At 55.6% G+C, this 121,896-nt stretch overlaps 1 protein-coding gene across 2 annotated transcripts; it reads right to left on the bottom strand.

The window, feature by feature from the left end:
- Positions 1-36,894: 36,894 nt before the first annotated feature.
- ACTL8 (actin like 8) lies at positions 36,895-111,519 on the bottom strand. Of its 2 annotated transcripts, none has more exons than XM_069579511.1 (3): positions 111,423-111,519; positions 40,447-40,845; positions 36,895-38,143 (listed from the first exon to the last, which is right to left on the bottom strand). In XM_069579511.1, exons 2-3 carry the CDS (start codon positions 40,792-40,794, stop codon positions 37,394-37,396), a joined length of 1,098 nt encoding a protein of 365 aa, XP_069435612.1. In that variant the 5' UTR covers positions 40,795-40,845; positions 111,423-111,519; the 3' UTR covers positions 36,895-37,393. The 2 variants fall into 2 exon arrangements, with proteins under 2 accessions (XP_069435612.1, XP_069435611.1); XM_069579510.1 differs by lacking the exon at positions 111,423-111,519 and adding an exon at positions 67,231-67,507.
- Positions 111,520-121,896: the final 10,377 nt, after the last annotated feature.

Genomic DNA, 121,896 nt, shown 5'->3' on the forward strand with positions numbered 1-121,896 from the left:
TAGCCCACCAGGCTCCTCTGTCCGTGGGATTTTTGCAGTGAGTATGCTGGAGTGGGCTGCCGTTTCCTCCTCCAGATCTTCCCGACCCAGGGATCAGACCTGCGCCTCCTGCGTCTCCTGCCGTGCAGGTGGATTCTTTTACTGCTGAGCCACCGACGAAGCCCAGGTATGTGCTGGGCACCTTAAAGATACTCTTACTTAACTACTTTACACGGTAGGTATCCTCAACTCCCTTAACCTACCAGGCGATGGAGGCTTGGGGAGGTTGAGTGTCCTTCCCAAGGTCAAGCAGTCAGTGCAAAGCTGAGGCCACAATTACAGCCCTCTCTTTGGCTGCAGAGGCAAGTACGCTGCACTCGCCTGAAACAGTTACCCTAGAGTAAACCTTGGAGAGTGAGTATGATTTCAGCAATCAGAGTTGAGGAGGAGGCTCCCGGTGGATGATGCAGACGAGCATGAACTCAAAGAGGCAGGAAACAATGGGGATCAGCAGAGAACACTGAATACCCAGAGGTTCGCACAGATGCGTGGGTTCACGGGGAGGGGAGAACACGTGACTGCAGAGATGCAGTGAGAAAGCAAGAGTGGCCAGGCGGCCAGGCGTGAGGACGGACGCGGAGCAGGGGAAGGTGGAGGCCGGACGGGCAGGCTGTGAACCGCAGACGGCGCTTGGAAGGAGGGATGGGAGGATGGACAGTGAGTGGTGGACGGATAAGGGAAGGGATGAATGAACGGCTGGGGAAAAGAAAGCAGGGCAGGGAGGGACGCGGCGAGGGTGGGCGGCGGAAGAACGGGTAGGCAGGTGGCAGGGTGGTCAGTGACAGGCAGGCGGGGGGTGCGCAGGCTGAACAGCTGCCCGACGGGTATTAACAGGAGCACGTGGAAGGGCTAAGCGTGGACCCGAGCTGGTGGAATATTGAAAATGCGGGCAGGTGGGCGATAGAAAAGGGAACCCAGGCGGGGGCCGAATGAGCCAGCGGGTGATGGTGGGGGGCAGCATGGAAGGGCTTTCCGGGCCTTTGGGTTGAGAGACGGTGAGGGACGGGATGGATGAGCAGCTGCGAGAGCGTGCGGACGGCATCGTGATGGAGACAGAGAAGGAAGGGAGAGCAGACGTGAGGGCCAAGAGCGGGAGGATCCCCCAGCCGTGGGCGCCGGGAAAGGCCCATCTCAGAGGCACCTTCTGAGGGCCCCGGGGAAAGAGTCGCACCCAGACGGGGACCGAGGACCAACCGGAGATGGCTGACACAAGAGACGGGCAGCCAAGCTGTCTCGGAGGCTCAGCCCGGGCAGCCCCCCTGAGACCCTGGTCGAGGGGGTCCTGGCCCTGCCCCCACCCCCTCCTCCCACTTCCCGCGCCTGCCTGCACCCGGGCTCACACAGCCTTTTCTTGGCAAGAGGTTGGAGTCGAGCGGTGGGGCCAGCCCGTTTGACCTTCTCTGTTCTTGGACATAATCACTGTTCTCCCAGATAACCGCTTTGAAATGACCCTGCCATTACACACCGTCCCGCTATTTGGGCCCATTTGTCTGAGAGCAGCCCTGTCCTGGAGAGCAGGGGTTGCAACGGAAGAGCCTCGGGGGTGTTTTCTCTCTCTTCTCCCAGGCACCAGGCTTGCCTTAACCCTTCCCGTCTCTGCTCTGGGCAACATGGAGCTCAGGACATCAGGCAGACGGGCCCTCCGGGAAGGGACCGGACATCTCTGGAGGCACTAGCAGCCGGAGGGCTCAGGCGTGGATCCGGGCACCACGCTGGGCCGGAGAAACGTCCTGAGGGGCAGGGAGCAGGCAGAGGTGGGAAGGGACACCCACGGCCAAAGCCAAGAGCTGTGCAGGTGAAGGGAAGAGCCTGAAGCAGGGCCACGAGAGACCCAGGCGGCAAGTTCAAGGCGAAGACTGACCCTGGGCGGGCCCTGGAAGGTGGGTTAGCGTCACGAGCATCCCGGTTCCCCCTTGTGACGTGCAGGGCGGGAAACGTGTGGAGCGCTCCAAGGCACGGGACCACGGTCGGGAGACCCGAACCACTCTGCCCAGAAAGGGCACTTCCTTGGGACCCGAAGAACCACGCCTCTAAGCCAGAAGAGCCCCACCATGGAGACCTGTGTCAACTCTGCAAAAGGGGTGAAGGCACAGACAAGCCCGAGGAGGGGACCCCAGCTTCCCGATTCCACTCCCGCGGCTTCCCACCCATAGGCGGTGCTCCCTGGAGGGCTGGACCCCGGCCCGTCCAGGAGCTCTCTAGGACCAGCCTGCGGGGAACACTGCCTTTGGAATTTCCCAGGCTTACACCTGAATCCTGGCCCAATCGCTAAGTAGTTGCGTGACTGAGGAAAGCGACTTAACCTCTCTGAACCTGTTTTCTTGTCTGCAAAGTGGCAGGAACAGTCACACTCACTCACAGGGCGGGCGATAATGCACATAACTGGCACAGCATCCAAGGCAGAGGAGCTGCTCACCGAATGAAAATGCGAGAACAGGACACGCGGTGACCCTCCCACGTCCCAGCCCTGCTCACTAAAGCCTGATCTCCTGCCACACCGGACGTTGGGTCCTCTATGCTCATCAGCTCCACCTTGGGACCCAAGCCACACGTGGTGGGGCCTGGAATTTCCGTGAGATCATCGAAAAAGCAAGAGAGCTCCAGAAAAACATCTACTTCCGCTTTATCGACTACGCCAAAGCCTTTGACTGTGTGGATCATAACAGACTGGAAGATGCTTCAAGAGATGGGAACACCAGACCAACCTACCTGCCTCCTGAGGAATGAAGGGGGGAGGAGGAGGGGATGACAGAAGGTGAGATGGCTGGGCGGCATCACCGACGTGGTGCACGTGAGTCTGAGTGAGCTCCAGGAGTTGGTGATGGACAGGGAGGCCTGGCGTGCTGCAGTCCATGGGGTCACAGAGAGTGGGACACGACTGAGCAACTGAACTGAACTGGAGTTTAAACAGACGGAAAGGACCCAAGTCATGAGTCCTTTGGGTCAGGCAGCCTGGAGGTCACGGCCAGAGAGACCCACCGAGGGAGGTGCGTCAGGCAGCGTCCAGCCCTTAAGCTGGCTGACCACCTACAAAGAAGGGGCTCCCAGCAGCTTGCTCGGCTCCCAGTCCCCCTCCCGAGACCCTCGGAGCTTCCAAGCCTCTCCTGCCCTCTGCAGCTCCTGTCTGTTGCCTCAATGCCTGGCTGGACTGTTTCCTAACACTCCGGCTTCTGGCAGTCTGGCCTGACTCCAGTTTCCAATCTGTCTGCATTGACCGTGCCATCAGGTGAACAGAAACGACCGAGGTGGCAACGCATGGAGTGTTCCCGAAGGGGGGCACAGCGGGCTCCCAAACCCAGTGGCTTCTCCATCATAAGCTGGGCCCTCCGTGGGCATCTTCCGTCTCCTTTAATTACCTTCATTACACCTTTCCGTTTAGGCGTGTCCTCTTACTTTGAAGAAATCAGCACTCCTGAACCGCTTGGCTCAGCCGCCTAGGAGAGGTGCAGGGAGAAGCAGTGAGGCCCCAAAAGGCTGAGATCCTCCAGGATCTCAGAAAGAACCTAGAAAGAAGCCCAAGTCATCAAAGTCTAGCCTCGGGGTTCTCCTCCTGCAGGAAGCCCTCCATGATTTAAACCTGCCCAAATAAGATTGGAGTTGCTACCATGATTTGGGCACTCACAGCCCATCACTGTACTTAGGGCTACCTGAGTATTAACTCATTTAGTAATCTCCCCATATGTGGTGAGAAAATAGGCTCAGAGAGGCAAGGTAATGTATTGAAGGTTGTACAACTTGTGTGAGGTTGGGTAGGGATTCCAACCAGATTCCGAAGCCTGTGCTCTCCCCACCAGGCCACGTTGCCCATGTCACTCCTTGACGGAGGGGCCTCTTTCTGTGTTTGAAGTGGGTTTCTCAGTGACGGAAAACTGTCAAAGTTTTCTACCATTATTCTATGATCTCCATGAGGCTGGGGGCTCTCCACGGGCCAGACCAGGAGCTCCTCGAGGGTGGAAGCTGTGCCTCTCCTCTCAGACTGGGAAGCTGCACCTCCCCACCAGACCAGCTCCCTGCAGAGGGGAGCTGTGCCCCCTTCACCAGACTGGAGCCCCAGTGCTCCCTCCCCACCCGGCCCTGCCCTGCTCGAGCTGCCTGCCGCCGCCCCCGCCTATCAGTTACGCGCCCTCCGGGCATCTGGCCACAGTGCTGTCTCTTCCCTGAGGCCCCCTCCTGGGGCTTCTCTCTTCGAGATAAGCAGCACGTCCGTTATCTCACAAACAGGTGCCATCCACGGCCATGCCCAGCCTCCACCAGCCGGAGCAGAAGGGAGTCCACCCCCTTGGTCGCAGCAGCACAGCCCATGCTCCCGCCAGGTCCTACCCCAGAAGGCGGCCCAGAGCCCACGCCTGGAGCCGGCCACAGGCAGAGGGTCGGAGGCTCGCCTGCGCCGGCTCCACCCCTAGGGAGCAGAGGGGGGTCCCCGCTGCCACACTGACCCTGCTTCGGACCCCACTTCGAGTTCCATTCCCAGGCTTAACTGACCAGCTGCATGGTGTTTGGCGAGTCTCCCCTCCACTTGGCCCCCAAACCTCCGTCCCCGCCTTGGCACTGCCCCCGCCACTCGGCAGTCTGGGAGTCCCCGTCTGCAGAGGGGAAATGACAGCCCGTTCACCCTTCCCCTCACGGGCTGCCGCAGACGATGGACCAAGCCCCGGTCAGGTGGCCAGAGCCTCCTCCCAGGCTGGGAGGCCAGCCTCCCTGCGCCCCAGGCAGACGCTCCGCGCAGGTGAGCTGGAGGCCTGACGTCAGGAGGGCACCCAGGGGTCATGCCTCCGTCTTGTATCCTGGGTCTTTCTCACGCACTGGAGTCAGATATCCTCGAATTCAAATCCTGCCTCTGATATCTATGAAAGCATAAAATGTTTATAACCCTTGACCTGCTGTCCCGCTTCCAGAATCGATCCTCAGACATTAAAGCACCATTAACGATGGGCGTCCCTTGCAGGGTAGCTATTACAGGATTGTAAGAGCAGAAACCTTGAAGCAGCAGGGAGGAGCATTCAAAGGACAGAGTGAACACTGGAGATCATGCTGTCAGCCACTCGAAACCTGTAAAAGCCGTAGCCTATATCCATCGTATTGACCTGAGGTGTTCAGAATACATTTTCAAGCAAAAGGATACCATTAAGGAAAAACACGTTAAAGGAACAGTTATGGGATAGCACGGCTGCATGCTGCACTGCCCCAGTGTCTCTCTGTGCGTGTGGGCACATCTGTATGTATTTACAGGTCTGCCAGCACCACTGAAGCCCCAGACGGGAAGCCAACGTGAGGGAGAGAAAGAGAAAGCAAAGCAAGGCAGTCTAATCATACTCCACATACATTAGCGTCTGTTTAAACTGTCTTAATGAGGACATGTTTAAAAAACAAAGCAACGGGAATTTTTAAAACTCCCATCTCCGTCGCTGATTTACTGTGGGACTTGAGCATACCACTCTGACGAGCCTCGGTTTCTTCATCCGCAACATGAAATCTGCAACGGCTGCCCTGTAGATTCACTGGGTGGATCGAAGAGATCACGGCACAGAGCAGGTCCGTCTCCCCTCTGCGGGAAGTGGGAGGGGAGAAAGGGAAGGTCACAGCGGCCCCGCTCCCACAGGACCATCTCTGTAACTGAGGCGGGGCAGACTCTGCCTTCATCCCCCTGCCACCCGTCCCCGGCTGCTGGAAAGGCTAAGCCGGCCGCCATCATTTGGCAGCAGAATGACCTAGACAGACGCCCACCCTGCTCTGAGAGCCAGTGGGCACCCCCACCCCGGGAAAAGACAGTTATCTCCCACTGGCTTCCTAGGCGTGCACCCCGCCCCTGCCATACCTAGCCTCCCTGAGAGGCCTGGAGTGACTTCAGGGATGGGCAGGCTCTGCAGGGGGGCCTCTGGATAGGGCCTGAGTGAGGGGGAGGACAGGGCTCTTAGGCAAACACCGCTTGTAACACTGACGCTTACAGCTCTGCCCCGCAAAGCTCACCTGAGATGTCTGAAACCAGCCAGAGATTCCAGAAGCGCTTTGCAAACACAGCTCGTGCAGGCTGCTGCCCTTGGGGAACTGGGGTTAACTTCTGGGCTTCTGCCTGGAGAAGCAGGCAGAGATTTGGTGGATTCCACCAGGGAGGGGCCTTCCCTGGTGGCTCAGACAGTAAAGAATCTGCCTGCAATGCCGGAGACCGGGGTTCAATCCCTAGGTTGGGAAGATGCCCTGGAGAAGGAAATGGCAGCCCTCTCCAGCATTCTTGCCTGGAGAATCCCCTGGACGGAGGAGCCTGGAGGGCTAGGGCCAGCAGGATCACAGGGTGCAACACAACTGAGGGACTGACACTTTGACTTTCAGCAGGGAGGGGGAAGGGAGGAAGAGGAGGGGAGCAGAGAGGAGGCCCGAATCGAACTCCTGGAGACCTGAGAGCCTGTGGCTGCCCCTGGGGAGGAGCGAGCCCGCCGAGCGCCCGCTGGACGCCGCCCCCCGCGGAGGGGCCCCGCGAGGACCGATGCTGACCGCAGTCACACGATGCCGCCTGCCGCCGCCTCGATGCCTCCGGAACCCATCGCCCTGAGGAGCAGAGAGGGACCGCAGCCCTGAGTCGAACCAAACGTGAACTCAAAAGGACTGAATTTACCTGCAGTTGTCTGAGATTACATTTTCTGCCCTCAGGCAGAAAGGGACCTTGGGACCGAAATCCTGTTCAGTGAGAGAAAAATAAAGTTACCGTGTTTGGCACACCACACTAGGCAGCTTAGAGGTTCCTCGTCCCTACACAGCCCCCGGATCTGAAAACAACAGAAAGAGTTGCCGGGCGAGGAGGTGCCCCAGCCCCCACGCTCTCAACGTCCCCCGTGTCCCACGGGGAGGTTCCGGAAACACAGTTTGAAAACTGCTCCCGCCCGCCCAGGGGAAGGGGTGTGGAGCGGAGGATGGCTGCGGGCCGCCCATCCTTGCTCTTGGGGAGCCCCTCTTTCCCCACGTTTGAGTTGTCACCACAGATCAGAGCAGATGGCGGCCCCGGGGACTGACCCAGGAGCAGGACTTGGCGAGCGCATGTCCGCTCAGAACCTGGGGAGGACATGCCGGGCTCCTATGGCAGCCCCGCCCTCCCCGGATGCTGCGGGTCCCCAGGGCTGGACAGCTCCGCCTCGGTGCTACTGAACTTGGGGCTGGCCATTCTACACTGTGGGGCTTTCCTGTGCATCACAGGAGGCGGTCCTCAGCCCCTCTGGCCTCCCCCCAGGCCTGTAGCATCGCCCAGCCTCCAGTGATAACCGCACGTTGCCAGATGACCCCGGGGAACCAGGTCCTCCCTGCCCCAGCTTCCCTGTGCCGAGCATCCCTGCTCTAAACGGTCCCTCTGGTCTCCTGATGGTGTTCTAGAAGGTTCTCCAGGTCAGGGTTGCTCACCTAAGCCCCTCAGAACCCTGGTACCCAGTCACTTGATGAAATCCTTCAGACAGGCGGGAACATCTGGGTCTCGGCCAGCCCATGTGATTATGTGACGGGAACCTGCCCCGTGGACCTGGCCATTTGTCCCAGGAAACTCCTGCATGGAACCAAGTGCTATCAGAGCCAGCATGGGGTCTGGAGCAGCAGCCACTCCAGGGACACACAGGAGACAAAGGCCAAGGCCGGCACTCCGACCCTCAGGGGAGGGCTGGTGGGAGGAGAGGCCCTGATGAGTTTGGGGGGGTCTTTCCAGCCCCTCCCCGGGCCCAGGAGATGAGCCTCTCAGCATCGCCCAGGAGCCAGGCACTGGTGCTGTGAGCCGGGGACCCCAGCCCTGGCAGCCCACCCAGTGTGACAGAAGGGACGGCAACGCAACCCCACAGGCTCCAAGAAGCCTGATCTGGAGAAGCTGAGTGGGGGAGAGGCCAGCAGATGGGGGAGAGACATGGGCAGCCACACGTCTGAGCTGGCCGTCAGGATCCGCCGCGTGGCTCCAGGCTCCCGCCTGCCCGCCGTGCTCCCCACCGAAGCCAGCCAGGAGCGGCGCGCGGCACAAGAGCTGAGTGCCGGGCTCAGCCTCGCCTTCCACAGGCACCCCCGGCAGCCTCGGGGGCCCAGCTGCACGCCCTGCACGGGGGACCCGAGATGACCCAGATCCAAGGCTCGGGCTCCGGGGGAATGTCAGGGAGAAAGGCATGTAGCTCATTCTTAGGTCTGATAAGAACTAGGAGGGGGGAGCCGAGGGGTACAGGGAATACCTGATCTCAGACCGACATCTCCCTTGAGCTGCCTGGATGCCCTTCAGGATCGCTAACTCACCACACCCCCGAGGACGTGCGTACTCTGCCCTCAAACCTGCCCCTCCGCCGGCCTCACCGTCGCGGGGTGGAGCCACCTCAAGCCGGGACCCAGCTGAGAGCAGCAGCTAGCCCGCGGCCATCCCCTTGCCCATCCCTCTCCTGTCCGGCCGGGCACCAGGTCCTGCCAAGCCCCGTTCTCACACACCTCTCACCTCTAGCTCTCTGCGTCTCCCACACCCAGTACGTGCCCGAGCTGCTGTGCTTCCACGGCTGGCGCTGGCTGTCTTCCCGGCCTCCAGGAAGGAAGCATAACAGAGTCGAGAAACTGCCTGGGCTCAAAACCTAGCTTCACCATAAGCTACTAGTTGCGGGATATAGAACAAGTTTCCCAACTTTTCTCGATTTACTTATCTTTAAAATTTGCATATAATTATTAGAGAAACACAAATCAAAGCTTCAGTGAGGTTCCAGGTCACACAATGGTCAGAACGGCCAGCATTAAATAGTGTACAAATAACAGACGCCGGAGAGGGTGTGGAGAACAGGGAGCACTCCCACACTGCTGGTGGGGATGCAAACTGGTGCGGCCACCAGGGAAAGTCCTGTGGAGGTTCCTCAAAACTAAACACAGAGCTGCCATATGATCCGGCTTCCCTGGGGGCTCAGGTGGTAAAGAGTCCGCCTGCAATCCGGGAGACCTCGGTTCGATCCCTGGGTCAGGAAGATCCCCTAGAGGAGGGCATGGCAACCCACTCCAGTACTCTTGCCCGGAGAATCCCATGGACAGAGGAGCCCGGTGGGCTGCAATCCATGGGATCACAAAGAGTCGGACACAACTGAGCAACTAAGCACCCACAAACACACACATGTGATTCAACAATCCCCCTCCTAGGCATGTATCTGGACAAAACTGTACTTCATAAACATACATGTAGCCCTGTGTTCGTAACAGCATGGTTTGCAACAGCCAGGACATGGAAGTGACCTGAACGTCCGTCGACAGATGAATGAACGGAGACGATGCGGTATATACGTATCAGTTCAGTTCAGTCACTCAGTCTTGACTGACTCTGCGACCCCGTGGACTCCAGCACGCCAGGCCTCCCTGTCCATTGCCAACTCCCGGAGCTTGCTCAAACCCATGTCCATTGAGTCAGTGAGGCCATCCAACCATCTCATCCTCTGTCGTCCCCTTCTCCTCCCGTCTTCAATCTTTCCCAGCATCAGGGTCTTTTCAAATGAATCAGTTCTTTGTATCGGGTGGCCAAAGTATTGGAGTTTCAGCTTCAGCATCAGTCCTTCCAATGAATATTCAGGACTGATTGCCTTTAGGATGGACTGGTTGGATCTCCTTGCAGTCCAAGGGACTCTCAACAGTCTTCTCCAACAACACAGTTTAAGAGCATCAGTTCTTCGGTGCTCAGCTTTCTTTACAGTCCAGCTCTCACATCCATACGTGACTACTGGAAAAACCATAGCTTTGGACCTTTGTTGGCAAAGCAATGTCTCTGCTTTTTAATATGCTGTCTAGGTTGGTCATAGATTTTCTTCCAAGGAGCAAGCGTCTTTTAATTTCATTTCTGCAGTCACCACCTGCAGTGATTTTGGAGCCCCCCAGAAAATAAAGTCTGTCACTGTTTCCCCATCTATTTTCCATGGACCAGATGCCATGATCTTCGTTTTCTGAATGTTGAGCTTTAAGCCAGCTTTTCACTCTCCCCTTTCACTCTCATCAGGAGGCTCCTTAGCTCTTCACTTTAGTCCTTTTAAGCCACTTTGCCGCACATCAGAAGCTGACACAACATTGTACGTCAACGATACTTCAATTAAAAACTAAAATTAAATTAGCATAGTAATAGCACCCACATTATAGGGCTGTTCAGAGGACTGAGTTTATATGAAGACGTCGTAACTGTGCCTGACACATAGTGAATGAGCAACAACTGGAGACTCCTATCTTTCCTCAGTCCATCCTCTCTGATGCAGCTGGAGCGATCGTCCTAATCTGCAAATCTGCCTTCATCTCCCACGGAAAGTGCTTCCCACTAGACCCTTCACAGCTGGGATTCCACTTAGCACTTGTATTAGCTATCAACTGCTGTGTAACAAATTATCCCAGAAGGTAGCGGCTTAAAGCAATGAGAAACATCAATGATCTCACCCAGGTTCTGGGTGTTTCCAACTCCAGGTCTTTCTTGAAGCTGCAGTCTCTGTGTTGACTGGGGCGGTGGCCATTGGCAGGCTTGCATGGGGCTAAAGGATCCACTTCTCTGACGGTTCACTCACATGGCTGTTGGCCGGAGGCCTCAGCTGCTCACCACAGGGTCCTCCCCAAAGGGCTGCCTGAGATGGTGGCGGGCTTCCCTGCAGGCAAGTGACCCCAGAGCAGAAGGGAAGCCCCCGTGCCTTTTAGGATCTAGCCTCAGGAGTGACCTGCCACCACTTCTGCCCTTTCCTTCAGGAATACACACCAAGCCCAGCACGGTGTGGGAGAGGACTACACAGGGCAGGATACCGTTTTGTAGGTTGGCTCCCAAGCCGCATCCCTCCCCAGCCCACAACACTCAGGCGATGCTGCTGGAACGGGACCCGCTGCATCTCCTGGCACTGCCCTCGCCAAGCCTCTGCGTTTTCACACATGCTGTTCCCTCTGCCTGGAAATCCTTTCCCTCACATCTCAGCCTGGCCAGGGTCTACTCGCGTTTCAAGATTCAGATAAGGACCTTCTTTCTAGAAAATTTCTCTTGATTCTCTTAAAAGATTCTTCTGAAAGAATCTGCCTGCAGTGTGGGAGACCCGGTTTCGATCCCTGGGTCAGGAAGATCCCCTGGAGAAGGGAATGGCTCCCATTCCAGTACTCTTGCCTGGAGAATTCCAAGGACAGAGGAGCCTGGCGGGCTACAGTCCACGGGGTCGCAAAGACTCAGACACGACTGAGCGACTGACACGCTCACTTCCACTTCACCGTGTTCTAGGCATCGGCACTAAATGCTTCACATGTGGCGACGCATTGGCCTCCTAACAGCTGCACAGTGTAGGTGTTAATTTACAGATGGCGGGACTGAGGCTCAGAGAAAGTAACTTGCCCAAGGTCACCCAGCTGGTAAGAGGCAGAGTCCAGAGTTGACCCCAGCTGTCTGACTCTTAGCCATTATTAACACAGTGCCGGCTCTCTCGCTTGACCATAAACTCCAGGAGGGATGGAATTTTGACTGATTTGTCTCTGTATTTCCAGGGCCGAGGACATTCCCTGGATCATAACTGAGAAGAAAGGGCTTAAGAAAGAGGAACAAAGAAAAGAAATGAAGGGAGGGAGGCGTCAGGCCTGATGGGTGAGGACTCAAGTCAGGAGGCTGAGCAGGCGGCCTGGGTCCACCCGGGTCCAGTTCACCCTCCTCCCGGGAGACTGTGGGATTCCCAAGGCCCCGGGCTGTTCTCTGATCCCCTCCCCGGGTGGGAGAGGGAAAGCGCCCTGCCTCATCACACATGGCCTTGCAGACTTTCATAGGACTGGCTCTTCATTTTTATGTCTGCTCAGGCACTTGTTCTATTAAAGAAATAATTTAATTAACTCCAAGAAATGCAATTAATTTTAATTGTTCATGATAATTCATTGTTTAATACCCTATTAATAATTATAAAAAAATCTGAATGCCCAGTTGCTGTCCTATAAAAGGATAATTAAACACTCGTATGGGAGACACTTCACTTTCAAGGGCTTCAACAGCATCATTTCAGCCTCCGGAGCACAGCTTCCGTGACTCAACTTCCTGAACTGTGCTCATGTGGAGGCTCCCAAAGGTGGTGACTTCTTCGTTCTTTAGATTCATTTTACCTTGGAGAAGGACAGGGTGGTCCAGAAGCTGGCAAAGAGCTTTCCAGCAGGTGGAGAGCTGCTGCCTTGGGGTGGGGGCTGGGGAAACGTGAAGAAGTTTCTGAGTCTTCCTCTAAGCAGGGCAGCCTGTCCTGATCTCGTCACACAGCACCTCTGGGACCTTGGATGGGCAGTTCAGTTAGGCAACGAGCACACATTCGCAAGCAGGCGAAATGACGCCCAGGTGAAGCTTACATTCTGGAAGCGAGGGTTAGACTGTGGATGGACGGATGGATGGATGGATGGATGGACGGATGGATGATGGACAAGTAGATGAATGGATGGGTGGATGGATGGATGGATGGATGATGGACAAGTAGATGAATGGACGGATGGATGGATGGATGGATGGATGATGGACAAGTAGATGAATGGATGGGTGGATGGATGGATGGATGGGTAAATGGATGGATGGATACATGGGTGATGGACGGACAGGTAAATGGATGGACTGATGGTTGGATAATGGATAGATGGATGGGTGGGTTAACAAATAAATGATTAAGCAAATTCTGTGCTCTGAAGATGCGTAACTTGAGAGTTGCAATGTAAGTTTTATTTGGGGCAAAATGAGGGCTGCAGCCTGGAAGGCAGCATCTCGGATAGCTCTGAGAGGCCACGCTGAAGAAAATATAACCAGGTAGATAAAGCAAGAATTAGCAGGGAGGAATGCTTATTAGCCAGACAGGCCACGAAAGGCTTTCTGAGGAGGTGACTTTTGTCCTGAGATCTGTATTTCGACACAGAGTCCATCTTACAAAGATCTGTGGGAAATTATTCTAGGCAGAGGGAAGAGCAAATGCAAAGACCCTGGAACGGGGGAAGCCAGCAGTTTTTGAGAGATATCAGGGTGGATGAAGTGGCGTGGGCAGAGACGGGAGGAGGATGGTGGCTGATGAGGCAGGGGAGGAAGCTGGGGACGCGACTGCGCAAGACCTTGTGGGTCACAGGTCAGCAAACCCCAGCCCGGGGCCAAATCCAGCCACTGCCTTTCTTGTAAATAAAGTTTTATTGGAACACTGCCACGTCTATCTGTCCACCCGTGAACTGTGGCTGCCTTTGTGCTTTTTTTTTTTCCTTCTTGGCATGGTTTCAACAGAGACCATATGGTCAACAGAACCAAAAATATTTACTATCTGGTTCTTACAGAAAAGGTTGTCGACTCCTGTTGAAGGGATTTTATTCCAACTGCAGGGGAACCCCCAGAGAGTTCTAAGCAGGGAGTGTCATGGTCTAATTTGTATTTTTAAACCTTCGCTCTGGCAGCTGGGTGGAGAGAAGGCTGGAGGGGCGGCGGGCTCGGGGCCTGGGCTCTGTTGACGGAGGGTCACTCCATCAGAGGCCAGGCGGGGACAGCAGGCCCTAGGAGCCCCGCCGCCTTCCGGGGAGAGGAGACGGGAGCTGCCACAAGGGCTGGGGCCACGGAGAAAGGGTCTGAGCTGGGAGGTCTTCAGACGCTTCAGCTGGTAAGCTTCTTGATGGACTGAAATCCACCAGACTCTACCCCGAAGCTGCCTCATGAGGGACTGATACGTGACGTTTCCCCAGTCTGGGGCTTGGCGTCCCATTACTGACAGTGGGGAGGCTGGCCCAGATCCCCAGGGGCCGGTTCAACTTGACCTTCCTGAGTGCCTTGGTCCACCTGGGAAGCTGAGTCCAGAGCAGTCATTCCAACCCTTGGTCCAACCATGCCTCCCACCACCCCCTGCCTGCCGTGGGAGCCAGAGGACAGAGAGGAGCAGGCTGGGCAGGTGGGGTGGCCGGGCCAGAGCTGACCTCGGAGGACCAGGCTGACCTGGCCCGGCCGGGGCGGGGAGAGCATGGAGGGAACAAGGAGAGCTGCGGACTTGGGCCAGGGGCTCAGTGCAGGTTCTTGGAGTAAAGAGAGGAGGTGAGTGTTAGAGCTCCACTCGGACCTCTCAGCTCCAAAGACACCCCGGGGGCCTTCCCTCACTCATTCTAGAACACCTGTTGAGACTGCTCCCTGGATACAGCAGTGAACAAAACATGCGAAAGTCCCTGCCCTCGCAGAGCGTTAAATTCCACAAACATACTTGGAACACCTACCATGTGCCAGGAGCTGGGTGCTCCAGCGGTGCCAGAAATAAACCCCACTGCATGGAGCTCCCATGCTCACGGCAAACCACTGCCCTCTGTCAAGGTCCGCCGTGTAATGCCTGAGAGGTGGAACATGGACCAGGAAGGCTCACGGTCCCTCTTACCTGCACTGAAGACCCTTAGCAGACACCGGGTCCCAGTATGCAGGCTGAGAAACCGAGGCCAGTCCCCATCAGGGACTTCATCAGGCTCACAGGGGCAAAGAGCAGAACTTGAACCTGGGCCTGCCGGCGTCGTTAACGTCCCCACACTTCCTCAGTCTGGGGCAGCCAGCATCTCACCTGAGAGTCCAGGAGTCCCTGGTAGAGGGAAGCCTGTGAGTTTGGAATGTTCCAAAAGGAGGTGAGGTCGCACCCCACCCCGAGCCTGCCCACCCAGCCAGGACGGCTGCCTCAGTGGTCAAAGGCAGCCCACCATTCATCCATAGGCGTCTGCCTCGTGTTCCAGGGCCCTGGCTGGGGTGGAAACCACTCCACATTTTCCAGGCCCTTGGGGAGACTGCTTGGCATTGGAGCCCACAGTGGCCTAAAGAGCCCCCAGAAAAGCTGGTGTTCAGGCCTCCTGTGTCCCCCCACCCCCAGACGGAACCCTCTACCCCGCCGCCCCAACAGAGCCTGCCCAGGGTGTCCGCGGAGCAGGCAAGGGCCGAGGAAAGGACTTGGTGAAGGGACGGTAGGGTGGCCGGGGTGCACTCAGCTCAGGGCTGCCTGCTCTGGGGAGGCCAGCAGAGCCCTGCCTCCAGGGGTCTGGGCTGGTGGGAGCTTGCAGAGAGAAGAAGCTGGGGGCTGGCCCAGGCCCTGTTTCCCGGACAGTCTGTCCCGTGTGCGTACCTGCGACATCCAGGTGAGGGGGCTGGGGCACACAGGCGGGGAGGGGCGGTGCCCCTAGACGGCCAGAGAGGCGGGGCGTCAGGCACAGACAGACACTGAGATGGGCACTGGGACGCGCGCGCACGCGCACACACACACGCACACACACACACACAGAGGCGGGGCATCAGATACACAGAGAAGGGCGCTGCGTCACGCGCGCGCGCACGCACACACACACAGAAGCGGGGCATCGGACACAGACACAGAGACACAGAGAGGGGCGCCGCATCACACATGCGCGCGCACACACACACACACACACACACACACGCGCGCGCACGCTAAAGCTCCCTGGAATCCTACCCCCATCCATCCATCCCAGGCTCCAGAGGGGAACGGGAGATTTGCCCTCTTGAGAGGGAGCAGGGTGGGGGGTCCCCGGGCTCTTCTTCCTGTCCCCGCCCTTGAAGTAAACCCAGAGAGCGGGCCCTGGCTGGCCTCCTCCACCCTCTGGTGGTGCGTGGACCGAGGGGAGGGGGCTGGGGGCCCGTGGGGCAGGGGCTGGCTCAGGGGGAGAAGGAATGGCCCCATAGCCCCAGCTCCGAGTGCAGCCCACCCCCACCCTGCCCCAGAGGTCACGGGGCGGAAGCAGCGCTGAGCGAGTCGGGGGACACCGGGCCTGGCGCCTCCTAAACGCCCGCCGTGCGCCTGACTCTGCTCCAGGGCGCCGTCTCCCAAGAAGTGAAGCCGCTCAGTCCCGTCTCTTTGCGACCCCATGGACTGCAGCCCCCCAGGCTCCTCTGTCCGTGGGATTTTCCAGGCAAGAGCACTGGAGTGGGGTGCCATTGCCTTCTCCATCTCCGAGAATCTCCTTAAAATCCCCCGGGTAGGCCTTCTTCCGTCGATGGGGCCCCCACCCTCCTGGACCTCCACAGACGCTTGGCGATCCTGCGGTTGTGTGGACACAGGGCAGTGGGGGCGGTATGAGCTCTGAGGAGTCGCGGGGGAGAGTGTCCTCTGCCCGGGGGTGGGGGGGCCCAGGCACAGGCATCTCAGAAGGGGGCACGGGGCGGACCCCCGCTGCCTTCGGAGACAATGCAAGGGGAGCGGTCTGCCCGCGCCGCCCCCGGTGGGAGCGCGGAGACAAGGGCCCAGCGTCTTTCCAATTTCCACAGGGAAGCCAGTAAGCGGCTGCATCCCCCGCCCCCGCCCCAGCCCCCCCCCCCCCCCAGCACTTAAACATACAATTTACTTGAAGGAATTACACACTGCCGGCTGCTTTTAAAATAGAGAAAAGACCCCCCGCAGAACTGTTTCCTTTCCCCCAGCGGAGTCTTCAGCAGAGAATCTGTCCAACCTTCTAATTGCGCCATCTGTGCGGGGGCGGGCTGGGCCTCCGCCGCTCCCCCTCCTCGCCTTGTCGGCTTTTAATTCCACATCCCCACCTGCAGGGCTCTTGCCGCGCGGCCCTCCCTCTCTGACCCCACAGCCACGGGGCCACGGCCCTGGACTTGGCTAGACGCCTGGGCCCTTGACCCTCCTCGTTTTAACGTACACAGTGTTGGCCTCTCAGCCCCTGAATCTGGGGTCCGCAGGGTCTATTGGTGGCTCAGATGGTAAAGAATCTGCCGGCAGGGCAGGAGACCCGGTTCCATCCCTGGGTGGGGAAGATCCCCCGGAGAAGGCAATGGCAACCCACTCCAGTACTCTGGCCTGGGAAATCCATGGACAGAGGAGCCTGGTGGGCTATAGTCCATGGGATCGCAAAGAGTCAGACACGAGTAAGCAACTAACCCTTTCACTTTCAGTAACTTTTTAATTCTGCCCCTTGCAGAAGCTTCTGGAAGCCAAGCCCAGGGGCCTTTTGCTGCCCCGTAAGCACGAGGCTAGCGAGGCTCCAGAGACCCAGCTGCACGCTCTTCTCTTCAGGCTGCTCACAGGCACTGCAGACCAAGACGGCCTGGGCTCTGAGCCAGGCCCCGCCCTCGCTGGCTGGGCGACACGGGGGAGCTGCTCAGCCTCCCTGAACCCGCGATTCCTCCGTAAGAAACTCGAGACGCGCCATCTTCTAGTCTCCCAACCACCTTTCTTTCTTGGGGTTCCCTCCAAAGCAGATAAGGATTTGGGTGCAGGTCAGTTATGAAGGTGATCCCAGGACACCACATGCCCAGCACGGGAGTCAGAAGGGAGGCGAAGGGGGAAGGGAGGCCACGAAGGTGAGCACTGAGCACTTTCCCGGGAGAAACAGCCCCGTCCCCCTGGGGTGCTCTGAAAGACTGCACGGGCACAGCTCAGGACTGCCGCTCCACGCGGAGCACTGACTCCCGGGGGAGGGCTGGCAGCGTGCGTGGGGGTGTCTGCCCGCAGCATAGGGAGGCACAGCCCCACTCACCTCCCTGCGTGGCTAGCACAGCAGTGAGCACACAGCGGATGCTCTGCGAACAGCTGCTCAGCTGCCCCGTTGCCCACCAAGCCAACAGCCTTGTTTACAATTCTGATCTCATTAACATTAGGACAAACGGCAATGCCTGTGAGCTTCAGGCCGGGTACTGCGTCCCAGGCCACTAGGCCACTCTCCTATGGGTCGAAGCCAAGGAAAGCTGAGACCAGGGTCATAGCCCCTGAGGAAGCGAACCTCCACCGTCTCCTCCCTTGGCTAGGCTGGCTTTCTCTGCCCGACTGCCACCTGCCCTGGGGCTCTGTCTACACCCCTGTCTGCTGCCCTCCCATCCCTAGTCTGATCAGCTTCTCCCACTGGGCCGCCTGCTCTGATGGCTGGTTCTCCCCTGGGGGAAGCTCCACTTTCCCCAACCCGCAGGCAAGCCCGCCCACCTCCCACTCCTGGCAACATGGGGACCTTGCGTGACCTCCATCTGGGCAGGCAGGTGGTCAGCATCACACTGACTCCTCACTCCCCTGCTTCTTCCTGTTTCAATATTCACAGCCCCCTCCCCTGGCCCGAGAGCTCCTGCCTGGAGTCTGAGCGTCTGCGGGCCAGCTCCTGACTCATCCAGTGTGGAAGAGGACCCAGCGAGAGCTGGACAGGCTGGCTCAAGCCTCTCTGAGCAGTGACTCACCTTTGCCACCTGCATCTAACAGATGGCCAGAGCTCTGCAGCCCCCGTCACCTGGACCCTCTGAGATGGCCCCACGCCTTGATCAAATCCTACAGGCAAGAGTGCAGACCCCCTGCGCTGACGGAGCAGAGGAAGGGCAAAGGTCACCCAAACATATCCTTACTGTAGGCTTTGTGCCAGGCACCGCCGTCACCTCTGGGATTAGAGCGACAAACCCAACCAAGTCTCCCGGAGCGAATGTGCCGAGGTCCCTGGGGGAAGGGCTGTGGCATGAAGACGGGCAACGAACGAGCCGGTGGGCCGCTTCAGGGCTTGATACGCATTCCCGAGAGGGAGAAGGGCGGGCGATCTGACAGCGTGGCCAGCTGGGGAGGGGCGTGAATGGCGAGGGGAGACATCGGAGGTTGTTACGCGAGGCCTCAGCCACACAGGGGCTTGGGGACAGGCTGTTTAGGCAGGAAGAGGGAACAGCACAGCCCTCGCAAAGGTCCTGGGGTGCGGGGGCTTACGGCGCGGGTGAGGGTGACTGCATGCTAACAGGCAGCCACTGGGTCTCCACTGGGATTAGGCTTAAAAACGACAGGTAACAGCTGCCAAGCATGCCCGCAGTCTCAGGCGAGCCATGAGCCACCCAAGCAGGGTTACAGAGAAGGTGAGGACTGGCCCTGCCACCCTGCGCTCCCACCTCCAGCTTAGAAGGGAGTGGAAAGACCGAGAGGAGCTGGGGATGGGGGGGCTGGGGGAACTGTTGGGATTCTGAGAGCTCCCCCTACCAAGAGAAGGTGGGGTGCCCACCCTTCCCTCAAGCCCAGGGAGGGGGTCTTCAGCAAGAGGGTTTGATATGAGACCCCTGGGGGCTTGGACGGTAGGTGCACAATAGGGATGAGAGATTCGGAAAACGCCAAGGCGACTGCCGGGGAGGGGAGGGCCACCGAAAGCCTGGCGCTGGCCCAGCACGGGGCCCCTCAGGGGCCGACGTGGGCACCGCGGGGGGCGGGCGGGCGGATCAGAAAGGCCCCTGGGGGAGCAAGGAGGTCCCCGCACAAAGCAGCTGGGGGCTAGAGAGGAGGTGGAAGATGGCGGGAACCCGGAGGACCAGCTGAAGGCGGGGGTGGCCCAGTTAAATGGGGCCGTTTAGTCCCCGGTCCAGTCTGACTGGGTGTCCTTGTTGGAAGAGGAGACCGGGACACAGCGAGACGCCAGGGACGTGAAGAGCAGAAACCACGTAAGACAGAGAGAAGGTGCCACCTGCGAGTCAGGGAGGGGACTCGACCCCAGCCCCGCCTGCGCCCGGCCTGGGGCGCCAGCCTCCAGAACCCCTGAGTGAAGAAACTCCTGTTGTTTAAGCCCCCAGGCTGGACATTTTGTCAAGCAGCCCGAAAACGCGCGTGTGTGTGTGCGCGCGTGCGTGCGAGCTTAGTCGTGTCTGATTCTGCGACCCCATGGACTGTAGCCCACCAGGCTCCTCTGTCCATGGGACTCTCCAGACAAGAATACTGGAGTGGGTTGCATGCCCTCCTCCAGAAAAAGTGACTCCACATCCCCAAATCCAAGGAAGGAGTAAACGGGGGGGACGGGCAGGGGCGAAGGTACCCAACCCTAACTCTGCTTTCCTAGGTGGAGACACAGGCCTGCGGAAGCTCCACTGCCTTTGCGATAAAGCACATTCCTCAGCCTGACATTCAAGACCACCAGATCAGCTCCTATCACCCACCAACGCGCCTGGGCCACCTTCTCCCTTGACAGAACTGGCCGGCAGCCTTCTAGCTCCTAGGTCCTCCTCTGCACCCTTGCATGGGATGACCTCTTCCTCAAAAGCCCTCCTTTGTCTAACTCCAACCCATTGTCTCAGGGCAAGTCCAACAGCACCTCCTCCAGGAAGCCCTCCTGGGCTCTCCCCTGCGCTGGGCTTATGCTAGTGTTGGGATCCCTTTCCTGGATGTCTTTCTCCACTGAACCGTGAGCAGAGACTGCGCGTGCCATGCCCACTTGCTCTCCAAGGGTCTGACAGCACGCCTGGAACTTGGATTAACGGAAGGATGCAGAGCACCCCCCTCCCCAAAAGGCATGCTCGGTGAAACAGCATCGCTGACTGTCAGAGCCGGCAGGGGCTCTGGAGAACACCTGCTCCGACCTCCGCGTCAGCACCTGGGGAGCCGGGGCCCGGATGGAGGAGCCTGCTGTTCAAGGTCACAGGGAGCAGACAGCCCCACGGGTCCCAGACCTCCCGTCTCCCAGCCCCCTGCTCCCTGCAGAATCGCGGTTTCTGCAGCCCCTTCTCGGCCCCCTTGACAAGCGGAGTTTAATTATTTACGACAGCGCTTTAGAGCTGCGGGTGAACCCACCGGAACATATTTTGTAAAAGTAATGAGGGCTCAGTAATGCGAGACCTCGCTACAGTTCCCGTCACTAAATCTTGGCCCAGGAGTCGGGCAGACTACGTCGGCATTTTTTTCCCCCTCTTTTCTCTCAGAGAATTACAGGGTTTGCAGATGAGGGGTGGTTGTGACACAAAGCGTATCCAAGGCATTTTTTCTCATTTAGGGGGAACGAAGCCGTGGAACCAGAGGCGTGTCAGCTCCAGCCCCGCCCCAGGGATGCGCCCCTCAGAGGTGTCACAGAGTCCCCAGGGTACAGCCAGCCTTGGGGGGCAGCAGACACAGCGACTCGGGACTGAGAGAGGGCAGGGGCTCTGTTCTGCCTCTCTGGGCCTCAGTTTCCCCATTTGTAAATCAGGGAGCTGCTCCTATTTTTTTCCTAGAAGATTCCAGTCTTTTCCCTGAGCCATTAATGGGTTTATTACAAGACACCCACAGACTCTCAGAGACTCCCACCAGCCCTCGGGCAGACATCCATGCCAGCCTGCAAATGAGGCAAAGAAAGGCCAAGTGACTTCTCCAAAGTCAAAGCGCTGGAGAGCCACAAAGGCAGGATTTGAACCCAGGCCTTCGGGCTCCAGGAAACACGCCTTTAGCCACCACCCCACAGGCTTTGCACTGCCCGTTTCCAACAGGCCATGATGAAGCATTTTCGCATCCTCATTTACAGGTGAGAACCCTGAGGCGCACAGCGAGCCCAGACTTAGACGCTGGGCTTCCCACCCAACGACAAGGCCTCGGGTCTCTCCACCAAGCTGTTCTGTTGCCCCTGGACTGTGAGACGCATTTTCTGGGCTCCAGTAGCCACAGGCAAGTTGAGGGATATAACACTCAGCCTCCCACAAATACCTGAGAAAGAGAGGCATTGCCCCCAACCATCACCTGCAAGGGTCCAGACTGAGCTGGACTGGGAACGGGGTTTTAGTTCTGGCTGCCTTGGGTCTTCACTGTAGTGTGCAGAATCCCTGCTGAGGCGTGCGGGATCCTTCCTTGTGGCCTTTATGGTCCTTCTCTCTACTTGTGGTGCCTGGGCTCCAGAGCGCGTAAGCAGCTGGGCTTAGTGGCCCCAAAGAATGTGGGATCTTAGTTCCCTGACCAGAGATCAAACCCTACATTGAAAGGAGAATCCTTAACTGCTAGACCACCAGGGAAGTCCAGGGATGGTGTTTTGAGCCAGACTGAATTGGAAGGGAAATGGGAAACCAGCAGGAGTCACTGGGCAGTGAGGTGGAGAAGGTGGTGGAAACATTTAGATGGAGGGTGAGCTTGAAATATCCAGCTATGGGGAGGAAGGTTGACAGAGCTTTAAATGATGTGATTTGGGATGGGAGGCTTAGGTGGTAAGACTGAGGGTCTAGACAGCGAGCCCTTCAGGGACAGGAGCCACCCATGTGTGAATCTTCAGAGCTTAAGACTTAGTAGGTGCTCAGTGGATGAATACGCGTGCATGCCACGTGCTTCAGTCGTGTCTGACTGTGACCCCGTGGACTGCAGCCCGCCAGGCTCCTCTGTCCATGGGATTCTCCAGAATACTGCAGCGGGTTTCCATGCCCTCCTCCAGGGATCATCCCTACCCAGGGACTGAACCCACGTCCCTTATGCCTCCTGCATTGGCAGGTGGGTCCTTTACCACTAGACCCACCCGGGAAGCCCAAACGGGTATGACGGTGGTTGACTGAGGTGGCCTGATTAGACCCTGCCCTGGCAGGATGTGGTCCACAGCTGCCAAGAGGCAGACACGCCTGCAGCGGCTCAGCGTGCATGCGTGCTCCTACTAATCAGCAGGCAGTCTTGAGGGTGTCCTGTCACTTCTTTGGATTTCTTCTTTATCTCCATAATCAGACCCATATCTCCCACAGAAAGGTCTACCAGCAGCTACCTACACACATAATCCTGCTGGCGAGGCTTTCAAACCGCTTCAAAAAGTCAACTCAATAATGCACCCACAAGACCATGCCAGTGTTTAACTCGATGCCAGAAAATTCTGTGAACAGCTCATCTGAACATCCTGCTGGTATCTGGAGTCACACACTTTTGCTTGGTTCAGTTGAGAAGGTGGTACTGGCTGCCCATTCTCTACAGAAAACTAACAAATCTGATCACATGGACCACAGCCTTGTCTAACTATGAAACCATGAGCCATGCCGTGTGGGGCCACCCAAGACGGACAGGTCATGGTGGACCGTTCTGACAAATCGTGGTCCACTGGAGACGGGAATGGCAAACCACTTCAGTATTCTTGCCTTGAGAACCCATGAACGGTATGAAAAGGCAAAAAGATAGGACACTGAAAGAGGAACTCCCCAGGTGGGTAGGTGCCCAGTATGCTACTGGAGAAGAGAGGACGAGAGGGCTGGACGGCATCACCAACTCAATGGACATGAGTCTGAGCAGGCTCCGGAGCTGGTGACGGACAGGGAGGCCTGGCGTGCTGCAGTCCACGGGGTCGCAGAGAGTCGGACACGAGTGAGCGACTGAGCTGAACTGACTGAACCGCCCATTCTCTGTAGACTGCACAACTGCTCTCAAGGAAAGATGTGATCATTCATTCATTCAGCAAACACTTACTGAGGGTGCGCTGACACGGTTCTAGGCACTGGGGCTTCAGCAGTGAGCGCAATTCCAAATCCTGCATCCATGAAGCTTACACTGTGGTGGGGAGACAGACTTACATGCTAAAAAACGAAGCAGAGAGAGGAAAGAAAGGGGTGTGGGGGCTGCTGGTTCCTCAGGTGGGCTGCGGGGTCAGGGAAGCCCCTCCAGCGAGGCAGCACTTAGGGGACAAGCCAGCAGAGGTCTGGGGAAGGGGCTCCAGGCAGAGGGAGCAGCAGGGGCAAAGGCCTGGGCCAGAGCGCACCCGCAAAGTCGAGGACCACCGGGGGGCTGCACCAGGGGCAGGGGGCGAGGGTCCACACACCCCCCAGCAGGGCTCACAGAGACAGTGGGGCGGGGCAGGAAAGGGCGAGGGGTCCACGCGCCCCCCAGCAGGGCTCACAGAGACAGTGGGGCAGGGCAGGAAAGGGCGAGGGGGCGAGGGGTCCACGCGCCCCCCAGCAGGGCTCACAGAGACAGCGGGGGGCAGGGCGGGAGGGGCGAGGGGTCCACGCGCCCCCCAGCAGGGCTCACAGAGACAGTGGGGCGGGGCAGGAAAGGGCGAGGGGGCGAGGGGTCCACACACCGCCCCAGCAGGGCTCACAGAGACAGCGGGTACTGAGGCTTTTACTCTGAGTGAGAAGCGAGCCGACAGCCAGCTTTCAGCAGGGAGGCCTTTCCAAGCAGAGCGCGAGGTGACATTGCGTTGAACAGGCCTTGGCCGCCGCGTGTGTGGAGAACTACCTGCGTGGGGGGCAACGCTGGAAATGCTCAGGCGGCGGGGGTCCCAGGCCGGAACCCAGGGGAGAGAGGAAGGCCCGCCGCGGTGGCTACAGAGCGGGTGGGACGTGACTGTTTCTGGATGTGCTTTGAAAGCAAAGACAACAGGAAGAGGATTTGTTGCTGCTTGGGCTCATCCAAGGTGAACCTGGATTTCGAGGTCTTGGCCTCCAGGCTGACAGGTTTGCTCAGACCTGCCCGTGGCTGACACTGACATCCTCCTTCTTCACCCTAATCCCCCGGAAGCTAGAAGAGGCTTTTCATATTAAAACTATCAACCACCTCAGGGCGGGTGCAAGACCAGCTCTGCTGAGGCTGGTCTAACATGCTCTGGGCAAAGCTTGGGGGGGTGAGCCTTTCCAGGGGGTCCCACCACACCTGGGAAGTGAACTCACTGCCCCTGGCACGGCCAATAACCCCAGAACCACAACAGTGGCCATTCATGCCGGTGACTCCCCCCATTAGACCAGCTGCAAAGAGATGCGATCAGTCACCACCATCACAATCACAACAGCAAGAGCAACCAACATTCGCTGCACGCTTCCGATGTGCCAGGTGCTGCGCTAAGCACTTTGCTTGCAGGAGCTCACACAACTCTATCCGTCACGAGGCAGGTAATACTACAATCCCCATTTCACAGATAAGGGGGGTGAAACTCAGAGATACTGAGAATCAGCCTAAGGTCACACTGAGAGGGCTAGAGCGGGATAATTAAATAGTTTAGGAGTCCCACTAGGGGATTAAAGAGAGAGTGCGAATGTTAAGGGAGTTTGGGAGACTGTTGTAAGCTAGTAACTACAGAAGAAAAGCCGCCGGTCGCCTAGCAACAATCCAAACCACCTTGAAGGGAGACCAGTTGCATCCAAGGTCCAGGTACACTCGAGCCACAAAGTCCGGCCAGTCAAAGCAAGAGAGCAGACATGGGGCCTGGATCTTGTTACGAGGTCAGGGAGGTTAACGGTCTTTGAAAGTGGCCTTCTGTGTGCAGTCAAGACAGAAATACAGGTGAGAGGGGAAAAAACCAGGTGAAGGGGCACTCGATGCTGAAACCCGAGATTAACCACCGCATTTTACTAGTGTTCCCGCCCTTTTGCTAACAAACACGACGTAAACAGCACCATGACGGTTCCAGCTCGACCCTGCAGGGGCAAAGGAGGAGCTAATCTAAGACTTGACGTCTGCCTCAGGCTGAGGAAGAAGGTGGTCTTCTCCCCGCCTCACGTTTTCTTTGATGAAGTTGTAGCCCTCCTGTTCTCGGGGCTGCGCTCCCTTGCCTGCCCACTGGAATCTCTCACACACTTCCTATGCTGGTACACTCACGCTTCGCCTCTTGGCCCCATGCTGAATTCTTTCTGCAGTGAGACAAAAGAGCCTGAGCTCCGGGAAGTTCTGGCACCAGGTAAGCAGTTGCAACCAACGGACAGTGGACTCGCGTCCCTGCCTAAGGCAGGGGCTGGGGGCTCAAGTCCCAGTCTGAGTTTTGGCTGGGCTCCAGTTCCATCCAAGCTGGGGTGCGGTTTCGGTACTGCTAGAAAATGGCAGCAGCAGAGCCTGAGCTCAGCTCTCTCGGCCCCTACAGCTCCTCGCCGACTGGCTCTCAGTCCCCGGAAGGCACCTCCCAAAGCTCACCACCCAGGCGCGCGTCTTATTGTCACATCATCATTAGCTCCTGGCCCCTGGAGAAGACTCTTGAGAGGCCCTTGGACTGCAAGATCCAACCAGTCCATCCTAAAGGAAATCAGTCCTGAATATTCATTGGAAGGACTGACACTTAAGCTGAAGATCCAATACTTTGGCCACCTGATGCAAAGAGCTGACTCACTGGAAAAGACCCTGATGCTGGGAAAGATGGAGGGCGTGAGGAGAAGGCAGCGACAGAGGATGAGATGGTTGGATGGCATTGCCGACTCGATGGACATGGGTTTCTGCAAACTCCGGGACTGGTGATGGACAGGGAGGCCTGGTGTGCCGCAGTCCGCGGGGCTGCACAGCCAGACACAACTGAGCGCCTGAACTGCACCACCGTCTCACCCTTCCCCTCTGAGGCAGGGCCAGCTCTCAACACACACACCCTCCATCCATGTGCGCCCGACGCCCCCCAGCAAAGCTCCACCCGTCAACCATTTCCTACCTACAGTGAGACCACCTTAACTCCAGGTAGGGGGGCGAGCAGGTTGGAAACAGGCTCTGTATTTAGAGATGAAAGCCAAGTTGGTTGCTTATTGCAAAGACAACAAACGAATACCTTAGTAAGGCCCTTGGGGAACATTTTTAATGAATATATAATGACTAATGTGTTAGATAAAATGGCATGACCGTGGGGGATTTTTTTCCTCCAACCTTGCTTAGTTGGCTTTCTTCTGACGGGCCAGGCACTTCACTAGGTCCTTACTCACATAAGCCTTACAGGACAGACAGGGTCGATGGCTTGTCTGCAGTATTTTACAGGTAAGGAGCTTGAAGCTCAGGAAGGCGAAGCCGCCGGCCCAGGGCAGCACAGTCGGGGGCACGAAGCGGCACTGCCTGCGCAGCGCACTCTCGCAGGGGCTGTTAGCCTGGCTGGGTGAGGAAGCGCGCCAGCAGGGAAAACATCACACCTGCAATTCTGTTCTGTTTACTTTCAACAAACCCATTCTTTCCTCTGTAAATCACACAGTGAACTGCCCTTGTCAGAACCATCAAAGACCCAATTAACCCTGAGCACTGTGGCCCCTTCTTTGCAAACTTCCCCCAGACCCGCAGCTTTTCAGGCTGAGAATATTACAAAGCGGGTAGAAAACCAGCCCAGCAAGCAAGCATTTACTCTAGAGCAACACTGTGGGGAGGGGAGGGAGAGAGACTCACATGCATAAGAAAACCACCCACAGCCGCTAAATTCTGACTGCCAAGCCTTTATTAGTGGTGATAAAAGGCAGCAAAACAGCACAGGGCTTTCTACTCCCCGGTGGGGGCTGCAGTCCCAGGAATTAGTCATGTTTTGACTGGTGGAGTTATGGAATTTATAATGGAGGCCCCAGAGAAATTAAACACGGATTACAGCCAACTCCTCCCCCCAGCCCAATGTCTCCAGCAGGAAGGGCACTGCTGGGCTACTCCACCTCCTCCAGGAGCCTGGTTTGCTGGCCAAGTGCTGACTCCCACAGTCAGGTTACAGAGGAGATGGTCCTGGCTACCTTGCCCACCCCTTATCGGATCTCGGGCAGGGGGGGCCAGGTCTGTCCTCTATGTCCTGGGCAGCACCAAGCACCCAGCGGGGCTTCAGTGGATGAACTGAGTGAATCTGTATCTTCAACCCCACCAGTGTTCTTGTGTTAAGCACCGTTTTCTTCCCGGAGGGAGCTGAAAATCGAGGGGTTGCACCCCTTCTGGGGGGTCAGAAGAAGCGGCCTGGATTTAGGCAAAGGATCCAGTGAATTCTGCCTTATTTAAGGAGAGTCTGGACCCACCTCTCTCACTGTGATTTTAGGGCCACTTTAAAACTCCAAAGAGCCCGAGAGTGGTTGTGTGTCAAGATCGTAACACCTTACTGGAAAAGTTCATCAAAAGGACAGGATGAAAGCAGCAGCTTGCCTGCAGCACGTGAGCTTTGGGGTGTGCTTTGTGACGTCTGTAACGGCTTGGCTGCTCTTAGAGTCGCTGATCCTGGCTTTTTGTTAAGATGAATAACTCGGGCAGGAAATTAACCCTTAATGAGCACCTACTATGTGCCAAGCACTGTGTTAAGCCACTTCAGAAACATTCTTCACTCTAACAGAGCCTAGAAAAGGGCTCAGCACAAAGCACTCAGTGAATAAATAACTTAAAAGCCCACATCAGCCCGGTGAGGTGGGTGCCATCATCCCCTCCCTTCAGTGGAGGCCACAGAACCTAAGCGGGGCCGTCCTCTGTCCCAGGGGCACAGCAGCCAAGTGGGGAACAGAGACGCAAGCCCAGGCCTGCCTGACTCCCACCAGAGCTCTAAGGAAAAGACAGCCACGGTTCCTTCTTTCTCAGCAGGGACTGGTTCTCCAGAGACCATGAGGAGGTGGGAAGTGAGAGGCCAGGGAGCTGTCCAGCATCCGCAGTGCTGAAAAAGTCCCTGGAGCCAAGTCCTGGCGTCTCAGTTGGTACAGGGCACATCTTGTTCTCAACCTGAATTCACCTCCTTCGCTTGCCTTGGAGATGACTCTCCCCAGGCCCCACGCTGGGGGCTGCCTCTCCAGTCATCATCCAGGATAAGCTGCTTATAATTGACAACAACTAGACCTCAGCCAGACTTGACGTACTCCTTTTCCTCTTTGGAACCAGTCTGTTGTTCCATGTCCAGTTCTAACTGTTGCTTCCTGACCTGCATACAGATTTCTCAAGAGGCAGGTCAGGTGGTCTGGTATTCCCATCTCTTTCAGAATTTTCCACAGTTTATTGTGATCCACACAGTCAAAGGCTTTGGCATAGTCAATAAAGCAGAAATAGATGTTTTTCTGGAACTCTCTCGCATTTTCCTTGATCCAGGAGATGTTGGCAATTTGATCTCTGGTTCCTCTGCCTTTTCTAAAACCAGCTTGAACATCAGGGAGTTCACAGTTCACGTATTGCTGAAGCCTGGCTTGGAGAATTTTGAGCATCACTTTACTAGAGTGTGAGATAAGTGCAATTGTGTGATAGTTTGAGCATTCTTTTGCATTGCCTTTCTTTGGGATTGGAATGAAAACTGACCTTTTCCAGTCCTGTGGCCACTGCTGAGTTTTCCAAATATGCTGGCATATTGAGTGCAGCACTTTCACAGCATCATCTTTCAGGATTTGAAAGAGCTCAACTGGAATTCCATCACCTCCACTAGCTTTGTTCATAGTGATGCTTCCTAAGGCCCACTTGACTTCACATTCCAGGATGTCTGGCTCTAGATTAGTGAGCACATCATCATGATTATCTGGGTCATGAAGATCTTTTTTGTACAGTTCTTCTGTGTATTCTTGCCACCTCTTCTTAATATCTTCTGCTTCTGTTAGGTCCAGACCATTTCTGTTCTTTATCGAGCCCATCTTTGCATGAAATGTTCCCTTGGTATCTCTAATTTTCTTGAAGAGATCTCTAGACTTTCCCATTCTGTTGTTTTCCTCTATTTCTTTGCATTGATCGCTGAGGAAGGCTTTCTTATCTCTTCTTGCTATTCTTTGGAACTCTGCATTCAGATGCTTATATCTTTCCTTCTCTCCTTTGCTTTTCGCATCTCTTCTTTTCACAGCTGTTTGTAAGGCCTCCTCAGACAGCCATTTTGCTTTTTTGCATTTCTTTTCCAAGGGGATGGTCTTGATCCCTGTCTCCTGTACAATGTCACGAACCTCAGTCCATAGTTCATCAGGCACTCTATCTATCAGATCTAGGCCCTTAAATCTGTTTCTCACTTCCACTGTATAATCATAAGGGATTTGTTTTAGGTCATACCTGAATGGTCTAGTGGTTTTCCCTACTTTCTTCAATTTGAGTCTGAATTTGATAATAAGGCGTTCATGATCTGAGCCACAGTCAGCTCCTGGTCTTGTTTTTGTTGACTGTATAGAGCTTCTCCATCTTTGGCTGCTTATTTAACTTATATGCAGAGTTCATCATGAGAAATGCTGGACTGGAACACAAGCTGGAATCAAGACTGCCAGGAGAAATATCAATAACCTCAGATATGCAGATGACACCACCCTTATGGCAGAAAGTGAAGAGGAGCTTAAAAGCCTCTTGATGAAAGTGAAAGAGGAGAGTGAAAAAGTTGGCTTAAAGCTCAACATTCAGAAAATTAAGATCATGGCATCTGGTCCCATCACTCCATGGGAAATAGATGGGGAAACAAGTGGAAACAGTGTCAGACTTTATTTTGGGGGGCTCCAAAATCACTGCAGATGGTGACTGCAGCCATGAAGTTAAAAGACACTTACTCCTTGGAAGAAAAGTTATGACCAACCTAGATAGCATATTCAAAAGCAGAGACATTACTTTTTGCCGACTAAGGTCCGTCTAGTCAAGGCTATGGTTTTTCCAGTGGTCATGTATGGATGTGAGAGTTGGACTGTGAAGAAAGCTGAGCACCGAAGAATGGATGCTTTTGAACTGTGGTGTTGGAGAAGACTCTTGAGAGTCCCTTGGATGGCAAGGAGATCCAACCAGTCCGTTCTGAAGGAGATCAGCCCTGGGATTTCTTTGGACAGAATGATGCTGAGGCTGAAACTCCAGTATTTTGGCCACCTCATGCAAAGAGTTGACTCATTGGAAAAGACTCTGATGCTGGGAGGGATTGGGGGCAGGAGAAGGGGACGACAGAGGATGAGATGGCTGGATGGCATCACGGACTCAATGGTCCTGAGTCTGAGTGAACTCTGGGAGTTGGTGATGGACAGGGAGGCCTGGCGTGCTGCGATTCATGGGGTTGCCAAGAGTCGGACAAGACTGAGCGACTGAACTGAGACCTCAGCCAGACGACAGAAAGATGCTTTCTGGTCCCCTAAACCCACAAGCCCAGATACTGGCAATACCAAATTCCCATTCTGAAGTGTCCTGGACAAACAAAGACAGCTCATCCTGGAGTCTGATGGAACGTACGGCTCCACCATCTGTAGTATTGCTCTGCTCAGGCCCCTCTCTGGGCCATTCTCCAGGCTCTTCCCAGAGCTCCAGCTCTTCAGGAGATGTCGTGGCTCTGCCTCCAATCCGGACAGGCCTCCCCATCGCCCCCAGGATGAGGTCTTCGCTGCTTGGTGTGACACTCAGCGCCCTTCCAGAGCTGGCCCTACCGACCTCCCCCTTCATTTCGCCCCACTCCCTCGTGTGCTCTCTCTCCAGCCATCCTAAGTGTCCCATCTGTTTAATCCCACACTCTATTGGTGCTGTTCACTGTTCAGTTGCTCAGTCGTGTCCGACTCTTTGCGACCCCATAAACAGCAGCACACCAGGCCTCCCTGCCCTTCACCATCTCCCAGAGCTTGCTCAAGCTCATGTCCATTGAGTTGGTGATGCCATCCAACCATCTCATCCTCTGTCATCCCCTTCTCCTCCTGCCTTCAATCTTTCCCAGCATCAGGGTCTTTTCCAATGAGTCAGTTCTTCTCATCAGGTGACCAAAGTATTGGCGTTTCAGCTTCAGCATCAGTCCTTCCAGTGAATATTCAGGGTGGATTTTCTTAAGGATTGACTGGTTTGATCTCCTTGCAGTCCAAGGGATTCTCAAGAGTCTTCTCCAACACCACAGTTCGAAGGTATCAATTCTTCAGCGCTCAGCCTTCTTTATGGTCCAACTCTCACATCCACACATGACTACTGGAAAAACCATAGCTTGGACTAGATGGACCTTGTCAGCAAAGTGATGTCGCTGGTATTTAATACAGGTCTGTCATAGCTTTTCTTCCAAGGAGCAAGCATCTTTTAATTTCATGGCTGCAGTCACCATCCACATGGATTGTGGAGCTCAAGAAATCTGACCCTGTTTCCACATTTTCTCCATCCATTGCCATGAAGTGATGGGACCTGATGCCATGATCTCCATTTTTTGAAAGCTGAGTTTTCAGCTAGCTTTTTCCCTAGGTCAAAAGCAGCTATGCTATTGGTAGCAGGGACAGGCATTCCAAACAGGGGAGAGAGCTTGTGCCAACTCCTACTCCTCTGGTGAACGTCATCTCAAGCGCCACTGCCTGTCACCGCCCATAACCAGCTTCTCTCCGTCCCTGCGACACCTGTGTGTGTGGACTGTGAGCCTGGCCCAGCACTCAGTTGCCCTTTGATGCCTTTCCCTGGAAAGTAAAGTAGCATCTTTATGTTTTGCATCTCCTACCTGCACACGACCAAGTGAAAATGAACAGGAAAGCCGGGGTCTTTTTGCCTCAGGACTTGTTCAGTATGGGGTGGTGAACACAGATACAGCAATAGCTGACTTTGTGTGTCTGGCACCTTCTAAGTGTTTTACATGTGTTAACTCATCAAAACCATCTGGTAATCAGCAAAACCACGCTGAGGCAGATGTCTTCATTGGGCCAATTTTTCAGATGGGAAAACTGAGGCACAGGAGGTTGAGTAACTTCCTTCAAGGCAACAGAGCTAGAGAGCAACACAGCAACGTTAATCCAGACAGCCCGGCGTCAGAGTCTGACCCCTTATCCGTTTCACCATCTACCTCTCTAGGGAGAGGGGACCTAGAGGTGGGAGAGACACTGGACATCTCTTCTCGGGCCAGGAAGGTGTGTGCATACGTGCCAAGTCACTCCAGTCCAGTCTGACTCTTTGCAACCCATGGACTGTAGCCCGCCAGGCTCCTCTGTGCATGGGATTCTCCAGGCAAGAATACTGGAGTGGGTTGCCATTTCCTCCTCCAGGGAATCTTCCCGCCCCAAGGATTGAACTCGGGTCTCCTGCATTGTAGGCAGATTCTTCACCATATGAGCCACCAGGAAGGTACTCAGTATTAACACTGTTTTCTGTATCAACAGAACCTGAAGCTTCTATCAGGGTTATCTCAGGAAACTTGGGCATCCAAATCCCACCCAAACCCAAGTACAAGGGTGCCAAGCCCCAACAGAAGCTGGCAATGCAAACTGGCACGACCGAACCCTCACAGCTGTGAACGGCCCCCCTGGGGGCTCTTCCCTTTGTCCCCTCTGCCAGCCCCACCCAGCCCCTTCCCCAGTTGCCAAGACCCTGCCTCCCACTTCCCTGCACCTGGCTGCCCTGGCAGGCAGCCCCAGATCCCTCGTGAAGGATAAGCTTCCCCCAGATCTGAGCAGCTACCAGACCATGCCCAAGCCGGCAGGCATCTCCTGGGCACCATTCACTGCCCTACCAGGCCTGGCCTGCCAGCAGTTCCATGTTAGGGTGATGGCCCTGCACAGCCCCACGGAGGTGCTATTTTTAATTTAATTGGAGAGTCGGAGGAGAGAGATGGTACCCAGCAAGGGAGTTTTAAAAGCTTTCGGGGTGGGGGGAGGGGAGAGAAAGCAAAGCAAAGTTCGTAATTATACACCAGGCAGCCAGATTTGATGCTTGAACAGAAAGGTTAAATGTTACATTCAGAATAAAGTGAGAAAAAGAGTTCTGATGACAGCTGCCCAGAGCTACACAAGGAATAAAAAATACCCCTTGCCCAGCTCTTCTCCAGCAACCTCTTTTCTCTTATACTCATTTCTGTTTTCCCCCTTCTGCCAAGAGTACACAAATAAACCGGTTTGGAGCACAAAGATTATTACTTGCTATGTCAACACCTTGATTTCAATTCAAAAGCATCTTTCACTCAAGCCTGGAAAAAATCACACATCTTCATCTCTCAGGTCAAGGGATCCAACAAAGCCCAGAAAATTGGGAAGGTAGTCTGAAACTGTGGGTAACGACGTGGGCCCTAGTATGGATCGACACAGCTTCAAATCCCTCTTCTGCCGAGGGGCATGTGCTGAAGTCCGTGAAATCGGCTGGAGGACACGTTCCTATAGAGATAAATGGCACACTCTTTTCAACCTACCTTTTCCTGTAGGAAGTGTGGGTGTGGTACCAGGAGCTGCTGCAGCTATTTTGTGATTACAAGGCAACAGCCTCTAAGTGGAAGAGTCCTTGACTATACAGATATACCACTGTTCCACTGAACTGCCTACTTGCTACCTGAGACCCAAAAAAAAAACCCCCAATATGTTTTAGCCACTTTTAGTCTCGTTTTCCTTCAGGAATGCTGAATCCACTCCTAACTGGCAATTCACTACTAGCTTGGGCACGTGTGTGAACTCGAGCAGGTGCTTAGTATCTCTGAAGTTCAGTGGGGTCAAATATCACTTATTTCATTCAGAGTGTGTATGCAAGGATTAAATGCAATCGCCTTTGTCGAGCACTCACCACAATGCCTGACAAGGCACAGCGGCTGCTGCTGCTATTAATACTCCTGATTAAGAGAGAAATGTCCACTTACAAAAGTAATATATTTCAATGCACTTTCTCATTTTCAATGTGACTTCTCACCCTTTGTTTTGGTTCATCCTCAACCCCAAGCCTTGGAGAGGAGGACCTTTTACTCCCCCTGTTCAGCTGGTTGACTCAGAGAAGATGCAGAAACCCAGGACAGCTTCATTACTAGCAGGGCCAGCCTGTTACCCAAGTCTGACTCCCAAGTCCACAGGGTATTTGAGGCCCCACTGCTGCCTCTGGGAGCCACTGATGGCTAATGTTCAGGGCTAAGAATGTGGATGAGAGAATGCGGTTCATGTGCCAAAGATGAGGTGAGTCTGACTCTGGTCTCCAAATTCCTCCCCCTATTCCTGGAACTCTTGAAGAGTCCTTGGACAGCAAAGAGATCGAACTAGTCAATCCTAAAGGAAATCAACCCTGAATACTCATTGGAAGGACTAATGCTGAAGCTGAAGCTCCAATACTTTGGCAGCCTGATTCACTGAACACATTGGAAAAGACCCTGATGCTGGGAAAGATTGAAGGCGGGAGAAGGGGATGACAGAGGATGAGATGGTTGGATGGCATCACCGACTCAGTGGACATGAGTTTGAGCAAGCTCCTGGAGATAATGAAAGACAGGGAAGCCTGATGCGCTGCAGTCCGTGGGGTCACCAAGAGGTGAACACGACTGAGTGACTGAACAACAAATTCCTGGAACATCAGGTTCCCTGGCTGTCCACCCACTATACCTTTGGTTCCCTAATGTTAAGAGGCAGATGGGAACAAAGCATTTGAGAACCAAAGTCTCCCTCCAGAAGCAGCCATACAACAGAGTGGCTAAGAGCCAGGCCTGAGTTGAGCCCCACTTCTGCTGTTTACAAGGGGGAATATTGCTTTTTGTTGCTGCTTTTCAGCAGCTCAGTCATGTCCAACTCTTTGCATCCCCACGGACTGCAGCACGCCAGGCTTCCCTGTCCTTCACCATCTCCCGGAGTTCGCTCAAGCTCATGTCCACTGAGTCAGTGATGCCATCCAACCATCTCGTCTTCTGTCATCCCCTTCTCCTCCTGCCTTCAATCTTAAACAAACAGTAAGCTAGGACTCCTTTCTCTGTATTATTGGAATAAGCAAAAAGCTGCTGTAACCATCCCCAGATCTCGGTGGCTGAACAGCGCGGGTTCCTCCTCATGCCCCGGTGCCGTGCAGGCTGGTGGGCTTGGCGTGGAGACTCTCGTCACTCGTTTAGCCTCTGTCCCCCTGCAGCTCTTCCCCTCCCCCATCAGACCCACTGCATCCCGAGGGCTCAAAGAGCAATTTTAAGGACCAGGCACACACTGGACTGGCCAGAACCTACGTGTGGTCACGTGGTCCTAAGTGCAAGGATGCCTGGTAGTGTGACCTCACAGCATGCTGAGGGAGGGGGCACAGTCACCCATAGTCCCCAGAAACCTCCAGCTCCGTCCACCCCATTGAAAACAGGCATCCTGCCACACTCCAGATCACGTGACCTCATAATGTTTAATTCGCCTCATTCATCAGATCCTGAAATAGATTTCCCGACAGACACACATCATTTTCCTGCGCTTCACTTCAGAATGCTGCACCAATAACTGCTTTTTTATTTTTTTAAACAAACCAAAGGTTTGTGGCAACCCTGCCTTGAGCAAGTCTAGGGTGGCCATTTTCCCGACAGTGTGTGCTCACTTGGGCCACAGCCTGGCGATTCTCACAGCCTTCCAGGCTTTTTCATCATTTTATCATTGTATTTGTAACGGCGATGTGTGGCCAGTGATCTCTGCTGTTACTAGTAGAGCGTGGCGAGGGCTCAGGGACGAGCACGTTCCAGCAACAAAGCGTGTTTTCTCGGCTGTGTCAGTTCTCAGCTGCGGCACGTGGCACCGTCCCGCGTCGGGCGGCTCTTCTGTGGCAGCGTGCAGGCTCAGGAGGCGTGCCACGTGGCACCTTCCCGCGTCGGGCGGATCGTCTGTGGCAGTGTGCAGGCTCAGGAGGCACCTTCCTGTGTCGGGCGGCTCGTCTGTGGCAGCGTGCAGGCTCAGGAGGCGTGCCACATGGCACCTTCCCGTGTCGGGCGGCTCTTCTGTGGCAGCGTGCAGGCTCAGGAGGCATGCCATGTGGCACCTTCCTGTGTCGGGCGGATCGTCTGTTGCAGTGTGCAGGCTCAGGAGGCATTCCACGAGGGCTCTCTAGCCGTGGCGTGTGGGCTTAGCAGCCCCAAGGAACGTGGGATCTTACTTTCCTGACCGGGGATCAAACCCACATCCCCTGCGTCGTAAGGTGGACGGACTCTCACCACTGGACCACTAGGGAAGTCCCAGCAACAGAGCGTTTTTAAACTGTGGCTGTGACGACGCTGCCCTGAGCAGCCTGCAGCATGACCACGACTTGTACGCCCACTGCTGCTGCTGCTGCGTCGCTCAGCCGCGTCCGACTCTTTGCAGCCTCACAGACTGCAGCCCACCAGGCTCCTCCATCCATGGGGTTCTCCAGGCAAGAATGCTGGAGTGGGTTGCCAAGACCTTCTCCAGGGAACCTTCCCGACCCAGGGATTGAACTCGGGTCTCCTCTATTGCCGGTAGATTCTTTACCATCTGAGCCACCAGGGGAGGCCTTTTATAAGCAGTGGGAAACCAAAACATTCAGAGGGCTGTACCGCGACATTCGCTTTCTCAGAGCGAGCTGGAAGCAAGCCCTCAGCACCCCAGGCCTGCCTGTACCCGTCACGTGTGCCCCCGCAGAAGACGCCAACCTCCTGGAACCAGAAACCTCACGCGTCTTTTCTCCGTGAAGCCCACAGCGCCCAGCAGAATACCAGACACATGGTAGGCTCCCCAGCGCTGACTGAACAGACATTAGACTGACAGGAACACCACTCTGCGGACCACCGGACATCCGGAAGGAGGCGGGAGGACGCGGCCGTCAGAGAAGGGTGCGCCAGGCCCTCAGCCACTGGTCTCTGGGGGAACCACCACTCACAGGTCCCTGAAGCCCCCACGGGCGGCTTGGGCCCCACCCCGGCACTCACGTGCTCACACTCCCTGCGTCCCCCGAAAGGGACTGCCCACCCTGCCCCATCCATGACCACAGAAGGCAGCACTTCCAAACAAGTTATTTATTTGCATACGGAAAACAAGACCTCGGCCAGGGGCCCAAGGGCAGGAAGGGCGCGCCGGGCTTCCTGCACCAACCCCCACTCACCTGCAAGGAGTGGGGAGGTCTACAGACTTCAACTCTCCCATCCCCACCCACCCTATCCCCTACTCAAAAATAATTCTCCCTTGCCCCGTTAAAACCTACTCCATCAAAAGAATGGGACCGCCCAAGAGAAACGCCAGGAAAAAGCAAGCAACTGTTAAGCGTGGAGATGGCAGCTGGCCACTCGATCCCAGTGACAGACTAGCCCCTCGAAGGGTTACCCTGTCCTCCCACGGGGTGAATCCCAGTCTTGAAACAAGATAAAACCCTAGAGCCTAAAACAGTCTCCCATGACCTTTGAATTCCAAAGCCAGCTAACCCCACCCCGGCCCAGCCTCCCGCTGGGATGAGCCCCCCATGGCCTTCTGAGGGGAGCTGGGCCGCAGCAGCAGACCAGCTGGCTACATCCTGAAGCTCTCGTCATACTCCTGCTTTGTCAGCCACTCGGACTTGTACGTCGACAGGTGAGCCACCACGGACGCTCCCAGCCAGACGCTAAAGTGCCTGCTGGAGCCCGCAAACACGGAAGCCTTGGTGGGGGCGAAATGGCTGTCGAGCAGCTGGTAGAGACGCGTGGTGAAGCCAGGGTAGAGGGTGTTGCCCCCGCAGGGCACCACGTGGGAGGCGAGCAGCGGGCACAGGCTGGCCTCGCAGGCCTCGATGGACTCCATGGTGGCCTGGGAGAGGCTGGGCCCCTGCAGGTCGAACACCTGGGGGCTGAAGAACATCTCGGGGGCCAGCCGCTGCAGGGGGGTCAGCTCCACCGCGGTGCCGTCTGGCAGGTGGTAGCTGTTGCTCTCGTCGGCGCCGCTCGGCAGGCCCTGATAGAAGTCCAGCTCCTCCCCCAGGTTCTGCGGCACGTAGCATTTATGCATCTGGGTGCTGGCCACGGTGTCCAGCTGGAACAGGTTGTGGCGATTGTAATCTTCCTTGAAGAGGCTCTTGAAGAGATAGGCCGAGAGGTCCTGGCCCGCGAACTCCAGCGTCTTTGTCCCGGGCCGCAGCGGGCGGCCCAGGTGGAAGGGCTGCACGCGGGTCAGGCCACAACCTGAGTCCACCACCACGCCCGTCAGCAGGCCGGACGAGTACAGCGACATCTCCAGCTGGTCGGCCAGAAGCACAGACGGCACATCCAGCAACTCGAACATGATCTGCAGGAGGGGAGCAGACAGAACTCAGCGCGCCCCCCAGGGCAGTGCCGGCAGAGTGCTCACCCTGGGGGGACTCGGGAAGGGTCCTGGAGGGTCAGAAAAAGCCAGGCTGGCCCTTGGGAGCTGCTTGACGATGGCCTTTCAGAAGACCGTTCTGGCAGAGGGGCAGGGAGAGCCTCAGCATGTGCGCGCAGGCGCTGAGACGCCTGGCTGTGTGAGCAGCGCGGCGCAAGCGGGGCAGGTCCAGCGCGGGAGCTGCAGCCGGAGCTATTTGTTTCCCATTTTTTAAACTTTTGGCCGTGCCGGGTCTCTGCCACACAGGCTTGTCTCTAGCTGCGGAGATCGGGCTGCGCGCCAGCTGCAGGGCGCCTCTCACTGTAGCGGCCTCTCTGCTTGTGGGGCACGGGCTCTCGGGGGCTCGGGCTCAGTGGTTGCGGCTCCCGGGCTCCAGAGCAGAGGCTCAGTCGCTGCGGGTCACGGGCCTGGCTGCTCCGCGACACATGGGGCCTTCCTGGCCCAGAGATGGAACCTGAGTCTCCTGCACTGGCAGGCGGATTCTTCGCCACCAAGCCAGCAGGGAGGCCCCTGAACCATTTTTCCATAAGACGGAAGTGATGAGAGAAGAAAGCCATGCTGCACACAGACCACTGCCTCCTGAAAGGAGGGGCAGCAGGAAGGGAAGGCGGGGGAGACACGCTAACCTCCTGACACGTGAAGTCCGTTTTTTAAGATAAACACTTTCCAAACACCAAGACAAAGCTGGAATTCTGATCTTTAGAGCTTGGCAAGTCCCCCGGCTGATTTTTCCTCTGCCTGTCACCCCCACAGTCTTTACAGAGCACCCCACCCCCTCCTCCCCAACCGCCCAGCCCAGGCTGCATCCCCAGGGCTCTGACACCACAGATGCAGAAAGGCTCCAACGGCCCAGCTCTGTAGCCCCTGGAGCCTCTGGCCACCGAGCCGCCTTTGCAGGCCTGCAGGCCCACCTTCTCCCCTCAGTGGGAGGGAGCTCCGTCCATTCCTATGTTCAGAATATTGCCCCTTTACCATCCACTCCCCATACAGAAGCCAAGGTCCTCTTTTTCAAAAAAAAAATCAAATGCAAACCCCACACTCCACTTAAAGCTCTCCAGGAGCTCCATATTCACTCAGAGCAGAGGCTGGCAAACATTTTCTATAAATGGTTCAGGGTGTCAGATGTAACAAATAAAAATACAAGATACCCAATTAAATCTGAATTTCAGATGGACAACAAATAATGCTTCACTATGTCCTAGGACTTCCCTGGCGGCTCAGACGGTAAAGCGTCTGCCTACAACATAGGAGACCTGGGTTCGATCCAGGTCAGGGTCAGGAAGATCCTCTGGAGAAGGCAATGGCAGCCCACTCCAGTACTCTTGCCTGGAAAATCCCATGGACGGAGGAGCCTGGTAGGGTGCGGTTCATGGGGTCGCAAAGACCTGGACGTAACTGAGCAACTTCACTTTGCTTCACTGTTTATCCTATGCAGTGTCTGATACACTGAAATATTATTTGCTGTGATGGGAAATTCCAATCTACCGTGTATTTTATCTAGCAGACCCACAACGGTAAGTACTCTTCGGGCTTTACGAGCCACAGTCTCTTTCCAGCTACTCAGTTCTGGGCTGCAGGGTGAAAGCAGCCGTAGGTGATGTGTAAATGAGCGGGCGTGGGTACGTTTCAATAAATCTTTATTTATAAAGACAGATGGTAAGCCACACTTGACCAACTGGCTATAGTTTGCTAACCTTCGGTTCAGAATAAAATCCAACCACATCCCACAGCCTACCAGACCTATGAGATCCAGCCCCTGGCTCCCTGTTATCACCCTCCCTAGTTTGCTGGGCTCCAGCCTCCCAGAGAAGGCCTCCCTGATCACCATCTTCCAAGGGGCTCCCCTTCTTTCCCTCAGTCAGTTTCACCCCATTGCATTTTGGTTTTAGAACTGATTACTACCTGGAATTTTGTTAACTTCCTCACCATCAAGCATTCCTCCAGCACATAAGCTCTTTGAAGACCAGAAGGTTCTCTGTGAACATTTAGGGAGCCCGTGAGCGCCCGGAGCCCCTCCGCACAGCAGCCTGTTCACAGCGCGCTGGCCTGCTGCCTCCTGCCCTGGGGGCCTCTGTGAGCCCCCCTTGCCTAACGTGAGTGCTGGGCACACACGGGGCAGTCAGTATTCACAGGGTGAATGCCTCAGAGGGCGGAGCTCCCGCACCCACGCGGGTCTGAACACAGTGTCAGGCCCGCTCCCTGGAGGGGCAGCCCAGAGAAGCCCTTACCTCCAGGGTCTTCTGACGGTCCACGGGCTCCTTGAGGGGGCTCTCTGTGACGATCACAGGGAAGTCCCCATGCTCCAGCCGGTGCTTCTCCAGGATAAACGACCAGATGTGCTCCACACCCTCCCAGTTGATGACGCGGCCCCGCTGCACGGGGTAGCTGAAGGTGTCGGGTCGGCAAATGTCAATGCCAAGACTCACGCGCCGCCGAGCGTAGCTGGGGCCCGGGTTCTCCCGGCAGGGGATGTAGTTCACGACACTGGGCAAGACCAGCTGCGGCTCATTCCAGCCCGACAAGCCAGCCTTCAGAAAGGCAGAGCCGTGGTCGATGATGATGGTTCTCGCAGACATGGCGGAGGCAGGGGAGGTCTGCTCACGGGCTCCGCAGGCGAGTCTGGCCACCTGTGGAGGCAGAGGACGGGGCGATTATGAGCCACTCTAGGCCGCCACTGGCTTCTCCACCCCACAGTCAAACCTCAGGCTCCCCTGAATTCATCTGCTCCCCTTTCCGGGCCTTTGAGCAAGCTGCAACCTGCACCCAAACCCCCCTTCCATAAAGGCCACCTTCCAGGCCCCACCTGGACGTCCAGCCGATCCACTTGCCCCCGCTTCCCAACCTTCTCCTCTTGCACTCGCCACACCTGTCCACACCAACTGGGCATTTCTGCTCCCAGAGGCCCTCTCACAGCCTGCAGACTCCTAAGAAGCTTGTCACACAGGGTGGGCTTGGCGGACTTTGGCTGCCTGACTGAGGACACGTGGAAGACGAAGCTTCAGCTGCAGGGGCCGCCGCCCTCGATAACAGTGAGACCACAGGAGCAGCGACAGGAACAGCGAGGACGACGATGACCGCGGCGACTGCCTCTGCAGCGGACGCTCTCCTGCCTACCTAGCACTGCGAGGCTGAGCTTCAGGTTGAGTGAGGCAAGACAGTCATGTGTGTCCATCAGAAATGATCAAATATCAACAATTTCAGAGCTTGACCCAACAAACGGTCCCCTTTCATTTTCACCACCGTCTATACCATTTCACTTTCACCACAATCTATTTGGCAAGTACCCTCATGATACTCATTGACAGGTACGGAAGCTGAGGCATACGGAGATTAAAACCAGGGCCACACAACCAATAAAACCAGGGCTGAGACTTAAACCCAAACCAAAATCCAGAGAACACGGCGAGCATCGGGCCAGGCCGCTGAGAAGACACAGGGTTGGAGTATGTGCTGAGCATCTAACAGACTATATACAAGAGGCTGTGAGTGAGGCAGCTAACCAGGATTGCGGTCGGTGTCCGCATCTGTATAGTGAGGGCAATTAAGAAAAACACACACGTGCTGAGGAGGTAGGCGTGGCCACCAGCTGATTTTCAGACTTGACTATAAAAATAAACTAGCCAAGACTATGCGGTATTGGTGAAAGGATAATCACAGAGATCTAAAGGACAGGGTGGAGAGCCCAGAGGTGAACCCACACAGAAAATGTCACCTGACCTTCGACAAGGTGCAGAAACAATGACGTAAGCAAAGAGAGTCTTTACAGTGAACGGCGGGAACAGCCGCAGATCCCCATGCAGAAAAATCTCGACTCCACATCTCATATTGTGTTCAAAATTAACTCAAAATAGATCATAAACCTAAATATCAGACCTAAAACCATACAAGTTTTGAAAGAAAACACAGCAGAAAAATCATTGTGATCTCAAAAGTTTTCTAAGATACAACATTAATAGCCTGATTCATAGAAGAGCAAATTGAGAGGTTGGGCTTCATCAAACTCAAGAACGTTTGCTCTTCAAAAGAACTAATAAGAGAATAACCCATATAAAATACAGACTGGGAGACAATAGTTACAAACCACATACCTGATAAAGGACTTTTACCCAAGAAATATAAAGGACTCACAAAGCCCAATAATAGGAAAATAACCCAATTTCTTAGAGGGGTGAAAGATTTAAACACCTCACAAAAGACAATATACGAATGGCAGATATACACATGAAACGATGCTCAACGCCATTAGGAAAATGAAAGCTGAAAACACGACGATCCCACTGCACCCCTATGAGCATGACCAAAGTCGAAGGTTGACTACACCAAGAGCTGGCAAGGAGGCGGAGGAACCAGAGCCCTCACGCACACTGTTGGGGAATGCGAGACCATGCTCCCACCTTAGGAAACAGCCTGGCCACTTCTCAGAGAGTTAAATATACATCTACCACACAGCCGAGTGTTTCTACTCCAAGGATTCACCCAAGGGAAACAAAAGCTTGTTTGTACCAAAAACACATGTACGTGTTTTTAGAAGGTTCACTCATAATCACTCAAGCGTAGAAACAAGCTACACATCAGCTGGAGAGGCACAGACACACGTCCACCCCAGGGGCTCACACTCGGCAAGAGAAAGGAGCAAGTGACACACACAGTAACGTGAGTAATCCTCAAACGCGCCGAGCTCGGTGAGCGGCCAGACCCAGAAGATGCGCGCTGCAGGAGCGCCCGTTCACATGGCGTCTTGGAAGAGGCAAAAGCACGAAGACAGAACGAACCTGCGGCTCTCAGCAGCCAGAGGTGGAGAAGGGCTGACCCAGGGGGCACGGGGGCCCTGGGGCTGAGGTCCTGTCCTGACTGCGGTGGTGGGCGCACACTGCACGTATCTGGCAAAGCTCTCACATCCATACAGTGAAGAGAGTAAAAGTTAAGTAAAAGTTAAGGCGCAAACCCAGTGGGTGTGGAGACAAATGAAAGATACGTGAAATCTCCTTGCAGAATGCAAAGCGTCACACACTCGGCAGACTCGGTACCAAGGATGCACGTGGGTGTCCAGTGAGAGAGACACCCCGGGAGCCGCTCAGCCCAAGGCCACACTCTGGAGCCGCCACTCCGCCAGCGGTGCGCCTGCCTCAGCTTCCGAGCAGCCGCGTCGACCTGGCGCTCAGAGCAGGGCAGCCACCACCTGGCCCTGGCCAGCAGCCACCTGCTGCCGCCCGCCTTGGGGCCTTCCTCGAATTAGCTCTGACAATAGATGGGGGAGAGGGAAGAGAAGGAGCGAGACAGAACCAAGGCTCCAGTCTCCTCCCTTGCCTGCTGGGACCCAGAGTGATGGAGAAACAGGCATCTAGATGACTTCTGGGATGTAGGCTGTACCACCGGCCTCTCTGCACCTCAAGAGCGGGGCAACTGGCAACTGCTTCCTCGCCCCTGGCATCTGGAACCAGGAGATGCAGGCAGGCTAGTGTCCACTGTGATGGCTGATCGAGTTGCTCACTTAGGGGCCTCCAGGTGGGTGGCCCAGCTGCCCCGGCCTGGGAGCCTGAGGATGGGGAGCAAGGGGCCACCGTCCCCCTGGATCACGACTGCAGAAGAATCTGGACGGCTCCAAGGAGCCCACCCCCAGGACAAAGATTAAAACGGGCACATTCAAAAGCACTTTCTGAGCCACCTATTGTGTAACACAAACCCTACTGAGCATCATCGATCCAAATCATTCTGATATGGTTCCTACCCCCCTAGAGCTTACACTCTACTGAGAAAGACTGTTAGCAAGCACCTGATCAAATGTATCACGCCAGGTGGGATTAGCACAATAAAGGAAAAGAAAACCTCGTAAAAGCAACACCAACACGGAGTATAAGGGGCGCAGAGGCTCGGCGTTATTCTAAACAGGGCCTCCTTTTAAGAGTGACAGCTGAGCAGAGAACTGAATTCAGTGAGAGAACGAGGCATGGGATTACCTGGGAAATCATTCCAAGCTAAAGGAACAGCAAGTGCAAAGGCCCTGAGGCAAAAACTGCCAGCTGTGATCTAAGAGCACCCCAGAAGCCAGTGGGCAAGGGGAGGGAGCTGGAGATCTCAGATGGGGCTTTCAGGTGCTGTACTGAGAGCTGAGAGAAGCCACTAAGGGTCTGAACTGGGGAATGAATGTTATCTGACTTGAGTTATAAAAAGGACCACGGGGCTGATGTGAAATACAGACCACGAGGGCAAGAGGAGAAGCAGGGGGAAAAGGATGAGAGATGACGGCAGCCGGCACTAAACTGGTAACTCCCGAGGAGAGGCGCTCACATTCTGGATGTATTTAAGAAAGATGGGTACAATAGAGTGTGAGGCAAGATGAGGACTGAAGAGCGATGCCGACTTTTACCCCGAGAGCCGGAAGGATGACGTATGCACTCACGCTAAGATGAAGACCACGGGAGGAACAGGCTTCGCACAGGGAGGAAATCGGGAATTTGACTTTGGACATGACAGAAGTCAGATGCTTCCACACCAAGAGGCGTCCTTAAGGCACCTGCACGAGGATGCCTTAGGGCAGAGTTTACAGGCACCTGAGCTGGAGCTGAAACTGAGAATCAGCGGGTGGGTGCACGCATGCTAAGTTGCTCAGTCATGTCCGACGCTTTGTGACCCCATGGACCGTAGCCCGCCAGGCTCCTCTGTCCATGGATTCTCCAGGCGAGAACACTGGGGTGGGTTGACATTTCCTCCTCCAGGGGGTCTTCCCGACCCGGGGATCGAGCCAACGGGTGTCTCCTGTGTCTCCCGCGTTGGCAGGTGGACGCACCGCCACCAGCGTCGCCTGGGGAGCCCTCGGGAATGGGTGGAGCTGCAGATCCTGGGCATGGCTGAGCTCACGCAGGGACCCGGTGCAGAGGAAGGCTGATGCCTGAGGGACTCTAAGGTCTGGAGGCCGGGCCTCGAGAGGAAGCGACGAGGGGGACGACAAGTGGAGGCGAGCGGGAACCCAGAAGGACGACCTCAAAGGCCGAGCAGAAAGAACGTTTCAAGAAGAGGAGAGCTGCACGTGCCGAGAAGTCACGATGAGGACAAAGAGATACCGACTGGACGAAGCAACACAGAAGCCACCAGGCAAGAGAGCCGCAGGGAAAGGGGAGGAGAAAAGCCTGCGGTGTGGGCGAGAGACCCTGCAGGGCTGAGCCTGCTCTGCAGAAACCCCAGCGCCGCACCACACAGACAGCGATGCCAAGGGAGCGCTGAGAACTAAAGGACACAGCCGCGCACGCTCTCTGACCCTGGATCGCTGAGAAGTGAGCTCCCATCAAGAGCGTCAGTAACATCTCCGGTGCTGGTCAAGACGCAGTGAGCGCAACGTAGCCCTCTCTACCGTGAACGGTAACGAGCAGGTTTGACAACACGCGGAACGCAGCTCGCCGGACGCTCTGAACAGCAAGAGGGAACGAAACACAGAGTGAGGGGAGTCCCGCTCAGAGACGCAGCCCCGGGCGGGCACGGCTGCTGGCTGCGTCCTCGTCCCTCTCGCAGCACTGACTTGAGGCATATAGAGCGTGTCCTCTGACCAGAAAGGGATTAGAAGAAGTCAAGACCAGCAGGACACCTGGGAAATCTCCACATGTGTGAAAATCCAGTGAAAATGGTACCTGGGTCAAAGGAAAAATGGGAAAATATTTAAGCTGAAAATTGAAGTAGAATCTAAGAAGCTGGGAGGTGCGGCTACAGCATCCTCAGGGGTCACAGCGCTGCTGCTCCGCCACCCGGCCAGGCTCCTCGGTCCATGGGATTTTCCAGGCAAGAGTGCTGGAGTGGGGTGCCATTTCCTTCTCCAGGGCATCTTCCTGTCCCAGGGATCGAACCCAGGTCTCCCGCATTGGAGGCAGACGCTTTACTGTCTGAGCTACGGAGGTGCGCTACAGTGTCCTCAGGGGTCACAGCGCTGCTACTCCGTCACCTGCTCGTGGCCGACCCTCTGCGACCCCACGGACTGCAGCACGCCAGGCATCCCTGGCCCTCATCATCTCCCAGAGCCTGCTCAAACTCATGTCCAAAGAGTCGGTGATGCCATCAACCACCTCATCCCCTGTCGTCCCCTTCTCCTCCTGCCTGCAATCTTTCCCAGCATCAGGGTCTTTTCTAATGAATCGGATCTTCGCATCAGGCGGCCAAAGTATTGGAGTTTCAGCTTCAACATCAGTCCTTCCAATGAACATTCAGGATTAGTTTCCTTTAGGACTGACTGTTTTGATCTCCCTGCCATCCACAGGACTCTCAAGGAGTCTTTTCCAGCACCATTTATAGCATTAAACGTTTATATTTGAAAAAGAAAAACATGTTTCAAGTAAGCTTCCACCTTTAGAAGCTGGAAAAAGAAGAATGCATTAAATTCAGAGCAAGCAGTGGATGGAAATGAAGAACACAATCAACAGGAAACCAATACAGAAAAGTCAGTAAAACCATAAGCTGGTTCTTTGGAACGCCTGACAAACTGATAACCCTCCAGTCAGATTGGGGAAAAAGAGGCGAGACACAAAGGGCTGCCGCCAGGAGCGAGGCGGCATCACTCGACACCACACAGATGAAGATAACAAGAAATGGTCACGAACAATTTTGTGACTATCAATTTGACAACACAGGTGAAAGGAAGACGTTTCTTCCAAGACATGATCTGCTCAAGCTCACTCAAGAGGGAATATATAACCCAACAGCACCGCAACTATGAAAGAGACTGGATCTCTAAAGAGATTGCGAGTTTAAAACCTCCCAGTGAAGAGAACTCTAGACCAAATAGCTTCACTGGTAAATGCTACCAAAAATTTAAGGAAAAAAAAATGATTCTAACTGTATACAACATCTTCCAGAAAGCTGAAGATGAGGTACCACTTCTCATGAGGGCAGTGTGACCTTGATGACCAAATCAAAGATACTGCAAAGAAAGAAAAACACAAGCCAAAGTCTCTGATGAACAAAATTCTGAGTAAAACATCGGCAACTCAGCAATATATAAAAAGAATAATCCGTTAACTTTTGTCCTTTGGCCGCTAAGCTGTGTCCATGTCCAACCCTTTGTGACCCCGTGGGCTGCAGCCCGCCAGGCCCCTCTGTCCATGGGATTTCCCAGGCAGGAAACTGCACTGGGCTGCCATTTCCTTCTCCAGAGGATCTTCCCAATACTCTTCAACTAAATGGGGCTTTTCCCAGAAATGTGAAGCTGGTTTAAGGTTTTTAAGTTAATATAATTCAACCTACTGACAGAAGAAAGAAGAAAAACTCCATGACCATCTCAGTGTGTGCAAAAAAAAAAAAAAATTGGATAAAATTCAACATAAACTTACAATAAAAACTCTCAACTACTAGGAGATGAAAGAGAATCTTCTTAACCTAAAAAAAGGCATCTCAAAAAAAAAAAAACCCTACAAATAATATACCTAAGTTTTCCTCCTAAGATGAGGAGTAAGACAAGGTAGTCAATTTCCACCACTCAGTTAACTGGAAGTTCTAGCCAGTAGTGCTATAAGGCAAGGAAATTATGAAATAAAGAGCATATAAACTGGAAAAGAATAAATAAAACTGTTCCTGTTTGCAGAAGACACAATTGTCTATAGAGAAAATCCAAAAGAACTTACAAAAAAAATCCTAGTAGTAATAACTGGGCTTGGACAACTCCCAGGACATAAGTTCAATATTTTAAAAATCAATTGTATTTTATAAACTAGCAATAAACAGCTGGAAATCAAAATTGTTTACAATAACATCAAAAACTGTAAAATACTCTGGTATAAATCTAATGAAACGTGTTACACTGAATACAATATGCTAACAACTACAGACACTGATGAAAGAAATCAAAGAAAACCTAAATAAATAAATAGATGTGCTGTGTTCGTGGATTAGAAGATTCAGTATCATTAGGATGTTAATTCTCCCTAAATCAATCTTTAATCCCAATCAAAATCAAGCTTCCCTGGGGCTAAGGCGGTCAAGAATCCCCCTGCAGTGCAGGAGACGTGGGTTCAGTCCCTGGGTCGGGGAGAGCTCCTGGAGAAGGGAACGGCTACCCACTCCAGGATTCTGGCCTGGAGAACCCCATGCACAGAAAAGCCTGGCGGGCTACGGTCCATGGGGTCGCAAAGAGATGGACACAACTTAGCGACTTTCACTCACTCACTCAAAATCCCAGCAGGATTTTTGTTTTACGTATCAACAAGATGATTCTAAAATTTATATAGGAAGACGAAGAAACTGCAATAGTCAAAATAATTCTGAAAAAGAAGAACAAAGCTGGAAAACTTATATGATGTGATTCCAAGACCTACTGTAAACCTATAATAATCAAAAAGCACAGTACTGGTGGAAGGATGGGCGCTCAGAGCAGGGAACAGACTGGGACAAACACAGCCAAGTGACCGTGACAAGGATGCAAGGACATTTCAGTGATGAAAGGGAGACTATTCAACAAACGATGCTGGAAAACCCTGAATCCCTCTGAGAGGTTTAAAAAAAACCCTCAACCCATTCTTCACCTCTAATACAAACATTAGCTCAGAATGAATTACGTAAACCATAACTATACAACAACAACAGCAACAAACCTGTAAGACTTACAGGAGAAGACAAAAGAGAAAATCCCGATGACCGTACCTAAGAGCATCTAAGTGTTCAGACGCAACATGAAAAGCAGAGCCCATAAAAGGGAACGTCTGTGCCCTCGACTTCATCAGAGTTAAAGCGCCTGCTTTTTGAAAAAACTATTAATGAAAATTCAAAAGACAAGCCACAGGATGGCAGAAAATACAGTTTACCCTTGAATGATACAGAAACTCTGACCTGCACAGGTCCACTCACATGCCGGGCTTCCAATAAATACGCACGACAACCCTATGCTACCCACGGTTGAATCCAAAGACGCAGGAAGGTGGATGCAGAGGACCAACTGTAAAGCTACATCCAGAGGTTCAACTGTGCAGGGGGTCGGTGTCTCTGACCTCCGTGTTGTTCAAGGGTCAACTGGAATCTGCAAGGCAATTTCTGACATAGGACTTGTGTCCAGAATATAAAGAGCTATCAAAAGATCAATAATCAGAAAAGAGATGGAGGTGGCTCAAGAGGGTAGTGTAGGAAGACCCTGAGCTCACGCTCTCCCACGGGACACACCAAACCTACAGCTGCATACGGGACAACTCCCTCTGAAAACCAGCTCAACTGCTCCTCAACAACAAAGGATGAAAGAGGCAGAGACGCTGTCTCACCCAAACCCCATCCCCGGCCGAGACCCACCGCTGGGGGACCTCACAAGCACGGCGCTTCTCTCCGAGGAGACAGGGGTCTGTATCCCCCACTGGGCACCCCAACCCTGGGACCTGCCCTGAAGACAGACGCCCCACCGCAGCTGGCTCTGAACACCAACAGAATGCACATCCCAGACGGAGTGGAGACGCCACTCTCTTTTATAACACGTTTTTCTTTTATTTTGGGGGTCACGCTAAGCCTGAGACATACACGTTTGCAAAAAGGATGTCAGGCTTCGCTGAGCCGAGAGGGCTGAGACTCGTGGGGTGAGGAGGCGCCCCGCGGGGAGGCACGGAAACAGTGCCAGCTGGAGCAGGGCCCCAACTGTGAACCCGGAAGAGGCCCCCCCAGAATAAAGGAGAGTCCCCGTGTGTTCCAGGACAGGGAGGGAGATGCTGGGAGCAGGACGGACAGGGTAGCCGTGCAGCCAGAGAATCCACTCTGAAGGGCTCGCGGGCAGCCTCACCTGCCTCAGGACCCCGGCAAAAGCAGGAATCCACTCTGAAGGGCTCGCGGGCAGCCTCACCTGCCTCAGGACCCCGGCAAAAGCAGGAATCCACTCTGAAGGGGCTCGCGGGCAGCCTCACCTGCCTCAGGACCCCGGGCAAAAGCAGGGAGCGCGTCAGCACACACGAGCGCCTGATCGGTCAGCCGTGCAGCGTCTGCGGCAGGGATGGGGGCCCACGGGGCTCTCCTCAGGAGGCAGGCACCAGCCAGCCGCCTAGGTGGAGGCCCTCTCCACCCCGCCAGCTCCAGGCTACCCCCCTGCCCCACTGAAGCCGGCAGGTGTGCCCAGCCTCACACTCCCCCATGGCCCTGCTACAGCTGGTGGGCACACTTAGCCCCCACAGGGGACATCCCCTGAGCGCCTGGCCCTGGTGCCCAAGGGGGCTCGCATTTCCAGGCCTCATGGACCTGGCACAATCAAAGGCATTTCTTGGCAGGATGCCACCTTCAGGGCACCGCACAGACCTCAGACTGGAACACACTCCCAGGCTTCCTGTGAAAAGGCCCAGTCACCTGCCCTGGAGCTCCAGCCAGCGCGGCAGGCTACGGCACACCACACCTCTAGAGGCCTTGGGTCTATTCTGAAAGAAGCAGGTGGGGAGGAGTGTGGACAAATGAACAGAGAAAGGTGTGTGTGTGTGCACGTGCGTGTGCAATGGAAGAGTACTCGACTGTAAAAAAGGATGGAAGTCTGCCATTTGTGACGATACAGACAGACCCAGGGCATCATGCTGAGCGAAAAAAGAGAGAAAAAGACACGTACTGTATGACTTCACGCACACGTGAAATATGGAAAAAAATGAACGAAACTCATGCACACAGAACAGGCCGGGGGCTGCCCGAGGGGAGGGCAAAGTGGGCACAGCGGGTGAAGAGGCCGCAGAATGAGAGCCACAGGGGTTCAGTGTCCGGCACAGTGAGGGCAGCCAGCAACGCTGTGCTGCGCGTCTGAAAGTCGCTAAGAATAAACCTTAGAAGTTCTCCTCACACAAAAAAATGTTTTGGGCCTGTGTGTGGTGACAGACGGTACCCAGAGTTACTGCGGTGGCCATTTTGCAACGCATACAAATGCTGAATCATTATGTCATACGCCTGAAATTAATATTCTGTTATAAGTATACGGCAAGTCAGAAATGAAAAGATGACAGGAAACGAGGATCTTAAAACTGGGCCAAAGATGGGAACATGCCGTCAAACTGGCTTTACAGGCGGTGGGCGCACAGGAAGATGCTAAGCATCACGGTGGAAATGCTCATTAAAGCCACGGTGAGGTGCCGCAACACACACTAGGAAGGCCAAGCTAAAGTCTAAGTACAACACCAGCTGCTACAAGGTTAGAGAAGCGGACACTCTCCCACGCCGCTGCTGGGAATATACGGAGGCACAACTAGGGAAAGAGCCTGGGCGTTTCTCACAAACGTAAACACGCACCACTCAGCCCAGCAACTCTCCTCTGAAGAGCAGTAAGAGCTTAGGTTCGCATTCAAGCCTTTACGCCAACGTAAAAATCACTTTATACCAATGCAAACCGCTAAGAACTGGAACAACCGGTGAATGGATCAACAAACCGTGGCACACGCATTCCGCGGTGTTCCCCTCAGCAGTGCCAGGAAGCTGACCGCCGAAACAACGCCGCGACCGACTTCCGCACTCAGCGCCTGAGTGCAGCAGGCCGGCGCTCTCTGCTGCCGTTCCCCCTGATCTGGCATCGTGGGAAAGACAGGCTGCGAGGCCAGAGGGCGGGTCAGCCGGCGCCAGGGCTGGGGGTGGGGGAAGCGCAGGCCACGAGGGGAACGGGCACGGGGCGGGCTGGGACGAGATTACATCCTGACGGCAGCGGTGGGCACACTCCTGTAAGCATTTGTCAGAATTCACGACTACACATCGAAAAGAGTGACTCTCACTGCACATAAACTTTTAAGAAGCACATTTCGGGAACTATGGGCAAAATGTGAATATGGGTTATATTTTCAATGTTAAATTTCCTGCCCTTGATCACTATATTGTGGCTTTGAAAGAGACTATCCTTGATTTTAAGAAGATCTGTGAAGAGGTATTTACAGGTAGAATGTCATGCGATTTACTTTCCAATAGATCAGGGGAAAAAAGCATATACATATATAGAAAAAGCCTCAAAGCAAATGTGGTTCAAAAAATTACTGACTATGGGTGAAGGGTGCATTTTGAGGTGCACTGAACTATTCTTACACCTCTAGGTATGAACAGTTGCTTAAAATTAAAAGCTTTGAGGAAAAGGAAGGACGAGAGGAGGGAAATTAGTTTCCACTGGAGACAGCCAGGAGACAATTCTGATGAGTTCTACTATGAAAAGAAGCAAAGGAATACAACAGATGTGAAGAGGCCTGGGACCCCACGAGGCCTGGGTTTTTCAAGATGAGAAATAATACGCTACAGGCTTATGCTGATTGGAATGATCCAGGGGAGGGAGAAAGCAGAACCAGAATGAACTCGAGGCTCCGCACCATTAAGCTCGCACCTCCTCCCCCACGGCGCCGCTCTCCAGCCCCGCTGACCTCTCCTGTCCTCCTGTCCCGGGACCACAGCCTGTCCCTTCCTCCCGTGGGGTCCTGTGCGTCCCTTTCTGTGTGAACACCTGTCCCTGCTCTTCAGGAGACCATCCTTCCAGTCTCAGCTCAAGGGTCACCCCTCCGAGAAGGCGTCTCTGGGCCACTCACTCCGTCCCCAGCCGAGCCTCCGTCAGCTACTTTCACCTTCTGCACGGCACTTACTCAAGCAAGCACTCACCCGCTTCTCTGTCTAGCCATCTCCCTCTCGAGACACAGGGATCTAGATCCCAAGGCGGGCGAGGTTTGGTCCTTTGCTTCCACGTTCCCATCACATCGCTGGCGTCCTTTTGTTAAATCCATCTGGGCTGAATGCATCAATTTCTTAGAATACACCAACTCGCTGGCAGCACCACTGTTCCATATGGACTCGGCACCCATGTCCCTCAAAGAACAGCCCCTTCTGCAGGCTTCTGGTTCCCTGCCTGCTCAAAACCCCTTAACGGCTCCCACAGCCAAAAAGGAGGCTTCCCAGATGGTGCCAGTGGTAAAGAACCTGCCTGCTATGCAGGAGACACAAGAGATGTGGGTTCCAACCCCGGGTTGGGAAGATCCCCTGGAGGAGGAAATGGCAGCCCACTGCAGCCTTCTTGCCAGGGAAATCCCACGGACAGAGGAGCCTGGTGGGCTAGCCCATGGGGTCACAAAGAGTCGGACACAGCCAAGCATTCAAGCAGGCCCACACACGGGCAACAGGATGAAGTCTGGGCTCACCCTCAGCTGCAGGGGACCACGGTCCTGGCCCCCGGCTGCCCTCCCCGCCTCCTCGCCTCTCCACACGCCTGACGCTAGAGCTGGGCGGCAGCAGACGCTGCTCTAAAAAGCAGGGCCCTCCCGCACATCTCCGGTCTGCTGTTCTCTCCCACCCCACGGTCTTTGAGATCTCAACCAAACCTCCATTCCCAAAGGCAACTTCACACCAGACAACTTCCACCTGGCAGCTCAGGCCTCCGCGGACCACACAGCCCCGGCTGAGCATTCATGCACGCTGCTGCCTGCAGATCACCCCACTGAGCCTGCACAGCCCCAGGACGCGGGCGCAGCGCTCCAGCACTCTCTCTGGGTTATGGGTGCGGCAATTAAAGTTCAGAGAAGCGACGCAACCGGCTCCAGGACACCCTGGCTTCAGGGCACTCGGGAGCCAAACCCACACCTGTGGGTTTCCAGAGGTCCGGCCGTAACTACCACCGTGATTAGCCGCTGACCACAGGTTAACCCATTCTCCCAGCCTTGGTTTTCAGATGAGAAAACCTCCCTTTCGTGGATGTTCGAAGGGTTAGCAATACCGTTTGAAGGAAACGGGGTGTAGGCCAGAACACACCGGCTTTTGTTAAGCCTGCAGTGCCCCGACCGCACCTGCTCCCGTTAACTGTCTGCCCGGCATCTCCTCTCCCCTCCGGGCCATCACCTCTCCCCTCCCCGGGGTCTGCACTGCTTGTGCACACAGGGCCCTTGAGGGTTTGCCCATCAGGGCTCCATCTGGGCCCCTGTGAACTGCTCTGTGGTTACGAACATTTCGCAAGGAGCTCTCCACTTGGCCCTTTCATCTACTGGGTTGGCAAAAAAATTTGTTCAAGTTTTTCCATAACATCCTACATAAAAAACCGAACGAGCTTTTTGGCTGATCCGATCTCAGTTCAGTTCAGTTCAGTCGCTCAGTCGTGTCCAACTCTTTGTGACCCCATGAATCGTAGCACGCCAGGCCTCTCTGTCCATCACCAACTCCCGGAGTTCACTCAGACTCACATCCATCGAGTTCGTGATGCCATCCAGCCAGCTCATCCTCTGTCGTCCCCTTCTCCTCCTGCCCCCCAATCCCTCCCAGCATCAGAGTCTTTTCCAATGAGTCAACCCTTCACATGAGGTGGCCAAAGTACTGGAGTTTCAGCTTCAGCATCATTCCTTCCAAAGAACACCCAGGGCTGATCTCCTTTAGGATGGACTGGTTGGATCTCCCTGCAGTCCAAGGGACTCTCAAGAGTTTTCTCCAACACCACAGTTCAAAAGCATCAATTCTTCGGCTGTCAGCTTTCTTCACAGTCCAACTCACATCCATACATGACCACAGGGAAAACCATAGCCTTAACTAGATGGACCTTTGTTGGCAAAGAAATGTCTCTGCTTTTCAATATGCTATCTAGGTTGGTCATAACTTTCCTTCCAAGGAGTAAGCGTCTTTTAATTTCATGGCTGCAGTCACCATCTGCAGTGATTTTGGAGCCCCCAAAAATTAAGTCTGACACTGTTTCAAATGTTTCCCCATCTATTTCCCATGGAGTGATGGGCCCAGATGCCATGATCTTCATTTTCTGAATGCTGAGCTTTAAGCCAACTTTTTCACTCTCCTCTTTCACTTTCATCAAGAGGCATTTTAGTTCCTCTTCACTTACTACCCTAAGGCAGACCTTTAAGACTAAGACCCAAAAAAGATGTCCTTTTCATTACAGGGGACTGGAATGCAAAAGTAGGAAGTCAAGAAACACCTGGAGTAACAGGCAAATTTGGCCTTGGAATGCGGAATGAAGCAGGGCAAAGACTAATAGAGTTTTGCCAAGAAAATGCACTGGTCATAGCAAACACCCTCTTCCAACAACACAAGAGAAGACTCTACACATGGACAGCACCAAATGGTCAACACCGAAATCAGACTGATTATATTCTTTGCAGCCAAAGATGGAGAAGCTCTATACAGTCAACAAAAACAAGACCAGGAGCTGACTGTGGCTCAGATCATGAATGCCTTATTACCAAATTCAGACTCAAATTGAAGAAAGTAGGGAAAACCACTAGACCATTCAGGTAGGACCTAAATCAAATCCCTTATGATTATACAGCAGAAGTGAGAAACAGATTTAAGGGCCTAGATCTGATACACAGAGTGCCTGATGAACTATGGACTGAGGTTCGTGACATCGTACAGGAGACAGGGATCAAGACCATCCCCTTGGAAAAGAAATGCAAAAAAGCAAAATGGCTGTCTGAGGAGGCCTTACAAACAGCTATGAAAAGAAGAGAAGCGAAAAGCAGAGGAGAAAAGAAAAGATACACCCATCTGAATGCAGAGTTCCAAAGAATAGCAAGGAGAGATAAGAAAGCCTTCCTCAGCGATCAATGCAAAGAAATAGAGGAAAAGAACAGAATGGGAAAGACTAGAGATCTCTTCAAGAAAATCAGAGATACCAAGGGAACATTTCATGCAAAGATGGGCTCGATAAAGGACAGAAATGGTATGGACCTAACAGAAGCAGAAGATATTAAGAAGAGGTGGCAAGAATACACAGAAGAACTGTACAAAAAAGATCTTCATGACCCAGATAATCACGATGGTGTGATCACTCATCTAGAGCCAGACATCCTGGAATGAGAAGGCAAGCGGGCCTTAGGAAGCATCACTATGAACAAAGCTAGTGGAGGTGATGGAATTCCAGTGGAGCTGTTTCAAATCCTGAAAGATGATGCTGTGAAAGTGCTGCACTCAATATGCCAGCATATTTGGAAAACTCAGCAGTGGCCACAGGACTGGAAAAGGTCAGTTTTCATTCTAGTTCCAAAGAAAGGCAATGCCAAAGAATGCTCAAACTACCGCACAATTGCACTCATCTCACATGCTAGGAAAGTAATGCTCAAAATTCTCCAAGCCAGGCTTCAGCAATACGTGAACCGTCAACTTCCTAATGTTCAAGCTGGTTTTAGAAAAGGCAGAGGAACGAGAGATCTAATTGCCAGCATCTGCTGGATCATGGAAAAAACAAGAGAGCTTCAGAAAAACATCAATTTCTGCTTTATTGACTATGCCAAAGCCTTTGACTGTGTGGATCACAATAAACTGTGGAAAATTCTGAAAGAGATGGGAACACCAGACCACATGACCTGCCTCTTGAGAAACCTATATGCAGGTCAGGAAGCAATAGTTAGAACTAGACATGGAACAACAGACTGGTTCCAAATAGGAAAAGGAGTACGTCAAGGCTGTATATTGTCACCCTGCTTATTTAACTTCTATGCAGAGTACATCATGAGAAACGCTGGGCTGGAAGAAGCACAAGCTGGAATCAAGACTGCCGGGAGAAATATCAATAACCTCAGATCCAATCTCAGGGACTCTTAAACAGCGTGGGAGGTCAGGGGAGGGTAGTGCCAGGGGTGGATGCCATCATCCCAGTGTTCATCCATTCATGTGCCCATAATCCCCCTCCAGGACCCTCTGCTGCTGGAGCACGCGGAGTGTGCTTCCCAGAAGCCAGGCACCCTGCCGGGCGCTTCTGTCCTCATTTCAGAGCGCAGCCCGCCTGTGAAGGAGGCACTATCGCTGGCCTGTTTTATGCCTAAGGATACAGAGCCACAGAAACTCACCCTGTTTCCCACAGCTTTAGCTGTGGATCAGGGTCTGGATCAGGAGCTGGATTAGAGTCTGAACCCACAGTCTCTGGCTCCCGAGCCCATGCCTCTCACCAGGCAGCCACCTGGCTTCTCACCCCACTGCCGCTGTGTTCAGCACAGCACAAAGTCGTCCACATCCCACCCCACCAAGAATGTGTTGGGATACGGGGCAAAGGACAATGAGGGTTCCTAATTGCCTGGCCACGAGTTAGGGAGAGCTACCTGGATTCTCCCGGGGGAACCGCAACGAGCCTGTAGAGGGAGGAAGACGGAGGCAGAGAAGGCTGTGAAGACGCAACAGCCCGCTGGCTCTGAAGACGGAGCAGGGCCACAAGCCACGGGGCGCAGCCAGCCTCCAGAAACCAAAAGCGGCGAAGAAACAGGCCTTCTCCAGCGCCCCCAAAGGAGCACAGCCCTGACTTTAGCCCGGGGAGGCCATTCTGTGCTCGGACCTCCAAACTGTAAGGTACTGAATCTGTGCGATTTCAAGCGTGAAGTTTGAGGCCTCTTGCTGTAACAGCAGCCACAGATGCCAGAGCAGCTGACAGCCCTTTCCTGCTCAAAGCTGGCCAGGCCATGGGGCTCGGCGGCAGGGTCCGAAGGCAGAGCCCCACCCCAGCACCCTCCCCTGGCCCCTCATGGGCGGGCCCCATCTAAGGCTCCCTCAGGCTTTGTCTGCCTACCAGGTGAAACCAGACATTTTATCTTGAGACCAGACATGGCCCAGCTTCCCTGCAAACCTGGAAGCAAGCTGGGAGCACAGAAGCCAGGGTCCCTACACAACAGGCCGAGAGCATGGGCTCCCAAGTCCCCTCCCCGGGGGCAAGGTGCTGGCAGGCCCCACCTGCCAGAGGCAGAGGGGCGAAACTCATTACAAGAAGCCTAAGGACCAGGGTGAAGTGGAGAGACTTCCCTGGTGGTCCAGGGGTTAAGAGCTTGCCTGGCAGTGCCAGGGACAGGGGTCTGGTCCATGGTCTGGCCCCACACCCCAAACACTGAAGCCGGCGTGCCTAGAGCCTGCACCCCGCAACAGGAGAGGCCACCACAGTGAGGAGCCAGCCCACCACAACTGGAGAAAGCCCGGGTGCGGCGACGAAGACCCAGTGCAGGCAAAAACACACAGATAAAGCTTTTCGAAGGTGGTGCTCATTCTTCCAAGAAGCATGTGGGTCCAAAGTGAAAGTGAAGCCTCCCAGTCGTGTCCAACTCTTAGCGACCCCATGGACTGTAGCCTACCAGGCTCCTCCGTCCACAGGATTCTCCAGGCAAGGGTACTGGAGTGGGTTGCCACTTCCTTCTCCAGGGGATCTTCCCGACACAGGGACTAAATCCAGGTCTCCTGCGTTGCAGAGGCTTCACCATCGGAACCCCCAGGGCAGCCCACATGGGCCCAAGCGGGGCCTGCCCTGTGGCAGGGGCTGGGGGCAGAGGGCACAGTACCGAGAGACAGAGAGAGACGTCACATTTGCGTGAGGCGAAGACGGGGTTTTAATTACTCCTTTTCTTAACCTCATTGTACCTTGAGGTATTTTAACATTACTCTCCCTGGCAGGAAGGATTGATTGATTGTCTCTTGGCATTCAGAAACCCTGATTAATGTAAAACTAACCAGTCGTTCTGAACTCTGGGGAATTAATCACTTAAATGTGGGAATTACTCAATAAACCGTTCAAACATGCAATAAACCAAGCCATTAAAAATTAATCGCTCGACACCCCGGCCGTGTAAACAGGGCTAACAAGATCCTGGCAGCTTAGCGTGAGGAGAAAAAGGAAGCAGCTGCCGGGGGAGCAATGACTTTAACCAGCCGCCCCAAGGACCAGGGTGGACACACCGACGCCCCGGCCACACGGCCCAGATCACTGGGTCCAGGACGCCCGCTTCCTGGGCCCTCCCGCCCTGGCCCCAGGGCGAAAGAAAAGCAGCCCTCCTGGACTGCTACGACGACGTGCTCGGGTTAGGCCAAGCATTTACTGAGCACCTACAGCGTGCCAGGCTTGCGCTGGGGTCCGCAGATCCGAGCAGGGCTCTGCTGCGCGTTGCAGATACCACGTTTTTACCGACTGAAAGTCTGTGGCAACCCTGTTTCGAACAAGTCAATGGGCACAATTTTGCCAATAGCACTTGCTCTCTCCATGCCTCCACATCACACTTTGTTCATTACCACAACACTTCAAGTGTTTTCATGACTGCCGTGTGAGCCACGGTGGTCTGTGACCTGTGATCGCGAACGTTAGTATTGCAAAGAGATTATGACTCCCGGAAAGTCCCTGGTGGTCCCGTGGCTAATAAGACTCCGCGCTCCCACTGCTGGGGGCCCAGCGTCTCTGGTCAGGGAACGAGATCCCACGCGCTGCAACCAAGACCTGGCACAGCTAAATAAATCAGTTAATTTTTAAAAAAAAGATGACGACTCACTAAAGGCTCAGATTATGCCTAGTATTTTTTCAAATATATTTTTAATTAAGCTCTGTACACTGGCTTTTTAGACACAGCATTATGGCACACCTAATCTACTACAGGATGAAATTTAAAAGCTTGAGTTAGCCACTCAGTCGTGTTCAGCTGTGATCCCATGCCAGGCTCCTCTGTTCCTGGAATTCTCCAGGTAAGAATACTGGAGTGAGTTGCCGATTCCTTCTCCAGGGGATCTTTCCAACCCAGGGACTGAATCCAGGTCTCCTGCACTGCAAGCAGATTCTTTACCGTTTGAGCCCCAGGAAAGTCCTCACTAGAGTAGAGTATAAACAGCCTATATACGCACCGGGAAACCAGAATGTTGGTGTGACTCGCCTTACTGCAGTACCGGCTTCAGTGCCACGGTCTGAAACCGCGCCTGCCAATGCCTCTGAGGTCTGCCCGTGCAGCCGCGATCACGGAGACAGCAGAGCTGTCACTGCGGTGTGTATGCGTGTGCGTACGTGTGCGTGCGCACACGTGTGTGTGCGTGTGTGCCCATGCAGCCGCGATCACGGAGACAGCAGAGCTGTCACTGCGGTGTGTGTGCGTGTGTGTGCATGTGCGCACGTGTGTGTGTGTGCCCGTGCAGCTGCGATCACGGAGACAGCAGAGCTGTCACTGCGGTGTGTGTGCGTGTGCGTGTGTGTGTGCGTGTGCATGCGTGTGCGCACGTGTGTGTGTGTGTGCCTGTGCAGCCGCGATCACGGAGACAGCAGAGCTGTCACTGGTATCCGTGTGTGTGTGTGTGTGTGTGTGTGTGTGTTAGGAAATGTTTGTTTTCTAAAACACTAGCTGTAAAGGAAAACACAGCAAGGGGCAGCAGTAGGTATTTTGGGAGAAGAAAGTTCTTACTTCAGACAAGCTGATCAGAAGAGGTCTCTCTGAAAAGATGCCGCCTGCGTGCGACCTGGAAGGCGGGGCACGCAGCATCTAGGGTCTGGGGAGGGGGGCGGCAAGGGCCCCACGCACGCGTCACGCAGAGGCTGAAGGAAGTGACCTGAGTGTGGGCCTGGGGGCAGCCAGGAGCAAGGGGGCAGAGGGTCCGAGCCAGGAAACCACAGAAACTAGCTTCTACCCAGGGGACGCTGCCACTGACGGCTCCCGAGAGGAGAGTCACGCCGGCCGCGCGACGACACCGGAGGATGCGGCCGAGGCAGGAGCAGGAAGGCCCGCCGGAGGCCGCCGCACCGTCGGGGGCGGCCAGCTGCTGCCTGCCCGGGCCCGCGCCCCCTCCCTGATCAACAGCAGCTGCTCTGGCTTCGGGCCTGCCCGCCCCTCTTCCCCACCGAGGCCTGGACGGGGCTCACTCGGCTCTCGGCCCAGAGGCGCGTCCCGGCAGGCTTCTGTCCCAGCGCTCTGACCACTTGCGATCTGGCTGAGGAGCCCCGCACGGCCCCCCACATGCCTGTCAGGTCTGAAACGGCCACAGCCAGCGCCTGAGGACGGCGCGGGTCCCTGAAGAAGGGCAGTGCCGAGAGTCAGGGAGAAACGGGGGCACGCGTGGCAGCAGCGCTCTCTGGGTCGCACCGCCCCTGCGGCGCCCGGTTCCGTCCACCAGTCGCCGGTCTGAGGCCAGCTTGGGCAGGTTAGGTTCCTGACGGACACAGCGTCTCACGCCGTGCGCGTGTTATTCCACCCGGGGCTTACAGCTTCCGTGAGCACTGGAGCCAACTTTCCAACTTACAGATAAAAAACCCAGGCTCGGCGCCCAAGGCACACTGCTGGGATGCGGCAGTGGTGGCATGTGAGCCCAAGGACTGCGGGCTTCAAAAGCCTCGCTTTGCGCTTCGGTCCTCACTCTCTCTGTGTCTCTCCCTACGTGTGTGTGAGGTAAAGCAGCTTCAGTCATCTCCCACTCTGCAACCCCACGGACTGCAACCTGCCAGACCCCTCTGTCCGTGGGATTCTCTAGGCAAGAATAACGGAGTGGGCTGCCAGGCCCTCCTCCAGGGGAATCTTTCTGATCCAGGGATCAAACCCACATCTCCTGCGCTGGCAGGCGAGTTCCTTCCCTCTAGCACCACCTGGGAAGCCCGTCTCTCTATATAGATATATGTCTTTAAAAATGTCGCTCGGTGGGCTTAATGATTGAATTTTGGAACAACGGGCGCCTCGCACACGGCCCTCTCCCCTACCCACACCCTTAGCAGCCTCATCACTAACAGGCACCTCTAACTATCTGATGAATGCGCTCCTGCAGGGCCCTGAAGCGATATGGCATCTCTCCATGTCCCTGCAGCCCCTAGACAATGACGGACCCGGTCCTGACGAGAAGGGGGAGCAACGCAGCCACTGCACCGTGGCAAGCTGCCCTCCCGGTCCTGTCCTGCTGGGGCCACGGACGGAAGTGGACGTGGACACTGACACCGAGGAGAGGCCACTCGGAGACGGCTGGGCGCCCTGTGGGGAGACAGCTCCCCGAGGAGGAGACGGACACCAGTCACAGCTTCCCGAGGAGGAGACAGACACAGGTCAACGCCGCGTCTTCTCTCTGGGTCCCCCACATGGTTCAGTCACAGGTCTGAAAACAATGAAAGTTTCCAGAAAATAAAGTGCAACAGTGGTAAAGAAACAGAGTGGAGATAAACTCTTCAATGAGCTGAAACGGTGACCAGAGCCTCCTCGACCTAAGGGCCGCAACCTCAGATGACTGCATGGGCGAGCGCGGCCAAACTGATGATGCCCACATAGAAGATGGGCACATACATGTGTTAGAATGCTACACGGTCACAGAAGAGGGTGAGGCGACGCCATCTGCGGCAGCATGGATGGGCCCAGACGCCGTCATGCTGAGCGGGACTGGCTCAGACAGAGACAGCTGCGTGGAGCCCAAACTACGGCACAGACGAACTCATCTACAAACCGGAAACAGACTCCCAGAAACTCATCTACAAACCGGAAACAGACTCCCAGAGACTCATCAACAAATCAGAAACAGACTCCCAGAGACTCATCTACAAACCGGAAACAGACTCCCAGAGACTCATCTACAAACCGGAAACAGACTCCCAGAGACTCATCTACAAACCGGAAACAGACTCCCAGAGACTCATCTACAAACCGGAAACAGACTCCCAGAGACTCATCTACAAACCGGAAACAGACTCCCAGAGACTCATCTACAAACCAGAAACAGACTCCCAGAAACTCATCTACAAACCGGAAACAGACTCCCAGACAAAGAGAGCAGACCTGTGGTTGCCAAGGGCAAGGGGCGTGAGGGGGAGGAAGGGGAGCTCGGGGCCAGCAGACGCAGATTACGATGCACAGACTGGACAAGTAACAGGCCCTACTGCACAGCACAGGGAACTGTTCAACATCCGGTGAGAAACCACAAGGAAAAGAATATACGTATAAACACGTATTTAGCTGTCACTCGGCTATGCAGCAGAAAGCAATGCACCACTGTAAAGCAACTAAAACTCCAACTTGAAAACCGATTATACCCAGCTTATGGAGTATCAGAAAAAAGCCACCAAACTTATTATATGAGACTGGTAAGGACTGAATGTCACAATGGAATAAACATAATATAATAAAGGAAGTCACAGCCCCATCTCACTCATGGACAGATAATTCCAAAGGAAAGGACCAGCTAGCCAAGCGTGAGTCAGTCGGGAACAACTGGTGCACAGGCGCGTGGTGCTGCGGTGAGCAGGCGGAGGAGAGCCAGACAGCTGGGCTCGGACCCCAAGCCCTCCACTCCATGCTCACTGCAGTACCTCCCTGAGGCCCAGGTGACAAATGACAGGGTCCCCGCCCTGGACCACGCCTGTAACAGGCACACGCACACCCCCTCCAGCACAGCCCCGACACAGCAAAACCTCCAAGTCAGCACCCACATCTGTGACTGACACTCTGGCCCCAGAAGACACTCTGCGGCATCTCCTGCTCGACATCATAGAAACAGGGGACCACGCTGCTGAACCAGAGGAACCCGGCCGTAAGCCGCAGCAGAACTGAGCGGCAGGCGCAGTTCAGAAGAGTGGACCGGTCCAGTCTCCCCCAGGGCTCACACAGTAGGGGCCCGCAGAGCCAAGGATGCTTCTGGGAGCTCCCACTTCCTGGTCACGCTGAGTTTTAATCTGCAGGAGGCAAAAGGGATTCATGACTTTGCCAGATTAGAACAGTTTTCGTAACAGCCTCATGTGGCACCTCAGGAACATTCTGAAACACTGGGACTTCCCTGGTGGCCAAATGGTAAAGAATCCCCCTGCCAATGCAGGGGACACAGGTTCGACCCCTGGTCCAGGAGGATTCCACGTGCCACAAGGCAACTAAGGCCGTGCCCCAGAGCCCGTGCTGTGCAGCAAGAGAAGTCGCCGCACGAGACGCCCGTGCACCACACCTACAGAGCAGCCCCGCTCACAGCGACCAGAGAACACTCACGCGCAGCACTGCACACTCAGTGCAGAAAAGAACACACACATACAAGCAGCACTGAGACAGCCACGGACTCACACGTGCGCAGGCAGGCCGCAGAGGCACTGTGGGCTCTGCTCCAAACCACCCCAAGAAAGCGAGCATCAGAAGGAAGTGAGCCACACGAGCTTCTTGGTCTCCCAGTGGGTATAAAAGTTACACTTCTTTATGCGTACACTCCACTGCAGTCTATTAAGCATGCCACAGCATTGTGCCTCAAAAAATCGATGTGCATAGCTTCATTAGAAATACTTTATGGCTAAAAAATGCTGACCATCACCGGAGACTTCGGTATGCCATCATCTTTTTGCAACTGTAACACCAAAGCTCACTGATGACGGATCATCATAATGAATATAAAAATGATAAAACGTTTGAAATATTGCCGACATTACCAAAACGGCACGGAGTGACACCGAGCAAGCCGGTGCTGCTGGACAAGGGTGTCGGCAGACTTGCCTGAGCAGGACTGCCACGCTCACTTTATAAAACACACACACACACACACACAGCCACGCTCACTTTATAAAACACACACACACAGCCACGCTCACTTATAAAACACACACACACACAAAATATCAGGACTTCTCTGCTGGTCCAGTGGTTAAGAAGCCCGCTGCCAGCGCAGGGACACACTTGATCCCTGGTCCTGGAAGATTCACACACCTCTCAGCAACTAAACCTGCGAACCACAACTACGGAAGCCTGCGGCCTAGAGCGCGCTCCACAGGAGAAGCCCGTGCGCAGCGAGGAAGACCCGACGCCGTCAAAGACGACGAACACACAGTAAAACCACAACACCTGCAAAGCACAGAAAAGCAAAGCACAATAAAACACGGAGAGCCAGCTCTAGACGCGATTCGGGTAAAAGCAGGCTGCTAATTATTTATACTGGCAACTAAATGGATACTGAACGCCAGAATTATATTTTCAAAGGGTAAATAAATCCAAGCTTTAAGTAAGTTGGAATGTAAACTTTTATTGATAACATATTTTGCTTTCTAAGGTCTGCAGATAATTTCACATTTTAGATGAAAAAGCTTTCAAAAGGTGAAGAAATTCTTTTTTTGCATTTATCACACAGTTGATTACAGTTTAATTTTGTATACTCTGAACATAATTCTGCTCCATATTTTAACATGTTATATCACTAGTATCAATACAACACAGACCACAGGAAAGTCTGAATCACTACAAAATTTACTTTATTGAATTGGAGGCAAGAAGACTACGTTTTATGGAATATATCTATAAATTATGAATTATGTATGACTGTGACTCATCCATATATCTCAGATTTATCAACAGAATATTGAAATGTGTACAAATAATTAAATTCTGTCGTCCTGGTATCTCGTAGACTGGCATCTTGCAGGGTTTGACTGAGGTCTATTTCTCAGACAGGAGGACGGAATCTATTTAACAGTCTGTCAGCTTGTTTCAGCACTTTAAATATTTATACTCGATATATGAGCACCCACTTGCACGATTCCCCTGGGTCTACGAATGCCAGAGTGGGCCTGACTGGCGGTGGGGCGCTGAGCAGGTTAGTTAGCCTTTCTGTGCCTGCCTTGCCTCACCTAAGAAAGGGATGATAAGTAGCGCCTAGCTCATATAGTTGTTAGAAGGCTTGAGTTAATATTTATAAAGTACCTCTAACTCAGTCTGGCACAGAGACGGCCTTTATAAGTACTTTCAGACAGAGTAGGATTTAGCACGCAAGCACAGGAATTATTTCTCAAGGCTGACAAATGGATTTGATCAAATTTAACATCTATTTATTTTTTCAAAATCAAACAAGAAATTGAAGAGACGTTCCTTAACTAGATCAACGCTACAGAGTAAAACCTAAAGCAAATGCCATCCTTGGCTGAGAATCTTAGCCTTACTCCTTTTAAGATTAGAAATAAGGCAAGGAAGTCAGGCCCCTGTTACTACTATTCCACACTGCACTGGAGGTCCTGGCATTTTCAGCAGGACAAGGCAAAATAAAACACAAGATAATTGGAAGAGAGGAAAAAAAAAATCACTGTTCACATTTCAAATAAAAATGTAAGCATTTACAAAAAAAAAAAGAAATTAACAGAATCTGAGTAGTTTGGAACAAGAAAACTAAAAGTCATCAGCATTCTGTAACACTGGCAATAGCCAACTAGGAGCATAATAGAAGATGAGATGCTGTTCATATTATCATGAAAAATATAAACTAGGGCTTCGCTGCGGCTCAGTGGTAAGGAATCAGCCTGTGAACGCAGGAGACACAGGTCGGATCCCTGGACCAAGAAGATCCCACGTGCCACAGAGCAGCTAAGCCCGTGCTCCGCGACGACTGAGCCGGCGCTCCAGAGCCCGGGAGCACAAGTACCAAGCCCAAGTGCCACAAGTACCGAGGCCCGCGCCCCGCACCGAGAGACACCTCCGCAAGGAGAGGTCCACGTGCCACAGCTGGAGCGGTCCCCGCAGCAACAAAGACCCGGCAGAGCCAAAGGTAAATAGACCACAAATATATGTATAAACTACTCTGGAATGGACCCACCTGCCCCAGACTTGAACAGGGCAAGTTTAAAACTATTAAATAACAAACAAAAAAAAAACACCTAAAATTAACAGGAAACCTAAATGTCAGGTTAACATTATTAACATGTTAATTCCCCAAAGTAATCCAAAAAACTTACTGCAATTTCAATAACAATGACGGTGAGAGTTTTTTAATAATTTGATCAATTAATTCTAAAATTCATCTGGAAGAAGAAAATGTCCTTTACGTGCTCAATCTTAAAAAGGAAGACCAAAATATCTGGCCTCCCAGGGATTAAGAGAGATTCCAGAGGTGTAGTAATAAAAACAGCTGTGACGCTCACACACAAAGCAGATGAACCAACAAACCAGAAGACAGTGCCCAGAAACAGAATCTTCTGGGTATGGAAAACCAAAGCGTGACAAAGGTGGCTCCCGAAACCGCAGGAGGAAGGATGGGATGTGGGTGTTGGGGGCAGGGGGTGGCACCGATCGACAGTAAGGAGAAACAGTTGCGTGCTTGCCGCACAGAGAACGGAGCAGAACCCAGATGCATTACAGCCCTGAATTCTAAAAGTCTAACGATAAAGGAAGCTAAAGGAAGAGAGCATGGGGGAATCTTTTTGGCCTTGGAGTAGGGCAGGACTTCTAAAACCAGAACAGAGAAATACATGCATACACACACTTCCTAAGGCCAAAAGGAGAGAGGGAGGGAGGCGTAAGAACATAAAAATGATCGACTCCTACTCAGTGAAAGCACAGATGCGTTTAACAGAAATCTATCACAACAGGACGAGGCACCGGCAAAGCGACAGGAAGGATGTCTTACAAACCAACAGGAAAAATGCCCCCAAAACGGGGAAACGGACAAACCGGATGAGGAGTCGATTCACCGAGGGGACCGGCAGATCAGCCACTGAGCACGCAGAGGGGTTCAGCCACACGCTCATCCGGGGCACGCTCAGGAAAGCAAGGCGACGCTTGCACACATCAGGTTGGCGAAACCAGAAAGTCACCAAGTGCCAGTGAGGATGCAGGAAGGGGCAGCTCCCCGCGCCGCCGGGACCTCCTGCAGAGCCGGCTGGTGGAGCCTGGTAACGCCAAGGGCATGTCACCTTTCCCTTCCCGGGTCCACGCCCGCTTCAGCCCCACCGAGGCGCTGCACATGGGCGCCCCCTGCAGCCCTGCTCCGCGAGGCCCACTGCGCGGGGAGCGCCTGTGGCGGGGCCACATCCGCCGCACGGACACCTTTAAGACAGCGTCGGACGGAAACAGTCAAACGAAGCAAGCTCTTCAACAGCACAGAACCCGTGATGGAAATTAACACAGACGCCTACAGGCCTCTCATCCACACACACACACCTCGGCACAGGAGGCAAGAAGCAAAAGCACGTGTGTCCCCTGAGGAGGGAAGAGGACCAGAGTCCGGGAATGAGAGACTGGCAGAGGGTGAGGCCGGGGAGCTCCCCGCGGGCGCGAGGACGCCGCGAGGGCTTCACCCGGGGGCAGCAGGAGCAGCTTCTGACATTGGTTTTGGCTTTTGAAAAGCCACGCGTCTCCATTTCCCTGGTAGAAATTAGGGCAGGACGCAGACGAACAAACCCTGAAACCACAGCTCCCAAGAAAACTGCGGGCCTTTCCAATCTACTGTCCTCACGATGTCGCTGCTCAGCCGCTAAGTCGCGGCCGAGGGCAACTCTAAGGACTGCGGCACGCCGGGCTCCCCTGCCCTTCACTGCCTCCAGAGTGTGCTCAGATTCATGTCCACTGAGCTGGTGATGCCATCCAGCCATCTCATCCTCGGCTGCCCTCTTCTCCTTTTGCCTCCATCTTTCCCAGCGCCAGGGTCTTTTCCAGTGAGCCAGATCTTTGCATCCCTGGTGGCTCAGAGGATAAAGCCTCTCCCTGTGATGCGGAAGACCTGGGTTTGATCCCCGAGTCAGGAAGATCCCCTGGAGAAGGAAATGGCAACCCAGTCCAGTATTCTTGCCTGGAGAATCCCATGGACAGAGGAGCCTGGTGGGCTACAGTCCATGGGGTCGCAGAGAGTTGGACACGACTGAGCGGCTACACGCTTACACTTAGCCAAAGGATTGGAGTTTCAGCCTCTCATCCCCTGCTGCCCCCTTCCCCTGTCCTCAATCTTTCCCAGCATCAGGGTCTTATCCAATGAGTTGGCTTTTCACATCAGGTGGCCAAAGGATTGGAGCTTCAGCATCAGTCCTTCCAATGAAGATTCAGGCTTGATTTCCTTTAGGATGGACTGGTTGGATCTCCTTGCAGTCCAAGGGACTCTCAAGAGTCTTCTCAACACCACAGTTCAAAAGCATCCATTCTTCGGCGCTCAGCCTTCCTTATGGTCTAACCCTCACGCCTCTACATGACCACTGGGAAAATTCCGTCTGCGCATGTCTCTCAACTGTCCTTCCCTGCACTCAGCACAGGTCGGCTGTGAGTCTTCCTTCGAGAGCCTGCCCCCCTCCAGGATGCTGTCCACCAGGCCCTGCGTCCCAGCATCAAGAGGGTCCTCGGCCCTCCCAGACCCCACCACAACTGTGCATCCTAACTGCACCTTCGCTGCCCAGCTCCCCGCAAGATGTCAGCCCCTTGGGGGACCTTGTCTGTCCCCTGTGTCCCGGCTCTGGGCACCTCGAAGGTGGCGAATGTTTGCGGAGTGAAGTGACGGCATCCTGCAGCTCTCTCACCACAGAGCCCAGGCTGGTGAGGCGGCTTAGCTGCACTGCAGATTTCACAGGCTTACAAACTGATACAACCTCACCTCTGCCTTCCAGGCAGAGCTGGACTAATGAGCTAATTCTGAGCTCCTCGGAGAGAACCCAGGTGCCCCTGGAGCAGCGCAGTGCTAGGAGAGGAAGAGGAGGGTGAACTTACGCAGGGCTTTGACTATGTGAAAAACCATCGTGGAGAGAGGGCAACTTCCTCCCTCGCCTCCGTCCTCTCCACGTTCAGACCCACAGCACTCTAGCGTCTTCGTTAATCCAGGTCCCGCCTCATCTCTGAAGCCAACTCAAGATGCCTTGCTCCCCACCCCACCCCCTTGTGCTGGTAACAAGACTGCCCTGGCTGGAGGCCCACAACATGCCTGGCACCGTGGTAACAGCTTTGTTTGTCCCATCACTTAATCCTTGAAGCACCCAGAAAGCTGAAGATCCCTCTTCCCATTTCATGGATGAACAAACTGAGGTTTGCAGAGGCTGCAAACATCTAGTAAGTGGAGGACACCACCAGAGCCACGCCCAGGCCCACAGGTTTCCAGAACCTTCTCTTAGGGACACTCTACACTGTACTGCACAGGAAGGAGGTCTGACTGTCCGGCAAGTCTGAGAAATGCTGCACCCTGGCCCTGCGCCCCTGGAGACACTGGCAGCCTCTCTGGCACACTGAGGGCCCTGAGAGCCTGTTTAAGGCAGCATTTCTCACACGTGTCACCACAGAGCCCGCTTCCCGGGGTGCTCGTGTCTGCAGAACACGGCTTGGCAGACGCCCATGTGGTACTAGGTCAGATCCAGGAAGGGTGGGGCCTAACTCTAAGCAACCGCAGCCTCACAGGAGAGATGGTATTCTTAACGTTACGACTGACGACCTCGATGCAGGGAGCACCTATCACCGCGGGGCTCATCAGCCGTCACCTCAAGTCCCCTAGCAGCTCGAGGGGTGCCATCCTGCCTGTGAGGATGCAGACACCGAGGCTCTGGGATGCTGGGGGCCCGGCCCTGGACCACCAGTCGGGCAGGAGGGATTTGTGTCTCCAACGTGGTCTGGTGCGAGGCCTACACTTTCTCTGGGAACCAAGTGCTTCCTAGTCATGCGGCTCCCAAACCGGGCTCAAAGCCTGTGGTGGGGAACGTGGGGCCCAGAGTGACGGCCGCTGCACCGGGCCACCAGGGAGAGCCCCCGTGGCTGCACTCTGGAGAGGCCGAGCAGGGGGCGCCCGTCAGTGGCCAGGGGGCCTCTGCCTTCCACCTCGGCCTTGGGCTGGCCTGGCCGCCCTGGAGTCCCGGAGATATTCCAACTCTGTCACTCTGGAAAGTCCCAGCTTGGAGGTCAACAAGCCGACTCTAGGACCACAAGGTAACAGCCCAACCAGCTGCCACCAAACCTTCCTACTGGGTTCAGGCTGAGGCCAGAACACACCATCACATCGCAAAGAGGGGTCCACTTGGAAGGGGTTAGAGGAGGACATCAAGAAGCAAACTGTCTCACTGCAAATACCCTTTACTCCGAAAGCACACTGTCAGTGCCTGGAGCCAGCTGGGCCTGGGATTTGAATCCCAGACCAGCCCCAAGGTATCTGTGTGAGCCTGGAGGCTGGAAAGTTCTCAAATTTCCTGCGCCAGGCTGTGTGCGTCGCCACACACACACACACACACGTTGGAAAGTTCTCCAATCTCCTGCCCCAGGCTGTGTGTACACACACACACACACACACACACACACACACACACACACCACTATCACGTCAAACGCCCCCAAAACTACCTCCCGTTCCTCCTCTCCTCCTTCACCCTCAGGGAATTACACTGACATGTCTGGCATGCCCAGCGCCAGGGCAGCCGGGGCTCCACCAGGACCTGCTGCCCACCGCCGACTTCAACGCCCCACTGCGGTGAGATGCCAGGGAAGAGCTGCACTCCCAGCAGACTCCGCTGAGCAGCGTGAGCCGCCCGCTGGGTCCCACGCACCAGCTCAGCTCTTTAAGGCCTCCAAGGGACTCCCGGGGTGAGCCCTGACAGGGAGGGTGGAACAGGCAGGAGGGGCCGTATCGCACCGCACCCCACGCCAGACTGCTTGGTGAGCAGTCTTGGAATCGCCCGAGCTCATCCCTAGTTGGAAAGCAGTCACGTGTGCAAATGTGCAAGCCCACACCGCCCTGCGCAAGTGCCGTGCACTCTCAGGGGTGACAATCACAGCGCCCTGGGGGAACCCCAGGTGGGTAAGGCCATTCCCAGGCCATCAGGCCCACACCCCGTTTCTCCACGTCCAACCCCGAGTGGCCCACGCGGGCCCCACGCCCGGCCTTTTCATCTTGGTTTCACAGCCTCACTGAACGCAGCCGAAGGGAACCCGTTCTCCCAGCATCCCTGTGCGTGCACCGTTCCCTCTCAAAGAGTGCTCTTTTTTTATTGCTCCTAAATCTTTCCTGGAGTAGCTAAAGCTTCCCTCTTAATCCTAAGTAATGGAGGGAAGGGGAAACTAAAAATAGAAGGAAATTTACATGAGCCGAACACCTGTTAAATTTTACCACATTCTTATTTAATCCTCCCAAGAACCCTGCGAGGTGGTGAGGCTGTTTTTGGTAGAAGATAAAGGCTCGGAGAAGCCCAGGTTTGCTTGGGATAAAGACTTCCTTTCCCAGCCTTCGCTGAAGCTAGATATAGTCCCGAAACGGTTAGCGGGAGTACAGGGTTAGGTGTCTATCCGCAACATCGAGGAAGGGTCCTTAATGGGGAGAAAGTGTGTCTTCCTCTGTCCTTGCTCCCTTCTGCCAGCTGGAGCCCCATGTCTTGGAACATGAGCATCTTGGAGAAGGAAATGACTACACGGCAGAAACAGAGGAAGACGGACCTCAGCGCAGCGGGTACCACGCCAGCACAGATCCACCTCTGAACTATTTGAACTTAAGGGTGAATCAACTTCTGTGCTGCTTCAGCCTCTTACTGGGGGTTTTTCTGCATTAATCGTGAATGGATACAAGGACCCATGTATGAGGTCATCTTTTGCAGACCTTATCAACAGACTGGCTACTGCTTCAGCCTTTAAAGGGTTAAAGGGGACTCCTAGTATCACTGATCACCCTCACCAACAAGAGTAGTTCTGTTTTTAAAGACACCTCCTCTGAGGGGGAAGAACTGGAATCTTTACATTACCCCCAACTTCCCCTCCAATGGCAACCAGAACTTCGAAGAGGAATTTAGAAAATGTTACATTACTTCACATGGTAGGAAATAAGACACGATGGGGAAAAAGATTCACTGTAAAGGAAAAAGTAAAAATAAAATGAGATCCGGAAGGCCTATATATACATTTGCAGCACTCTGAGTTTCCTAGCAGACAAAGCGAAAAGGGAAACACAACCAACATAGGGTGACCGCTGCTCAGTATCCATTTCCCAGGCCCGAAGGGCATTTCCCTGTGGCGCTGGGGGCAGGGGCCAGTGCGGGCAGTCACGAGTCTTACAGCATACAGCATCCAACCCTCCCAGCCACCCGAGGTATGACTGTGAACTGCCACCCACAGTTCACCGCTGAAGAAATCGAGGCAGAGTTAAGGGACTCTGCCCCAGGTCACCCACCTAGGAAGTGTCAGAGCCAAGATTCCAATCCAGAAAGTCAAGCGCCATAATCCAGGCTTTTAACCAAGGGGTTTGAGGTGAGCCTCTCCTGGGTTCAAATCTCACTATCTGCCGCTGAGAGGCCTGGGCGAGTGAGTGCACCTCCGTGGAAATAACCCCAGAAACCAGGAAGAAAGCAGCAAGAAGAGAGCACGAGGGGACTTTTCCTGGTGCCTGGGGCTACGCCAAAACCAAAATGAGACAAGGAGGACCAGGTACCCTACAAGCCAAAAGACAGCGGACAGAAACTGCCAGAGACCGCGGCCAGACCACCCCTTCCTGTCCCCTGCCAGGATTCGCCGGGAGGCACGACAGGCAGCCCCAAACACCAACTCTCCCGACACATGCTGTGTCCAGAAGGGCAGCCTTACAGAGAGCAGCTGGCCGTGGAGAGGTGACAGGCAAGGCGATGACGGTCACCGAGCAGGTATCAGGAGGTGCCGTCAGAGGGAGGGCCCGCCAGAACGCACAGAACCCACCCAGGCAGAGCAGGTGGCCCTGCCCACTGCAGCCCGCCCGGTCCAGCAGAGAGCAGCCCCTGCCCCCCCGCCCACCTCCTGCAGAAAGCCAGGAGAAGTCTGGGGTGGAAGTGACAGAGCTTTAGATGAGGCACAAGACCCACAGCTCTGAGACACGCCGGACTACAATTTAGCAACTAGAAGGGCCAGAAAAGAGCCAAACTTGCCTGAGGACACTAAGGCTCAGGAAGAAAACACAGAGGAACTCCATTAAGGGTGGGGAAATTCAAACCTATTTTTACCCACAAAGCAGGAACACTCCTCGGTTAACTGGCTACATGGATAAACGAGCAGGAGGGTGGACACTGCTCAAGAGAGAGGCCCCCGTGAGCTCTGGGATGAGACAGGAGCCACTGTCCCCCACGTCAACATAAAGGTGGGATGAGCAGGGCCCTGCGGGAAGGACAGGGCGGGTCACGTAGGAGCTCGGTGGAGACGGATGAGTGGGACTTCCAGCCACCCATCTCAGGCCTAAAGGGAAGAGAAAATAAGTGCTGTCCTCACATCTCTGGCCTCCGTGGAGGTTTACCTTTGATGGTGAGACACGCAGGGCCGGACTCCCTGGTGGCCCAGGGGTCAAGACTCCAGCTGTGCGTGCAGGGGACACAGGCCCCATCCTGGTCCAGGAGGACCCCACGCGCCGCGAAGCGACGGAGCCCGCGCCCCCAGGGGCCCCAGGGTCCCCAGCACCCTCAGCCCCGCAACCGCTGAGCTCACGAGCTCCAGCCACTGCACCCTCGCGCCACAGCTCCCGAAGCCCACGCGCCTGAAGCCCGCGCCCCTCAGCCAGAGAAGCCGCCACAGAGAGAAGCCCACAGAGCAATGGAGGAGGCCCTGCTCGCTGCACCCAGAGGAAGCCCAAGTGCAGCAGTGAAGACCCAGCACAGTCGAAACAGACTCTTTTGAAAATGCATAAGAAATTTTAGAAAGAAAGATGAGGCTTTCTCCTGGGTCTGATGCAACCAGAAGACACTTCCAGATATGTGAAAGCAAAGTCACAGGAGCACATCACTTTCAAATAGTTCTTATAAATGGGGGGTGTTTCCACATTTGATCAAACCAGTCACAGGCCCGTGAAGCCCAACTCTGTGCTTCCATTTCCAATCTGTCACGTCCTCTAGGAAGAACTGGGCTCCCCTTGTGGCTCAGCTGGTAGAGAAACTGCCTGCAATGCAGGAGACCTGGGTTCGATCCCTGGGTTGGAAAGATCTCCTGGAGAAGGGAAAGGCTACCCACTCCGCTATTCTGGCCTGGAGAATCCCATGGACTGTATAGTCCGTGGGGTCGCAGAGTCGGGCATGACTAAGCAGCTTTCACTTTCACTAGGAAGAGTTAAAATGCACCTCCTAGGAAGGAGAGCGTTGGAGTGATGGGGTTCAGGTAGGTGGCCCTGGGCAGGGACACTTGCCCACAGTAGGCGCCTAGTAAGTGCGTGGCTGGCCCTTCATCGAGCTCAGATTGAGGCAGCTGTCCTCAGTCGACTGAGCCGCTCTTTTGGGGTCCCGAGGCGTGGGGCCTGGCTGCAGCCCAGCCACGGAGGGGCAGGGTTCCAACCCGAGGCAGCCGCGAGTCACGAACCTCACAGATGGCAGTGAGAAGGGGGCCGCGAACACGCCTCCCGTCTCCAGTTCGGCAGAGCCAGCTTGGGGACGAGCTCTTATTTTTCCCCCCTCTCCTCCTCATGTGATGTGTTTCTGACAGTAATCAGAGCTCCATCCCCCTGGGAGCCAACAATAATGATTAATGGTGTTAAATATAGCCAGAGACTGCCGGGGCAAAATTAGGCACCATGCATAAAACATCACCTCCTCGTCAGGCAGGCACATCAGCCGCGAATCAGCGCCCTCCATCGGGCGCCCGATCCAGCCAGCCTCCTCGTCGCCTGCCCACAGGGAGGAGTCTGCCAGGGGGGCTGCCTTTCAGTCTGGGCCCGTACGTGCCCCCGATGGGCCTCAGGGACACCGCAGCCCCTGAGACGACCGTGAATAAAGGAGCTGCTGTGAGTCTGAGATGAACACACACATGCTACCACGTCAGTAACTCAGTCGCGTCCGACTCTCTGTGACCCCGTGGACGGCAGCCCTTCAGGCTCTTACGTCCATGGGATTCTCCAGGCAAGAATGCTGCAGTGGGCTGCCATTTCCTTCCCCAACGTGCTACTGTGTTCATACATAAAACAGATACCCAACAAGGCCTTCCTGTGCAGCGCAGGGAACTATCCTCAGTACTTTTTAATAACCTATAAGGCAAAGGGGGGCCTCCCTGGTGGCTCAGCTGGTAAAGAATCTGCCTGCAATGCAGGAGACCCAGGTTTGATCCCTGGGTCAGAAAGATCCCCTGGAGAAGAGAATGACAACCCGCTCCAGTATCCTTGCCTGGAGAATCCCACGGACAGAGCAGCCTGCCAGGCTACAGTCCGTGAGGTCACAGAGAATGGGACATGACTTAGCAATTAAACCACCACCAGCACGTAAGGGAAGAGGATCTGAAAAATGATGGACACACGCACACGCATGACTGAATCCCTCTGCTCTGCGCCTGAAACTAACACTACATCGTAAGTCGAGCCACGTGAGCACAATGCATGTACATTGTGTGCTGTGTGCTAAGTCGCTTCCATCAGGTCTGACTCTGCAATCCCAGCGGCTGCAGCCCGCCAGGCCCCTCTGTCCCTGGGATTCTCCAGGCAAGGATACTGGAGCGGGTTGCCGTGCCCTCCTCCAGGGCATCTTCCCGACCCAGGGGCTGAACCCGCGCCTCTGCGTCTCCTGCACTGGCAGGCGGGTCTTCACCACCAGCACCACACAGGAAGCCCCAGGCCAGCTATACACCAGTCTTCAAAAAGGAACTGCTGCGGAGGATGGGAAGAGGGTGTGCCTGGGCCCCACCCAGAGCTGAGTTCAAATCCCAGCTCTTCCACTTCCTGGCTGCCTGGCCATGGGCCAGTCACTCCCCACCTCTGAGCCTGTCCACTCTTCCGTGAACAGGCCTGCTCACAGCCAACAGAGTGAGAGTCAGACACTCAAAAAAAAAAGGAAACGCCCTTCCTCCTGCTGCCGTCCCCAAACAGCTGTGTGACCCAGAGCAGACTGCTCGCCCTCTCTAAGCCCAGGTTTCTCCCCTGCAGAACGGAGGTGGTGACGCCGGCCTTCACGGGCGTGGAGAATGCCTTTGTTGCTGCTGTTCAGCCACTCAGCCACAGCCCACTTCTCGCAAGCCCATGGACGGCAGGGTGCCAGGCGTGCCCTTCCTGCACTAACGCCCGGAGTTTGCGCCCACATCTCAGTATATCCCTCCACTGCGCTGCGGCCGGCAGTGAGACCCACCTGAGCGCCAGGTGCTGTCCCGAGCTGACCCCTAGGACTCAGACACTGATTCTATCTCTCAGGGTCCCTCCTGGCAGTCTAGCGGGGACACAGGCAAGAAATTAAACAGCCCAAGTAACGGCAAATTGTAAAAGATTTTCTAAAGGAAAAGAAAACAGAAGCTAAAATAAACCGTAAGCGGGGTTGGAAGGGGCTGTTCCGAGGAGGTGGCAGATGAGAAGCGGCAGCCTTCCTGGGGCGTGGGAGGAGCTGTTTTCTCCCCGCAGCCACTCTCGGTCCCCCCAGCCACGTGAGCGGCCCTCCCGGCTATGTCGGGCTCCTCTCACTCCTGGGGCGGCTGGGGACGGCCACGGCCACTCACCCCACGAAGACCAGGGCACTCCACAGTCGTGACTGCGTCGCGTCCCGCGTGCGTGTCTGTCACTGTGAGCACGCGCTGCCTGAACTCTATGCATCATTAAACACACACGAAAACACACCGTCAGAGGAGCAGGGGGGACATACTAGACCTGGACTCCTGACTCTGCCTGCCGCTCTCTGTGCTTCCTTTCACACCCTCCTGGGCATCCAGGGCCCACCTGGCGACCACTGACCGGGAGCCCACAGATGCCCAAGGCAGCCCAGGAGGCCGGCGGGCAGACACCTGCTCCTGCAACAGGGGTGCAGCAGACAGCAGCCACCTGGGCAGGCGCACCAGCCCACCTCTCCCCCCCACACGCCCCCGGACACTGGGCATCCGCTCTGGGTCTCCTTCTGTTCTGCACTTGGCCTACTAGGGCCTGGTCCTGGGGACCCCTCTGCAGCTTCCTAGCCTCCCCTGCACCCCCCTCTTCCCACAGGTCAGGGCCCCTCAGGGAGCACAAGCCCTGCCGCCCCCTCCCACTGGCCCCACAGGACCCTCAGCCCCCCTTTGTCACCTGGCCAATTCAGCAACCCTCCCCAAAGCATCAGCCAAGGCAACCCCACGACACCCAACACAGAGAAAACGATGCTCGTGCGGGGCCCATGGGTGCGGCTGCCCACGGTGGTCAGCGCTCTTCCTGGCGGCCTGGCCACTCCAGGCCCCACCTGTCCGCTCTGAGGGTTGAGGGCCCCGGGCCTCGGCACACCTGCACCCTGAGGCCTCACTGGGAGGCTCTGAGCTGAGGGAGCAGCCCTCCCGAAACCCCCACCTGTGTTCCGTTCTGTAATCCCCCGCGTGACACTGAGCTCCTTAATGGTGGGGATGCTGCTTCTTTACCCCAGGTCTGTGGTGTGTGACCCAGCCCCTGGCTCAGGTCGTACCCTTGACAAATGTTTCTTAGACTTTACTGTGACGTGAAAAGAAAGCAAACACAGGCAGGTGAGGAAGCCTTCCTAACCAAAGACCACGCAGACCCAGAAACCACAGACAAATAGACAGACACTCCTGGGACTTCCCGCTGGTCCAGTGCTTACGACTTCGCCCGCCAATGCAGGCGGACAGGTGCAACCCCTGTTCAGGGAGCTAACTTCCCACATGCCTTGCACCCCCCCAAAAAACAGAAAACAAACAATACTGTGACAAATTCAACACAGACTTTAAAAGGGCCCACATCAAAAAATCCTAAATTAAAAAGCTTATTTTAGAAAAAAGACAGCTATTCCTAACTACGTGCCAATTCTAAACTTTTATATGGCAAAAGAAACCATAAACAGAGTTAACAGAAAATGCAGCATCTCTTGCAAAAGAACTGCTCTGCAGAGGCCACAAGAGGGTTAATACCTACGCTATACGGAGAGCCGACAAGTCGACAAGACAGGGACAAATGACCCTTTGGACAAACAGGCAAAGGATTCATGGGCAAGTCACAGGCGACTGCATCCAAATGGCCAAACAGATGAGAAACAGCTCAGGCCCCCTGCTCGAGGGGGAGATGCAAATTAAAAGTAATGACGAGCTGCCACTTCATAGCTCTCAACCTGGGCAAAACTAACAAGACCGATAACAAGGCTTCCTGGTGGGAGGCAGGGAAAAGATGAGTTTCCAGTTACTGGGCTGAAAGTGCTACAGCCTCTGGAGAAACCAGGCTGGCAACAGCTAGGGACAGGGCAGCCTGGTGCGCTGCCGTCTATGGGGTCGCGCAGAGTCGGACACGACTGACGCGACTTAGCAGCAGCAGCAACAGCTATGAAACTGAAAGTACACAAACCTTGAGACCTAGCGACTCCACTCCTGGAATCCGGCCCCGGAGAAATAGAGCGGGCGATGTGCGTGTGGGCGGGTGTCCTCTTCAGGCTGCCTATTGCGGCCACACACAGGAGATGAGCGGGAATCGGCCTATTGCGGCCACACACAGGAGATGAGCAGGAATCGGTGGGGGGACAGCCAGTGGGGCCACAGGACACCCCGGCTCTGGAACAGTATCCAGGGGCTAGAAAGGATGAGCCAAAACTGTGCCTATTGGTACAGAAGGCTTTCCACGAAGTACGGCTGAGTGGCTGATGGTCTAGGAATGATTCTGAGATGACGGCAGCACACGAAAGGACCTACATGAGAGCATCAGTGTGGTTTCAGAGTGGGAATCAGGGAGGGTCATGTCACTGGTTAGCGTCACTTGCTCAGTCGTGTCCGACCCTTTGCGACCCCATGGACTGTAGCCCCCCAGGCTCCTCTGGGCATGGGATTCTCCAGGCAAGAACACTGGAGCGGGAAGCCATCCCCTTCTCTAGGGCACTGGTTAGGGGAACAAACAAAAGACTGGGGATAAACAAAGAAAGGGAAATTACGCCAAAATGTATAATGCAATCTTTATGCATTTATATAAAGCTGCCTATGGAAAGAATTTACTTCTATGTGCAAGTAAATCCCACGTTTGCTCCCCTCTCTCCTGCATTCCTCTTGACTTCATGCTCACTTTCATCCCCTACTTTCTTCACCCTTCCTCTTGGGTCAGACAACTCAGACAAGAAAAGCAGAAAGATTCCAAATAAGAAGTAACACCTTATTGATCTGGCCCCCTTAACTCTCCAGAACACAGGTTGAAACTACAAAGCAAAACGAAATCTAACAGCCAAAAGGGATTATATGTTCTTCACCCGAGGAAAGTGCTTTGAGCTAATTACTCTTATTTCATACGATTTTAATAAGCCTATCAAGCCGACTGTGGCAGACATGCCTGAAAGCGACCCCAGGGACCCGCTCCATGCATAATCCGCTCCCCTGACAGGCAGGCCTGCTTCTAACCGACAGACCGTCACAAAGCCGGTGTGATATCACACCTACAACTGTGTCTCATTACACCGCTCTGTCTCAGCAGGCTGAGAGAGGGATGCCCCCCACCCCTCGCTGGCCTGGAAGAAGCAAAGTGCCAGGCTGTAAACGGCCTGTGGGGAGGCCACGAGGCCAGGCCTGCGGGAGCCACGGGGCCCTGAAGGCGCCCACAGGCCTGGGGGGCAGCCCCAGCCAGCAGCCAGGAAGACCTTACATTCTTGGTCATCCAACCACAGGGGACTGACTTCTGCCAAAACCCAAACTAGTTCAGAAAAGATTCTTCCCCGATCAAGCCTTCGAAGGAGAGCACAGCCCAGCCCACCCCACGGCAGCCATCAGACCCTAAGCACAAGGCCCAGCTAGGCGCCGCCTGGGCTCCCGGCCACAGAAACCACGCAAAAACACGTGTTGTTTCCCACCTCCAAACCTTGTTATTTGTTATGATGCGGCAAGTGAGAAGTAACGCGCTCGTCAAATTAAGAGATAAAAGGGTGAACTGACGGTGAACCAATATCCGTAAGAAAAGGCCATCAGGATGAAGAACAACACCCCCATCACAGAGGAGGGTCGCTACCTAAGGCGCAGGGCACCAGGAAGGAGACCGAGGATGAGAGGAAAAATGAACCTTATGAGTCTCAGCTGCCAGCGCAACAACCTATTGGACAGACACTCTTACCATCAAACGGAGCGGAAGGGACCATCCAAGTCCTCTCCGCGAGAGTCAACAGTGGGCCTTCCTGGTGGCTCAGCAGTGAAGAACCTGCCTGCCAGTGCAGGGGACCAAGTCTGACCCCTGATCCGGAAGACCCCACATGCTGGGGAGCAACGAAGCCCGTGGGCCTCTGGAGCCCAACGCCACAACTACGGAGCCCACGCACCCTGGAGCTGGCGCTCTGCAAGAGAAGGCGCCGGGAGAAGAGCACACAGCGCAACCAGGGGCAGCTGCCACGAGCCGGAACTAGGGAAAGTCCACACAGCAAAGAAGACTCAGCACAGCCAGAAATAAACAAACACAGTGTTCAAGAAAATAAAGCCTATGCCTCAAAAACAAAAAATCGACAGCACACAGCAGCACGAATCCTTTCCAGCGGAGACGGCTCCCCATGCACGCTGAGGAGGCGCCCACACCCGCCTGGCACGCCCGCCGGGCACCGGGGCTGCTTCCATCTCACAGGCGACGCAGCAGAGGTCCCACGGTCACACGCCCTACCCTGTGTCTCCTCTAAGCCACAACCCTCACTCTCAGCAACCACGCTGCCTCCCTGGCCTCAGTCTCCTCCATCCGTAAAATGGGGAGAAGCGAGGGCCTCACCTCCTGAGGAGCCAATGGGCTGATGCACAGACAGCTTTGGAGGAGCAGCTGCAAAGCGCTGAGGTCTCTTTCCTACTATTACTGTATAGTTGTTCAGTCGTGTCTGACCCTTTGCGACCCCGTGGACTGCAGCACGTCAGCCTTCCCTGTCCTTCACTATCACCTGGCGTTTGCACAAACTCACGTCCATCGAGTCGGTGATGCCATCCAGCCATCTCAGCCTCTGCGGCTCCCTCCTCCTCCCGCCTTCACTCTTTCCCAGCATCAGGGTCTTTTCCGGCGAGTGGGCTCTATGCGACAGGGGGCCAGAGTACTGGAGCTTCAGCTTCAGCTTCAGGCCTTCCGATGAATATTCAGGACTGACTTCCCTTAGGATGGACTGGCTGGATCTCCCTGCAGTCCAAGAGACTCCCAAGAGTCTTCTCCAGCACCACAGCTCACTCAGCCTTCCTAATGGTCCAACTCTGATATCTGCACGTAACTCCTGGAAAGCCACAGCTCTGACCACGTGGACCTTCCTAGCAAGGAGCAAAAAGAACAGGAGCTCAGCTTCTGAACCCTGGGAGAAACGTGTGAATATGAGCCATTCCTCCAAACACACGGCCCTTCCTTCACACACAGGGCCCAGCCTACAAGGCACGTAAGGGAAAGGCCGTCCCCCACACCAGAGACCAGACCATGGGGGCCTGGAATGGCTGAACCACCTTCCCAGTCCTCACAGTGCAACGCAGCATGGAAGACGGACGCCTGTTTAGATCTAGAGGGCAACAGAGGACCCACCCCAGAAACCCTTAAGTTCTAAGTTATTAACAGTTCAAAGGCTTTCAGCCAACTGGCTAAGACTCCCCTTTTTACCAGCTCAGGCTAAGAGCTACTGCTCATTCCAGAATTCCAGGCTAGTGGAACCCAAGAAACACAAACCCCCAGAAAACAGAACTTCTTTTCCTTAAAATGGAAATGAACACTGACATGGCCTTCCCCCGTGGCTCAGTGGTACAGAATCTCCTGCCAGTGCAGGAGACACAGAAGACCTGTGTGCGATACCTGGGTGGGGAAGATCTCCCGGAGGAGGGCACGGTAACCCGCTCCCGAATTCTGGCAGCGAAAAGCCCAGGGACAGCGGAGTCTGGTGGGCTGCAGGTCAAGGGGTCACAAAGAGTCGGATGTGACTGAGGCAACGGAGCACGCACGCACAAACACTTCCACGCAGAGGAGGCCTGGAGACAGGGTCCCTCACGCCACGGCCACGCAGAGGAGGCCTGGAGACAGGGTCCCTCACGCCACGGCCACGCAGGTCTGGACCCCTCCACCTCTTGAGGGCACAAGGACTCAGCTCCAGGGCACGCCAGGGGGCCGCAGTCACAGAGGACACAGAGCGCCAGCGGCCAGTGGGACGGGCCGCCTCTCCCTCGGCTCCCGACCAGCCCAGCCCAGCCCAGGACACAGGCGTTAAGGCAGCACGTGCTTCAGCCAGCAGACACCACACAAAACAGACCAGGCCGATTCACAGATGTGCAGAGCCAATCTGTGGCTGCCCGTGGAAAGAGGGGTAGGAAGGGGTTGGGCAGGCTAGGGGGCACAATGAAGAGGGCACCATCTACCGGGTGAAAGACGAACGAGATACAGGGATATGAAGGGACAGCATGGGAATACTGCCAACTTTTCACAACAGTTTTAAGTGGCCTAGAGCCAGACATCCTGGAATGTGAAGTCAAGTGGGCCTTAGAAAGCATCACTACGAACAAAGCTAGTGGAGGTGATGGAATTCCAGTGGAGCTATTTCAAATACTGAAAGATGATGCTGTGAAAGTGCTGCACTCAATATGCCAGCAAATTTGGAAAACTCAGCAGTGGCCACAGGACTGGAAAAAGTCAGTTTTCATTCCAATCCCAAAGAAAGGCAATGCAAAAGAATGCTCAAACTACCGCACAACTGCACTCATCTCATATGCTAGTAAAGTGATGCTCAAAATTCTCCAAGCCAGGCTTCAGCAATACATGAACCGTGAACTCCCAGATGTTCAAGCTGGTTTTAGAAAAGGCAGAGGAACCAGAGATCAAATTGCCCACATCCGCTGGATCATGGAAAAAGCAAGAGAGTTCCAGAAAAACATCTATTTCTGCTTTATTGACTATGCCAAAGCCTTTGACTGTGTGGATCACAATAAATTGTGGAAAATTCTGAAAGAGATGAGAATACCAGACCACCTGACCTGCCTCTTGAGAAATCTGTATGCAGGTCAGGAAGCAACAGTTAGAACTGGACATGAACAACAGACTGGTTCCAAATAGGAAAAGGTGTACGTCAAGGCTGTATATTGTCACCCTGCTTATTTAACTTCGATGCAGAGTACATCATGAGAGATGCTGGGCTGGAAGAAGCACAAGCTGGAATCAAGATTGGCGGGAGAAATATCAATAACCTCAGATATGCAGATGACACCACACTTATGGCAGAAAGTGAAGAGGAGCTAAAAAGCCTCTTGATGAAAGTGAAAGAGGAGAGTGAAAAAGTTGGCTTAAAGCTCAACATTCAGAAAACAAAGATCATGGCACCTGGTCCCATCACTTCATGGGAAATAGATGGGGAAACAGTGGAAACAGTGTCAGACTTTATTTTTGGGGGCTGCAAAATCACTGCAGATGGTGATTGCAGCCATGAAATTAAAAGACGCTTACTCCTTGGAAGAAAAGTTATGACCAACCTAGATACCATATTAAAAAGCAGAGACATTACTTTGCCAACAAATGTCCATCTAGTCAAGGCTATGCTTTTTCCAGTAGTCATGTATGGATGTGAGAGTTGGACTGTGAAGAAAGCTGAGTGCTGAAGAATTGATGCTTTTGAACTGTGATGTTGGAGAAGACTCTTGAGAGTCCCTTGGACCGCAAGGAGATCCAACCAGTCCATCCTAAAGGAGATCAGCCCTGGGATTTCTTTGGAAGGAATGATGCTCAAGCTGAAGCTCCAGTACTTTGGCCACCTCATGTGAAGAGTTGACTCATTGGAAAAGACTCTGATGCTGGGAGGGATTGGGGGCAGGAGGAGAAGGGGACGACAGAGGATGAGATGGCTGGATGGCATCACGGACTCAATGGACGTGAGTCTGAGTGAACTCCGGGAGCTGGTGATGGACAGGGAGGCCTGGCGTGCTGCGGTTCATGGGGTCGCAGAGAGTCGGCCACGACTGAGCGCCTGGACTGAGCTGAATCTATTAGAAGTACAGAATGACTATGCTGTCCACCTGAAACTAACATAACATTGTAAATCAATGATACCTCAATGAAAAATTAAAAAACCACCACCACCGCCTTCAGAGAGCCCGGGCATGATTTGACAGAGACCCAGCCAGGGTCCCAGAAAGCACTAGAGCTTCGGTCACCCTCGTCTCCGGGAGCCCCCATTCCCCACACAGGGGGTGGGGGGCGGGCCTGGGACTCTTTCTGACTCCCATGGGCTCCTCTGTCCGTGGAGTTTTCCAGGCAAGAATTCTGGAGCGGGCTGCCTGCCTGCCCTCCTTCAGCGGATCTTCCAGACCCAGGGATCAAGCCCGAATCTCCTGCGTCTCCTGCACTGGCAGGCGGGTTCTTAAGCAGCTGAGCCGCTAGGGATCCCCCCACCACACAGACTCAGTGTCAAATAAGGGCTTTGCAATGGGAAATCCACAGATGCCTTCACTGCTCAAGGCTTACGACACGCCTCCCTGCACAGACGCACATCTAGAAAGAGGCTGAGAGGATGTTCACAACAGAATTATTTACAGAGACAGGGCAATGTGCCCCAGGAGCAGAAGCCTGGAGAAGCCCGCACATCCAGACACCAGAGCCCCATGCAGCCAGGAAGACACTTCGGGACCTCCATTCGTTCCCAGAAAGAAGTATTTAATATTTTAGGTTAAAGCGTGAGTTTATGCTTTACTAAAAGCGTAATACTATTACGCATATTATCATCCCCTTCCTGTCAAACAGAATACAGAGGAAAAGGTCCCCACGCTCGTGGACAGAGCCGTTGCCCGCCGATCTTCAGGGAATGAGAATAAAGGGATTTTCTTTCTTGGTGCTTATCTGCATGTTTTCTTACTGTGAACAGATAGTGCTTTGTACAGTTTAACAAAAAAGAGATGAAATAAGTAATTTAGCTTTTAAAACCTGGGAGCACTTTCACCCATGTTATCTCCTGTAATCCTCAAAACCAGAATCAGACGCAAGGACTTCCGCCGCTGGCCCCCAACCGCCAACCCCGGCCCGCGCCGTCTGCCGTGTCTCTTGCCGTTCTCCTCCTCCCTGTTCTTCCGAGCCCTTCTCCTCCAGCGGGGGGGCCCTAACTGAGGTCTCTGGGGACCCAGGAACGGGCCTTGGGGTGGGGCAGGCTCGCGCCCACTGAGCCACACGCGAAAGCAGGTGTGCTTAGGGAGCACACTTTCCTGGAGACGACGTGGGAAGAGTTACGTTCTTGTGGTTGGGGGGTTGGGGGGCGTGCGGCATGGCTTGAGGGATCTCAGCTCCCTGACCAGGCACTGATCTGGGCCCAGCAGTGAAACTGCAGAGTCCAGCGGCACTGGACAGCCAGGGAGGTCCCAGCATTCCAAAGATGCCGTGGCCCGGAGCGTACGGCCCCCGGAGCGTACGGCCCTGTGCCAGGCCCTCCCGAGCACCCTCCTTCCACTCCTCTCGCTCCGCCAGGCTCCTTCCCTGGACAGTTCCCCAGAGCCCCACTTCTCCGTGTTCCCCATGACCTGTCCTCTGCCCTACGGTCCCACCTGGCAGATCTGTGTCCTGCAAGACTGCCGGACTCTCATCCTGGGGCTCTCCAACAAATCAAAGAAAGTCATGTGTCCTCCCAAGGGAAACACGCACGCTGAATTTCACGATGACTCTAGGAGGCCTGCGCCCTCCTGAGGCCTGCCCCCTCCTGAGGCCTACCCATGGGTGGGCTCCGTAGCAGGCTGGGCAGTATCCCTGCCAGGTCTTATGTCCTCCAGAACTGCAGAACACCGCCTTATGTGGAATTACAGTGCGTCCCCTACATACAAACCTTCGAGGTGCAAACTTTCAGATTCCAACCTGCACTGGCAGGTCCAGCCACGTGAGATACTAGCAGTCCACATGTCTGGCGGACGCTGTCACACTCTGCTGAGATGTACTTCACAGCCCTGCGCAGACCACAGCGGCGCAGCACCTTCATTTCACGGCCAGCACGTCCAGAAGCGATGGCGATGCAGCTGGCAGCCGCTGCTCAGTCACCCAGGCATGTCCCGCTCTCCTGCAGCCCCGTGGACTGTAGCCCGCCAGGCTCCTCTGTCCAGGAGATTCCCCAGGCAAGAGTGCTGGCGTGGGCTGCCATTTCCTTCTCTAGGGGATCTTCCCGCCCAGGAATCGAAGCCCAGCCTCCTGCTCTGACAAGTGGATCCCTCACCACTGAGCCACTGGGGAAGCTGGCGCGGCTGGCAGTGCTGTGCTTTCCAAGGTGCTCTGCTGTAAGATTAAAGACGTTTCATTTTCGTGTTAGTTTTTCTACATTTGTGTGCAAAGTATTATAGACTCATTACAAACTACCACACAACTGCACTCATCTCACATGCTAGTAAAGTAATGCTCAAAATTCTCCAAGCCAGGCTTCAGCAATACATGAACTGTGAACTCCCAGATGTTCAAGCTGGTTTTAGAAAAGGCAGAGGAACCAGAGATCAAATTGCCCACATCCGCTGGATCATGGAAAAAGCAAGAGAGTTCCAGAAAAACATCTATTTCTGCTTTATTGACTATGCCAAAGCCTTTGACTGTGTGGATCACAAGAAACTATGGAAAATTCTGAAAGAGATGGGAATACCAGACCACCTGACCTGCCTCCTGAGAAATCTGTATGCAGGTCAGGAAGCAACAGTTAGAACTGGACATGGAACAACAGATTGGTTCCCAATAAGAAACGGAGTATGTCAAGGCTGTATATTGTCATCCTGCTTATTTAACTTCTATGCAGAGTACATCATGAGAAATGCTGGACTGGAAGAAGCACAAGCTGGAATCAAGATTGGCGGGAGAAATATCAATAACCTCAGATATGCAGATGGCACCACCCTTATGGCAGAAAGTGAAGAGGAACTAAAAAGCCTCTTGATGAAAGTGAAGAGGAGAGTGAAAAAGCTTAAAGTTCAACATTCAGAAAACGAAGATCATGGCATCCAGTCCCATCATGGGAAATAGATGGGAAAACAGTGGAAACAGTGTCAGACTTTAATTTTGGGGGCTGCAAAATCACTGCAGATGGTGATTGCAGCCATGAAATTAAGAGACGCTTACTCCTTGGAAGGAAAGTTATAACCAACCTAGATACCATATTGTACAGCAGAGACATTACTTTGCCAACAAAGGTCCACCTAGTCAAGGCTATGGTTTTTCCAGTGGTCATGTATGGATGTGAGAGTTGGACTGTGAAGAAAGCTGAGCACCGAAGAATTGATGCTTTTGAACTGTGGTGTTGGAGAAGACTCTTGAGAGTCCCTTGGACTGCAAGGAGATCCAACCAGTCCATTCTGAAGGAGATCAGCCCTGGGTGTTCTTTGGAAGGAATGATGCGAAAGCGGAAACTCCAGTACTTTGGCCCCCTCATGCAAAGAGCTGACTCATTGGAAAAGACTCTGATGCTGGGAGGGATTGGGGACAGGAGGAGAAGGGGACGACAGAGGATGAGATGGCTGGATGGCATCACGGACTCGACGGACATGAGTCTGAGTGAACTCCAGGAGTTGGTGATGGACAGGGAGGCCTGGCGTGCTGCGATTCATGGTGTCGCAGAGAGTCGGACATGACTGAGCGACTGAACTGAACAGTTTTCCTGGTGGCTCAGATGGTAAAGAGTCTGCCTGCAATGCAGGAGATCTGGGTTCAATCCCTGGGTCAGGAAGATCCCCTGGAAGAGGACATGGCAACCCACTGCGGTCTTCTCACCTGGAGAACCCCATGGACAGAGAAGACTGGCAGGCTAAGGTCCATGGGGGTCGCAAACAGTCAGACACACTGGGCGACTAACACTTTCCACTTTTCCGAATCCACACGAGCAGGCCAGAGTCCCCCGGACACTCCCGGTGGCCCCCTCGCCCCCCGCCCGCCCTTCTCCAGTGTTCCTGCTTCATGCTGATTCCATCCACCCAGGCTCTGAAGCCAGCACCCTCAGCCACAACTCACGCCCTCCACTCCCACATCCTATTAATAAAACAAAGTAAAAATTAAATTACTTCTAACACACCCCCAGTCTGCTTTCAAGAGGGCCGGATGGTTTGAAATTCTAATTTGCTTTCCAAGGTCTTAAAATAATTTCACAAGAGCCGCAGAGCCACCACCCCCATCCCCGCCCGCATCACAGCAAGCTCAGGCAGCAGGGCTACCAGGCGGCACGTCAGAAGCGTGAGAAGGGGAGGACAGTGGACACCACGAGGACAGGGAGCAGCTCCCTGCCCCGGGGCCCCAGGGGCCGTCTCGGGCAGGACCCCCGCCCTCTCTGGACCGCAGCTGTCCCATCTCTAACGCGAAACAGGAGGCGTTCCAAGTGTGCTCAGGGTAACGTCTCTTCCTGGCTGCCGCCAGTCACAAATTCAGAGCCGCTGACCCGGTGTGGACTTCTGGACTGTGATGAGAGTCCTCGGGGCTCATCCAGGTGCAGTCCCCCTCCCCAGGCACGTGGAAGAAACACCCCAGCCCTGGGCGGGGCCAAGAGTCCGTTTCTGGCCTGGGATGTGAGATGCAGTGGTCCCTCCTGGGCAAAGGCACTGAGCCATCTCCACCCGCTGCCCCCTTAGCAGTGAACATGGAGGCCCTGGGGCTTCCCAGGGGGCGCGGTGGGAAAGACCCCGTGCAGTGCAGGAGACGCAGGAGACACGGGTTCCAGCCCCGGGTCGGGAGGATCCCCCAGAGAAGGGAACGGCAGCTCCCTCCAGGATCCCTGCCTGGAGAATCCCACGGACAGAGGAGCCCGGTGGGCTACAGTCCACGGGGCCACAGAGTGTCAGACACGACGGAGTGAGCAGACAGTAACAAGAGAAGCGCCACGCTGAGGCGGTGGAACCAAGGTCCACCCTGGGTCTCGAGTTACAAAGCGGGAGGGAGCCGTCCTGGAGAGCCACCCGCTTCACCTCAGACCTGGAACAGGCAAAAGCCAGATCCGAGCTTCAGCCACTGAGGTTGCAGGACGTGTCTGTCAGAGCAGCACAGCCCGGCCTCACCTGACTAACACGGGTACTATTTCTGGTCTGATAATGAGGAATCTGGGCAGAAAGTAAAGGGGCCCTCCATGAATTCACACACCAACAGCAGCCAAATCCAGTGAGCAGAGACTTCCCGTGGTTCAGTGGTTAAGACTCCGCACTGCCTACACAGAGGGTTCGGGCTTGATCCCTGCGCAATGTGGCCAGAAGATTAAAAAAAAGCAGACAGTGAGACCAAGACCGAACGAGCAAGGGGGCGAGTGGCGGGGGTGTTGGACTGCCTCTAACGTGAGCCAGGCGCAAGGCGCAGGGCAGAGGGCAGAGACGGCTTCCAGCAAGGTCCACCCCGGCTGAATGTTGAAGGGACGAACGGAAGCAGAGGAAGGAAAGCTCTGAAAGAGGAATCAGCAGGTGCAAATACCCAGAGGAAACATCAAACACGCAGCCGTGGACTGTCAAGCGTGGCTGGCATCTCGGGGGTGGGCAGAGGCAGGAGCCCCACGGGGGAGGGGCAGCCAGAGGCTTTCCCAGGGCGCGCCTGGAAAACCAGGGCAGAGGCAGCCTGCAGCCGTTGTCTGTCCCGACCCGGAAGAGCCTGTCATCGGTCCACCTGTCATCTCCCCGTTGGCCGCTCAGCTCTGGCACTTCTGCAGCCCGCAGGAGTGTCAGTCAGCGACGGGGAGGGTGGGCTCCTGGGACCCACCACCACCGGCTGCTGGGTTCAACCACAGAGACTCCACCTGAGGGCAGTCAGACCCCACGTGAGCCCAGGCAGAGCAGGAAAGGCCTCAGATCTCCAGCCATCCCCCTTCCTGCACAGAGAAGGGAAGGAACTTGCCTAGAGCCCACAGCAAATCCATGGCCCAGCACGCTCTTTGCTCACCGCCCCACTGCTCAGACCCTGGGGTCCTTGGGGCTCACGACTCACCAGAAACTGGCCTTCACTGATTCAGCAGCCACGCCCAGCAACACACCTTCCACCGACTGGCTGTTAGTTCTGGCTTAATATGCACGGAGCGGGGGAAAGAGGACCCAGGGTTTCGGGGGCAAATGCTGAGCCTGGACGGCTTCACGGGTCCGGCAGAACAGGCCCTGCACTCCGCCAGCCCCGGGCTCCTCCCCGCCCGCACTCCCCAGGAGCCTGAAAGACACCCTGGGGTGCGGCCTGACAGTGCTTCAGCCTCGCAGCCCCTCTGTGCCCTGAGGCTCCCGAGAAGACAGCAGGCCCTGTGCACCAAGACCAGAAGAATCTCGAAACTGGTGCTGGGAACCACTTCTTGTTCACCCCGGAAGGGACGCTGGCTGCCAGCAGGACGCACGCTACTGGATAAGCACGAAGCCCAGGATGCAGCGACTCCCGACTGGCCCAAGCCTGAGCCTGTCTCCCACTCAGCTCTCAGAGCAGCCCACGGGCGCCTCCACCCGCGACACCAGCCTTCACAGCACAGACACGAGGGGAGAAAAGGCAAGAGGAAAGGGCCCCGGCCCCGATGGCGGTTCGAGCACACCGTCCACCACTCTGCTGCCCTCCTGCAGTCGGGGCAGACATCACTAATCAATCACGGATTCTCCCTACTGAGCACAGCCTGGAATCCCTCCACAGCCCATTCCGGTCAGCAGCGGCCCTCTCTCAGAGCTGGCACACGAGGGAAAGCCACTTTCCACATCTGCCATCGCGGCCACGGATCTCAGACACGAGGGCTGCCTCTCACCTCTGGGCACAGATTTGTCTGATGTCGTGAGTGAAAGAATTAGGATATGCCTAGAAGCGGAAGGAAGCATGCCTGGGAAAAGGGATTTCAAGCAGCACCCTGCTGAGCAAGAGCTGCTGGGCGCAAGGAAGTGGTGGGCAGGGGAAGCTGGCATCTGCATGCTGTGAACACCAGGCAGTGTTCGGAGAGGCCACGAGGCTCGAGAGCCAGACACAGAGTTAAGAGTCCCAAGGGCCTGGCAGGGCGCAACGCGCATAGTACCTGCATTTTTCACTTCCTCTGCTGTGGCTAGGTTATTGGCTTAGAAAAAGGGAGGGAAAACGTGAAAAGCAAGGTCACCCTAAGGACTGGTGCTAGAACCAGGCTTACTCAAAGCCCTGACAAGTGCGCCAGGCGAAAGAATGTGCACGAGACTGCCCAGACTGCCAAGGCTGCAGATGGTGCCGCCTGCCTGCAAGGGGAAACGAGGCCATCAGGCCGTGTGGCAGGAGGAGGAAGCAGCGGGCGGTGGCAGGGAATGCAGGAAGCCCGGAACAGGAGCAAGGCAAGCCCAGGACCAACACGGAAGCTCCTGCGGCCACTCCAGGGACCGAGCCTCCCAGAGTCACCGGCCTCAGGGGCTGACACAGAGTCTGGTTCAAAGCCATCATCTTCTAGGTCCACAGCAGCGCCTCCCAAAGAGGACAGGTCTTCCCAGAGCCGGTGGGAAAGGTAAGGCGAAGGCTGCTTGGGCAGGTCACGTCCCCCAGGACCTCCCGCTGCTCCCATCACGAGCTTCTGTGCACGGCTCCCTGTGGCCCTCAGGGGTAGGTCATTAGTCTTGGTCAGGCAGAAGAGGGAAAAGGCACAAACCCCATCCCTGTCACTTCCTGCCTGTGTGAGCTTGGCCAGTGACCCCACCACCTGCCCCTCAGCACCTCCGCAGTAGAGATGACGATGGCTGCTCCCAGCGCTGAGGACGAGAGGATGCGCCCTGCGCTCCAGACACCCCGGGGCCTCGGTCATCAGTCTGTGCAAGATGCCCAGAGCGTTCTTCTCCAACCCTCAGAGAGCAGCAGCAGTCACGTGGAACGCTCCGCCGTCTCTCAGACACGCTGCTCTCCTGCCACTGGGCCCTTCTGCCCGCGGTGACCTTCCTTCACCCCACCGTACACTCCCAGGTAACTTCTCTGCTTCCGGTCCTTTCACTGAGGGACGCCTCCTCCAGGAAGCCCCTCTGACTCTTCCAAGTAGACAAGTCGCTTCCCCACTGTCCGAGGATACCCCTTCTAGCTCTAAGACCCCCTCTCCACCCCATGCTGGCTTTACTGTCCACCCCACCAGACAGAGACATCTAGGGCAGGTGAGGGTTAGGAAGGAGGGAGGTCAGGAGAAAGCCCAGGGAGCTCCGAGAGAGAAGTGCTCACACCTGAACAGGGTGTGCAGCTAAGTCAGGCCAAGGCCCGGAAAGCATTCTCTTTGGGGACTGAAGGGGCTGTGAGTGTTCTCTGTCCGCGGTCACAGGGGACCCTGTGAGGGGCTACAGCCTTCTGAAGGTCCACCCTGGTCCAGGCCTACAACGGTTGCCTTTGAGCGTCACTTCTGGGCACACCTGAGCTTTCTGCTGATGGCGCAGACCTGGCCGGCTATGCTGCCTGGCCTCTGGCAGCCTCATCCGCTTCTCAACCTCCTGCCTGCCCAGCCTGCTGCTGATTTAATAAACTTCGTGGCTACCCCCACCCCAAGAGGCCCCTCTCTTTCCTTCACTTCCATAGAGTTAACTGAGGGTCCGGGAGCCCATCAGTGGGGTGGGCAGGGTGCAGCCTCTACAGGCCCCTCCCAGGACCCCCATTCTTGCCCCTACTCCACTGGACACCTTGGGCCCCAGACTTCCGGCCTGATATGAGCCCTGGGTCTCTACTTGTTAGGTGAACTTGGGCCAAACACTGCCCCATCTGACCTCAGCTTCTCTCCAGGTAGGTTGAGAGAGTCAGAGTTAATTCTGCTCTGATCTCACAAGTCCCTTCCAAAGAGCCATCGGGACCACCCTCCCTGAATCCCAGGGAGGAAGTGCTTCCCAGGAACCCCTAGACTTCTCTCTCCTCACTCCCAGGCTCCAGAGCCGAGGCTCCCACACGAGTCAGATTTTTTTTTAACGAAGGCTAGAGGCTGTGTCAAAGGAGAAGGCAGAGCCTGACAAGCAGGCGCATCCCACTAGGTGAGAGGGGACGCCTGTCACCAGGGACTGGATGGAGATCCTGGCACGAGCCTTCCGGGAGGTGCGCCTCAGCCTCCTTCCGGCTGCCCTGGGGATCAGCTGCCACCATCAGCACTCAGCCTGGCGCTCCCAGGCATGCTAAGCTGCTTCAATCGTGTCTGACTTTTTGCAGCCCTCTGGGCTGTGGCCCGCCAGGCTCCTCTGTCCATGGGATTCTCCAGGCACGAATACTAGAGTGGGTAGCCACGCCCTTCCCCAGGGGATCGTCCCGACCCAGGGATCGAGCCCGCATCTGTTCTATCTACCTGTACTGGGAAGCAGGTTCTTTACCACGAGTGCCAACCCCCCAGCTGCTGTCAAAGCAGGCAGAGCTCTGACGGCACCCCCTGCTGACGGCACCCCTTGCTGACGGCGCCCCCCTTGCTGACGGCACCCCCTGCTGACGGCGCCCCCTTGCTGACATTGCCCCCCCCCGCTGACGGGGCCCCCCTTGCTGACGGCACCCCCCTTGCTGACGGCACCCCTTGCTGATGGCGCCCCCTTGCTGACATTGCCCCCCCCCGCTGACGGCGTCCTCCTTGCTGACGGTGCCCCCCCTTGCTGACGTGGCACCCCCTTGCTGACGTCGCCCCCCTTGCTGATGGTGCCCCCCTTGCTGACGTCACCCCTTGCTGACGTCACCCCTTGCTGACGGCGCCCCCTTGCTGACGGCGCCCCCCTTGCTGACGTCATCCCTTGCTGACGTCACCCCTTGCTGATGTCACCCTTGCTGACGTCACCCCTTGCTGACGGTGCTCCAGGACCCCTGGCCCTGTGTGCTCCTCGAACTTGCTCAGGCACGCGCCTGCCTCGGGGCCTCTGCACTTGCTGTCCTCTGCTGGAGCCCCCTCCCCCCCCGCCCCTCCCCCAGACAGCTGCGCGGCCTGCTCTCTTGCCACCCTGGAGTGTCTACTCAGACGGCTCCCTTCCAGCGGGTCTTTCCTGGCCCCTGGGGAGTTCAGGCTGGAAGCTCCTGTAGCACTCTCCAGAATCCCAGTCCCACTCCCTGCTCTCTCTCCCTTTGCACTGACCACCGTCCAACGTACCCTAAGCTCCAAACAGGCAGGGGTGCCTGTCTGCCTGACGTTCACTGAGCACCTACTAGGTACCAGGAGTGGCATCTGGCCCTGAAGACGTAACAGTGGACCAGGCAGTCCACACCCCGCCTTGGCACAGTTCTGAGCCAGTAATAAACCAAGATGCCCAGTGTGGCTGAAACCAAGGGCACCACTGCTGCTCAGCTGGCAGAAGCGTGCCCCCCTTCCCAAAAGGGGAAATGTATGACCAGGACCAATACAGGAAGCCGCTGTTTGTAAGGCTGCTGAGCCTTTGGTCATAAAAGCCCCCTACTGCCCCAGCCCCCACACCGGAGCCAAATGAGCCCAGATTTGGGACTCAGAGAGTCCCAGACTTTACCTCCCGACCTGCCGTCTGCAGTACGCACTTCAGGTTGTGGCTGTCTGTGAAAAGGAATGAAGAGACACCTCTGGGGTCCTTGTGAGAAAGACCCCCATCTGACTATTCCCAACGTGCCAGACGGACTGCACCACACGCTCTTCATCAGCCTACAGAGGTGGCGTCACTGCCCAGGGAAGGGAAGCGCAGAAACCCGGCCAGCCCCCGGGAGCCAGCGTGGGCCGAGCGCGGTGCTAGCACTGTGCGGCGTCGCTCCACCTAACCTCTCGGCAGCCCTGTGAGAGGGAGCCTGCCGCGACCTCCACTTCACAGACAGGGAGAGGGGGCACGAGAGGTCGAGAACGGCACCCACAGTCACGCAGGCCCAGGGAGAGCAGACTGGGCCCCCGCGGCCCCGTCTCTTTCTCCCCCGAGCGAGACCCCTCCCCACACGACGCAGACTGGGGCGGAAGCCGGCAGTCTAGAAAAGCTCATCCCAGACACAGCGCCGAGGGACTCGCAGGCACCAACACACACACGTGCTGAGTGGGGCTGGGCGAGCCCTCTGCCCGACCATTGCTGAGAGTGCGCAGTCCACGCGCCCTCACGGGGGCTGGGTGAGCCCTCTGCCCGGCCACTGCTGAGAGTGCGCAGTCCACACGCTCTCCCGCCATCGCTCAGCTCTCTCATTTCAGCCAGGGCTCAGAGAGGGGCGGCCACGTGCCTGAGCTCACACAGCAAGCTGCTGTGGGCAGTGAACCCCAGCCGCAGGCCCCAATCCAGTGCTCTCCTGACCTCCGGGGGTGGCAGCAGGCACCCAGCTGGTGCCAGGAAGCTGCCTTTACTACGAAGTCTGCTCTTCTGAAACACATAAAGCAGGCCCCTAATCCCTGTTATTAATGTAAATAACATTCTGGCAGAGAAAGCAAGCTCCCTGCCTCCCCCCGGGGCTTCAGGGGATTACGTCTACAGTGCTGGCTGCAGCAAGGACAATAACCGGTTGACTCTTATTAAAACTCCACTAATGCTGGTGTGATTGCGGCTTTGATAAGCGCACTGCTGCGCACGGGGGTCAACCACATTAGGAAAATGTAATTAGACTAATAAATTCTGGGCAATCCTCTTGTGTTTTCTTTTTCCTCTTTGCTCCAAGGAGGAGCCACGTACTAGACCTCATTACCCACGTGGAGGCCCCGTGGCGGACTCTGCTGCTGAGCAAAGTAGGCCACAGACGGCCCAGGCCTGAGGAGAAAACTCCTCGGCCCCAGGGCACGTCGGCCGAACAGCAGTGGCTCCGCGGAGCTGGGGACACATGAGGGGGGCTGGACTTAGTACAGGACCCGGTGTGGCACCTTGAGATCTGAGAGACGGGAGTCACGGGGGAGACAGGTGTTAGGGGAGGCTCAACCGCACTCAAGCCCCCGGGCCACCCCAGCCCCCACCTGGGGGGAGGCGACACTTACAAGGAAGCCTCCATTTAGGAGACCTCCCCACGCCTCCTAACACCCGACTTTTCAAAGTCCGGCCAACTCGACTAGAGCGCTTGTTCGGAAAACGCCATCTGCGCCAGGGCAACCCCTGTGTTGGGGGACAGTGTGAGCATTGCGCAGATCTTACACTTGCTTCCACAAGGCTTCACCCACAAGCGACAGCAGGTAGGGAGACAGGCGCGCGCAGCTCACGGGGCCACAGGGCCGCCCACACCTGGGGCTGCAGACCGCCCTCCCGTCGCTTCCCAGGCCGCTCTCGCCCTCCCCACTCTCTCCCTTCGGCCCATTTCGCTTTCCCTCTCCATCCTCTTGCCTTTCCCCTTCGGCATCTGCTTTCATTTTCCTCCCTCTTGCACGCTGGGTGGCAGGCAAGCGAACTGCGCGGGGGCCAGCAGGCAGGATGGCACACACGCCCACGAGCAAACGGCAGGTCTCCTTCAACACAGAGTGCCACGCTTACGAGTTTACCATCTACGCATTTCTTGACCTGAACCGGGGACAGAACACAGCTGCCACTGCACTCGCCTTCTATTGCTCATGTGCTTGAGTGTCATGCTCTTGACCCCACTTCCCCATAAGCCCTGTGGCTTTTATTGTGTGATTTCACGTAGCATGATGGCATTGAGGCGCTCAGAAGGGTCTGTTACAGAAAAGGGGTGGTTCTTCTCATGCACAAACCATCCTGTGAGGGAAGAGCAGCGATGGGGACCACGTGCCCATCACACAGGCGGGAACGTGACGCCCAGGGTGGGCCGAGACTCACCAGCAGCGTCATGCTGGCCACAGTCGGGTTTTCACAGTGACTGCTCACCTGTTCTGCGTCCAGCGACGGCAGGAGAGCCAAGTGAGAGCAGGCTTCCCAGTTAAGCCCCAGCTCTGTGCTCAGCTCTGTTGCCCGAGCAAGCTTCACCAAGCTCTCTGTGCCTCAGTTTTCTCAGCTATACGGTGGGAACAGCTCAGAGCAGCTGTGACAGTTATAAAGGTAATGAGCATCGCAGACCTCTGACTCTCTTACACTGCTGCTTAGCTCAATGTCTGGGGCATTGTCACCACCCCCAAAACGCTGGCTACGCTCACCATCAGGCCCCCGTGCCCTCCAGCAGCAGCGGAAAGATGGAAGCACGTGGGGACGCCGGGTTGGCAGGTGCAGGCTCTCGGTGCCTGACCCAGGTTCAGATCTCAGCTCTCCCTTCCCCTCCTGTGGCCCCAGATGGGTATCTGGGCTCAGCCTCAATGTATTCACCCACACGATGGGGTAAAAATCAAACACTCCTCACTGAGCAGCTGAGGATTCATGGACTCCCCCAGGTGAGTCGCTCGTGCAGGGGGCCCAGCGCATGAAACCCGTGACCCACACCCAGCACCCGCATCTGCCGTCACCCTTGACTCACGTGGTGAGCTCCTCTGCCCCGGACTCGGCCCCACCGCCCTGAGGGCCCAGGCAGGGTTGTGCTGGGCTGGAGCTCCTTAACCCCTCACCCATCCGAGCCCTGAGGATGCCGGCACACAAGGCGGAGAGAGGACCAACACGGCCGCCACTGGGCAGAGAGAGGACCAACACGGCCGCCACTGGGCAGAGAGAGGACCAACACGGCCGCCACTGGGCAGAGAGAGGACCAACACGGCCGCCACTGGGGGGCCAGCCACGCCCCAGAGGGCAGCTCCTCCCTGACCCTCCCGGGACTCGCCAGCAGCCTGGGCCCAGGGCGGGCAGGAGAGCAGAGCTTGGACCCCGGCCACCCGTCAGCAGGGGTGCCACGTTTCACGTGCACTCACTTCACGGTGACAGGGAGGCCTGGCGTGCCAGTCCAGAGTCGCAAAGAGTCAGACACGACTGGGTGACTGAACAACGATGCGTTTCAGCCTCGTGACCGCCTTGTGAACGAGGTAATACACTTCCACTGCACAGACGGGGAAACTGAGGCTCAGAGAGGCTCACAAAGGTACGAAGCTGAAGCGCTGGGGTCTGAGCCAAGCCCGTGACCACAGTCTTTGTTCCCATCACGCCCTCCCCCAACCTCGCCGCCTAGCTGGCAGGTCCGGCCACGTGGCCAGCTCATACCCCCCACCCTCCTCCTGTTAAAGAAGAGCAATGCCGGACCCACTCACATCTCCAGATTACTCAAGAAGCAAGAGGGCAAGGTGCTCTGAGATCAGGAAAGGGAACCTGGAAGAAGGGGAACCTGCCCGACCTCCCCCTGCAGGAGCCCAGCTCAGACCCCAGAGCCTCCACGTCCATTCCCCGGTGACCAGACCCCAAGGCAGTGTGGCAGCAGCATCTGGCCTCTGCTCGGGCACTTCCAGGGCAGGAGCCCACCACGCCCAAGGCAGTCTGCTCCAACCGTAGGTATCTCGAGCTGCTGGAAGCCTCGGACCCAAAACTCCATCAGGCCCAGAGGACAGCCCTACTGGGCTGTGGGGACAAACTCCACATCCCTTCCTGAGTGCAGCCATCACGTGCCCTTGCTTCCCCACAGCTCTTTCTGCGCCAAATATTCTACTGCCTTCAACCCACTCTACAGGGATGAGAAGGATAATGAAGAAGATAAAGCTAATTTCAGGGACTGACATTCAACGAACATATAACAGGCATTATTCTACATCAAGAATCAGCAAACTCTGGCCCGTGGGCCAAATCCGCCCGCCTGCCTGTTTTTATATGTAGGGCTTGTGAGCCAAGAATGGGTTTTGCATGTTTAAATGGTTGTGGGGGGGGGGGGGATCAGAAAAAGAGGACTCGCCGGTGACACATGGCAAGTATATGGAATTCAAATTCCAGGGCCTATAAAAATAAAGTTTTATTGGAACACAGCCCTGTCCATCATTTACATATTGGCTACAGCTGCTTTCAAGCTACTACGGCAGAGTTGAGGAGTCTGGCAGAGACTCCAGGGCCTAAAAAGGCTCAACTGTTTACTATCTGGAACCTTTACAGGAACAGTTTGCAGGTTCTTATTCTAGATGCTTGCATGTACCACCTCAATCCTCAGCATAGCCCACGAGGAGCGGACCACGACGACCTTCCCTTCCCAGACAAAGCAGCAGCAGCTCAGCGGCCCGGCCGCCTAATCCCACCGCCTCCCGGTGCTGGAACGTGGACTGGGAGCCAGACAGCCTGACACGCGTCTGCGTCTCACCCACTCGCCCTGTCCTGTCGGAGCTCTCACCCCCCTGCCTGTCGGCCCTCCTGGCTTTCGCTGTGCCTCATGGGAACGGCCAGAATGCCTAGTCAGCTCATCGGCCACTATGACCCCCAAATCCTCTTCTAATCCTTGTGGCTCTTTGCGGTCTTTCCCAAGCCCACCCTTAAATGGGACTATAAACCCACTGCTCTCTGGATACAAAAAAAAAAAAAAGAAAAACCGATCCACAAGCACCCTCCAGTCTAGGGACAGCAGCAAATACGATAAAGTCAGTAGCTCTCACCAGAGGTCTCTAAAACTTTATGAGAGCCAATAAACCTTGCTCTCGGGCTGCCCACTGGCTTCAAATAAACCCGTCCTGCCCACGAGCTCCCAGAAGCAGATAGCAGAAGTCCCTGGGACTGCTGTCCAGGCTGCGGAAATCTCAAGGCCTCCCTCCCCACTCTTCGCTCTCCATGAATAGATGATGAGGGGAGACGCTAGCACGCTCTGTTGCCATGGAAACTAGGCTAGGTTACATCTGCATCAGGAAGGATTAAGGACAGACGTTAGGGGCGGAAGTACTCCAGAGGGAGGTCCAGACACACGGGTCCCTAATCTGAGATTAAAGTTTCTCAATGAGGTTTCTGCCCCATTATTAACTCTGAGCTTAGATGCACATTATAAACCACAGAGCTCATCCATAAATACAAATCAATGTATCTGGAAGGCAAATATTCGATTTTTATTTATATGCATATTAAATGGAGCCGTATCTCAGCTGGCTAGAAGAAACCCAAACAAACAGCCCAGGCACTGCAAGCTAGCAACCCACAGGCCAGCGTCAGACCACGGAGCCGCTATTACTGGCTTCCCCGAATTTCTAATTAAGTTGCTAACATTTACAAGTTGAAATACTTTTCCAGCACAATTCAGAGTTCTGCCTGTTTTGGAAAAGAACCTAGAGATTGGGCGGTGGCCACCCCAGGTAGCAGCAGCCGGCCGGAGCTGACGAGGAACCGTCCCTGCAGGCAGGCACCTGCGTGCCAGGCCCCACTGGCCCCAGCGCCCTCTTCACACCTCGTCTCTTCTGGAGGGTCCCTGCAGGCTCCTGAATTTGTGACGTCCAACCAGAGGACCCACACCCCCATTTTACCGGTAGAAACACCGAGACCTACAGAGGAAAAACATCGTGCCTGAAATGCAACAGCAGATTCATGACAAAGCTGGTCTCCCAACATGCAGGGCAGGACTCAGCTCAGCCCTGTCTGCAAGGAGAGCCAAGACGCTGGGTTAATATCTGTTGGCTGCAAATGTGTCTAAGGTAAAAATCAGACTTTTCTGCTGACTCCAATTTTGCCAGCTTCACTCCGTCTCTCTGCAGGGGGCAGGAAAGAAGGCTGGAAAGCGCTGCAGAGACAGGGAGACTGTCTCCTCAGACCCTCCCCAGCCCCCGTCTCCCACCACCCCTGCCGGCCCACAGCCGTGCCCAAAGCTGCCTAGGACACTGAGGAAGAAAAGGAGGGGGCCGCAGCCCAGGACAGGCGGGCAGGCAGCCCCCAACTTCACAGCTGATGGCTGTAGCTCAGACGAGCAGAGGACATCGGCTGGGCCGGGCTCGAATCCCCTCTCTAGTACTTGCTCGCTGTGTGGCCTTGGCGAGGTCATTTGACCTCTCTGCGCCCATCTCTTCGCCTGCACTATCTGGCAGTCTTGCTGTGCAGGCTACTCAAAGCCACACCAAAGCACTTGGCAGAGTGTCAGGCACACAGTCAAGTGTCATGTCTGACTCTTTACAACCCCATAGCCTAACAGCCCACCAGGCTCTTCTGTCCATGGGATTCTCCAATCAGGAACACTGGAGTGGGTAGCCTTCCCCTTCTCCAGGGGATCCTCCCGATCCAGGGGTCAAACCTGGAGCTCCTGTATCGCAGGCAGGCTCTTCACTGTCTGAGCCCCCAGGGCCCCCATAAACCAGTGTACCCCACAGCCTCTCAAAATCCGCTCCCACCCTGGCCAGCCAATCACCCCCCCACCCCCCGCACCTGCTGATCAGTTCCACCCTCCACCTGCAGCTCCAGCCATGCCCCCTGCTCCCCACCAGCGGGTGACTCACCAGCTGGTCTCTCCTGCACTACACCCAGCAGGCACGTCCTCGCCTCTGTGACTCAACCCAAGCGCTGAGCCTCGCTCAGAACACAGTTCCCCACATCCACCCCTCCAACTCAAGACCACCCAGATCCAGGGTTCCACAACCTCCCCAAGACCCTCAAACCTCTGTCCACCCTGACCTCTGCTCCTTCCCTCGCCTGGAGGAATTCGGTCCTGTTCTCTAATATTCCGTAAGGCGCCACCCTCTGCCTTCAGCACCTTGAAGGATGCGCTTCACACATCTTTGAGATCCTCTGAGGGGACATTAGGTGTTTATAGCGGCCACACGCCCAGCCCCTCTCCTTTTGACACCAGCACCCCAAACTCCTGCCCAGGACTGATCCCCCATTCCAAAGCCCAGTCCTGGCGGGACTACTGATCACAAAGCTCCAAATGCCCCCAACCCTAGACTGTCCACACAGCCAAAGCCCCCCAGTTAGAGCCGCCTCTCCCAGGACACGGAATTCCACACAGCCAAAGCCCCTCAGTTAGAGCCGCCTCTCCCAGGACACGGAACTCCACACAGCCAAAGCCCCTCAGTTAGAGCCGCCTCTCCCAGGACACGGAATTCCACACAGCCAAAGCCCTCAGTTAGAGCCGCCTCTCCCAGGACACGGAATTCCACACAGCCAAAGCCCCTCAGTTAGAGCCGCCTCTCCCAGGACACGGAATTCCACACAGCCAAAGCCCTCAGTTAGAGCCGCCTCTCCCAGGACACGGAATTCCACACAGCCAAAGCCCCCCAGTTAGAGCCGCCTCTCCCAGGACACGGAATTCCACACAGCCAAAGCCCCCCAGTTAGAGCCGCCTCTCCCAGGACACGGAATTCCACACAGCCAAAGCCCCTCAGTTAGAGCCGCCTCTCCCAGGACACGGAATTCCACACAGCCAAAGCCCCCCGGTTAGAGCCGCCTCTCCCAGGACACGGAATTCCACACAGCCAAAGCCCTCAGTTAGAGCCGTCTCTCCCAGGACACGGAATTCCACACAGCCAAAGCCCCCCGGTTAGAGCCGCCTCTCCCAGGACACGGAATTCCACACAGCCAAAGCCCCTCAGTTAGAGCCGCCTCTCCCAGGACACGGAATTCCACACAGCCAAAGCCCCCCAGTTAGAGCCGCCTCTCCCAGGACACGGAATTCCACACAGCCAAAGCCCCTCAGTTAGAGCCGCCTCTCCCAGGACACGGAATTCCACACAGCCAAAGCCCCCCGGTTAGAGCCGCCTCTCCCAGGACACGGAATTCCACACAGCCAAAGCCCTCAGTTAGAGCCGTCTCTCCCAGGACACGGAATTCCACACAGCCAAAGCCCCCCAGTTAGAGCCGCCTCTCCCAGGACACGGAATTCCACACAGCCAAAGCCCCTCAGTTAGAGCCGCCTCTCCCAGGACACGGAATTCCACACAGCCAAAGCCCCCCGGTTAGAGCCGCCTCTCCCAGGACACGGAATTCCACACAGCCAAAGCCCTCAGTTAGAGCCGCCTCTCCCAGGACACGGAATTCCACACAGCCAAAGCCCCTCAGTTAGAGCCGCCTCTCCCAGGACACGGAATTCCACACAGCCAAAGCCCCCCGGTTAGAGCCGCCTCTCCCAGGACACGGAATTCCACACAGCCAAAGCCCTCAGTTAGAGCCGTCTCTCCCAGGACACGGAATTCCACACAGCCAAAGCCCCCCAGTTAGAGCCGCCTCTCCCAGGACACGGAATTCCACACAGCCAAAGCCCCCCAGTTAGAGCCGCCTCTCCCAGGACACGGAATTCCACACAGCCAAAGCCCCTCAGTTAGAGCCGCCTCTCCAGGACACGGAATTCCACACAGCCAAAGCCCCCCGGTTAGAGCCGCCTCTCCAGGACACGGAATTCCACACAGCCAAAGCCCCCCGGTTAGAGCCGCCTCTCCCAGGACACGGAATTCCACCCTGCGCGGTCCTTAGAGGCTGGGGCTGCCCACTCTGGTGGTGCAAGTGGTAAGGAACCTGCCTGCCAATGAAAGAGACTCAAGAGATGTGGGTTCAACCCCTGGGTTGGGAGGACCCCCTGGCATAGGAAACGGCAGCCCACTCCAGTGTCTGGAGAACCCCAGGGACAGAGGAGCCTGGCGGGCCACAGCCCACGGGGTCGCAAGTGTCGAACACGACTGTGCGCGCACAGTGCCCATCCTGGTGGGTCCCAGAGGCTCGGGACAGGTCTTGCCGAGAGACTGCCTCCCTAGAGCTACCTGAGCTCCTGGCCTTTTAAAGCCAGTCCTTCAGTTCAACCTGATCCCATAAACTTGCTTCTGGTCGATTCCTTTTCTGCTCAAGTTTGCAGAAAAGAGCCCTCCCTGATTCGCTAGAACCCTCATCACATACATGACCCCGCACGCTCCCCAGAGCCCGGCCCACAGATGCCCCCGCACGCTCCCCAGAGCCCAGCCCACAGACACCCATCAGAGAACCCCCCATCACATACCTGCTCCCGTATGCTCCCCAGAGCCCGGCCCACAGATGCCCCCGCATGCTCCCCAGAGCCCAGCCCACAGACACCCATCAGAGAGCCCCCCATCACATACCTGCTCTCGCACGCTCCCCAGAGCCCGGCCCACAGACACCCATCAGAGAGCCCATCACATACCTGCTCCCGTATGCTCCCCAGAGCCCGGCCCACAGATGCCCCCGCATGCTCCCCAGAGCCCAGCCCACAGGCACCCATCAGAGAGGCTCATGGGCACCACTTCCGCATAGCCACAGAGGCCAAAACCCTCATGCTTTCGAGAAAAAGCCAGGATTTCAATGGCTTAAGTAATACAACTTAATTTCCCGTGTCAAGGGAGGGGGGTTCATGTTTGGGAACGCATGTAAGAATTAAAGATATTAAAATTTAAAAAAAAATAAAAATAAATAAAAATAAATAAATAAATAAAAATTTCCCGTGTCAGCAAAACAGAATCCAAGTGCACCGAGAAACCAAGTGGGGCAGCACCTCTTGCTTGAAAAAAATAAAAGGTAACAATGAGACGTAACTGAGCAGATTACACGTAAAGCAGGTATCTCTGCAGGTGTCAAAAATAAAACTTGAGGACCTCAGTAGGACAAACACAGCACGCCTGGATCTTCAGTGTCCAAGGAGCACAGGGTGTACAATGCAGACAGGCCAGAGGACGAGGTCGTCCAGCCTGAGAGCAGCGCCGGGGCCTGGGCAGACAGGCAGCCAACCTGCCCCCGAGCACAGAGGGGCCTGACACGAGGGAGGGCCGCTCGGAGCCAGCGGCGGAGAGGGGAGGGGAGAGGTGTCTAAGGAGAGTGCGCTCAGAGCCACCCTCCCCGTCCCCTCCGCACCATGGCAACCACCTCTGCCGGTCCCCTCCGCACCACGGCAACCACCTCTGCCCGTCCCCTCTGCCGCGCGTCGCCCCACAGCCTCCCCAGCAGCGCACGTCAGGTCGTCTCTGCCCGAACGCCCCCACCAGCACCCCCCACGCTCATCTTTCCGGCCTCACCTCCTCCCGCCCCCACCACGGGTCCTCGAGCTGGCGCCGCACAGCCCGACCACAGGGCCTTTGCACACACTATTCCGTCTGCAGGAAGCCTCCTCCCCATCACCTCCTCCTGGCGTCCTGCTGGCTTCCCCCAGGTCTCTAAGCCACCCCTGCCTCTCTGGGTAAGGTCTCCCCTCTCCCACCACGGGGGCCTCCTTCCAAACTCATCTTTCTCCACAGCTCTCCCACTCTGAAATGGAATTCTCTGTCTGCTTATGGTTTGTCTCCCCCAGCTGGAACAGAGGCTCCATGGGACAGCAACCTTGTTCTGTTCAGGACTGAAACCCTGACACCGAGGACAATGCTTGGGCCACAGCTGGCACCTGTAAACAAGGGCTGAGGGAATGAACGGAGTCCCTGAAGAAAAACCAGAGTACATCCAGGAAGGCTGACTTTCTGAACAGTTCACACGGCAGGATGATCGGAGGCCTGCCCCTGGCACTGCCTGGGTTCCAGACCCATCACCTCCTGTCTGCCCGCCCCCAGGTCACCACACCATCTCCTGCTTCAGCTCCTCATCCGTAAACTGGGGACGATAACAGCCTCCGCCACGGCGGGCCGGGAAGATGAAAGGCGTCACAAGGCGAAGCGGTTGGCGTCTGATGAGCCGTGAGTGCCCAAGGTTATGATTTTTGCTTTTATGTGACTGCTCCTCAAATGTCGGCCGGGTGGCAGAATCCTTAGGAGGTCCTCGCTAAGGGGGCCTCCAGGAAGAAGGGGGTTCAGCAGGGGAGCTCCAGATGTGGGGACAGGAGGCCCCAGCGCGAGCCAGGCGCCGCCACTGACACACTGGGGAGTCCAGGGAAACACACAGCTTCTCCACCCAACGCGTCAGGGCCGAGCGCCACGCCCCACGGGGACCAGGCCTGTGAGCACAGCAGGCCGGGGCAGTGGAGCTCGCGCCCGCCCCTCAGTCACGACTGCGCACACGGCAGCCACGAGGCCAAGAAGCCAGAGCAAGGGCGGCGACGCTGCCGACGCAGGCCGCGACCCCCGTCTCCCTGCGGAGATGTCGGCTGCGCTTCCAAAGCCTCAATTACAAGGGCAGGGAGTGTCACGGCTCCTTACATTTCAGTCACAATATCAGGCAAGAGCTGAGGGCTATGCAGGGGAATTATAGTAATTACTCCTCGGGAGGGCTGGCTGCATGAACTTCGGCTGATCTAAAACCTGGGGTGAGATCTAACCACCTGGGAGCTGGGGTAGAAACACACAGGGGGAACCTCTGCCTCGCATCAGGGTCCCGGGCAAATGACACCGCTGTCATAATGAACTCACAGCTCCTGTCAGGCCAAGCGACAGGAAAGAAAAGAACCCAGATGTCACATCCCATCAGCAGGCCCTGCCCGCCTGCGATTGCCATGAGGCAGACGCTGTGCTCAGAGACCTCACCTTCCAGGGCAGTGGGGACAGGACATTTCCACATGCTGCAGACAAAGCGAGGAGGCTGAGGTCTGTGTCACTGGCCCGGGGCTCAGGACAGACCCCAGGGGCAACACCGAAGCTGAGCCTAAACGATCACGAGGAGCCAGCCGTGGAGGGGGTCTGGGCATTCCCCCCTCCCTCCCCAGCCTCAGTTTCTTAGCCTGTCAAATGGGTGTAACCAGCATGCCTCCTTCATACTGAGAGTGTGCCCAGTGTACAGACACGAAGCACTGAGCCCGGGGCCTGGTCCACAGGGCTCAAGGACAGGCTGTGGTCTGGAGGCCAGGAGGGGGCTGTCCCTTGATGAAGCGTGAGCCCCTCCCCTGTGCCAGACCCAGGCCAGCCAGCAAGACACGGCAGTGAACTGGAGGAGATACAAGCCCCAGCCCCAGGGACCAGTGCGGGCAGAAGGCCACCCAGCACGGCTCCAGCAGCACCCTGGGCCACAGTCCCTTCCCGCGAGCCTCTGGCTCACCCCACCTCGCCTCTGACACTGGGTCCCAATGGCACCCCTCCCCCTCCAACCACCACCCGGCTGCCCACTGAGACCTGTGTCCCGATCCCTGAATCAAGGTCCTGAGCAGCTGTGACACACACAGAGCCCGGGGCCCTGCCCCACGGGAGAGCTTCTGCAGGTCTGAGCAAGACCCGAATGCCAGAGGACCACACGGAAACCTGTCTGCCCGTCACCTCCCCCCCTCAGCCCTGAGTCCCCAGGGCCTGGCACACAGCGGTGCTCAGCACAGAGGACGGAGGCCACTGAGCAGATCAGAGCCTCCTTCCTCCCCTCCAAGGCCCAGAGGGAAGTCACCACATGAGACCCGAGGGGTGACCGGCTCTGCGCCTGGCCCCGGGGGTCAGTGGAAGGGAAGGGAAGGACAGGCGACCTGGGCACAGAAACGCCTGCTTCCGAGCCGCAGTTCCTCATCCTGAGGATGGGAGCCGTGGCTCCAAGGTTCAGAGAACTGCAGGCTCAGAGGGTTCTGATCTCAGACAGCTTCTGATCCAGTCCCTCACACGCCTGAGAGGAGTCCGCTCTGACCCACCTGGACAACGGCCATCGGCCCCCTGCTTGCTACCCCCAGCAACGGGGCACACACCACCTCATGAGAAAGCCCACCACACAGGCAGACTGGTCTGTTGCTAGAAAGTTCTCGGGGGCAAACCACTCCAGTACGCTTGCCTGGAAAATCCCATGGACGGAGGAGCCTGCTAGACTACAGTCCACAGGGTCGCAAAGAGTCGGACACGACCGAGTGACTTCATTATCATCATTCTGGCTTCACAAGCCAGTCCTGCCCTTTGACTCCGCAGACTGAAGCTGCTCATTTCATCCAACTGCAGGGAGGTCACAGGAGACCTGCTAGGGTTGGAAGGCTGGCTGAGGGCGGCAGGCTCAGCGGGAGCGACCGGGGTCCAAGCCGCGGACCACCACTCAGCGGAGGTGTGACCCTGGGCACATGACCCCTCCAAGCGAGAGCTTCCCTACCGGGAGCCAGCACGGGAGATCCCACCCATGACAAGGTCATGCGGAGAGACCTGGCGGGCGAGTCGGGTCTCCAGAGGTCCTCTGCCTGAGCATCTGCCCCGAAACCAAAACCTGTCTGTTTACTGCCTGCTATCTGTACTCTTCTGACAGCACAGGGGGCTATCCCCGACCACCTTTCTCTGGAAAGAGTTAACTTAGAGCTCCAGCTGGTCTCCTGCATATGAAAGGAATGTTTCAGCTCAGACCCCTCTGATGGCTCTCTAACTTGCCTGACAGGTAGAGACTTTTACAACTTGTGATTGTTTACAGCCCCCCAACTGCGAGAGGCACGCAGCTTAAAACATCCTAAAGATATAGAGCCTTTTAGAGCTAAGAATTAGCTTGGTGAAGGGTTTCACTGTTGAGTCAATGACTGCTGCCAGGCCTCCATAGTCTTCATCTTTTAGGCACCTGGAGGACGTTAATCAATGTAACCGGGATATAGAAAAAGGAATATAGTAGTTTTGATGTTAGCAACAGTAGACTTTTGAGTTAGTGAACTTTCTCTTTGTTTTAAATCACTGTACTCCTCTTTCCTTGTTATAAATCATTGTGTCCTTGCTATGTAAGAATGTAACCTTAATTAGTGCTTTCTGAGAGTGGCACCCGACTTTGGAAAGAACAACAGTTTTAAGGCAAATAAGTTTTCTGGGCGACAGACCCTTATCAGAAAAGGGCCGTAAAATGTTAATAAGCCTCCTGGCCAGAAGATGATGTAAATCACCTAAGACTTGTGTATACAGCTAGGTATGCAGGGAGAAAGCCTGGTCTCGCTAAGAGTCAGGGCTGCTGACACTGCATAACTTTGTATTATCCGTCGATCTCCATGTACAACCGAAAGTATAAAAAGCTTTCCGGACAATAAAGGATGGGCCAGTTTCTCAGACCAGCTTCTCCAACTGGTTTCTTGGAGTCTGGCTCCCCCCGTGTCGACTCTCTCTCTCTTTCTCCCTCTCCCTCCCTCTCCTCTTCAGGCTGATCCCTTGGAGCACGGAGGCTCTCCGAGTCTACTTACTTACTCGGGCTTCTAAGACCCACGCGAGAGGGAGCCCAAGGCAGGGCACCCTTCACTATGCAAGCGGGCGCCAGTGGCCTAACGTAGACGGTGCAAACCTCGTCTCGAGGTTTTATTAGCTTTCTGCATAGACCAAGTTATTCAGCCTCTTTTCTCCACTGATTTTCCTACTGTTCTATTCTTTCCTAATCTCTCTTTATCTAAATAAGTTTTTCCTTGCCGACTCCGTCCACCCTTCGAATTCCCTGGATCCACCAGGGCTGGACCCTGGCACTTCCCGGTAAAATGGGGGAAATAACAGTGTGCCCATTATCACACCAGGTTGGTGTGCTGTGTGTAAGAGAGTGTGTGTCCGACTCTGTGACCCCCTGGACTGCAGCCGCCAAGCTCCTCTGTCCATGAGATTCTTCAGGAAGAACACTGGAGTTGCCGTTTCCTCCTCCAGGATGTCTTCCTGACCCAGGGATCGAACTGCTGTCTCCTACGTCTCCTGCTTTTCAATCGGATTCTTCACCACTGAGCCACACGAGGTTGCCGGGAGCCTGGCTCAGCACTGCAGGAACTCTGCAATGACAAGGGAGGCACTGGAAGCAGGCAGAGAGATCACAGGGCCTGGAAAGCTGAGCCCAAGGGAGGATCTGTCCCCAGCACAGCCTCGAAGGCCTCTGTCTGTCTCACTCATGGAGAGGGGACTGGCCCGACAAGTCACACCCACCCTACGTGGGACCAGGTCTGGCAGTCCTGGTGCCTGCCACTCACGGCACCCAGCAGCCTCTAACACTGTGTGCCCACCCAGCCCCCAGCGCCTGGACAGGGGCCGGGAATCAAGCACAGCTCAGGCTCAGAGCGGCACAGAAGCAAGGCCCTCTCCGCAGGAGGCTAAGTGGGAGCCAGCCCAGAGATGCTGCGGGCCTATTAACACACGGGTTTCTGCGTGAACTCCCACAGGGAGCCAGGCGGGCAGAGTCAGAGGGATGAGGGCCTGGAGACGAGCAGGGTTTTTTTTAAAGAAATATTCAGCCGTTAAAAGCCCAGCTCTCGGGCCAGGCTCAGGCTGCACACTAAGTGGGGCTGGCGGAGTGTCAGCAGCGCCTGGGTGGGCGAGGCGGTGGCGGCTGGAAGGGGCCTAGGCGTCAGGAGGAGGGTCCACGGAGGGGTGCCCCAGGAGGCTGGGCCACTGTGGTCAGGAGCTGCCCCTGGCCGGGGCACCCAGACTCAAACAGGCCTGCCTGTGGAAATCCTGTAATGTCCCCGGCCACACCGATCTGAGCGGCAGGAAGAAACAACACGCGAAGGGGAAGAAAACGCCCAAACTTCAGGCTGACTTCATGGGAGTCGCCAGTCTTGCCCCAGATCCTCATTACTGAAGGCCACACGCGGGCCAGGAAACGCTGACACCTGGGGCCAGGTGAGTCTCTGCGGCGGGGAGGGGCACCCTGCGTGGCGTCACGGGTGTATCAGCACCCCTGGCCTCTACCCAGCAGACGTCAGTAGCACCCCTGCCTCCAAGCTCTGATAGCCAAAGTCCCCTGAAGGGCAAAAAAACAAACACGGTAAAGACCACTGGGCTAGGGAGACACAAGCCACTGAAGAACAAGCCTGATCTCACTGTCCCCGTTTCAGACGGGCCCTGGCACCGTCGCCCCCGGCACGAACCCCAAGCTCCGCTGCTTGACATTCAAGGCTCTGCCACACCAATACTCACCATCCCCTGCCCCACATCTGACCCTTCAGCAGCAACACAGCACGGGTCATCCCCGCCCAGAAGCCTTCCTTGTTCCTGGCCCGTCATCCCCCCGGCCCTCCCGTCCGCTCCCGGCCCGTCGTCCCCCCGGCCCTCCCGTCCGCTCCTGGCCCGTCCTCCCCCCTGCCCTCCCGTGGGCTCCTGGCCCATCGTCCCCCCGGCCCTCCCGTCCGCTCCTGGCCCGTCCTCCCCCCGGCCCTCCCGTGCGCTCCCGGCCCGTCGTCCCCCCGGCCCTCCTGTCAGCTCCTGGCCTGTCGTCCTCCCGGTCCTCTCATCTGTCTGCCTTCTGCCAGTTCGTGTTTAGAGTCCACACAGGTGTAACCTCCTCCAGGAAGCCTTCCCTGCTGCTCCTGACCCCGGGGAAGTTGCACACTCTCTGTGCTCCCATGCCCCATATCGCGCACCATCGTATCTAACTCCAGCTAAGCATCCTATAGGCAGGACCATGTTGCCCAAGCCAGCCTTCACCCTCAGGGAACTTTCAACAGGATGAGTGGCTCAGACAGCAAGGAACCTGCCTGTAGTGCAGGAGACCCGGGTTTGATCCCTGGGTCGGGAAAACCCCCTGGAGGCGGGCACGGCAGCCCACTCCAGTGTTCCTGCCATGGAGAATGCCATGGACGGAGGAGCCTGGCGGGCTACAGTCCATGGGGTCACAAAGAGTCGGGCACGACTGAGCAACTAATGCTCCTCCGCCTCCTACTGGAAAGGGACTCACTCTTTCCTTTGGTCAAGAAGGGAAACCCAGGGCGGCTTCCATGGCGGCTTGGAGGTAAAGAACCCACCTACCACGGCAGGAGACGTTGGTTCGATTCCTGATCCAGAAAGACGCCATGTGCCGCAGAGCAGCTAAGCCCGTGACCCCCACCTACTGATCCTGTGCCCTAGAGCCCGTGCGCCACAGAGAGAGAAACGTCTGCAGAGCGCAGGCCGGGCACCGCAGCTGCAGGGCGGCCCCTGCTCGCCACAGAAAAACGCCCGCACAGCGACAGACGCCTAGCACAGCCAAAAATGAACAAACAAGTTAAAAACACAAGAGGAGAAATCCAGAGCTGAAGACGATGCCGACAAACACGGTCAGAACCAGACCCCCGGGGAAAGACGGAGGGGCCTGGGGAGGGACAGAAGGGCCCCACACCAAGGCCGGCCACCCGAGCAAGGAGCCAGCCAGACGCTGTGAGCACATCGAGGGCCCTGGTACCCCGGCGAGCTCTGCCGCCGGCTTCTGGAGCCTCTGCCAGCTCCACGCCTCCTGGCTCTGTTTCCGTCCTTTGCTACTCGATCTGGGGCACATCGCCGAAAATCACCGTCATCGTGATAGAAAGTTCGAGAGAAGTCACCATCTCGTTAACCCTGCCGACGGCCCTGGGAGCTTACGCTCCCACTCAGCAAACAGGAAGCCGCAGCTCAGACCCACTGGGCCATCCGCTGGTAAGCCACAGAGCTCTGCCTCAACCCGGGTTTCCTGCCGCCGGACTCCCACCACCCCCTACACCTCTCAGATGGAAGCCCCCAGCGCCCTGTTCCTCTGGGCAGGGGTGGCGGGCAAAAGGGAAAGCAGGACTAAGACGAAGGCACGCTCTGCTCTAAGCCTTCCAGTGCCCAAGGCCTGGGCATGAGCCAGAAACCCCGGAGAAGGCCTCCAGCCGACGAGAAACTGGGACGAGGAGATGGAACCAGCCCCTTGGAAAAGCCTCTCCAAGCCTGCAGGGGATTCACTGTGCCCTCTGAACCATCCTTTCCAGAGGGGACTCACCAGACTCTCCTTCCAGGCGAGAGGCCCCAGGGAAGGGAGATGTCGGGGGCGGGGGGGGGGGGGGGGGACCGGGAGGGGCTCGGAGCAGCCAGACTCCAGGCCAGGGTCTCCCACCGCCAAGCCCAACCTTCCCGCAGGTTGAGATGGGAGAACCACGCGGGCAGGAACATGCAGTGTGACTGAGAGAACCCGGACGCTCCCCTGCCCACCCCCACCCCTCATCCACGCCACCCTCTTCTGGTGGTCTCAGCGCTGTAACCTTCCATGCCTAGGTTGGTTTGTTCACCGCCCATCTCCACCCCCCCCCCCATTTCAGAAGCCCTGAGACCCCTCTGGATGGGGTCAACACAATGGAAGTTCATTCAAAGACCCAAACCCCGCCGTTATTCAAAGCTCACAGGCACCAGTGCCTTTCGCTGGCACCCAGCCCATCACAGGGTCTTTCATCCCCCAGTGGGGCACCAGGGAAAGTCCTAGACCCTCACTCCAGCCCCCAAAGCCTCCCCTCCCCAGAGGCGCCCTAGCGTGGCTCGGAAGGGATCGGGGACCTGCTCCTGCCAGGAGTCTCTCTCCTGCACGCTCACGCTGACCTTCCCCGTCACAGAGATGGAGTCCACGGAGCAGATCGTGCAGCTCCGCTGAGCCGGAAGCCCCTGCGAGGCCGATTCTCCCTCCACAACTGCCAGCAGCCCAAAGGAACAAGCTACAGGAGCCCCCAGGCCAAGGCCTGGCAGGGCGGGGGCGGGGGGGGGGGGTACCCAGGGAGAAGGCGTCCCTGAGGACAGGCCCTACCTCAGGGCTCAGCTCCTCACATCAGCATCGGCCCCTCCATCCCCAGGGACTCCAGACACTCCAACTAAAAGGTCCCCCTCAAAGTGCCTGGCAGGGAAAGGGGCCCAGCGCCAGAGTTAGCTGTCTGGAGGGGAGCCGGGGCCCAGGGAGGGCAGAATCCCGACAGCTCCTGGCCCCGGGTGTCAGCCAATGAAAGAGAGCGTGGCCGGCTGTGGGCCCAGGTGTGTGCCCCGATTTTAAAGGGCCCAAGACGGAGGGGCAGGTGAGTTTGTGCTTGACCACAAGGTGGGCAGGGAAGGCCAGGGAGGAACAGACAGCAACCACGGAGAGACCTCCAGCCTAGCAGGCCAGGGGCTGTGTGTCTTCAGGTCTCAGGCCCAAGCCCTGCCTCTGGGAGGTCTGGGCCCTGGGAACCACCCTCTCTTGGGTCGGGTAAGTTATCTCCACCCTCAGTGCTGTTTGAATCCTTTTTAGCAAAAACCCCCAATCTCTCCGGCTCACCCCAGCCACCAGGAACTCGAGTTTGCCCCCAAAGTACAGTCTTGCTCTGAGTCTCTCAAGTAGGATGAAGGAAGTGGGCTGGACTTCAGGAGCCCCTGGCACCCCGGTGACCTCAGAGGAGTCCCTTGGCCACCTCAAACCTTCCCATCCAAGACGAAAGATGTCACCTCCAACCCCAGATGAGGAGGGGATAAAATGAGCCAGGCACCAGAACAAAGCCGTATATCGTAAGAGAACAAGGCTGGGCCCACATTCTCAAACACCTTTCTTCTCGGTGTTCCTCTGGGAAGGATGCTTGGTAATTAATTGTCCCATTTCAGAGATGAAGCTTAGGAAGCCCAGGGGTGTTATACACTGCTGGTCACCCAGAGTCTACTACAGCAGGACCCTGGCCCAGAATAACTGCTGCCTCTGACCAGGAGCCTGCCTCAGGCCCCAGAGGAGGACGGAGGGACAGCAGAGACAGCAGAAGAGTGCATTAAGCGCATGCATTACGCGCCTGCAGCGTGCATCCAGGATCATGCTGAAATGCCACGACCCCCAAGGTTCCAATGCAGAGGGCCCTCTTCTTCCTCCCTCAGCAGGGAAGGAGGCCGGCGTGGCCCAGCCCCCCAGCCCGGCCCACCACGGGGATCTGGATCACTGTGATAAGGACATCTGCAATCTTATTTAAAAGTCACTACCGCACAATTAGAGGCACTTACCCCCTCAGAGCCATCCTTCTCCTCCGGTCGGTTTTATAGCCAGTAATAACTCCTGTAAATTCCTCAACAGATGGGAATTTTATTTGACTAATCATGGCCGTTTGACTTGCTGGGGTGCGGTGGCTCCGGGCTCAGGCTGGCAGGGTGCCAGCTGAGGTGATTGTCAAGGGGCTGGGCAAAAAGCCCAGAACCAAAGGCCACCTTGTGGGTCCACTCCCCAAAGGAAAGCCACAAGAAGGTGTCAGGAAGTGCCAGGCACTGAGCAGCAGTGCGCAGCTGGGGTCTGCCTTTTCTGGGTCCAGAGGTGCCTCTGGGCAGGGTGCTGAGACCCTTGTCCACCCCTCTAGGCTCTATCTCTGGACACATGGTGCCAGGGAGAAACTGGAACACCCAGGCTTAAACACCCAACAAAACAGCATTTTGGCTCCACTGCCCCATGCACACCTACCCTATGCCAAAGGCCGCATGGGCATCATCCCATTCAGCCCTGCCAACAATTCTATAGATGCATGTGAACATTCCCACTTCACAGATTTACAAATAGATGGTAGAGCACGTGCCAGAGTCACTAAGCTGAGCTACCACCTTCATCTTAGGGAATTGAAGGTTGGTGCCCCCCCCCACCAACTCACACAGAGCCAAGAAATCCTTCTAAGACCCACATTGAATCCCATCGCTGCTACAAAAAAAAAAAACACCCCATAAAACTCCCAGTAATTCCTTAGCACCCTCCAGGCAAAGTTAAAGTCCATTAGCCTGGCCTTCACAATGGAACTGATTAGAGGTATCTATCCGAGAAATACGAAAACATATCACACGGCGAATCTCGTCCATTTGACAATATGTATGGCAAATTACTCACAACAGCCCTAAATTGGAAATATCAACATGGAATGGATAAACAAACTTATGATCTATATGTACAATGTAGATCGCTTTCCAACCGACAGGAGGGAGAAAGCACACCGCAATCTGAACAAAGCAAGTTCCATATAAACAATTATCAACTATAATAGGAGACTGCATTAACAAGGCCTAGCTGTACTATTGCCTGGAAAATCCCATGGACGGAGGAGCCTGGTAGGCTGCAGTCCATGAGGTGGCGAAGAGTCGGACACGACCGAGCGACTTCACTTTCCCTTTTCACTTTCATGCACTGGAGAAGGAAATGGCAACCCACCCCAGTGTTCTTGCCTGGAGAATCCCAGGGACAGGGGAGCCTGGTGAGCTGCCGTCTATGGGGTCGCACAGAGTCGGACACGACCGAAGCGACTTAGCAGTAGCTGGAGAGAAGTAAAGAGAACTTTAGAGAATGGTACGAAGGAAAAGCCCCCAAGGGCTAACATAGAGACCCTGATAACAGCCTCCACCACCACGACGTGGATCAAACAAGGCCCCCGAGAGCACCCCCTCCCCCAGGATGAGAGCGCGCCCAAAGAGGAGCTCCCCCAGACTGCAGGAGAACTCCTAGGGAAGAATGCCCACACACTCCCCCCCAGCACCGGCACCCGGACCTCACTGAGGGGCACGCCTGCGGCTCGGGCGGAAAGCACCGCACACTCGCGGAACTTGCTAGAAATCCAGCCTGGGGCACTAACCGGAAGTCTGCCCTGAGGAACGACACTCGGGCTGCTCACACGAGGCGTCTCACCAGAATCACCCCGCGACAAAAGCGCCCTTAAAGGGATGCGGGGTGCGCCGGCTGCTACACCACAGCCGCGGTGACCCGGCGGGAGACGCTGCGCACGCGCACTGGAGACGCCGCACGTGCTCAGGAAGCCACGCACGCGCGGAGCCGGGGGCGGGGCGAGCCGGGGGCGGGGCGAGCCGGGGGCGGGGCGAGCCGGGGGCGGGGCGAGCCGGGGGCGGGGCGAGCCGGGGGCGGGGCGAGCCGGGGGCGGGGCGAGCCGGGGGCGGGGCGAGCCGGGGGCGGGGCGAGCCGGGGGCGGGGCGGGGCGAGCCGGGGGCGGGGCGGGGCGAGCCGGGGGCGGGGCGGGGCGAGCCGGGGGCGGGGCGGGGCGAGCCGGGGGCGGGGCGGGGCGAGCCGGGGGCGGGGCGGGAAGAGCCGGGGGCGGGGCGGGAAGAGCCGGGGGCGGGGCGGGAAGAGCCGGGGGCGGGGCGGGAAGAGCCGGGGGCGGGGCGGGAAGAGCCGGGGGCGGGGCGAGCAGCTCTCCGGCGCCCTCTACAGGCTAAGGCTGAGCTTGCCTTGCGGCCGGGGGTAGCGGGGGACGAATTTAAGGGGCCCAGCTTCACTTTCAGTCCGCAGACAAGAAGGGTGAGTTTATCCAGCATACCCATTTCTTTGATGACTCAGCTTCCACGTGAGACCTTCTCACGTGGAACCGAACCCCTGTGCGACAACACAACTCTGTATTTCTACCCAAGAAGACACAGCTATCCTTCTTGCAAGCAAGGTTCTCACCCTCTCCATAAAATGACACCACCAGCCCCACAGTCGTGAGACTGTGTTTATCACCCCTCAAACTCAGTCACAGTTCCACAGAATATTGTTGCCTGAAGACTATACTTTAAAGCTAGCTTCCCAAAACTTGCATGTGAAATAAAACCGGAAAGGGGAGAAAGCAAGACAGTTGCAAATGCGCTTATTCCATGCGTTCATTCAGAAACTGTATAAATAACCTCGGGGTGAGGCCCACGGACCAAACAGGTTCACTGTGAGTCAGACGGGAGCCAAGACTCTTTCTGTTACCCATCATAAGCCCCCACTTTGACGTACGGGCCACAGGGGCACTGCAGGTCCCTGAGAGTTCGTGTGAATTCAGAGCCTGTGCCTAGTAATTTGAGAACCGTGTGGGCATTTCCTGTGCCCCAGTGCACAGCCACCCTGGCAAATGGCTGCCAGTCCCTGTGGGGAAGACTTGGAGGAACACTTAGAGCAAGTACTTGCAACAATGATGCAGGCTCCTCCTTCCACAGGACCTGGCTTCCAGAGGCCTTCTGGGCCTGCGCACCAACGTGGATCTGCAATCTGCAGGTTTCATGTAACACATCCAGCCCAACGTGCCTGTCTCCCCAAGCCCTTCAATTCCCTCTTCCACATCACAGCCCCACTAACTGTACTACTGAGTCCAGATTCCAGTGAATCAACCAGGCAAGCTGTCAGAGCCACCCTCCACTGCACACGCTAAAACTCAAACCCAGAATCTCTAGTCAGGGCATCCACAGCAATGAATTCAGCCCAACCCAGTGTGATACCCTGCCCTCTTGGATCGAAAACTCTTATAATAAACTCCCACACACGTTTCCCACGTCTCTGCTGATATATATTAGCAAAGCGTGGCAATTCTTTTGCATTTTCCCTCATAGGTCCTACTGAGTCCCAGTCACCAAGGAATGGGCTGAGATTTGACCCTTAAAGTCTAGTGACAAGAAAGGGTGCTTATGGTGAATCTTAAGGAAAACAGGCATCCCCTTTCAGGGTATCTGCCTCCACTGAGGTTATTACCTGGTGTTTAAGCAGGGGAAGAACAGCCTCCTCAGACACTGGAAGGAAAACTCCCACCACCCATACGGGATGCTCACAGCCACTTGGGAGTTTCAGACCATCAGTTTCATCTGGGTTCCACAGATGTCCCCATCCCAAGTTTCAGGACCCCCTTCTTTCCCAATTAATGCCCTAATTTCCACGTGAGCAATCTGTCAAGATGTGAATTCAACTGTGGTTATAATTCAGCAACCAGTACAATTAAATTTTCTATTTGATTTTCAGTAATATCAGCCCTGGGGCTGCAAGAAATAAGAGCATCTGTAAGGGGCTATCATGGAAGCTCTCTGGTTCTCACACCACATGAGAAGAGGGAGTTAATGGACCTGAGCTCGTTGTTCTCTCTGTGTAAGTACTCAAGAGCCCTCCAAAGAATCCACCCCACCCCACAGTCCTTACAGCCATCATTACCGCCCTAACAGCCAAGGGCAGTGTCACTCAGGCTCCCAAGGGATGTGCCTGAGTGGCGCTTTATCTCAATCCACCATGCGCAATATCTCCATTAATTGTATGGCCACTGCACGCCTTGGGTTACCAGCATTCCACTTCCTATTAGCAAGGGCTCATGCTCAAGCCCAAAGACACGAGGAAACTAATCCATAAATCTCATATTTACAGGTCAATCTCCTGTTATCTCTCCTGAAACCAATTCTATATTGGTTTGGGTCCAACTGAGAAAAAGAAATCACACAGTAATTTTAACAGGGAACATTTCAAATGAAGAATTATTCAATTGTAACAGGGGACTGAACCAACAAACAATGGCTGATTGAAAGAGCTATAGTTAATGTAAGAACAGCAGCTATAAGAAGTGGGACAGCCCACAGAGCTGAGACTGAGCCTCAGAGCGCCCACCACCCACCACTAAGATCACTCCCCAAGGAAGAGCCTCTCAGGGTCTTGGCAAGAGTCCAGAGAGAGCCCCCAGGGCTGAGGTAGAGACCTAGAGAAAGAGCCCCCCAAAACCAGGGCCGATACAGAGCCCCGGGGAGCACCCTGATCTCGGGGCTAACATGGAGCAGAGAGTCCCCCAAAAAACCAACTCCCACCCGGCTGAGACAGAACCTTAACGGTGAGAGAGCCCCAGCCCAAAGAAGACCTCCCACCCAGAGCTGAGAAAGAGCCCCCAACTAAGAGCCCCCTCCTAAGGCCCTGAGTAACAGCCCCTCCTAAGGCCCCCAAGTAACAGCCCCCTCCTAAGGCCCCCAAGTAAGAGCCCCCTCCTAAAGCCCCCAAGTAAGAGCCCCTCCTAAGGCCCCCAATAAGAAGCCCCTCCTAAGGCCCCCAAGTAACAGCCCCCTCCTAAGGCCCCCAAGTAACAGCCCCCTCCTAAGGCCCCAAAGTAAGAGCCCCCTCCTAAGGCCCCAAGTAACAGCCCCTCCTAAGGCCCCCAAGTAAGAGCACCCTCCTAAGGCCCCCAAGTAACAGCCCCCTCCTAAGGCCCCCAAGTAACAGCCCCCTCCTAAAGCCCCCAAGTAACAGCCCCCTCCTAAAGCCCCCAGGTAACAGCCCCCTCCTAAGGCCCCCAAGTAACAGCCCCTTCCTAAGGCCCCCAAGTAACAGCCCCTTCCTAAGGCCCCCAAGTAACAGCCCCGTCCTAAAGCCCCCAAGTAACAGCCCCCTCCTAAGGCCTCCAAGTAACAGCCCCCTCCTAAGGCCCCCAAGTAACAGCCCCCTCCTAAGGCCCCCAAGTAACAGCCCCTTCCTAAGGCCCCCAAGTAACAGCCCCCTCCTAAGGCCCCCAAGTAACAGCCCCCTCCTAAACATGAAGTAAAACCCCCAGAAAAAGTCCCTGGGCAGAGCCCTCCAAAGCAGTGCCCACACACACCCCCAGCGCGGGCACCCGGACCTCACCAAGGGGCACACCTGTGGCTCAGGCAGAAAGCTGGTCGGCACCGCACACCCACGGAACTTGCTAGAAATCCAGCCTGGGGCACTCACCAGAAGCCCACCCTGAGGAATGGCACACGGGATGGTCACATGAGGCGTCTCACCAGAGTCACCCCACTACAAAACCGCCCTTAAAAGGGTGCGGGGTGCCAGCTGCTACACCACGGCCGCGAAGACCCGGCGGGAGACACCACGTACGCGCCTGGGAGACAACACACGTGCTCAGAGGCCCGCGCGCGCGTGAAGCCAGAGGGCAGGGTGAGGCCAGGGTGGGCGGGGCCAGCCAGGGGCGGGGTGAGGCTGGGGCGGGGCCAGCCAGGGGCGGGGTGGGGTGGGGCGGGGCCATCCAGGGGGCGGGGCCTGGCGAGCGGCCTGTGCCTCTCCGGCGCCCCCTACCAGCTGAGGCTGAGCTTGCTGTGTGGCCGGGATTGTGGGAGATTTAAAGGGCCCAGCTTCCCTTTCAGTCCGCAGGCAAGAAGGGTGAGTTTAGAACTACAGGGCAATGGTGAATAGCCAGCAAGCAGTGAAATACCACCCAGCAATGAAAAAGACGGAACTACTAACACAGGGTTTAATCTTCTGGGTATCATGTGGGGTGAAGGAAGCCAGATAGAAAACGGAAGATTCTGTATGCTCCTGTTTATATCAAGTTCAAATACAGGCAAGCTAATCTACAATGACAGAAATTTGAAAAACAGGATAGAGAGAGACATCTTACTGAAAAGGGATACAGTGGAACTTTCTAGGGTGATGAAAATATTCTCTGTTGTGATTGGGGCAGTGGTAACACAGCCATCGACATTTGTGAAAAACCTTCAAATGGAACAGTCAATATCTGTGATACAACGGAAGGTAAATACAACCCAAATTTTAAAAATTCGGTTCAGTTCAGTCGCTCAGTCGCGTCCAACTCTTTGCGAGTAGCCTGCCCCTCCCCAATCTTTGGCTTCAAATTCAGCCGCTGTGTACTGCCTGCACTCGGTAGGTAAACATATGTGTTTGCGTAAATAAATATGCACTCCAGTGCTCTTGCCTGGAGAATCCCAGGGACAGAGGAGCCTGGTGGGCTGCCGTCTATGGGGTCACACAGAGTTGGGCACGACTGAAGCGACTTAGCAGCAGCACGGATCTTTTTTTCTGTTCTCATATCTAATCTGACAATCCCCCCAAATGATTAAGCTACTGGTCTGCCTTTCTGGGCTCCCATATCCCTAGCTCTTAGCTCAGGCATAGCTTGTATTGTACTGATCTTCACTGCAGAAGGGCAAGATGGACTCTCAGAGGGACCAGCATGCTACGAGCGCTCTGCGCTTCTCTGTTTCCAACAGAGGCCTCATAGCCTGTGCAGTCGCTCCTCCCAGCAACCCCATCTTACAGATGAGAAAACTGAGGTACAGTTTGTCCTCACTCTTAACCACTTTGTCTTGAGTCAGACTGTCGGAAGTTCATATCCCAGCTCCCCTCACTTGCCGCCTGTGAGTCGTGGGCAAGACAGCTGATTACTCTGAGCCTTATCCTTCTCTTCTCTGAAGCGGGGATGATCTTTGCCCCTTGGGTTGTCATAGGTGCAAGTGGTTTATCCACATAGACCACCTAGCGCAGTGTCCATTTGTGGACACGTGTTCACCAGGAAGAAACCGTCCATTTCATCGATTCTAAGACCCACATGCTTTCACACCTCTAAAAGCAGACTGCCTTGCAGTCCGTGGCCTCACAGTCTCCTCGAGCAGTGCTGTGGTGACACGGTCGTCACAGCCTGCGCAGGAGGAAGCCCGATCAGAGCCGTTCATACCGCGGTCCCTTCCATGTCTACGTAGGGACCAAACAGCTCTTTCCATAGGGATAAAAGAATACAGTGAGCTGAGAAAGCGTCATGTCATCCTTCAGTTGGCAGTCACTTTTCTTTCTTGGTCGTACATAAATTAATGGTGTATCTTACAGTTGACGGTTTCTTAGATTTAATGAAAGGCAGTACAGTGTTATCGTCACAGGCCTGTCTGTCTTCCCCCAGAAGATGATTAGATTATTGCTCCCTATTCTTCTTGCTTCCCTATTAGAAAGTTAGACATCTATGCCTTTGTCCTGTGACTTTGCAGTGCCTCCCACTAAGTAGAA

This window comes from Ovis canadensis, chromosome 2 (genome assembly GCF_042477335.2).
Source record: "Ovis canadensis isolate MfBH-ARS-UI-01 breed Bighorn chromosome 2, ARS-UI_OviCan_v2, whole genome shotgun sequence".
Lineage (NCBI taxonomy): Eukaryota > Metazoa > Chordata > Mammalia > Artiodactyla > Bovidae > Ovis > Ovis canadensis.

Coding starts and splice junctions, on each gene's coding strand:
- ACTL8 (XM_069579511.1), bottom strand. CDS start 40,794: ATGTCTGCGAGAACCATCATCATCGACCACGGCTCTGCCTTTCTGAAG. Junction 38,144..40,446: donor ACCGTCAGAAGACCCTGGAG/GTAAGGGCTTCT, acceptor CCCCTCCTGCAG/ATCATGTTCGAGTTGCTGGA.